General features: G+C 36.9%; 9 protein-coding genes across 11 annotated transcripts; 2 read left to right on the top strand and 7 right to left on the bottom strand.

Annotated features, from left to right (window-relative positions):
* Positions 1 to 35,394: 35,394 nt before the first annotated feature.
* Positions 35,395 to 46,252, bottom strand: LOC122276095 (endonuclease 4-like). The gene is made up of 10 exons (XM_043085560.1): positions 46,059 to 46,252; positions 45,849 to 45,964; positions 45,264 to 45,444; positions 40,532 to 40,642; positions 40,389 to 40,444; positions 39,384 to 39,467; positions 38,246 to 38,338; positions 37,974 to 38,041; positions 37,237 to 37,310; positions 35,395 to 35,875 (listed from the first exon to the last, which is right to left on the bottom strand). Exons 2-10 carry the CDS (start codon positions 45,960 to 45,962, stop codon positions 35,757 to 35,759), a joined length of 900 nt encoding a protein of 299 aa, XP_042941494.1. The 5' UTR covers positions 45,963 to 45,964; positions 46,059 to 46,252; the 3' UTR covers positions 35,395 to 35,756.
* A 28-nt stretch (positions 46,253 to 46,280) lies between these two features.
* LOC122276094 (quinone oxidoreductase PIG3-like) lies at positions 46,281 to 51,908 on the top strand. 2 transcript variants are annotated; one of them, XM_043085559.1, is made up of 7 exons: positions 46,281 to 46,733; positions 48,962 to 49,141; positions 50,159 to 50,240; positions 50,315 to 50,422; positions 50,575 to 50,733; positions 51,467 to 51,693; positions 51,773 to 51,908. In XM_043085559.1, exons 1-6 carry the CDS (start codon positions 46,410 to 46,412, stop codon positions 51,661 to 51,663), a joined length of 1,050 nt encoding a protein of 349 aa, XP_042941493.1. In that variant the 5' UTR covers positions 46,281 to 46,409; the 3' UTR covers positions 51,664 to 51,693; positions 51,773 to 51,908. The 2 variants fall into 2 exon arrangements, with proteins under 2 accessions (XP_042941493.1, XP_042941492.1); XM_043085558.1 differs by having other exon boundaries at positions 51,467 to 51,908.
* Positions 51,909 to 59,670: 7,762 nt separating this feature from the next.
* On the bottom strand, positions 59,671 to 61,432 carry LOC122275284. 2 transcript variants are annotated; one of them, XM_043084278.1, is made up of 3 exons: positions 60,763 to 61,432; positions 60,246 to 60,641; positions 59,671 to 59,993 (listed from the first exon to the last, which is right to left on the bottom strand). In XM_043084278.1, the coding sequence occupies exons 1-2, from the start codon at positions 61,298 to 61,300 to the stop codon at positions 60,247 to 60,249; spliced, it is 933 nt and encodes a 310-aa protein (XP_042940212.1). In that variant the 5' UTR covers positions 61,301 to 61,432; the 3' UTR covers positions 59,671 to 59,993; position 60,246. The 2 variants fall into 2 exon arrangements, with proteins under 2 accessions (XP_042940212.1, XP_042940214.1); XM_043084280.1 differs by having other exon boundaries at positions 59,671 to 59,998; positions 60,251 to 60,641.
* A 13,821-nt stretch (positions 61,433 to 75,253) lies between these two features.
* Positions 75,254 to 75,748, bottom strand: LOC122276959. Its single transcript, XM_043086844.1, has one exon. It carries the CDS (start codon positions 75,746 to 75,748, stop codon positions 75,254 to 75,256), a length of 495 nt encoding a protein of 164 aa, XP_042942778.1.
* Positions 75,749 to 85,702: 9,954 nt separating this feature from the next.
* Positions 85,703 to 91,085, bottom strand: LOC122275595 (ADP-ribosylation factor GTPase-activating protein AGD5-like). Its single transcript, XM_043084709.1, has 8 exons — positions 90,910 to 91,085; positions 88,917 to 88,975; positions 88,628 to 88,718; positions 88,392 to 88,446; positions 88,193 to 88,283; positions 87,839 to 88,073; positions 86,517 to 86,747; positions 85,703 to 85,990 (listed from the first exon to the last, which is right to left on the bottom strand). The coding sequence occupies exons 1-8, from the start codon at positions 90,958 to 90,960 to the stop codon at positions 85,898 to 85,900; spliced, it is 906 nt and encodes a 301-aa protein (XP_042940643.1). The 5' UTR covers positions 90,961 to 91,085; the 3' UTR covers positions 85,703 to 85,897.
* Positions 91,086 to 104,626: 13,541 nt separating this feature from the next.
* LOC122276958 lies at positions 104,627 to 105,289 on the bottom strand. The gene has a single exon (XM_043086842.1). It carries the CDS (start codon positions 105,287 to 105,289, stop codon positions 104,627 to 104,629), a length of 663 nt encoding a protein of 220 aa, XP_042942776.1.
* Positions 105,290 to 106,246: 957 nt separating this feature from the next.
* LOC122276406 (transmembrane protein 184C) lies at positions 106,247 to 119,629 on the bottom strand. The gene is made up of 5 exons (XM_043086097.1): positions 119,476 to 119,629; positions 109,137 to 109,434; positions 108,925 to 109,047; positions 107,856 to 108,146; positions 106,247 to 106,701 (listed from the first exon to the last, which is right to left on the bottom strand). The coding sequence occupies exons 2-5, from the start codon at positions 109,398 to 109,400 to the stop codon at positions 106,495 to 106,497; spliced, it is 885 nt and encodes a 294-aa protein (XP_042942031.1). The 5' UTR covers positions 109,401 to 109,434; positions 119,476 to 119,629; the 3' UTR covers positions 106,247 to 106,494.
* Positions 114,974 to 115,492, top strand: LOC122276957. The gene has a single exon (XM_043086841.1). It carries the CDS (start codon positions 114,974 to 114,976, stop codon positions 115,490 to 115,492), a length of 519 nt encoding a protein of 172 aa, XP_042942775.1.
* An 8,194-nt stretch (positions 119,630 to 127,823) lies between the features above and the next one.
* On the bottom strand, positions 127,824 to 143,042 carry LOC122275776 (pre-mRNA-splicing factor SYF1). Its single transcript, XM_043085011.1, has 5 exons — positions 141,387 to 143,042; positions 131,010 to 131,194; positions 130,734 to 130,904; positions 128,996 to 129,448; positions 127,824 to 128,667 (listed from the first exon to the last, which is right to left on the bottom strand). The coding sequence occupies exons 1-5, from the start codon at positions 142,879 to 142,881 to the stop codon at positions 128,230 to 128,232; spliced, it is 2,742 nt and encodes a 913-aa protein (XP_042940945.1). The 5' UTR covers positions 142,882 to 143,042; the 3' UTR covers positions 127,824 to 128,229.
* Between the last annotated feature and the right edge of the window lie 1,137 nt (positions 143,043 to 144,179).

The following is a 144,179-nucleotide window of genomic DNA, read 5'->3' as shown; positions in this document are numbered from 1 at the left end:
TCTCAACAAGGTTCTTTTCCCTCGCCGCCTCTAAGGTTGGCCTAGCCTCCAAACGATACAACAAGACAACAAGTTCCTTTATGTGTTGGGAAAGAGCTGAGCCGGAGTCATGCTTAGGTAGTCCAAAACATCATAAACCAGGCGACAAAAGGGTAGCCTTAGCAGTTTGACATGTTCGACGGCCCCCTCTAAGTTGACAATGCCCCTAGGCCTCCTACGAGAGTTGGGAAGGATGGCTCTCATCGACTTAGTGATGCCATACCACTCCATCACAAAGTCCAATTCTACATGGGTGATGGTAGTGGTTCAACGACTTCCCTTAAAGGCAATGGGTTGTAAGGAGTCAACTCTGCGGGACCTGTTCGGTAATCGACCTAGACGAGAAGAATGAGGAACATTACGAGAAGGAATTTTGGGAGCCATTTAAGGCAGAGGAAGTGCGGAGTATTCAGAAATAGAAGAGCTCAAAGATGGAGGGAAACATGAAATGAGGAAATGTGATCAAATACAAAGAAGAATTAAAAAAAGAAGAAGAATTACAGTTATTGAAAAGGTGGAATCACGTGGGTCGACTCACATGACAAAGGGCGACTAAAGGATCGAAACTACACAAAACGTATTATACGAATCTAGAGATAAAGCCTAAAAAGATGTCATGCTCAAAATGGAAACTCAATTAACTATATCTCACTAAGATCAGAATCACATAGATAAGTTCGTGCAAAATACTCTTGGCGGATGGACGTTATCAACAATAGAATTGTGCTCTGGAAGGTAAAATACCATACTTCGCACCCAGAATCGTGCCCTCGAAGGGTTCATGTCATAGTGAAATACCCTAATCCTTATAAATAGCCTACCAATTATGCTCTAAAGGAGGATTCATTCATTATTTATTGAGAGAAGTTAATTCATTTTTGACTTAACTATTGGAGGTATCCCATTGAATTTCCCAAGATTTTTATTTTAGTTGTGTTGCCCATCGAATGGTTGTTTAATTGGGTTGCAGGCATCGCTGGAAATTTCAACAATCTATACATTTTATTAACAAATAAACGCACATATATGCAGTAGGTTATTGCCAATACGTACAATATGTTTATAAGATATGTAAGATAGAGTTATAATTATAACTAACATTAATATTTTAAGTATTTTCAGGGAGAAGAGAAATCATGTTTCTAATACCTTAAATGTTTAAATTCTTAAAACTATAAAATTCAAAGTTTGTTATCAAAATTTGTAGATGAAGTTATAATAAGAATACAAATAATATGTTTTTTTTTTTTTTTTTTTTTTTTTTATCAAAATTAAACAGCCAAGAAAAAAAAAAAAATTGAACTCCTTCAATAAATAGATAAATTATTTACAAAAATAAAATATAGTTTCATGATAAATTCAGACTTGACTCTTATTCAAATGAAATCCGAGGACTTGAACCATCTAATATAAAGAAGTGTCTGATCATAATCAAAGTAGTTATATATATCTGGAAGTAATTCGACATGAACCATTCTACCAACCTTTCACAATCTGACAAACAGCCCCTCAAATATTATAATCTAAATAGTTAGATTCGAATCTATCCCTTTTTAAACACAATCTGACAATTATATGATGAGACAACAACATCGGCAGTGCATTGGATCAACGCGCGTTTCTGCAAGAACCACGTTGAAACTCATGGTACGATGAATGAATATCATTTCATAATTTGTTTCTTTTTTTCTTTTTCTGATGCCATGCCTTGCTCTTGAAGTATAGAGGATATAATATAATTAGTGCTTTTATGTCTTATTAATTAATTATTAATGTCCTCCATTATCAGAACATGCATGGTGATCATGAGATTTAAAGGTTATTTATACTAAAGAGAAATATTTTTGCTATAAAAATTATATAAAAATAATCTTATAAATTAATGAGATTTGATGTAATTTATCTGATCGTAAAATTATTTTTATTATAAAATAAATATAATGAATCACATAAAAAATTATATCAATTTATATAATTATTTTTATATAATCTATTTGTCGCTATAGTACTTCCGTACTCTTAAAAAAGTCTTCACAATGCCTCTAAAACTAATCAACTACTTTAACCAATTGTTGTCCGTCCAAACATCATGGCCGTAAAGTTTGAACCCTAAAAGTAATTCAGTAGGAATACAAGTTTATTCAAACTTGAAAGAGTGATTGTTTAAAGTAGCAATAAGAAGTGATATGGTATGCAAGTTATGAGGTGCCAATTCAACCTAATTCGATTTGGATAATTTGGATCAAGTCTAGTAAGAGGAAATCTCCCCTAATCCACCCTACATTTTCATCATTTCATCGGCGAGTTATCATCACACATCATTGTCCATGAGCCACTACCATGAGCCACTTTGTTTGTTGCATTCTCGACTTCCATTGATTAGATCTTGGAATACTGGTTATTTTTGCATCTCATCATCTTGTTTTCTAGCACTCGTCTTATTTTTTCTATTTTTCAACATTTTTTTTTCTTTTGGTTGGAAAAAAAGATTATTAGTAAATGGGATAAAAATAGTAGGCCCAAATATATCAAGCCCAACCCATTAAAGGGTCATTATCAAGAGACAAGTGGAAAAACAAAGGAAGGGGACAAGACGAAAAGAAAAGTTAGAATGTCAGGAAAAAAAAAAGAATTAATCAAAATATAAGAAATGAGAGAAAAGCAAATTAGATACATAAAAAATGAAGTGACATAAAATTGAATTTCTAACCGGCCACTCACAAGACCTCAATAAAAGGAGATTTGATCAGATCAAGAAATGGATCATCATCAACCTCATGCTGAGAGTTCTACAAATATAATCTTCTTCAGAAAAAAGTTCTCTAACCTACATTGTACAAAAAGAAACAAGAGACTATGAGAGGTTGTAAGATATTTTTATTATAGTGAATTTTTCCTCCAAACGACTTGTAAGTGTAGATCTTGTGCTCAATCATGTAAATTTATATGTCTCAATCTCTATTTACATTTCTAGTATTATTTTTTTATTTATTATAATAGATGTACATATGGGCACCGTATCAACACCCTGAACTACCACCATGGGTTTCAAATCACTTAATTGAGACTTGGACCATGCCTGTGGGTTGGGAATAACTATTTTTTCATTTTGACTATACGAATTTTGACATTAACATTTAGTCATTTGCCTTCAACTAACAATCACCTGTCGAGCATCATTATATTGGTTTGGCCAACCATTCAACCTCCAAGTGGGGCCAACATGTTGCTTAAACTAATGAATTATTCTATACTCAAGTTGGTATGTAGAACTCATCATTTGCATCACTTAAATAGTAAAATTTAATTTGTAAAATTTAAATTTTAAAATTTATCTTCTAAATAAAATCATGACACGTAAATAATTTATTGTGTAGATACATTAGAATAACAATACTATAAGACTAATGGTATTTTAAAAATTTAAAGGAATTTTTTTTTTTCCTCTAAATGTAGCCTTTGGCCTTTATTTTTTCTTGAAAAAAGTAGACATCTATTCTTTTATTTTTAAAGGATGCCAAGGATAAGAGCGTAGAAATTTCTACAAAAACTAAAACAGTCTAATCCATGAGACTTTCAAATTCCATAAAAAACTAACTTTAGGGTAGTTTTCCCCTTGATTCGCTTAAGACAAAAAACATTGATACGGTAACAACCGGACAACAACTCAGACAACAACTCATTCATAACTTGTTAATTTTATAATACTTTTTATAAAATGAAAGCACATCATGTTAATGTAAAAGCTATGAATGAAAAAATAATATTATATTCATTAATTGTGACAAATTTTTAAAAGAATTATAAAATGCTATTTTCCTAAAAAATTATAAAATAAATAAATTGATGTGAGTAAATTTAATACGTTATATCTTTTTTATATTAAAAGAAATTTTATAATATGATATATTGCAACAAATCAATCTGATATATGATTCTACTGCCTACTGCAGTTTTCTGTTCCTTATCGGCCAAGATGATTACGGAAGACGATCTTCCAGTCCTTTATACGAAGCTTTCTCTCACAGAGAAGGAAAGTGAAGATGTGTGTATAGAGCCCGAAAATCTGGAGGAAGTGTTCCCTAGTGGAGGAAGGTGTTTGTTTATGAAACTCTTTACGGAGAAATATTTTAATAAGGAAGCGTTTAAGGGTACAATGCGTAAGGCTTGGCGAACCGTCAAGGGTGTTCGTTTCCGAGACCTCTCGGCAACGTTATTTCTTGCAGAGTTTGAGGACAATAGAGACAAGGAGAAGGTCTTGCGGGAGGGGCCATGGACTTTTGATAAGCATTTGGTTTTGCTAGCAGAGGCAGATGGCCGGCTTCAAGTTCAACAGATCAAATTGGAAACTGCATCGTTCTGGGTCAGACTCCATGATCTTCCGATTATGGCTCGTAACGTTCATGTGGGTCGGAAACTTGGGGAAAAGATTGGGTTCGTTGAGGAGGTGGATTTGGATAAGGGTGAAGTGGAATGGGGTGAGTATCTCCGGGTGAGGGTCAATCTCAAGGTCTGTGATCCTCTTTTGCGAGGGTCTAAGTTATCTATTGGAGGTGGAGAGTCTGTATGGATCCGATTTTCTTACGAACGATTGCCAAATTTTTGCTACTGGTGTGGCAGGATGGGTCATATAGATAAAGAGTGTCATTGTAGGGAGGTCAGCCTTGGGATGGAAAATCAGGAGGCTTTTCAACCATATGGGATATGGTTACGGGCAGGAAGTTTTAGTGATAGGAAGACGACAATGTGGGGTCGTTCCTCAGGGGTCATGAAGAAGGACTCTGCACCACCATCTTTTGTCCCTTCAAGCTCGTCGACAGATCCTATTCCAACAACAGGGAATGAGTCCACAATGCCAACTGACCACTGTTTAGACGGAGGGGGAACCGGCGCCGGAGCAAACGTAACGGGTACAGAATCTCTTGAAGGAAGTTTAGCGGCGAGGCCGGCTGATTCCTAGGCAAGTTCGTTACATATTAAACCCTGTGCTGCGGATAAGACGGAAACGGTTATGGGAAGTGCTAATGGGGAGCATGGCGGAAAGGGGGAGGCTAACGGGGTTGATAGAGAGGCTTTTGAGAATGGGCTTGTTGAGGTCCAGGTCATATCTGGGCCTAAGCTCATGAAGAGTTATGATATGCTGAAGCAGCCCGTTTTATCGGGTGCACGTAGATGGCGTCGTAACATGTCGTTTAACTCTGAAACGACCAGCCCTAATTTTACAACTGCAGATGTTCTTTTGAAAGAAACGAAGAAGAGAAAACAGGGGACTCCCAAGATTGAACCTGTGCGGCAAGTGCGGCAGAAGTGTGATCCTCTGAGGAGTGAAGATGAACCTGGTTCCGGTAAATCGAAGGGGGCAGAATCCTCTAAGCTATCGGCGGTGGCTGTTGAACAGCACCGCCGGCAGCTATGAAAATCTTAGCTTGGAATGCCCGTGGGCTTGGGAACCCACGTGGCATTCGTCACCTCTGCGACTTGACGAAGAGGGAAGCTCCCGATGTGTTGTTTCTTCAAGAGACTCGGCTTAGTGTTCGTGATGCTGAAAACTGTAATTTCAAGTTAGGTTTTTCGAATTGTTTAGCAGTGGGTGCAACCGGTAGAAAAGGGGGTATTGCTTTGTTTTGGGGAAGGGATGTAGGTCTTTCAATTGTTAATTATTCTGCCTATCACATTAATGCTATAGTTAGTGATGATTCGGTTGTTGGGGGTTCTTGGCATTTAACGGCTATATATGGGTTTCCTGAAACCCATTTGCGTCATCGGACTTGGGCTCTTCTTAGGAGTCTTAAATGTTCGGAAGGGGAGGCATGGTTGGTTATGGGTGATTTAAATGAGACTATGTTTCACCATGAAAAACAGGGGGGAAATCCTAAGCCGGAAAGTCAACTTGCTGCTTTTCGCGATGTGGTGGAAGACTGTGAGCTATGTGATATGGGGTTCCATGGTTATAAATTTACTTGGTCGAATAGAAGGGAAGGTCATTCGTGTGTTAATGAACGTTTAGATAGGTTCCTTGCCAATTACACTTGGCGGAATTTTTATCCTAATGCAAAGGTTAATCACGGGTTAGTGGCCTATTCTGATCACTTACCGATTTGGATAGACTTGGAAGGTGAGATCGAGGTTGTAATTCAAAAGAAAAAATTGTTTCGGTTTGAGGAAATGTGGGTCGGAAATAGTGAGTGTGAAGCTATTATTCAAGATCAATGGAGGATGGGCACTCCTCAGTCAACTATGGAGGATGTAGAGGGGATGATTCGGGAGAGTGGTGTTCAGCTTCAGTTATGGAACAGAAATAGTTTCGGGAATGTCCAGAAAAAGCTTCAACAAGCCAATTTGCAATTGAAACATGTTTATGAGGATGCTAGAGGGCTTGATATCTCAGCATTAAATGTTGCTAGAAAGGAGGTTCAGATTTGGATGGAGAGGGATGAAGTGATGTGGAGACAGCGTTCAAAGGCTCTATGGCTAAAAGAAGGGGACCAAAATTCACGGTATTTTCACATGAAAGCATCTCAACGAAGGAAAAAGAACAGATTGAGAAGAATTCAAGATGAGCAGGGGCAGTGGCATGAGCGGTCCAGTATGGATAATGTCATCCTTGATTACTTTAGAGAGTTGTTTACTTCTTCAAGTCCAAATGATTCTCTAGAGTTTCTGCATGCCTTGAGGGGAAGAGTGACTCCTCACATGAATGATGATTTAAGAAGAACATATACTGAAGAGGAGGTTAAAGCGGCGCTTCATCAGATGCACCCTTCAAAGGCTCCGGGTCCGGATGGCATGTCGCCAATTTTTTTCCAAAAATATTGGCATGTGGTGGGTAGATCAGTGACAGCAGCTGTTCTGAATGCTCTCAACTCAGGTTCTTTTCCATCATCTCTTAATCATACTTTTATCTCTTTGATCCCAAAGAAAAAGTCTCCCACTAGAGTAACGGATTATAGGCCAATTAGTTTATGCAATGTGGCCTATAAGTTGATTGCTAAAGTTATTGCAAATAGACTGAAATTGGTGTTACCTAGTATCATTGGGGAATGTCAAAGTGCTTTTGTGCCGGGGCGTTTAATTACGGATAATGTTCTTATAGCTTATGAATTAATTCATTATTTGAGGCAAAAGAGGTCAGGAAAACAGGGTTTTATGTCGTTGAAACTGGATATGAGTAAAGCGTATGACCGGGTGGAGTGGGGCTTTTTGAAATCTATCATGGAGGTGTTGGGTTTTGATGATGAGTTTGTAAAGTTGATTATGCTGTGTGTTAGTTCAGTTTCCTTTTCGGTGCTTGTTAATGGTGAACCGAAGGGCCCTATAACCCCTTCAAGAGGTCTTAGACAGGGGGATCCTTTGTCCCCCTATCTTTTTCTCTTATGTTCTGAGGGCTTAACTAGTTTACTAAAGGAAGCTGGATTGAGGAAGCAACTTTCAGGTGTTAAAATTTGCAGAGGGGCTCCGAATATCACTCACTTACTGTTTGCTGATGATAGTTTGGTGTTTTGTAAGGTAGAATCTGAAGAGAATAGGAGGGTTCAAGCAATTCTGGACAAATATGAGGCAGTTTCTGGTCAAAGGATTAATAAAGAGAAAACATCCATGGTTTTTAGTGGTAATGTGCCGAGTGAAACCCGAGAAGAGATTAAAAATTTATGGGGTAATTCTGAAATTCAGCAATATGATAAGTATCTGGGGTTACCACCTTTTGTGGGAAGATCAAAGAACCGAGCATTCCAAGTCATTAAACATAGAGTATGGCAGAAACTGCAAATGTGGAAAGAAAAGTTGCTCTCTCAAGGGGGAAAGGAAATCTTGTTAAAGGCAGTGGCGCTTTCAATTCCATCATATTCTATGAGTTGTTTTCTTCTTCCTTCAAGCTTATGTGATGAGTTGGAGGCCATGATGGCTCGTTTCTGGTGGGGACAGAAAGATAGCGAGAGGAAAATACATTGGTTAAGTTGGAGTAAAATGTGTGCAACTAAAGCTTGGGGAGGTTTGGGTTTTAAAAAGCTGAGAATTCATAATTTGGCTATGTTGGCAAAACAAGGTTGGAGGTTGCTCCAAGATGAAACTTCTTTACTGCATAGGTTGCTAAAGTCTAAGTATTTTCCTTCGTCAACCTTCTTGACAGCTGGTTTGGGAAGGTCTCCTTCCTTTTCTTGGCGAGGGATTTGGGAGGCAAGAAAATGGGCAGTTGATGGCTGCAGATGGAGGATCGGGGACGGAAATTCTGTTAATATTTGGTTGGATAAATGGATCCCGGGTCATCTTTCTTTGGTGAAGGAAGGGATTGAGATTAGGGAGGGAACTGAAATGGACAGAGTCAATACTTTATTTTCTGGAAATTCTAGATTATGGGATAGGGAAAAACTTAGAGCTCTCTTTAATCCAAGAATAGTAAGGGATATTTTGAAACTCACTTTTGGGGTTGTGAATGATGGAGATAGAAGGGTATGGGGCTTAGAAAGAAGTGGTTTATTTAGTGTTAAAAGTTGCTACCGATTCATCATGGAAAATCAAGGGCCTAATGAAGCTGAATCCTCTATGGCTGCTGCTCACAGACTGGTATGGAAAAATATTTGGAAGATGCCTGTTCCTCACAAGATAAAAATATTTGCTTGGCGAGCTTGTAAGGATGGACTGCCTACAAAGTCAAATTTATTGTTGAAACATGTTCCTATTAATCAAATCTGTAGTTTCTGCAATGAAAAGGAGGAAGGAATCCTTCATGCTTTGGTGGAATGTAAGTTGTTGGAAGTTTCTTGGTTGAAACTGTTACCTACACTAAAGTCAGAATCTCATTCAAGTATTATAGATATAGCTTTCAAATTTTGTAAGGCTAATCTTTGGGAAAGCCTATCTATTTTTTTCTCGGTGGCCTGGGGTTTCTGGTATAGACGGAATAAATCTTTTCACGATCAACTTGTCATTTCTCCTCACAATGCAGCTGAGCATGCTTTATCTCTGTTAAAGAATTATAAAGATGTATATAAAAGGGATAGAAGGCAGGTGAAAGACTTTTATAAATGGAAGATGCCTCAAGGGGACTTTTTAAAATTGAATGTGGATGGATCTCTATGTGTTGAATCTGGAACCGCAGGAGCAGGTGCTATTCTCCGAGACAGTAGGGGCAGAACGTTGCTGGCTGCATCTATACCAGAAGTGGCAGTTGATGATGTTGAGCACATTGAACTTCTGGCTATTTTACGTGGTTTGCAACTCTGTGTAGGTATGGGTATTTCTCATATACAAGTGGAAAGTGACTGCCTCCTGGTTATTGAAGCTTTAAATCAAGAAAGCATGTCCAGCTCTTTGTTTGGTGGTATTTATTATGAGATTAAACAGATGTCTACTATGTTTGGGGAATGTTTGTTTACACATGTTTATAGGGAAGCAAATATGGCTGCTCATTCTTTAGCTCAATATGGTAGGAATGTTGGTAGTATTACCACATGGTGGGATTGTATTCCGGACTTTCTATCTCAAACCTTATGGTTTGATTTATGTCTGTAATCTTCTCTGATATTAAATGAAGTTGGAAGTTTGTTTATCAAAAAAAAAAAAAAAAAAAAATCTGATATATGAAATTATTTTTTGTAAAATATTTTTTTTAGAAAAACATGAATCCAAATAAAAAAAAAATATTTTCATTTTATATTTTTAGTTTTATACATTAAATTTGTAACGAGTGGTACGCTATTATTGCTTGCTTGGATAAATAAGTAAAGCTAATGGGAATGCAAGTGGGCACCGTGGGGCCCTGTAAATCATGACACACTTCTTTTGCATTATTTTACTAGTCTCCTGGGAAAGCAAAAGTTAGTGGGAACGCAATGGGCACGTGCTCATTTGGGAAAATATACTCTCTCTCACCCTTTGAGTAACAGAAGAATCAATTCTTCCTTTTAAAAAAGCTAAATTATTTGAAAAATTCTTAACTATTTAGATACAGGGTATGTTTAGGAATTAGAGAATTCTCACGTTACTTTTTATTATTATTATTATTATTATTATTTATAAATTATTTACAGATAAACTAAATTATTTTAACATCAAACGGAGTCTCTACTGGAAAAATATATATATATATATATAAATGTTTTTTAAAATCAGCATGGATATATAGGCAGTAGGCACAATAAAAGTGGTCATGCAATGAAATCGGGTCAAATTCAAAAAGAATAATGCTAGGATCCAGGGAGGATCTGCTGGAAGCTATCGCTCTCAGGGTTTTTTTTTTAAAGATTAAAAAGAAAATTATTTAATGTTATTATAAATTTTTTATTTTTTTAAATATTTAAAAAGATTAAAAAATAATATATAAAAAAATAAACTTTTACGCGCTGTCCCAGCGGTGGCTCTAACATACGACAATTCAAAAAAAGCAGGCCCCAATTCAAAAAAATCAAAATGATAGGATGAGTGGAAACGCGACACTTGCTCCTATGAACTGGTCAACATCGGAAACATTAATAATGCATCCATCCAAATTCCAAACAAAGAAAGCAGCTAAGCCTCACCCCCTCTTTTGCTTATTTAAACGGCACACTCACATGCGTTTCTGCGTACCAAACTCAGCTACACACAACCTTTTCCACTCTAAAAAATTCTCTCTCTCTCTCTCTCTCTCTCTCTCTGTGCAAAACCATCCGCTTTTCTTCTTTTCTACCGAGTCAGCAGAGAGATCGACCCGTTTGATATATTTCGTAGATCAAGAGTATGGAGGGAGAGAGAGTGATGGGAGCTGCAAGGAGCAGAGAGTTGATGAGCAACGGTCGGAGTTTTTGTCGGAGGTTTACTGGCCGTCCGATGCCGAAGCGGGGCCAGGTGAAGGTGGCTGTCGTGCTTGGCCTGGTTCACACTGTCTCTTCTATCTTCTCGCTCAGTGCGCGTACCACCCGACGTGGAGGTGCTAAGATATCTTAACTCGGCCGGCTGGCACAGCCAGTTTTGAGTCCTTTACAGATACAGACAGATGGGAGGAGGAGGAGGATGCACAGTACAGACTAGAAAGTTTTGTAATGTATTTTTGGTAGATTTTAATGAACTTAGATCTTTCTGGTTTTGTAGATTTTATTTTTCGCCCTTTTATGGGAAGGTATTGTTATTTCGTATATATTGTAAGATCTATTCTCTCAAGATTGCATATCGATCCTTGCCGTATTTACCATAATATTCTCCATTCTTCTCTTTTTTTTTTTTATAATTATAATTGTCTCTCTACTTTTAGTTTATATATATGTCCCAAAAGCATCTAGTCATAAAAGAGTTAGAAATGCATAATTAAATTATTTAAATAAATAATTTATTTAAAAAAAAAAAGTTGAACACTTAACCATGCATCACATTTTAAGTACTGGAGCCAAATTAATTGCTGTCAATAATTTGCCCATGAACATACAAGAAATTGTAGGTAGTTGCACCGAGTGCCATTTGAAATTATATGTACCCTTAAAATAATAAACACTTTTACTCATATGTGGAAAGCATTTTTAGAAGAAAAGAAAAATTCACTAAAAAGGAATATTGATTTGAGTGGGACGTGAGGTTCTGAGTGAAGTGGGCGAGGGGCTCTGGGACGTAAAGTAGAAGCGCACGACATGAGAGGCAGAGAATCAGCAACGGACGGTATGAAAAATGAGGCTTTCACGGTCAGCCATGCAGAACTAAAAAGCAGAGCAAGCACGGATTGGATGAAATGGAGAAGCAGCAGCGAATGAGTGGAGAGTGAAGCAGCAGTGCATGAGATGGAGAGTGGAGCAGCAGAGCGCGAATGAAGGGGGTAAGGACCGTAGGAGTGCAGGGGATGAGAATTCATATTTTTTTGCTTTACTTTTGGGGTAGAACACTTTTTAGTTTTCTTTGCTGGGTTCTCGGAGAAGAACAGAGAAGTTCTTGTTTTCCTTCATTTTATCTTTGAATAGAAATGTTGATTTTTTTAGTATTTTCAGTTGATTTTAATTGAGTATGGAAGGCTAGTTTTATAGCCTAAGCCGATGAAATAGCTTCAACTGGTTGTGGTTTCTTGTACTGAAAATGAAAAATCTTCTCTGCTCTTATTCAATTTCATTTACTGTCTTGTTGATGGAAATATATTAGAAATGGCTTAAATCTCTTGATCAAGATCTATTGTTGACAAAAGGCACACCAGATGCTTTAAAAAAATGCAAGGATTCAATGCTAACTCGAATTTCTATCTCTACTTACGCATTTCAGAAAAACATGTTGAAAAACTTTGCAAATGAACTTCCAAAGTAAAATCTTCCGATTATAAATACCTTGGCTGCATTAATAATCAAGAAAACTAAAAGGGATTGAGATTGCAAGAATCACAACCAACTAAAGCTAGGCCTGAAGCTTAAGTGTTTGTTTCTATGACCAAATCAGAATTTTATACTACAATTTTTGTTTCTTTTCCTTTGCTGCAAATTTTCAGTTTTCATTTTACATTTCACATTAGCAAATGCCATCTTAGAATGGCACATCTCATCTACAAATCACAAATCCCTTTTTACCTTTGTGCATAATCCATTTTACATTTTCTTTTCAAAAATATTAAAAGCTCAAAAACAATGTTCATGACAATTCTCATTGTTCATATAATATAACTTTGTCTCACCTATACTCAACATAGATCCTATGTCCCTGTGGAATACAATCCTGGATGCATCATTGATACAATTTGACATTTCTACACTTGGAAGAACATATTATATATATATATATATATATGTCCCGAAAGTATCTAGTAATTCAGAGTTATCAAAAAATGATCATCAATAAATAAGATAAAATATCTCTGAGCATTCAAATAAATGGTACTAAATGGTCCACTACTTGGAATGTGGATGATCCTAAGTATTTTCTAACTCCTCTTGCAAGTATTTCCTCACTCCTCTCGGCAACTTTACTGGTATTGTTGGTTTTCTTTCTATTTATGCAATCCACACAACTTATACAAAAATATGATCAGAAGTTCAAGTCTTTAAGACTTCATCATTAATTAATCTTTTAATTCTCTTTATGAAATATGTCACAATCTCCTATAGCATATTATAGAGAAGAACTCATCAGGAATTTTACATTTAGTGCCAATAACATCATGCAAAGTTAATAGATTATTTTAAAAAATAAAATCTAAATTTAATTTATATAAACCATTAATTAAGGTTCCAGAGCCTACAAATGAGGAGTTTTTAAATAGATAAACACTTAAATTCATAAAATTAAATTCAACATCTTAATGTACTAATCTTGATATAGAGACCAAAGTTTCTAGAGAAGGAAGGCACATAAAATGTGCTCTCAAGGTCCAAAATATAACCATTATTTAAAATAAGTCTAAAATTTTCTACAGCTTAGACATAATATTCCCCAGGGTTATGAAAACGTCATTTCTAAAAATATAGGGAACCAGCATGCTAGTATTGACTTTAACTTTAAAATCATTCTTTTATTCTAAAGGAAGCTCTAGGTACAAAATATTTTTTATAAATAAAATATACTTCACTAAAATACTTAAATCATAAAGAGAATATGTGAAAGCATTTATTAAAATTTTTTAAACTTGTGCTATAAAAATCATAATTGAAAAACTGTGTATATGATCTAAGCCTTTGTTGTGTCTCCCTGGGCGAAGTCCTATCTTGCGACTCCATCTTTAAAAATATTATCACCTGTAGTGTTTGAAAGCATAAAACAAACTAAAATGAGTTGAAGACTCGGTAAGAAACCCATCATAACATAAACAAACTAAACACAAGGTTTTTCATAAAATATTTCATGCTAAGAATTAAAATCATGAATGTTCATACGTATGCTATGACTTGTGTTAATGCCAAATATCGCACAATAGGCTAGAAATATGAGAAAGAATCATTTCCAGCCTATTGTAACGATTCGGTCCTCAATCTGTGTGGTTTGGAATCATCCTTGGCGGTAGTTAGGGGCGGTTGTACAGTGTCTATACGTACATCTATAGCAGTGAATAGAAAATAAATACAACAAATATAAATAGAGATAGAGACACAAATTTATGTGATTCGACACTAGGCATACGTCTACGGATCGTTTAGAGGGAAAATCTACTATAATATGATTATTTACAGACCCATCTTTTAGAGAAGATCTTCTCTCTCTCTAGAGCTCTTATCGCAAGGTCGAAAAAGTTGAAGGAGTCATCTCCCACAAGTCCCCTTCTCTTTTGGTCTAACCCATTTTTATCCTCACATTAGGAGTGGTGTGGAATGGTAGCTTTATGTCACTTCCTCTCTCTTGTGTGTCTGATCCCCTCTCTTTCCTCATTTTTTCCTTCCTTTATGTTACCTTCTTCATTTCTCTTTGACATCTCCTTTTTCTTGTCCCCCCTTGTTCCCCCTTCCTCTCTCATTCTCTTTTCCTACTTGTCTCTCAAAGGTGTCCTTTTTATGGGCTTGGCTGGGATGCCTTTTGGGCCAAGGGGTTTTACTCTAAACAGATGCCCACGATTCTTAAGGTCGGTTTGCTCAACAAGAAGGTTTTGGGAATCTTCAAATCAAATTGTGACAAAGATAGTTTGTAGAAATCTATAGAAAAATAAATTTTGGGAGTAGGTTATTGGTTTTTCGTCTGGTTTGTGTTAAGTAATGAATATTTTTGAACACGAAGCTAGGTGAGAGATGTACTCGACTGCATTAAGTACAAGCACGGAACTCAGCTTGGGTGGGAGATGTGCTCGACCACGTTAACTGTGAGCTCAGAGCTCATCTTGGAGAGATAGGCAGGAAGTGTGCTCGACCGTGTTAAGTGTGAGCGTGGAGCTCGACCTTTATGTCTGCAATATAGGTAGGGCAGTCAAGTGACTTGTCTCACTTGTTGGTTCACGACGAGTCCCATGACTTGTCTTTTATTTGTGCAAGAGAGGTTGGGCAGTCAAGCAACTTGTCCCATCTGTTGAGCACCTAGAAGGTCGGGCAGCCAAGTGACTTGTCCGACCTATTGACTCTCGGTGAGGTGTGACTTGGCTTTAAGTTCATTTGTATGAACGTTTATCGTTAGCAAAGAATGTTGATCATTTTGATGTTTTTGTTTTTGATAGCATTAGTGAGTTTTTGCCCCTTGATGTGAATTGCTATTGGTGCTTCTATTTTTCTATTTAGAGTTTGTTTGTAGTAACCCACACTAAGTGGTTAGGGAGTTCGTCAACCCCCTAGGTCCATCTTAGGCAGTTGCCAATCGATTCATTCCTGAAAGTAGCCTGCGCAAGGTAGTTGTGGAGCTTGGAGACTCGAGTGTAAACACTCACTGGTGGCAGTTGTGGTGTGAGTGTAAACACTCGGCGTTTGTTGGAAAAGATATTCTTCCATATATATACACCTATACATGACACATACTTACATATATATATATATGTATTTATTCTATTAGTTGTTAGTTTATATATACATATAAATATTTTTATATTTTTATATATAATTAATCTTGAAACTATACTAGTATCGATATATTGTTTTAGTTATCGGAACGGTATTCAAAACTTTGCTTGGTGATCACATATCTTCATCAAAGCCAAATTGGTTAGCAGAAATAATTAAAATCTTAAGTGTGAGATTTTCAAACTTGAATCATTTAGCCAGAGCATGGCGAATATTTAAGGTGGGCTGATGAGACCTGTAGGTAGCCATGCTTTGTAAATGATAAAGATCTAGGGTGCCCAAGATGTCGAGCAATTTACTTTGATGAAGATAGATTAAGATGTTCAAGTGGGGTCCAAGAGGAGCTATGTAGCCAGTGTTTCATGTCATAGGTATGGACGCTTTGTGGTGGTTGCCCATTGGAAAGACTTACCTGCTCATATTGGTACAGCTACCCGCCGTGGGTGAGGACGCTTCGTTGCAAGCAAGAGGTTGCTCGTCATGCATGTTGACAGGCACCCTTGTGCTTTGTGGCTTCTAGGTCAAGGAAGGTATACACGTTGCATCTTCCTATGCAAGGTGCATGTGCCCAAGAAACACACCGCCTAGCAGCATGTGGCTGAGCAACTCCAAGCTCAAACTGTGATGCATGTGGCCAAGATGCATGTGGCTGAGCAACTTATAGCTCAAGCCGTAATGCATGTGGTTGGGCAACTCCAAGCTCAGGTCCTGATGCATGTTGTTGGGCAAAGGTGTGCAAGACAATATTGTGGCAAAGCAGTGGTCATGGAATTTTGTGGCTAGGCAACCCACCCTGTCCAAGTAGAGTGACGGCTGGGCAAACTTTGGCCTAGCATGGGGTGGCCCAGCAAGTTTGCTCATGTGCATGGGCGGTGCAAGGTGATGCTCCTCATGGGTGCATGGCAAGATGGTTGCCCGCTTGGGCAGTCGAGGAGTAGGCTCAGTTGTGGGAGCCATTGGGAGATGGGCTCTCATCGGGTGCACAGCCTTTGTTGTGAGGACAACCATGGCCACAGAAGAAAGATCCGATGGCCTTCATGGTGGCCGCCTATCTCGCGCCTAGTTGAGCGATTGGCCGCCGTGATTCTCCAATGTGCACTATGCTTGGCCTTTGTGGACAGCAGGCAACATAGTGTAGATAGAAATCTTCGATGGTCCAAAGGATGGCCGCCGGCAAGTTGAATGGGCTCACGGTTGGCTTCCCATGAGCCTCTTGGGTGCAAGGGCAACTTACACTCGTTATGTGCGTGGCATTGTGCATGACATGCACAGTCGACGCCAAAATGTTAATATAAAAAATTGTACAACAGGCCAGAAATAGGATAAAGAATCATTTCCTGCCTACTGTGATTATTCGAGCCTCGATCGATGTGGATTGAAACCTGCAGCTATACAATGTTTGTACGTACACTTATAGCAGTGAATAAAAATAAATACAGGAAATATAAATAGAGATAGAGACACACATATTTATATGATTCGGCACTAGGCCTATATCCACTAGTTATTTGGAGGGCAAATTCACTATAATATGATTATTTACAATCTGTCTTTTATCTTTGTACAATGAAGGTCGGTGAACAATTTTCTGAAGAAGATCCTCTCTCTCTGGATCTCTCGTCATGAGGTCGAAGAAGTTTAAAGAATCACCTTCCAGAAGTCCCATTCTCATCCAGTTTGACCCCTTTTTAGCCTAGCCTTAGGAGTGGTGTGGAATGACAACAATATATGGACATTCGTCCAAAATTTTAAATATATGTTTTTTATTGTGCATTTTATTGATTGTAATTAAAAATTAAACAATAAAATTTTAAAGTTTTGTCAAATTTTTTATCACAGGTGTGAGATGCTTAGGAAGGTCTTGGAGGCCATAATAAAGGAGTGAGGGTTAGCATGAGTTGTGACAGTTATAGTTAACAATGTCTCATCTAACGATGTTGCATTAGGGCATCTTAAGACCTATCTCAAAGAGGCAAATAAGAAAATTTTGAGTGGTGAGTGTTTGCATGTGAGATGTGTTGCACATATTCTGAATTTAATTATCAGTGATAGTTTTAAAGATTTTGATGACTCAGTTGCATAAGTTAGAACTGCTATGACATTTATGAGATCTTCACCTGCAAGATTGGATAAATTCAAGGTTTCTGTGAGAGTAGCGGGTATAACATCCAAGAAAGGCTTTTGTCAAGATTTTCGTACAAGTTGGACTTCAACCTTCTTGATGTTAGAGATAGCACAAGAATATAAGTCATCCTTTGTGTTGCTGGGTGATGAAGACATTCATTATGTTAAGTATTTTGATGACCATGGGGGATTAGGCAAGCCTACTGACGATGTGAGGTTTTTACTACTTTTGTAGACTTTTTTAGGCTTTTCTACAAAGTCACAACGAGGCTATCCGATTCTGTGTACCCTACATCCAAAGATTTTAGTTAGCAAATATGTAATTTGAAAGAAGAATTGGATGACATGTGTGCGAGTGACCATATTAGGATGTAGGAGATGGCATTGATGATTAGGGTTAAATATGACAAAAATTGGAGAGATTTAAGTAGGGTGAATATTTTGTTATATGTAGTTATTGTTCTTAACCCTTAGTACAAGGTGCACAAGAACTCATTGGCGAAGCATATTGTGGAAAGGTTTAAGGAAATCCTTGCTAGGTTGTTTGATGAGTTTATTGTGTTTAGTGGTGGTAATATTTTGGCACCTAATCCCCTCCCCCCGCCGGCTCATCCAAAAGTTGGGATTAGGAAAATGTGTAGGTTGGAGTGTGGTGAGAAGTTGGAGTAGAACCCCCAAGTCCATCATCCCGAAGAGGCTTAGTCAGAGGTAGATAGATACTTGGCAGTGGATCTTCACCCATTTACATGAGACTTTGATATATTATATTGGTGGAAGACCAATGGCGTGAAGTATCCCATCCTTGGGAAGATAGACCACAGTATTTTGGGCATCCATATTATCATCTTATCCTTAGAGTTAGCCTTTAGTACCAAAGGGAACATATTGAATCCATTCTGGAGTTCATTGTCTTCTACTACTGTGGAGGCGTTGATTTGGATGCATAATTGGATTAACGAGACCTTCCTTTATGTTTTGGATGTTCTTAACTTTGAGAATGCCGACAAAGATGAGGGTGGTGATCAGCCTAAATCCAGTAATCATGGATTCATTTTGTTATTTTAATTTATTTATATTCATTTAACTCATATTATTTCAAATTTAATTGTTGTAGTGATACATGAGACAGTGTCTACCTTTGCTACAATATGATTTCATGTCTATTGGACCCACCATTGCCATTGGTTTATAAAATTTGTCCCTTAATTATTTTTTGTATTTATATACTTTTTGGTAATTCTAATATTTTTTTCTTGTATTTATTTTTAGCTTTTATAGTTTCATTGTCACATGCTTAATCCTAATCCCAAGGACCCAATGATCGCATTCTCATTGTCATCTTCATCTCAATCTCATCTTGGTTAATATTTTTAATGTGTAATTTTTACATTTCTAATATGATGGCTGCTAGATACACAAAGGAATCCTGCACACTGATGTCCTTCTTTCTTTCTTTCATTTTTTTTTCCTCTCACTCTTTCTCCCCTCTATCCTTATGCCTCTCCACTCATCCCTCTTTCCCTCTCTCTTTCTCCCCCCTTTCCCTCCTTGCTGGCATTGTCTACCCCCTAGGATGGTTCTTGACCTCAACAATCAACGGACGATGGTCGTCAACTACACAAGCCATACGCGAAATGTGCACCAACATGCACGAAAAGCTCACGACACTGTTGTGAGCTCTGTGTCCCATTCGACGGTCACTACTTGGATTATTGAAAACTTTTATCTGATTAGGAATGGATTCCGACCACCCCGGCCAACTAACGATGACCATTGACCACTTACACAGTGCACATTTTGTGCACCAACGTGCACGGCAAACTCATGGCACTGTTGTGAGCTCCACGATGGTGGTGTCGCTTGGACTGATGACATCTTTTGCTCACCCTGAGGTGATCCATGACCACCATGGCGGGAATGGAAAGAGGGCAGGGGTGGCGGCATAGAAAGAGAGGGGAGAAAGAGAGAAAAAAAGGATGAGATGTGGCACACTAGCACATCAGTGTGTGGGATCTTTTTGTGGGATTCATTTGTATCTATAGTATTTTTCTTCTAATATATGTTTTTATTTTTTACTGTTGTTTCTGGTTTTTAATTCTAAGTTGTTTTCCTGTTAATGTTTCAGTTTTTATGATCTCATAGTCTCACAGCACACCTCACTGACTTTTCCAGCCTCATGGCCACCTTAAATTCCAATGTCAAACAATCAAAGCCAATTATCCAATTGAAATGATATGCTTGTGTTAATTCACTTAATTGTAATGTTGCTACAATTTGTCCCTTAGTAGTATATTGTGTTATCAGCCTTTATTTAAATTATGTGATAACTTGTAATATTTTTTAGATGAATTTGTAATTTTGTAATAGGCTTATCTTAATTTGTATTATTGTAATAGTTAAGATATGATTATTAGTTGCAACTTAGTAGTATATAATTTGTATTATTGTAAATATATATATATATATATATATATTACTTTTTTAGTTAACTTCTGGGTCGAAAATAACCTAAAAACAGGTTCTGGGCCAATTCTGGTCCATTACAAGTGTTTTTGGGCTATTTTGGACTCATAAACTTGTTATGGGCCGAGGGCCAATTTGGGAGGGTGGGAGTGCAGATGGATGGGGTGTTCGCTCCCACACCCTAGCATCCAGATGTTGTAGGTTTTCACTTTTAGTTCATTTCTTATTTCCTGCCTACGTGCCCCTGGACTGGAGTGGACTTGGAGAGTTTGTAACTTACTGCAGCACTACCTACTGGTGTGGGATTTTGACTCTTTTCAATTTCTTTTCTTGATCTTTCCTATTAATCTATTCTCTTCTTTGATCTCGTTGCATGCACTTTGTTTTTTGTTTTTTTTTTTCTCTTCTTGGTCTTTTCTTTTCTCTTCTTTGATCTAGTTGCCGACACTTTTTTTTTCTCTCTCTTATTTGATCTCGTTGCCTGCACTTTGTTTTTTTTTCTCTTCTTGGTCTTTTCTTTTCTCTTCTTCGATCTAGTTTCCGGCACTTTTTTTTTTCTCTCTTCTTCTCCTACGCAGTACGCACAGAATTGCTTGTCATATTTTTCTTGCTGGTTTGCAGTTGTTTTAGTTGGCCATTCATTTCAGATTCTTGAAGATAGTGATGATGAATGTATTACATTTTCAATTTTCCAGTTTCAACTTCTTGAATTATTTTTTTATTTTAAAAAAAATCTTCATAAGAAATTAAAAAAAAAAAATTTCATGGTTTAACTTTAGCAATTAGATTATTAGAATCAGCCATTTCTATCCACATGGAACATTGTTTTTTTTTTCTTCAATTGCCTAAAAAAGAACAGAGCTTTTATTAGCCATTCATAAAAAATGATAAAAGATATTGGATAACTTGGATTAGTGAGGTGCACTAGCTAAGGCCATTCTTGCATCTAACTGCTATAATGATTTGTTTTCTCAACAAAATCAACTCTTTGGGGGCTTAAAGTTAACACTGAAAATGAAAACTTAGTACAAGTAAATTATGTTAAGGTTTCAGTCTATTAAGTGTTAAACACTTGAATTTGAATAAGTGTTGATCATCTAGCTGAGATTCCAGGCAATGTAGAAGCATGTAAAAAGGTCTCTGAAGATGTAAAATGGCAAATGAAGGAGTTGCTTGATGAAATGAAAAGAAGCAAAAAGAAGAAAAGAAAAATAAGCTCAGAGATTGGAGGCGATATAGATTTAACATCTGATGATATTGATGATAGTAATAGTATGAAGGGATAGTTTCAGCTTTCAAAAGGTAAGGGGAAGTTGAGAGAATCTGGAACTAGAAAGTCAGTGGGGGGGATTAAGTAGACTTTTTGCTCCAAGAACAACTCCTGGGGCTTAACCTTCAATTAAGAGTTCTATGTGTTCGAATGAGATGCTTACACAAGCAAAGATGGCTGTAGCACATTGGTGGTATGATTCTAATCTGCCTTTTAATGCGGCTTAATCCAAGTTTTATCAACCAGCTATCGATGCCATGACTGCCATCGGGCCAAGATTCAATGGCCCTTCTTTATAAGAGTTGAGAGGAAATTTGTTAAAAATGGTTGTGAATGAGGTTCAAGAGTATTTGCAACAAATTAAGAAGATTTTGGAATGAGACTGGTTGTACACTAATGGCAGATGGTTGGACAAATCAGAAGCAACAATCAATAATCAACTTTTTAGTTTATTATCCAAAAGGTATAATGTTCTTGAAGTCTGTTGATACATCTGGCCTTAAAAAAGATGCTGAAATATTATTTAATATTTTTGATGAGTTTGTTCAAGAAATTGGAGCTGAGAATCTTGTACAGTTCATAATGGACAATGATGCAAGTTATAAAGCTGCAGGAAAAAAGTTACAGCAGAAGTATGGCTCTTTCTACTAGTCCCCTCGTGCAGCTCATTGCATAGGCTTAATGTTAGAGAATTTTTCTAATCCAAGATATTTTCCCCTTATTGATGATACTATAAAAAGGCAAAAAAGATAACAACTATAACCATAGTTGGGTTTCGGCATTGATGAGACAAGATTTCGCCAAAGGTCATGATTTGTGTCGTCCTGCAATTACAAGGTTTGCGACAAATTTTTTAAGTATCCAATGCTTGCTCTTGTTTAAGAAAGAACTAAGATAAATGTTTACGTGTGATAAATGGATTGCATCAAGTCATTCTAAAAGCATTATAGGGAAAGAGATAGTTGTGATTGTTTTAGAAGATAAAGAGTTTTGGGCTCAATGTCAATTTATTGTTAAAATTAGTGAGCCTTTGGTTCATGTTTTACGACTTGTTGACGGGGATGAGAAGCCTGCAATGGGATACTTGTATGATGCAATGGAAAGACCCAAAGAGAACATAAAAGCAAGATGTAATAACAAAGATAGTATATTCAGTCCATTCACCAGGTTCATTGATTCTAGATGGGATAAGCAGCTTCATAGTCTATTACATGCGGCGGGTTGTCTTCTTAACCCTAAAATTTTCTATAGCCCCAGCTTTAAAAAAAATGATGTTGTAAGAGGCTTCAACTGTTATGTTATGAAGATGAAACTTGATCCCGATGATCAAGATAAGATCATTGCAGAACTTGACTTGTATAATAATGTAGTAGGTGAGTTTAGACATTCTTTAGCAATCTGCCAGCGTGATAAGCTTAATCCAAGTATTATCATTTATTAATATCATTTGTTAAATAGTGTGACTTTGTGCTTTAAATTTTATCTTATTTTATTTTACTTGCATTTAATTAATAATTTATAATTGCATTATTGTTATAGTTGCATGGTGGACCCAATTTGGTTGCGAGGTTCCAACGCTTCAAAGGTTTGTTGTTCGAGTACTAAGTCAATATTGTAGTGCAACTGGATGTGAGAGAAACTAGAGCACATTTGATTTTATTCATTCGAAGAAGAGAAATAGATTAGTGTATGAACGTTTGAATGACTTAATATTTGTTCGTTATAACTTGAAGCTGCGAGGGAGGTAAATTTTTTTAATACTAATGTCTTTCACTTTTGAAAATATATATAATATTTTTAATTATGTTTGATTTTATTTTGACAGGAGCATAAAAAATGGAAGAGATGCTTTAGATCCAATCAATCTTGAAAACACTGACTTGATGGAAGAATGGGTGAATGAAGAATCTGACCTTCTTGATGGAGAAGATTTGGATTGGGCAAGTATTGAGGAGCCATTAATCTCACTAAATGAGGAAGACGTTGATAATGTTGGTGTTGATGTTGATGATGGTGGTGACGTTGATGAAAATATTTTGATTAACATGTCGAATCTTGATCCTTATTGTCTTTTTGATAAGGATAAGTGATTTTATTTTAATGGTCGAATTAAGAACTTATTTGGTTTGTAACTTAAAACTTAAGACTTGTATTGGGAAGTATTGAGTTTATGACTGATTTTGTTATTAGTTTGGAATATTATTATTCTGAAACAGTACCAATACTGAAATATTTCATTCCAATGCCTTGATCGGTACGACATCCAGTACGGTATTGAAAACATTGACCACACCCCCTGTGCGTGGGGGCGAGTGCCATATATGGTACAAGATTAGCTCACTAGATTATTGCAATACTAAGTTTTTAGGATTTTAACTTTTAATAAGTTGTACGAATATTCTACTTTGGTCTTGAGTGATACTAGTTAGAACGTCGAGGCTATATAATATTGGAAAGGATAACTACATTGAAAGATTTTGAGAAGGTGTAGACCCACACAATAGGAAGTCAAAATGTACCCAAGTACAAGGCCAAATTTGGTTTGAAGATGAGAAAGAACAGGGCAACCAAGCGGTTTGGTAAGAAGATTAACAAGTTGAAGAGATGCCAAGACATGCCAAGTATGAAGAAGTCCAAAGAGCCTCACATTCACATACATAGTAGTAGTGAATCTTGATGTGCTTGCTCTGGACATGAAGAATAGAATTAACGGTCATGTAAAGAGCACGCAGATTATCACAAAGTAGGAGTTGAGAAGATGGTAGATGAAAACCTAGATCATGAAGTAAGACCAAGATCTATGTGAGTTCCCTAGTATTTTGAGCCATAGCTTTATACTCAGCTTTAGAGCTTGACTGAGAAACTATATGTTGCTTTTTGGAAAACCAAGAAATGCAACTACTAACACGAAAGACACATTACCCTATTGTGGAACATCTAGTGAGAGGACAGCTTGCCCAATCTGCATTCGAAAATATATAAAGATTAAGTATAGAACTAGAACTAAAATGAAGACCAAGTTTAATAGTGCCTTGTAAATATTTTAGCACGCACTTGACCATTTTATAATGAGCTTATGTGGGTGAGTGCATAACTTAAGAAACAAAATTAAAACAATAGGAGTGATTAGGTCGAGTAAGAGTAAGATATTGAAGGACACCAACTATGATGCAGTAGTGGGCAGGTTTAGGGAAAGGAGTTTTGGAGGAAAGGCCTTTAGTCTTGGGCATCATGAGAGTGCCCATGGGCTTACAATCCTTCATTTGAGCACTGTTTAAGATGTCAAGTGCATATTTGGTTTGGACTAAGTAAGCCCATTGGGGGTTTGAATGATTTGAATACCAAGTGAAAACTGGAGAGGGCCAAGATCTTTCATAACAAATTGACAATAAAAGTTAAAATAACTCATGAAGAGAAGCAAAAGATGAACTAGTTAATAAAATTTCATTAACATAAAGTAATAGAATAAGTTAATCACTAGAGGAATGACAAATTAGTAGAGAGGAATCATCAATGCTACAAATAAAGCCATGGCCCATAAGTAAGAAACTGTTGAACTGGTCAAACCAAGCACGTGACACTTGTTTTATCCCACAAAGAGCTTATTTAACTTGCAAAAATGAGAAGAGTGAGTAGGGTGGATATACCTAGAGGTTGTTCCATGAAGACAAACTCATGGAGGTCATCATGCAAAAATGTGTTCTTGACATCTAACTAATGAACAGTCCATTGATTGATTAGAGCAAGCACACTAACAATCTGAATGGTACTAGTTTGATAATGAAGAAAAGGTCTCATGATAGTTGATGCCATCAACCTAAGTCTTTAGCAACTAGACAAGTTTTCAAGTGGATAAGAGTGCCATCGACTTTGAGTTTAGTTTTAAAAATTCATTTGCAACCGATGGCGCCATCATGTTGGGCTTACGAGGGACAAGGTTCCATGTATCATTGTCATGCAAGGCTTGTAATTCATCATGCATTGCTTGGAACCAACCTAGATGAGGGAGAGCAGATTGAACAATTTTGGGTTCTTTGGGTATGGTAGTGAGATTGTGAAGGTTACCATACTTGGGGGTTAGGTTTGTGAATTCAAAGGAGGTGTGGGGTCAGTGAGGGTAGTGGTGGGTGAGATTGTGGATGTAGTGGTCGGTGGACCAAGTTGGAAGAGGAATTTGTTGCATGTGTTGTAGGGGAACGAGAATGTGAGGGTGTTTATGAGTGTAGTGGAAAAGGGTGTTCACCTATTGTAGTAGGGAGACGAATCTTGGGTGTGGTGGCAGTAGGCATATGGGAAGTAGAGGAGAGAGTAGCAATCCACATATCGAAAGTTGACAAAATCGACTTAGCAGGAGGTGACATGTGAAGGTTTTCAAACTATTTAAAAGGAAAAGTAGGTGAAATAAAAGTGTGACAAGAGGGAGGGTGATGTATTTGTGCCCACAATGCTTATTTCTATAACCAATAAAGACACAAGGTAAGGTTTTAGGGCCAATTTATTATGTTTGGTATCCCAAGGATAGAGATAGCATTTGGAACCAAAAACAATCAAGGAACTATAGTTGGGGTAAGTCCCATAGAGTATGGAGAAAGAAAATTGTTAATCAATGGAGGTAGAGGAGAGCCAGTTAATAAAAAATGTAGCAGTAGTAAAGGCTTTGCCCTCGAAACGTTGTCGAACACTATTGTGGAAAGGCATGGTCATACCTAGTTCACAAATGGTACAATGATGACACTCCACCACGCCAATTTGTTCAGGTGTATGTGAACAAGAAAAATTGTGAAGAAGAATATCTTGTTGTTGCAAATGGGAAGTAAACTGGGTGTGAGCAAATTCATCTCTGCTATCTGTTTCAATTTTTGAATTATAATATTGAGTTCAACATATTTTTCTAACAATAAGAAGGTAGAAAAAAACTAGTTTTTTTTTTTCCACATAAGGGAATAAACCACATGTATTTAGAAAAAAAAAAAAGAAATCAACCATACATGCATAGTAATGAAGTTTACTGACAGGGATAATAGAGGTAGGACCCCAAGTTTCACATTAGATCTTATCAAACGTAGCATAAGTAATACTAGAAGAAGGTTGAAAAGGGAATTTGTTAAGTTTGCCTAACTAACAATTTTCACTAATGGAATAACCCTTATTAGAACCAGAACTTTGAATAAGTCTTTTAGATTTAAGAACTTGGACAACAGAGGCTTGGGAATGTCCCAAACGCTAGTTCCACACTTCTTTAAAGACTATTTAGAATTGGGTGGAGAAGTGAGCTTCATAAGAGGGACAAAGTTTAGAGGTTACCTTTTCATCACCCGATCAGTGGTAAGTTCCCTAATAGATAAAAGAATTTTTTTTTGCAAAAGTAGGGACCAATAGAACATCTTTTGATTTAATTTTAGAAGTACCATTGTCAATGTAAGTATCAACAATATGCGTAATAGCATGAGAACCACCATCATCTATAATGACAGCATCATTATCAAGATAGCAATGAGGATTTTCACACATATTTGGGTTACCTATCAATTAGGGGTGGCAATTCAAGTTTACGTGTTGTGTTCATGTCATGTCAAGTCATGGTTAAGTCTACTCTTAGGCCCACAACAAAGGCTTGTTCATATGGCCCAATTAGAACCCAACACTTGAAGCCCGAGACTTGTTGTGTATCACTCTTCCAAATAGGGCCCACAAACACCATACTATTGGTTTCCATTCTATTCAAGCGTAAACCAACCATGGTAAAGTTTCTAAATTGAGTTAATGATTACTATTCATCATACTCATGAATAGTAATTCAAGCATCATGACTTGTATAGTTTTCTTGAAACTCTTTTATTCAAAATTTTAGATCTGAAAGTTTTGTCTTTTACACTGTTTTGCATCACTCTTATACAACCCTTGAAGATTAGAACTAACCCATGTCACTTGAGACAAAGGCATGTCAATGCTAGCACAACCCACCAATCGGCATCCTTGTTGCAAAACCACGTAACCCTTCAACAAGCCACCTAAACCAACGCCTCTTCCACAAATTTTTCAAGAAGTTTTTAGCACCATTCAAACCTCATTATGTCACCTAAACTAGACCTAAGAGTTTTCCAAAAACAATTCCATAAGCCAAGCCAAAATCACCACCATTCACCTAGGAAATGAGGCTTGTCCAAAACCAAGTACCATTGTGTCTTCAAAAATCTTCTCACTTAAATTACCCACCTCCACATGCCACCACCTCTATCCATTTCACCCAAAGAAAATGCTTCAAAGTGCTTCACTACAAGCTTGGAAATCCCCTTTTATGTACCTCAAAACCGATTGGCAAATGGGAAGGTGAAATGAAGTATGTTGACCAAAACCTATGTGCATCCAAAACTTTTCCCTCATTTTCTGCTCAAACCAAATCAATTGGTAACCAACCCCGTCTTTTTATCCACCTGATAAATCCACTCAATGGTGGTAATTATGCCTTCAATTAGTCTAAGAAGATAAGACATAAGAAGGATCAAAGCTGAACAACTTTGAAGTAACCAAAACCAGCGGCCATGGCTTGCTTCCTTGTGAGTTTTTGTTTCAAACTCTAAAAAAATGTATCCCCCTACACCTACGGACATCTTCTAACACTTAAACATCGTGTAATTATGAAGCTTAGGCCACTATCCAAATGACCTAGCTAAGGCACAATTGAAAAATGAACTCAAGACCTCCCACCACTCACAACCCTCAACCTTCAGCCATGTCTTGTACTCTTCACCTCTCACCCCTCCATGGAGTCCTATAAATATCTCCCTTCACCCCTCACTTCTTCACACAACTTCCTCTAGCCTTCCTCTACTAACCTTGAGAGCAAAACACTCATAGTGTGATAGAAAGGTTGGAGCCGAGTAGCTTGAGTGAGGTTCTTGAAGTGAGTTAAATTTTGAGAGCTCGAGCTCAAGGGTCATGATTTCTATAAGTAATCTTGCCTTATCTCTTGTTGGGTGTTATGTTTACATGTTAGACTTTGAATTATGGCATGAGAATGAGGATTTTGATTGAGTTACACAAGATTTTACTTGAAGAGATGCATTTCGGTTCAGATTTGAAGTTGTGCTCGAATAAATTGTTTTGGGATAGAAATGTTAGCCATGTCATGTCTTGATGTGATCTTGCATGTTTTGATAATATCTTGAATGATTGATTTAAGGTTTAATTTGAGAAAAGTAGCATGACATGATGGGTTTATAAACCAATATCTTGTGTTGATCATCAAGCATGTTTGGGTTTCCACTTAGTTGAAGTTTTTTTGTGAAATCTTGGCTAAGTTTCCAAATCATGAGTGTTAAACATCCATAAATGCTTCATTATCAAGAAGAGAGTAATAATGCATGATTCATTTAGGTTTTAAACCTTACATTGACAAAGAGAAGCTAGAATCATCATGCATGCACATGGTTTGAAGGTTTTATAATGGTTTGGTGTTATTCAACACATATGTGTTGGGATAACTCGTGTGACATGAGTCTAAGTTAAAAAAATGTTTCCAAGATCCTATTTATGGTTTGCTACTTGATGAAATTTGATCACTCATGCATCCTAAGAAGTTGTAGGCTTGAAATCGCAAAAAGGCCCACATATTGCATACCATGGGTTGGATGCATTGGCATAATAGTTGATTGATTCTTGCAATTCTAAGGTCATATATGGATTTATAACATGGAAAATATGGGGGTTTGTGAAGTTAGGTGAATTTTGGAGCCAAAATGCAAATAGTGAAAGTTTAGAGTCTTAGTGGCAATTTTGGGAATTATAGGAGTAATTTTGTAAATATCATTGCTTGAGCCCTTTTTATTATGAACATATTCCTTAGTTTTACAATTTCTAACTTAGAATAACTTTTATTACAGCGCACTATTTTCCTAAGTACCCGAAAAGTTTGTAAGTTAGCTTCAAACTTACTCTTAGATAATTTATTTATGATTCTTGTATAAGTGTCACATTCATCTTAAATATCATTTTGAGGTTGAAACATCATTAAACATTTTATTAATTGCTTACATGACATGTGAAATTTCTCACCATTTTAGCATATTACATATAAATGTCATTTTCACATGAAATTTACTACTTATGCACATGTCATGAAATACATTTTTCAAATATAATATGAAAATAAATTATCACGACTCCAAAGGCTAGGATGGGCTATTATTCTAGTGGAACTCCTATGTCCACTTTGGAGTGAGTAAAAATGGAATGATAACCTCTGGGTTGACAAAGAATCATCAACAGGCTTCAAATTGATTTTTTTTTTAAATGCCAGAGCGAAGTCATATACGACACTTAATGCTGGCGGCTGCATAAGTTATGATGATATTATGTTATGATGAAATGTTAATGATACCAATGCATTGAGTTAAGAGTCTACAGACAACGTAACGTAATTTCAACATGAGTTGTACTACAGTCACTGGCACGTACTCATAATGCAAAATAGGGAGTTGTGATAATACCATATGTTATGTTCTGTTACTAAAGGCTCTAATTAATAAAGAAATGAAATATTTTGAAAGGATAAAATACGAAGTGTTATTTGTAAGAAAATGTGCATTAAATTTTTTTGGAAAATATTAAGGATTTTTTTGCATATTTAGCGTGCATCTCATGTTTATCATTTATCATGTATATCTTATCTCTGTGCAAGTTGGTTGTTTAACTTACTAAGATTTCAAGGAATCTCACTGTAGTAGTTCGACTACCATCTCACTCTAAGTTGTGTAAGGACCAACATATGATGAGTAGGATGAATTGTTGGCTTCATATGGCTTAGGATGAGCCCGATCCTGAGAAGATGGTGGATTTGATCTTAGTGTTTATAGCAATGACTCTATACACCAAAGAGCGGATGAGATATGTGATCTAACTATGTAGTATCTGTATTAAGAAGATTCTATCTCTCACTTTATGTCTGAACTTATGTGGACCTCTTAAGTGAGGTAGTATCTATTATGGTTTATTAATCATGTGGGATGTTGACTTAATTTTGGCATAAATTTTTTGTTAGTCACCATTATTCCATTGCAATTATTGCATACGACTAGTTACATATTAGGATGCATTGCATATCAACTGTCATGAACTGAAATATGTAACCATGTGTTGCATGTCCTGACACTCCAAGACTCTGTTACATCCCAAGCGGTGACTTGGGGGCATCCCACACAGGTTAACCCGGTAGTGGTCAGTTTATTAATCATGTCTTATTGAGTCAATTCGTCTTGACCCAAATCTATTTATATAAACATCAACCCACTTAGTTTGTGTCGGGTTCATGGGTCATGTCATATATTACTACCCTTACCTATCATATAGCCCCTCAATGCATTCAGTGTCATGGGAAAATTTCTCAAGGGTCAAAGCATCTAGTGCTTGGGGATGTCAACGGGTTGGCAAGCATGATTGAATTGGTTCCAACATTTAAGATCAACGTGGCCCTTCTTGCCACATATTTGGTAGGTGTCATGCAGGAGGACTTACGGGGCTTATTATTTGGGTTGGATATGCCATAAGATGATGTAGACTCACGAGTGTTGGAAAAGGCAAGGGCTTGATCAGTCCTAGCAGAGTGACTTGCAGGTTGGAACACACGACCTTTTCAAGAGAAGGAGCGAGACTTATAGTGATGAGAGTTGTGGTGGTCCTTAGAAGATGGGTCACTACTTTTTTGTTCATAAAATGCAAATGAAGAGTTTGCTAAAAATCATGTAAAGGGGACCAAATTTCAAACCCTTAGAGAAAAGGGATGAGCTCAACATAGAAGGGCATTGGTGGCTTCAGCGTTAATGCAGTGAAGGGTTTGTATTTGCTCCGAGACTGTTCAACAATGAGAAAACCTTCATCTTATCTTGCACAGAACGTGCATTGGAGGCCAATAACCCTAAATACATGCAAGCAGTCTACAAGCAGTGTGATAGGCTCCTTCCGTAGGTACGTGAGCTGTAATGTTAAGTGAAATTGATGTTCTTGTGAATCATGGGTGTAGCCTCCTTGAGTGCAACCCAGACTTGGTGCGGCCCATGACGAGTCCAAGTGCTTCTTTAGAGAGGGCTCCAATAATCCATTCGACTTGCGCCACTAGAGAAAGGCTAGGGTACAATTTGACTTGGTAGAAGTAGAGGCACCATTGCGGGGTGCCAATGTCACACTAAGGAATTGTTCAACAATGTCTTGGCTCTCAGCCAAGGCCAAAGTTTGTTCATGCTAAAGAGGATATTTGGTATATTGAGGTGGAGGGTAACAAAATAACCAACATTCAATGAAATGGTGGCAATGGGAAGAAGACTCTCTTCCTCTTATATGGGATCTAGTAGAATAAAGATAATGAGTGCAATGTGCTTGATGAAATTAAGGGTGGCAATTTGTGTTCGCAAGTTATGTTTATGTCATTTCAAGTCAAACTATATGGGTCAATCGGAACTCAACCCGTTTAATTAAACATGTTAGACCCTAAAATCCTAACATGATCCATTTAAATAATGCGTAACACGGAACAACCTGCTTAACTTGTTTAATAATTAACTTTTACCAGGTTAACCTGGACACAACTCATTTCAACCTGTTTAATCTGCTTCAACTCATTTAACCCGTTTTATATAAATGGGTTAAATTGATCCATATATTTATTTTTTTAACCAAATTAATATAATTTCATATATAATACAAGGATAACTATATATGTCATTCACAATTATAACTAGATTCATGATCAAATATTTTATTATCAATATCCAAATGAATAATATATAAAAAAAAAAATTAATATTTTTATAAAATAAAATTACATATTAGCAAAACAAGTTTAATAATTTGAGATATTAAGTAGTCAAATACTAATATTAATACTATATCTCAACAATAATAAAAGGCATATAAAACTAAGTATTTCTAAATTTTGAAAATAGAATTTATTCATCTAATACGGATTGATTATAGGTTCCACGGGTTGACCCGCAATTGACTCATTTATTAATCGTGTCTTATCAAGTCAACCTGTTTTGACCCAAACCCGATTATTTTGTGTCGAGTTCACGGGTCGTGTCAAATATTACCACCCCTAGATAAAATTACTCAATCACCTTAAGAGTACTGAGAGTCATTTTGTTGATATTTATAGAGTATGTTACAACACTGCAATCTAGAATACATGATGTATTTAACCATTTGAGAGATGTTAGACATAGTTTTGAAAACCGAACAGTAACTAGAACAATGTGGCTAACTATTTTGTATCAGGTTCAATTCTGATCGTTTCGGTGGGTTTCAGGTCATTTCGGTTCGACCGGAATGACCATTTTGGTCTGAAAATTAACACGATTCTTTTGTAATTATTTTGAATCTCATGGCATATTTGTAATTTCCTCATCTTCTTACTTACTCCCAATGATTTCTTTTCTTACCAATGTGTAAGTAGACTCAGTAAATGTCTCCATCTACCATTTTACTCTTTTCTGATCAATATGTGTCGGTACATGTCTCCATCTACTATGTAAAAAATAAAACAGATCAGATTTCCAAACAAAAATTTAAAAAAGTTGCTTACATGTTTTTAAAATGTTTTCTTTATGGGCAATTGGAGAAGGACGTCCTTGTGATCATCATTCTCTTAATGTTATAGACACCGTGGCATTTACTTGAGGGAGGAATGGGTAGGTGTGTTTATTGAGTTTCATAAATATGTGCGTTTGTAGTGGCTATTGTGAAGTATTATTAAGTTTATCAAGTATGTATGTTTTTAAACTTATATTGATTTTATTTTGGAATATAGTTATTATATATATATATATACAATTTATTCATATAACGTCTATCCCGAAATAATACACCGAAACGTACCTATATCAAAATATTCCGTTCCAGTGCTTTAACCAAAATGGTTACTAGAACAAAATTCAAAACTTTGGTTATACATGGTAATTACCAATGCAAGTGAGATACTAGGTTGACTAATCTTAGTCACCATTGGCGGAGCCACGTTGGGGCGGGGAGCCCATCCCCCCCCCCTCTCCCCCGCGACGAAATTTGAAAAATATATATTTATGTTAATTTTTTTTATTTAATAAAATAATATTAATTTATTATTTATTGGCCCATCCTCTAAAAATTATTTTGGCCCATCTATAAACTTTAATCTAATATAAAAATAAAATAAATGAAACACATCTCATATAAAATAAAATATATATTTTTATTATAAATAAAATTAATAAAAAAAATTCTAACCATAACCGGTAGTATTTCTAACCTCTTTCCATTTTTCTAATGCAAGAGCTTTACAATAGGTTTGGTAAAGGAACAACAAAATTTTTAACCCTTTGCTCAGCTTTGGATCCAAATGATGGGTATAAATCCTTTAATATTGATGATATATGTTGTTATACAGAAGAGTATTATCCTTTTGATTTTTCTGAGACTGAGAAAATCAATTTAAGGTTTCAATTGAAGTCTTTTGAAGTTGATGTGCTTAGCAATCTGAAATTTTAAGATTTGAGATCCATTAAAGATTTATGTCGAAAATTGGTAGAGATTGAGAAATCAAAGACATACTATCTTATTGATATATTGATTCATCTAATTTTGACTCTTCCAGTGTCTACAGCAACCAGTGAACTATCATTTTTAGCTATGAAGATTGTTAAAATAAGGCTTCACAATAAGATTGAAGATGAATTCTTAACAAATAATTTAATCGTCTATATTGAAAGAGAAATAGCTAAGAATTTGGATTTAGATTCAATACTTGATGATTTTGTTTGTTTAAAAAATACAAGTTACAATTTTAAACACTATATTTCTTTTGTTTAATATATTTGTATAAATGTCTTTATATTATTTCAATGATATATTGTTGTTGACATATCAAATACTTTTTTAATACATAAGTTGTATTAAACGTATTTTATTTTTATTATAAATTTTCCTATCAGATTATTATATAACGTTAAAAAAATGTATAAAATTAGTAGAGCAAAAAATATTTTATGTATATTGTTCTAATTTTGTTCGGCCACCTAGAGTAAATTCCTGGCTCCGCCTCTATTAGTCACTTAATGCTGGTAGCCACTGCACGATAAGAGGCTCCCTTATATGGAGCTGAGCAATCCGCAAGATACCCATCCAGTGATTGTGTAGTAGCCATTGCAAGTGTGGTGGTTCCCATAGAGAGTGGATTTTCATTTGGCAACTGATCCGTAAATATATTTGTAGCCGTTGATGATTGATTGGTTCAAATATCTCGATCGTTCAACCTTTAGTAACTTGATTATTTTATTCCATTTCTGTTTTTACTCTCGCGTTCTGTTGTCAGTGGGTTGACCAAGATCACATGCATGCAAGAGGATGTAGCACTGAATTTGCAGGGCGCGTCCCAAATAATCGAGTTAATGACAATGAATCCACATTCTATAGATGCAATGTGACCCGCTCCTGAATATAAGGCTTTGGTGGGGTATGTGAACTCGCAATTCAAGAGGACAAAAGGAGAAATGAGAAGAAATTCAACTGAAAAAGACGGAAAATGGTCACGGACAGGCCCTAAACACAGAAAACCAGTCAGTCTGCTGGTCAAAAATCGATGACTAATTACAGGAAAAAGGGCGGGTCAAAGTTCAAAGCACTTACTGAAACATCAACGTGAATCTCGTAGTCAAAAAGAAACTTTCCTAGACATCAAGGCGAAATCTCGATCAGACATGGAAATAACCTGATGAGATATAGGTTAAATAGAATATACCTCGACCAACCCATTTTCTAGGATTGATAAAAAAGGAGCTTTTGGGAAGAACGTCCAATTCACTTTAAAGATTTGATAATCAATTCCACCGGTGAAACTTTCTTGTCACCATTCTTGATGCTGCTAGGTGTAAACTCTTATATAGCAAAATGCATAAAATAAAGAAACCCAAAATTCCAGAAAATGGTCTGCAAGTACCTGTGCAATCCAACATGTCAGGATTTGACCCTCTTTGCTCCAGCCCTGCGCTCCGAGTCCTATTATGAAAGCAAAACCCACCAACAATAGAAGCCTAAACGGAGACCATCTCCCCAAAGTTTCGATGCTAGCCAATTCTCTTTTATATATATATCCTTGGATAAACAGTATCTTTTTTTTCCTCCAATATTACAACACAAAACAGATGAATTCAGAACCATCAAAACGTGCAAGTGACATACATAATTTATAGGAGGTACTCATTGAGTAGAAGTTTCTAGTTCCCTCCTTTCTAAAGTACCCGAATGGGACCTTAAATGCAAGTACGATGGAGATATTCTGGCACACAAAAGAGCATCATGCAGTCAAGAATTAATTACAAAGCAGAAGTTTTTTGGCCTTGTATTAGAAGAGTTGAGTGAAGGTGGAAGGATAATTAATTTGCTTCCGGTGGTCTAGTTACAGGAAATATGCATCATTATCCATATCATGCTTGAGCAATTTTCATTTGAGAAGTGAAAACACGGTTGAGAGTAGCAGCTAGTCTGATCCCACCTTGGGCTAGCCTCTTCTCCACAATAGGCAGCCGTGAAAGAAAATAATCATCTGCAGCCCAACAAAGAGGGAGATTTGAGAAGATACTGTTAGGTATTACATATTGAGTTCCAGATAGCTGATTGGGTAGGGAGAAAAACAGTGGCAGAATGATTTAAGTAGAATTATTACCATTTTTTGCAAAAACCAAATTACTAACCTAAAGCAGAATACTAAACTGTGTCTATGAACATGAACCAAAGAAAAAAGAACTGTATTTCAACGATGCCATAATGCCCATATTCCTGCAATATCCATCGCCAATGGGAGTAAGCCCTGAGCCTCTGTTGGGACTAACTGACAACTGTGGTATTCCCTATTTTTCCTACTTGCTCCATTTTTAGCCAGCCCATCTACCACTTAATTTGCTTCTCTGAACATGTGAGATACACACCTCAAGAATAGCCAATATGATAATTCTGACCTAATAATCCCTCACTGACCAGGAAACCCTCTCCCCCCCTGTTTGCAGCCAGTTCACCTCCAGCTGTGAGTCTGAATCCAACCCCACATGTTCCAAGTTCAGTTTCTACAAAAGGATAACCCATCCAAGAGAGCACGAACCTCATCTAATGCATTTGTCCCCACCCTAGTGAGATGAGAAAGCAGCTATCAATCAACCATGATCATCTCTAATCACACCTCCACAAAGCCCCTGGGTTGCCAAGGCTGCCTTGATCCATAGTTAATTTAACTTTCCCCACTGTTGATTTTTCCACACTACACATATAACCCTTGATATCTTAATAATTTTAAGTAGCATTATCTTGGGACTTTTATCACAAGTACTCTATCATGCAACATTTGCATGTCTAAGCATCAATTTCGGTAGGTGGCATTATAAGCTGGACTGAGTTGTACATGTACATGAGAAACTAGTAAAGGATTATGCAAATAACTCAAACGACAGAAATGATATTTTATAATTTCCCAGTAACATTGAATGTTGGTTGCCACTTGTGCAATATTTTACCAGGGGAATCTGCATATAGTACTCGTGACTGCAGAGGATAGAGCATTGTTTTAAAGTTTATCCAAGAATTTCTATCGAGTAATCTGGAGATCAATATATATTTTTAGTTATTATTCCACTTATTTTTCTTTTTTGATTGGATTTTTATTTTTATTTTTATTGGGCTTATTTTACTTATTTCACTTCAAAATATATCCAACATTCACCATTAAAATAAATGGAGCCTCACAGACTTTTGGACAAATTTTTCAGTTGGCTTAAGTCATATCAAGCCAAATATTAAAAGCACAACAGTGCTACATCATGGCCCTTGAAAAGTCCAAGTTTAATTTGTTTTTAATTACACAGAGAAAAAAGATGGACTGTAAAGATCAAAAAGCCAATAGAAAAGAGCAAATACCTCCCAGAGTGGTTCCTGGTGTGGCATTCCTATATGCAAACTTGCATGCCAAACTAATGCTCTCAGATGCATACCTGAAAGTTAGAAGCAGCTCAGTCATGTCTATTAATTCCTACATATGAAACAAATATAGCCAGTTTCTTTTTCTTCTGTATGAGATAAAAAATCTAGACATGCATGTCAATGTGGTCACTCAATGGTCTCATTTCAGTTTTATACAAATAGGTTTTCCATACTATTTTGACCCGTTTCAATTCACTATACAATATTCAAACCAAGTAAACCAGACGGTCCCCCAACTTCCACAACCAAGCATTGTCTATGTACTCCAATTCTTCCCATGGTGAGTTATTCATATTGTCCCTTTACTGGTACTCTTCCCTTTCCATAGTATTAATAGGAAAGACTAAGCCAACTATGCTACTCTACCATTAGTTTTCCATGGTCCAACATAGCTTCTTTGGATCCATACTTGCATCATTGAGTCTTATTCCTATTTCCCCTTGAACATACACCCAACCAAATGGTGATTGAATAAAACATTTAGAAGTATGACTAGATAACCAAGGAAGCATAAAATAAAGCACTTTCTTGTCAATTTTATTCATGTTATCATGGTATACTATTTGTGAATGTATGTATGAACCTGTCAGCAATTCAAGATCTCGATGCCATGACCACAAACTAGAACTGGATATAGAAGCATCCAAGGAAAAAGAAAGAAGGCCATTACTTACGGGTCTGGACAAACTGTGTCATTATCTGAGCAGTTTTCCCATAATGCTAAATCAGTCGACCAACCATCCTTTAGACAAGAGAGTGAAATTTAACAATAAGATGCTGGTAAGTATCTCATTACTGCACAGGACATGTACAACACACACTTATGTGACTAGTAAACATTACTAAAAAATAAACAAAATAAGAATGACAAATAAATGAATTCATGTCTCAACATAAGCAGTAGTATATAAGATATGTTCAGTTGTACGCCTCACTGAAAGTATACCGTAATATTCCTCTGAATGGATTGTATCATGATTTCAAGATCTGAACCATAGAACGTCTTCAAAGCAGAATCAATGATCATGTCATCCCAAACCTGGAAGAAAACGAATTTTATTGAAGGGAAAAATACAATTTACCACTTTTTGCTATATCTACTTGCGTATTATCTCCTTGACTCATAAAAACTCACTCCAAACCTTCTTGTGAGAGTCATTTGCATTTCAAAACCATTCAGTTGACACATAGACCCTGACAGAATCTGTCTTGAATACCATGTATACTTCACTGTAGGTATTGGTATACATTTCAACCATAGAATGTGCTTTTTCCCTTGAATCCTTTCCATTTGATAAATGGTAAAGATAGGAATGATCATTTATGTGATGAGATGGCAGAAGTTGGGTACATAATATGGGTAGTGTCCCCTCTCCCACCAAATCCCTCCCCATGGGTTGGATTTAAAGACCTCGGCTTCAAATATAGTTGTCCTCCTTCATGTAACACCCTATTATTTAGAATAAACACAGAACGTAACAGCCCCTCCTCCTCCTCTTTGTCCTTGTTCACTCTCAAATTCCTAGAGTAGAAAGCTGAAATATCAAGACCAGACATACATACTCAAATACCTCAATATGGTACTTCAAATCAGTAGGATCAAAATCCCTTAAAAACGGGTTTTTCTTCAGGTCAGTAGTCCTTTGTAATTAATGTATCGTCACTTAAGAAGGTTGGTTTGTACTTAAGAGAGCAGGGATCCCTTTTGCTTGTTTTGCACTTAAATGTACATATTAGATTGTTTTTCATTAACACAATTACTCATCCAGAAACAGGATAAAAATGAAGAACTTAATCTATGATAGAAGCTCTCGCAATATGTAATTTTATTTCTCCCACCAACAGTGCCTAATCCAAACGATTTTAATTGCAAAATTTATCCAGTTTGCAATCTATCATATGCAAACTGCTTTAAAATAAAGCATGAATTCTAACTGCTTTAAAATAAAGCATGAATTCTAACTCTTGCATATTAGCTGAGTTTTATGCATATTTCCTTTGCTCTAATACCTTAGCACAGGCATTAAATATAAGAGAGAGAGACAGAGAATTCTGTACACACTTGGAGGACTACTAAGACTTACATGGTGGAGATTTGTCTTCCGTCGATACCATCGGACAATTATTGTGTTCCCACCTTTGTCTTCAGTGAAACCAACATGTAGGGGCTTCCATAAAAGAACAGAAAGATAAGACCAAATGGATCATTTAATCATCCTCACTACAACATGTTCATAGAAAGTTTAGTTTTATGGACACAGGAAAGGGAGACAAGCTGAAAATAACTGGCAGTTAACTGATCTGTATGGAAGATGAGAGCACTTAGTAGTGATATTATGTTCTGTAGCCGTGCTTCTCATGCATATTGCATTATTCTTAACACGATTGTAAAAGAAATGCCATCATATTGACAATAATACACATCCTAATGGATATCGTAAAATAATAGACAAAATATATATATATATATATATATACTGAACTAGATTTCCTTAACAACTTTACTGAACCTACTTGAAATTTAGTATTCTAGGACTATCAAAGAATCACTCACTTTACAAATAAAGAGACAGCCTATAGACAAATATGTCTACACTACATGACAATGACTATTATTTATTCCAAATTATACACAGATCTCATAAACCTCTGAAACGCACCATCCTAATGCCGATATTTAATTAAATATTTCAACCATTCTTGTATAAAACTTCACAATTATTAATGAAAAATTCTAGTGCCTGTGAAAAGTGCCTACCTAATTTAAAATTAAGAGTAATGGTACTTGTAACGCCACCAGTGTAACACCACTGATGTGGCAGACATGCATTTGCCAAAAAAAATTGAAATTCAAAGATCAAACCATAACCTCTGATACATGCATTCCACATCCACGTTATATACATGGTTGTTATGTTGATGGTGTTACAAATAGCATTATTATGAAATTAAATGCTAAGCAGCAAAAATATTTCCAGAAAAATTTGTAAACTAATTTAAAATAAACAATTAGTTTGCCGTTGCATGACTGCATCCTTTACATCATCAAACTGCATTGAGGTTTTGTACTGACAGTAGAAAGAACACACCTGATGGACATCTCCAATAAAATGTGATAAGAACATAAGTGCCTCTGTCAAGTTGTCTGTGATGGACAAAACAAAAATGAAGTAATAAAATTATCAGTTTATATCTTACACAACCACCGAATTCTGAGATACGAAGTGCTTACACTGTAATTTTAGGTTGGCCTCTTGATAAGAGGATGAAAGTTGCATTGTATAATTGTTAATTGCTCCCGTTACACATATGTCTTTATGTCCAGCAGAGTCATGACAGTCTCCTACGGGAAAAAAAAGCATAGAGCATTTCATTTGAAAATTATGCTGAAGTAGCTAATTTTATGGCAGGCTTATTAGTAAAGTAGATTTGATTGCACCACAGAAAGACAATTATACTGCATCTGTATTTTTTCTCTAGTATGTAATTTTTCCATGTTTAGGCTTGAACTCGCAACATATACCTCATTCATCTTACAAGCATAGCATGCAAAGCCAAAGTAGCTAGAAAGCTGATACTGGAATGACCACATGGTTCAACTTGCCTTGATGGGGATAGCTTCCAAATCAGAAATTTAGGACTCTAGAAGCGCCAAGGATAGGTCTGCCATGCTTCTCAAGAGCCTAGGGAATTCCCTTAGAAAATTGGAAGGTTGCTAGAAGCCCATAAAATCCATAGAATTTCATAAAATTGTAACCTTTCTCCTCGCTCAACAGAAATCCTATCTGCTGGCCTACTTTTGGTGATTTAGGTGAGTTTCCTTCAAATTTTCTCAATTTGTTTCAGCAAGGTTAAGGTTTAGATATCTAATGACCCTCTAATGTATTCTACATCTTTCTTGAATGATTTTTGACATGGAAATCAATGCAAGACCCAATCTTTCATACTAAAATCATCAAGATCTCAATACACAGCCACTGCTTGGTGACTACATTCAATTCACTTTTGAATGAAATAATCCTTGAGTTTATTCCGGGAGTGAAAAACAGTAAATTAACACTGTTTTTCCACTACCATGACATCATAACAGCACATTTTTTAAGTCCAAAAGGTCCAGCAGCTGCAACTTTCTTTACAGCTCTTAAACAAAAATCTAAGTGTGTTTTAATTGGCAATAATTTTCAGTTTTGTAATTTTCTATCTATTGTGTATCTATCTGTTCCTTAGTGTTTTCGTATGAAAAAATACAGAATTTTTTAAAGTGAACGGAGTCCAGGAATTGAAACCCTGTCAAAGAAGCTCAGTTGGACATATTCTGCCAATTGATTTTCTTCATGGTTCCCGACTTTTGGAGGCTTGGTAATGGTTTATTTTAGCATATGATAGATTGATTATAGAAGTAGGATTTTTGTTATTGACTGTTAGATTTTAAGGAAAATTACCGTTCAGGTCCCTTGGGTTTGGACATTTTACAAACTGGAACCTGGGGTTCAAAATGTTTGGACTTAGTCCTTGGTGTTAGGAAAATATATCAAAATTTTGTCTGTCAGAACTGTATTAGCCTGCTTACAGAAAAAGCTGACATAATAGTTGACTGATACGTTGAAACCAATCAGAAGAAGGCACGTGCCATTTGCATATTGAGTCAACATTTAAAAATTAAAAAGTTCATAGTCAATGTGCAACATCAGCATAATTTTTTGAAAAAAAATACAATAGAAAAATATTAAAAATTAAATAAAGTTACAAAGATTTAAAAAATCAAATAATTTAGAACAAAATCAACATAAAAAACTTTCAAAAAATAACAGGAAAACATTTTGAAACAAAAAATTAATAAAACTATAAGCTAATTTATATAAATAATTAGAATATTTAAAAGTGTTAGAAAAAATTTAACAAAATACCAAATTAAACGAAGAATAAAATCATATAAAATTAAAAACAGAAAATAACAAAAATATTATAAAAACAAAACATTAAACAGATTTATTTAGAAAATAAAATAAAATAAAAAGGTAGCCACCAAGGAGTGGCCTGATTTGGGCCTTGTGGGTGGCCCCCACCTAGGGGACGACCACTCCTTCGGGCAGCCTAGATAGGGCTGCCAATAGGGTGGCACAGCCGACCACTACTTTGGCAGCCTGATCTAGGCTGCCAGAAGGGGTGGCAGACAATGTCCATTCTAACAATTTTAAATAATTTTTAGAAAATTATTTTACAGTTTTTAAAATTTTTGTAACTATTTCAGTTTTAATTAATTTTTTATTTTAATAATTTTTATGTTTTAATATTTATGATTAAATGCTGACTGAATATATAAATGACAGGCATCTTCTTAAGATTGTTCTGACATGGTAGTTGACTGCCACGTCAACCTTTCCTGCCAGCATACTAACGGGGTTCTGAAAGAGAGACCATTTTGAAATATGAATCCAACCGCAAAGACTAACTCAGAAACTTTTCAAACCCTAGGTAGTGGTTTGTAAAAAGTTCAAACCTTAGGGACCCAAACGGTCATTTTCCTTAGGTTTATTACCTGCTGTCCAAGAATATACAGACGGGTTTCATTGTATTTTCAGTCTAAAATCTACTTGTTGGCATGATCACACCTTGCATAGATCATAGAATTTATGAGTTGCATGTCTATATGCAGTATAGTCATCATACATTAAGGCCATGCTTGGATATAATATGAGATGAAAATCTCTAAGAAATGTTTGTGTTAGATGAGTTTGAGATTAGATTTTGAGATGTTTCATGAATGGTAAAAATAATAATTTTTACTTAATAGTGAGCCTCACTGGTGGCAACCATGGCTGCCACCATCTGGCCGCCACGGCATGAGCCCATATCAGGCCCCTGGCTGCCCATGGCAGCCAAACACAGGCCATATTGGGCTGCCCGTTGTGGCAAGGCCTCTGGCAGCCACGGGGCAGCCCAGATGGGACTGCTGTCTCTATCGGTGGCCAGGCTGGCCACCCCCACCATGGGGTGGCTACTGTTTTTTTTTGTATGTATTTTTGTTTAAAATATTATTTTTCAAAATTATTTTTTGAATTTTTTATATTTCTTAAAAAATTTGAGTAATATTTGTATATTTGGGAGTAAGATAATCTTTGATTCAGAAATATCTTTGACTGAGATGAAATCAACTTCAAGGGCAAGAGTGGGCCATTGCAGAGAATTCTGCGACAAGGATAGAAGTTGCTGTTTGGACTCTTTCCAGGGCTCTGTTATGAAGTTACGACCCAAGTTTTAAATCCATGGAGTCACCCTTTCAGTGGTCACCCAAGTTGTAGGAGGTAAAACTACACAACCACAAGGCTGCTTGCACAGCCACACACACACACTTGTTACAATTTTGAGGCCTCATAGGATCACTGTAGGAGCCTAAGTTCAGATCAAACATTAGGCCCTAAAGTGGAAATAAACTCTAGAGAGTACAACCACAAATCATGGATAAGAGGGCCCTCAAAGTCACCAAGAACACAAGGTACATTAGCCAGAAATTCCAGCACATTCCCCTCCATAACTCAGCCATGAAGCTGAATGTGTGCAGTGGACAGCAACCCTAATGGCTCAAGTCAGTGACTCTAGTTGATATTTTTAGAGACCTATCGATTATAGAATGGTTGGTGTAAAATATTTGTTTTCTTTGAATATATAATTAACCAAGGAAAACAGATTTGACTTCATTTAGAAAAACATGTACAGAAAGGGCTTCAAACTTAGCAAGAGTGAAAAGGGATTGATGGTAATGGCTATGAATGTTCTTCTTCCTAGTTTGCAAATAGAATGTTGGCTGTTTGCAATCTAAAAGAAGTAAAGTATGCAGAGATAATCTTACATTCGTTTCTTCAGAACAATGCAATGTTTATCTGAATATTGTTTCAATTATGATGTAGTGTAGCCTTACTTTTGTACTTTTGGTAGCCTTCTTTATGCAGCCAATACTATGTGAAAAGGGTGTGAATGTAAATGATTTCATGTGCATGCTTCTGTTATGCAATATGAAATGTAAATTTTATTAAGATTTATGATATCTGATGAAAAGCAAAGGAAAAGAAAGAAAGGAAAGAAAATGATGTGACTGTATGGATGCATGTAAAGGATTTGAATTGTCTTCTTGACCTTATGACTAACACAGATGGTATCAAAGCTTGGGGGGCCAGGGCAACCATCTTGTATGGTCTGCCGAGAATGGCTCACCCGAGCGCACCTAGTTGATCAAGTAATTTCCATAACTTAGATGCAGTTCAACCTGGGACCACAAGAATGGAACCGAGATCCATGTGATCGCCAGCCCTTACATGTGCAAATGCTTAAATGTATTTAAAAATGTTTTCAAAGGTAAAACGGGACTCAGAATATTTTTTGTTGTATGATGTACTACTTATTGAGGATTTGACTTATTTTTGCTTGTATGTTTTAAGAAGTCCATAGAGATCATGATGATGGTATGCAGGCCAGAAACAAGGATAAAGACCAAAACTTAGCCAAACTTTAATAAGTGTTCAAGACAAGTATTTAGGCTTGATTTGAGATGTCATGACATCATTCAGGATTCTGGTTTACTTATATTTGTTTTGATACATTAATTTTATAATTAATGAGAGCCTTAATCCCAAGTAATTGGGTTGGCTCAATGGTTTCCTTATGTCACTTGGCTCCATCTAGGGTCATGTTCAGAGGAGTTACGTCAACCGTAATACTGATTGCACAACCATAAAAAATGCCATACAAAACGGACCATCAATTGTTAATGTGTATGGAATAAAATTATGTATCAAAGGAAATAAGGATGCAAATGCTACTCATGACGTTAAAACAGTGACTAACATCTGTCATCCAAATGGTCAAAATGCAATATTCCCAATGTAGAGAAATGAGTAGCCTATACAAACCGTGGAAAGCAAAAGAAGGAAAAAAACTGCTGTGGGAATTAATGAAAAAGTACTTACGGCAGTACTTGTAGTTACAACTAAAATCTGGTGTGTCAACATAATGTAAAGCACTACTCCATCGCCAGTGGAAGTTATGTCGAATCTCGTCAGGCCAAGAGCAAATGGCCGCAAAATCACCTCCAGCAGACTCAGGAAGCAGCGTTTTCACAGCAGTTAGAGCATCCTCAGTTAGATATCCCTGAAAAACCCATAAGCGCTTCATCAAATTACCACTCTTTCAAAATTTTACAGCAGAGCCCCATATCACGCCACTCTTCTCACTTGGTTACCTTTAAGAAATATTTCTTTCTGCATTTTTTTTTATAAGTATTTCTTGCGGCAACTCTAAGGATAAAATTTTTTTTTTCGACATCATTATGTCAAATGTCTTCTTTTGTCTACGACATTTGGTTTTTCCCCCACAATTTATGTCCACCTTGTTGACAGATGCCAGGCTATATTCACGGCTCACAGGATCTTATTCCATAAGATTGATATATAGACTCTGATCTTTGAAGTAGCCAAAATAATGGTTCAATCCAGAATCGATAACATTAACAATTAAAAGAAAAAACTCTTATGAGTTGAAATGGATATGCTCACCTCCGCTATCTTACAAACTGCATAGTGGCCTTCCTTTCCCCAACCCAGAATTCCTGGTACGAATAGCAGAAAACCCAGTGCCGTCCCAGTCCACAGTAACTCAGACCTACCCATATCTACAAAAGTAAAAAAAGAAATGACACAAACATATAAACTACTTTAGCCTAAGAACAAATCTGTTCAACCTACAGCAAAAGCAATTACAGATACCTGTTCTTTGGGCCGCAAATTGAAATTTCTCGTGATAAACTCAGGCTCCAGCTCTGGTGAGACTTACATGGAGGTCTGAGAATCCAAGTGGGTGAAGCGGGGCAGCGGTTGATCATCCACGTTCTTCCATCAACGAATCAGGAGGCTCAGAGCCCAGGTCGTTGTAGTGAGTTTGGCTGCTCTTCTGACTTCTCGTTTCTTTACTCGAACGCAAATTAATAATTTATGGACCACCCCGTCCCAACCAATCGTAGCGTTCTTGGATCGACAGTTTGAACTTTGCCATGCTGAGTTTCGTATCGTTAAACGTCATGTCGTCTTTCCTAACGTAAAAGTTGTTGTCCACGAAGAATGTCGTTTAATTCCAAAGTGAACGGTCACTCTTTATTAGAGGAACCAGCAGACAGAGCAGTGAACAAAATGAAGGCTATAGTGATAAGCGCTCCGGGAGGCCCAGAAGTGCTCCATCTACGAGAGGTGGGAGACCCCGAACTTCGAGACGAGGACGTTCTGATCAACGTCGCCGCCGCTGCTCTGAACCGAGCTGATACCTTTCGGAGGAAAGGCTCGCACCCACCTCCTCCCGCTGGTGCCAGTCCCTATCTGGGTATCGAATGCTCCGGCACCATCCTGGCCGCCGGAAAAAACGTTTCACGCTGGAAAATCGGCGATCAGGTAGTCTTGGCTTTGGTTTCTGTCCAAGAATCCAAGCTTTTGATTCTTTTTGGTTATGTTGTTTGGTTGCTGAGATTAGGGAGGAAAAGAAGTAATCAAGCGAATTCGAACTGCTTTCTTACAGTTCAAAACACCAAGTGTTTGGCTGTAAAAGTCTAGGCTTCTAGATTTTTATAGCTATTTTAGAATTCCCCGTTGGCTTCAGGGTATCAAATACAAGAGTTCTGCAATTTATAAACTGTGTAGAAAATTAAAGTAGGAATATTTGTAATTTCTTACTTGTCTTTCTGCCTATAACTTAAAATAATAGTCATGGAATAATGAAAGGTTGTTGGTTGAAGTATGATTAATAGTATTGAGATGAGATTATAAATATTGAACGTCAATTCGCCAAATGGAAGAGATTATATATGTCCAAAGGGTTAGGATCACTTTGATAAAGAGAACTCTTTTTAACCTGCCCACATATTTCATGTTTCTTTTCCTACTTTCCTTTCTTGTTGCTAAGCATATTGGGAGGATACAATCAGATTTTCTTTGGGGCGGTTAGGGGGATTTTCTTATGGGTTTGTCGTTGGTGCCTTGTGAGGAGGAATGTCTAAGGTCGAAAGTGCAGTTGGGAACTGTGGCTAGGGATAATGTTGTTCCCCTAGTTTCTCTCCCACCAATAAACAATATAGCGGGTTCACCATCGGATTGGGTTCTACATAAGGTTAACGAGATTCAGCATATTGTGGGGCTTTCATATGGAGGATGTGAAGACCAATTTAAAGCACTACTCATTGCGATTGAGGTGGGCCACTCCCTAGAAACCAAATCAAGTTTTAAAAAATAGGGAGTTAAAGTGTCTTTCTTGGACAATTAACTATGACACTAAGGGAGGTAGCTCAAGTCGAGGGAAGATTAAAGGGAGGGCTTTATGAAGACGTCCTCGTAGAGGGAGTTTCAGGAGGAGTATTAGTCTTAAGGGAAACAAGGGGTTGGGGATGGGGAGGTGTGTTATATTCCAATTCAGGCTTGGTATATTCCAAATCGATTTCTAATTTTCACGGGCTTTTTGGGTCATTAGGAGCTCTCTAGTATGGGTTAGGTGTTTTTTTGTATACGTCTAGTGTACTTGGTTACTCCTATTGATATATATATATATATATATAATATTTTTACTTATCAAAAAAGAAGTTCGGAAAAGATTTGTTCTCTGATTTTTTAAGGGAGTTGGGGTTTTATAATCTGCCTTGATTCAACTATGCACTTTTGGGAAAGTGGCTATGGTGCTATTAATACAAGAGAGATGCTATAAGGAGAGAAGTGGTTGTTTCCAATATGGAGGCCTGTGGGTAGATGGACTACAAATGAGGTCCAAGGGCTGTATAGAGTAGGTCTATGGAAGAATATTAGAAAAGGAAGAGGAGGTTTAACCATATCAGATTTGAGGTGGGTGATATAGATCATGATACGTTTTTGGTATGATTTGTGTAATGCCCCAATGGAAGGCCCAAACCACATGGCCTATACTCCAAAAGGACTAGTCAATGACACAATTGGAGCTCCATTGGAACCTTATAAAGAGCAAGAACTTCTCCTTCCCAAGCAATGTGGGATCCCATACACCATCTACCCTTATCCTTATCATATGGGGTATCACAATATGTGGTGTGGTGATAGGTCCCTTAAGGAAGCATTCCCTGTTGAGTATAGTGTGGTCCATGTTGAGGATGCTTCTGTGGCAGATAATTGGAAGGTGTGTTCAGTATTCGGTGAAACGTGAGATTCATCCGAGCTGTACAAGATTAAGTGACTTTTTTTTTTTTTTTTTCCTTCCTTCTTCTTGTCATTATATTCCACTGGAATGAGGAGAGTAGGTGAAGACAAGATTTGTTGAGTTCAGTCAAACAGAGGACATTTCAATGTGCCTTCTTTCTGTAACATTATCTGTTCTCGTGTTAAGGAAGAGTTGTGTTTCGACTGCTTTTTCTGTTCGAGTTTAATTTACCGAAGCTTTTTTTTTTTTTTTTTGGAAATAACTATCTTAACAGTTCATAATGTAAAGATTACTCTTCAGGTGTTTGAAACGATACAAAGACTAGTGTCTTGTAGTTGCATTTGGAAGTAGTTGGGCGGAACTGTTGTTTTGACAATGTTTTCCCCCCTTTTTACAGACTTCTGTAACTGTGCAAAATTTGTATTACACATAATAGAGATGCATAATTCTTGGTACGTAATACTAGGTGTGCGCTCTTCTCAATGGGGGAGGATATGCTGAGAAAGTGGCTGTTCCAGCTACACAAGTTCTTCCTATCCCACCCGGAGTTTCTTTGGAGGATGCTGCTAGTCTCCCTGAGGTGGCGTGTACTGTTTGGTCCACTGTTTTTATGATAAATCAGCTATCTGCTGGGGAAACATTCTTGGTAAGCACTTAGCCTAATCTGTTTTCTGATTCTCGATAATTTAGTGGAACTTGCATTGGTTAGGATCTTACATTTGTTGGCATCTGCTATGTTATATGACTAATTATGTTACTATCTTACTATCATGGCATTGGTGTAATCACTTGGAAGGAACATTCTTAATATTTACTGAGCTTAATCATTTACTGTAACTCAAATAACTACAATTTTACATATAACCTTTTTGACAAAATTATACCTTCATACCTCATTCCCCTTCCCCTGTTGCTACCCAGCAGTCTTTTAGGGTTTCTGCCCTGAGGTTTTTTTTAACTTTCTCCTATGCTTTTAAACTATCTCTATGCGCAGCCCTTAAGATTGCCTTCCGCACTAAACAATGGAAGTGTTTTGAGTCATACAGTTCTCTCTAGGGTTTCCTTTTGAGTCCTCTTCTTCCCACCTGGAATATGTTATCAGTGAGGCATTTCTCTTGCCATTGGATCAGTCACTTCCATATTTTTCTTTGGAGCCTTGCAGTGGATAGCCTTTGTTCTATTTCATTCGCAGGGGTTTGGGATTATTTGTTGGGATTTCAGCTCCATTGATAATTTCTAGTGTCTCACTCTAAGGCGGGGGGAACAGCTATTCTTTTTCAATATCTTTATCAATTATTACCTATAAAAAAAACACCTTCATGTCCTTGCTATATTTACAAGAATGAATAGGTAAAAGCCGAACAAAAAAATGGAAACAAAAAGATATTGTAATGCAATTGTTCAAATCGAGCCAACACTTAAATTAATATGCCTTATTCACGAGTTGACCAGTAGAATTAACAAAAATCCTGAATATCTTAATTAAAAAAGCCTGAAATATCTTACTATGTGTAAGTAGGTACCTTAGGGATTCAGTGTGGTTGTGGTTGATACTGAGAAAAACCAATTTACATGATCTATAGCCTATTCAAATCAGTTTCATTCATATTCCAGTCTAGTCCCAATTCACCACTTAATTGTGAATTGAGAACTTAAATTTCAGGTCCATGGGGGCTCCAGTGGTATTGGTACCTTTGCAATTCAGATAGCTAAATACCAAGGAGCAAAAGTGTTTGTCACAGCAGGTCCAACAACATGCTCATCTCATTACATAAACTCAGTATCCATGCATTCATATATTTCAGATCTTGATCAGCAGGGAGTGAAGAAAAACTAGCTGTTTGTAAGGATCTTGGAGCTGATGTGTGTATCAATTACAAGACCGAGGACTTTGTTGTCCGGGTGAAGCAAGAAACAGAAGGGAAAGGTATGCTGCAGCTTTGATCAATCATATATGCTTCATTTAACAATATCCCCCCCATCTCTCAATGTTTGAGGGAGTATGGTATAGATATTTTATTTTTATTTTTCTTGTGGTTGGTGAGGAGTAAGGCCAACTTCATGAGTAATCAATGGCAGGTGTTGATGTTATTCTGGATCATATTGGAGCAGCCTATTTTCAGCGAAACCTTGACAGCTTAAATGTTGGTGGGAGGCTTCTTCTTATCAGCATGATGTGTGGGGCAGTTACAGAAGTAAATCTTAGCTGTTTGCTTGCTAGATGTCTCACAGTGAAAGGTATTACAACAGTATTCATTAATATTAAGTTTCGGTATCTAGTTTTTGGAGTTTGGATGAGCTTTCATCTTTCCCATTCTTGAATACCATTTAAAGGTTTGCTTATTTTGTTCTTAATTCCATCACGAGTTGAGCAATAGAATGAAACTAAACATTCTGCCTACCTTTATTAATAGCTCTGCCTTGAAGCATTTTCCTGGGTAAAAGAGGTACCTCCCCCCCAATTTTTTCCCCGCATAAGTTAGAAGTGACCCAATACTGCAACAAAGAAATGGATCTCATATTTGATCCACCCACTCGTCTTTGATTCAAGAATCGCAAAAAGGCTTTGCACATTATTTCAACCATTTCACTGAGACCCTTACTGAAAAACTTTAGGCCTATACATCCATACAGTCGTTTGTCTCTGTTTCATTAGAATATTCTTTTGGAAGTTTAAGGTTGTTGACGATTTTTTTCCCTACGTATGCATCCTTTAATCAATGAAAAGTGCTTCCTAAATCATTTCTATGTCTTTCTAGCTGCCTTCTCCGATAGTAAACTCGCTGGAAATTGCATGTTTCATCGTAAGAGCTGCCATGATGATTTAAATGTTTCTTAGAAAGACAATCGTTTAAGCTATAGTCTTTGACTGAGTATGTGTTGTTTTGTGAATGCAGCTTCTCGCTTGCAATACAGAAGTAATGCACAGAGAATTATAGTCTTTGACTGAATATGTGTTTTGTGAATGCAGCTTCTCGCTTGCGATACAGAAGTCCAGAAAATAAAGCAGCAATCGTTAATGAGGTGGAGAAGAATGTTTGGCCTGCTATCATCACAGGAAAGATCACACCTGTGGTCTACAAATCCTTCCCGTTATCTGAAGCGGCAGAGGCTCACCGGCTTATGGAAAGTAGCAAGCATATTGGGAAGATACTTCTTGTTCCATGACAGAATGATCAGTTCTCCCCTCTTAAATGAGTATGGCTTTAAGACCTTTGGGATGTGTATATGTGATGTGCGAATATCTGCTACAACTGATGCATATTTTTTGTTGCAGGCTTTTAACTTAGGAAACTTGGATTATTTTGTACATATTGTGAAATTTAGTGTTGTTTATGTCCTGTTCCAGTGTGACCTGTTGAAACAGACGTCACTCAACATAGCATAGTTCACATCGATAATAATTTATGATACGTTATTTTTTATTAGAATAAATTATGAAGACGAATGCTACATATAAATTGTAAATCTTCATGATGGCATGAAAAATCCTCGTGATTACAAAAATCCCTTGTTTATTCTATGGTACAGAAGATTATGGTCCTTCAGCAAAAGACGACTATAATTACAGTGAGTATGGAAACGTTAAAAATTTTAGACTATTGGAGGAATCATTATTAAGACTAACAACTTGCAATTAAAGAAATGAATGAAAATATCAGCAAAACAATGAACACTTTTCTTGAATATGAAGACCTTCTAACACACTTTTAAGGAAAATATCTTAGTTCTTACTATTGTACGAAGATGACAAAGATAAACACCCCACAAAAAGCCAACGTGATGAGTGGAAATTATAATGAAAGAGGAGAAGGTGAAGAAGAAGAGGTACAATTTTCAAGAAAACACAAAATAGAAGAGCCGTAAGACCCAGAAGAATTTGGTAGTAATGATTTTGGTTCCAAAAACATATGCACAGGAGAAATAAGCCATCTTCTAGTGTATTAAAAGAAGAATCAACTTTCTTATCCAATCCTTCATGTTAAATTAGGCGTGGTTTGGATTCGGGTTTCATCTGTATGGTAAAACACTTTTGAATCCAGATGGCTGTTTTCAAATCACTGAGATGTTTCTCAATATTTTCACTGACGACAAAAGAGTTCAAAGACCAAAAAGGCAACCATTCCCGTATACTTTGTAGAGATTACCATAAACTCCTACGAAAATTTGCCACTTTTGTAGAGATATTTGAACCAAGATCTTTCAATACAAATCAGTCCCAGATTGAGAGGTTAGAAGGCTCTGGAGATTCAAAAACAATGCTTTTTAAATGACTTCACTGAAAAACATAAACAAAAAGAAAATTCTATATATCATATTACCATCCCACTTATATCCTACTAAAGTAAGATGTGACACATTTACCATCATTGAATGATCATTTATTGCATGTTTCTTTATTATCAAATGGTGATAAATACGTCAGATCATATATAGTAGGATGGAAGTGAGATAATGGTGTAGCATATAGCATTATTCAAAAATTCCCTTATCGGGACCCATCTCATTGGTGGGTGTAGAACTACTCTTACAAATATAATGCTATCCCTTCTTAAAAATGCATGCTAAAGAGAAGTTTCATTGCTATCAAGGGAATCGATGGGAGAGAAACAAATTAGAGTTTAAGGCCAAAAGATATTGCTATTTGGTTCATTATTATTAAATTTCACATACCAAAAATACTTTACTTTCCAAATATGCATGCTGATATCTTACTCGGAAATAATTTTCTGAATAATTCTTTATCTATACAGATTCATCAGAAACTTATTCCATTGACACTAAAAAAGCTAGTTTGTCGATATTGTCATACTTAACAACAACACAAATGCAAGCTTAGGTGTATTAGATGGACGATTACTGCTCTGGGTATTACAGAAGTTCCAATGTTCCATGCATGGACTTTGTGAAAAAAACAATCTCCTTTGTTTATGAGTACTATGGGAAGGTGAAGAGATAAGTGGTTCCTTCAATGTCTTCTATGATGCAATTGCTAGCAAACTCATAAATTGATTTGAACAAGGAGTGGGGGTTGAGTGGTTTTGATGATATTAGACGACCAACAAGAACTTGATTGATAAGAGTGGCTTTAGTTTTTGTGATTAGAGAATCTATGCCTAAGGTTGAATGATTAACCATAAATAGGACTAAAGATTCATTTTTTTTAATAGAATATTTACTTCATTCATTCATCACATAAAAGTTACATTTATGACCGGATACATAAAAAGAAATTCCTAGATTACAAGACAACTATAGCGTTTAGAGCTTCACCAATACATCAAAATCATTTGTGACTAGTATAATCTTAATTACTATTGTAACTCTCTACAGACAAACCGTCTAAGAGTAAGCATTTTGTCTAAAACATAGACTCATATCCCGGCCTCCATAAGAGAAGATGACTTAATCTCAACGGAGAAAATATCCAAGAGATGATTTGTGTGACATAACATATGCATGGGTCGTAACAACTATTAATAATATTTGTGTAACAGTTCTTAGCAGTTTGAATTTTAAATAGACATTTAACCCTAATTTTTCTTTCTTTATAAATAGGACCATCCAATTTGGACAAAAAATTGAATTTGATATATATGAATCCCTATCTCTATATTAAACATCTTAGAAATCCTACATCACATTCAATTCGGTCCCACATTTATCCATCTGAAAAAGACTTTGATAGATGAGAAGGCTACTGAATAAAGGCATGGGTTGTCTTTAAAACTCCTTCATGTCCAACTATATATTTTGGGTTTGTTCAAGCCCAAAAAAAAAAAAAAAAAAAAAATTGAAACCAAGAAAAAGAATCCATTTTCTATATATTGAACTAGCATGGTCCTATTTTTTAGCATGTGACATCTATATTATTTTTTTGAAAAATAATAAATAAATAAATAAATAAATCTTCGCAAACTATCATCTCGTTCTCAAATATAATGCTAGACTATAACTTGTGAGAACTTATCGCTAAATCAATTGCCTGTTGTAAAATAGCCCTAGCTGAGTTAATTGGATAGTACAATAACAATATTACCCTTGTTCAAAATTAAGAAACATGATATATGTTAGCGCATGACAGTCACGCATCTTGGATGTTGGGGTGGGTGGATTAGATCTAAGAGATTCGAGGACGTCGAATATGCTAGTGCAACACATGTTACAACTAGAATCACGTAGGCACGATGATGCACAGAGCCTGAATGCAGTCTAGGCCGCGCGGCACACATGAGCCTCACATGTTGGTTATTTTGTAGCCATTTTGCTTAGTATATGAAGGTCAAAGGTTGGGGAGTGGCGTGATGGAGAGTGTGTGGGTGTTTGCCCATCAAAAGGAAACACATTGATCATAGACTGAGCTAGGAGGAGAGAAGAAAAACTAAAAAAGCTTGAAAAAATAATCCAATAGATATGATGGAGGCGAATGTGGAACAAAGAGGAAGGGAGGTAATGTGGAAATGATAAAAGATGGATCTTGTGGTGTATCTTGGGAAGACTTAGTTAAAGAGGCGTCTACATTATGATATTAAGATGATTTCATATGATTTATGAATAGTAATAAAAAAAAAGTAATAAATAGTAATAAAAAATAATAAATAATTTGTAAATAATAGTGAGGTAGTGGTGATAGATCACCTTACTAACCAAAAAGATCTCTCTTTGAGGGTATTATATATGAGTGGTGCTACTCTGCCGCGTAAGTAGCACCACTCCATTTGACCACTAGGTCATTTTGAAGTTTTTATTTTCTAGTTATTTTTCTTTTCACATTTTTTAATATATTTAAATATTTTAAAAAAATCAATACACTCACTTTCGTAATCATTAAGGAAAAAAAAATTAACTAATGGTCAAATAGAACGGTCACTCTGAGATGACACAGTAGCTTTATTCATTATGTATAGCCATCTCCCTTCTTCAACCAAAGAGATACAAAAGAATTACACCGAACCAATTCACCTAAACTATGTTGTCTTGGCTATTCCCCATCTCACCAAAATCTAAAGTGATTGGAAAAATGGAGAAATGAAGTCTATGTCTTGAAATTTGAATTTTGAAAAAAGTGGCACAAATGTGTGGATTTGAAAATTTGATATATATATTACGATTGCAATATTGGCCAAAATCCACACACAATTTAGTAGAAACGAGAAGGCACTGCGAATCACGAGTACAATTAATTTTCTCTTTTGTAGTTTTCTAATCTCAAATTACATAATGCATTTTAAATTATTTATATTCAAGTTGTATAAAATCACTTAAAATATGTAAAATCAACAAGTATGACGAGCAATTATAATATTTAAGATGAACATATCATTGATTTATGAAACATAATTATTAAATCGTTGAGTAATACTAAATAGAAGTCTCGGATATACGAGACCCTTGGCGAGTCTTTTTTTTTTTTTTTAACTTAATCGAGGGGCTTGTCCCGTATTTGCATATTTAGAAGTTATAGACATCATTCTTTTAACAAGAGTTATGCTAAGTACAAATTTTATATAGACAAATTTCATACAACCATTTTATAAAAAATTAAATCTCACTAATATAGAATATATTTTTTCACTTTTTTAAAATAGAATCTTTTTTTTTTTTTTTTAATAAAGACTTGAATGAAACTTGTCAATTAAAAAAGAGCGGTACTATATACAGTCCTCTAGGACTGTATTGCAATCCCAATGTGTAAAATGACTAAACCCATCTTTTCAACCTAAAGCAAAACAAACGAGAAAGCATTTGAATCTCTTTTGCAATCCGCCTCTGCTGCACCTCCGACCAAATCTCCACCATCATCGACCACCTCAATCCAATCTCTTCTACCATCGATGGAACAAGCACATCCATCATCGACAGAGTCACACGCTCAAGGTTTGTTTTCTTTCCCATTATTTGTGTCTTACGCATAAAAGTGCCTTTTTTTGCACCTTTGGTGTCTTACGTGTCGTTTTCTTTCCGAGGGTTTGGTGTCTTACGCATAAAAAAAATTGTCCAAGTGCCTTTTTTTTCCTTATGATAGGTTGTTTTCTTTCCGATTTTTGGTGTCTTATGCATAAAAGTGTTTCAAATGCTGTGCTCTGTGCTCAAATATTTTGATGTCCTTATGGAAAGGTTGCATGCGTTGGTTCCATAGGCATTTCTACACCCAGTCAATAAAGCTCCCCACACAGACTCTGCTAGTTCCATAGGCATTTCTTTAATAATCGAAACTGCATCCTACAATTTTCCTGCACAGCCAAGCAAGTCCACCATGGAAGCATAATGCTGACCCCTGGCTTAATTTCATATTCCTTCATTAGTTGAAAGTAATCTCGCCCCTTTTCAACTAACCCTACATGGCTACAAGCATACAAAACACACAAAAAAGATGAAATTTAGCTTTATCTGTATGGGTATGCTGAGCACAAGCTATCAGCATTGCATTCCACATACAAAAATTCTTAACTGGTAACTCTGCGAAAACCTGATAAGCTCCCTCGATAACTCCACACTTAGAATACAACAAAATCAAAGAACTACCCACAAAACTTGACGAATCAAAGCTCGTCTTAAAGTAAAACCCATGTATTTGCTTCCCCAATTCTAGTAGCGTTGAATAGCCACAAACCCGTATCACACTTGAAAATGTAAAATCATTAACATCCAAATTCTCGAACAAAGCTTGCTTAAACATTCACAAAAAAGGCAATGTATAGACTAACCAATATCACACCTGGACAAAATCGTGCACGACTTCATCGCACTCGGGAGTATATGTCTTCAGGTCAAACCCCAGTACGAAACATTCAACGAAAGAACTAGAGGGCAAGCGAGCGAAGCTCATTTTGGGCAAAGGATGAGATCACGAAGCTTCAAGTGGTGGACGACTTACGTGGGGCCCCGTCGAAAATCCTCTAACTGTGTCATAAAGAAGGGGATGGGGCGAGGGCGAGGGAGAGGAAGGGACTTACTCTTTTCTGAGGAAGGGGACGACGACGTAGCATACGATGTGGAGCGACGACGGCGACGACGACAGGCGATGGGGTGAGGGGATGCGATGGGGACTTCCGAGATGGGGTGAGGGGAGGGCAACGGGATGATGGTTGAAACGCAGTGTTTCATTACTAGGCTGCGTTTGCTTAATAAATTTATCACGAACTCATGTAATTTAATTATTATAATTTTCTTAATTTTTAATATAAAATATAATAAAAAAATTTAACTTTTTAAAATTTTAAAATTATAATAATATTAAAATATAATATTTTAATAATATTTTAAACTTAAATTATAATCTTCGACCAGGACTGCGATAAGAATTTTCGTTAGAATTAGACAAATCATTGATCAATGCATTAAAAGCCATTTCATTAATTATTAAATAAAAAAAATTAAAAATAGAAAAATAGACCAACAAATGCAGCTTTTCGCACCTTTTAACTGGCTTCTTTTAGATGAGTCCTGCTATATGCAGGCACACGGCGGACGAAAATGCGGACAAAAGATGATGTGGCAAGTGAAAAAAAAAGGAAAGAAGATCGGAAAACAGGAAAAAGAGGAAAACGCGAAAGAAGCTTTCAGCATTTCGTCCCGCGTTGCAGAGCTTCTTCCCCGAGCCTGCAAATCCAGCAAACCTCCCACCTACGTTTTTGATTATAAAATCTTAACTCAGAAACGAACCCCCTTCCTTCCCATCACTGAGGCCACCAAAAAAGGTTCTTTTTTTCTTTTTTTTATTTTTTTCTTCCTGAAAGGATTTTCCGGATGTCTGCGAGTTTGGACGACGCCGAGTTTTGGCTACCACCTGAGTTTCTCACCGACGACGACTTGGCCGTTCTGTACAAAATCAAAACGAGGCGACGAGGTATTTGTTCCCCTTCGAGTTTCCCTACGGGTTTGGCTCTTTCGGCACTTCGTCGGATCTCGGTTCTCCGGTTGAGTCTGTTGTCAGTTCAAGTAAGACTGAGAGCGACGAGGAGGACTATGTTGCTGGGCTGACCCGCCGATTGGCACACTCGACCCTGGCGTTGTGCCTGCATTCAGACTTGTCCAAAATGAAGAGACTCATTCCCGTTCTGTACAAAATCAAAATGAGGCGTTTCATTTACAATGAAGATGGAAACAGATCAAAACGTTTCGTTTTATTAATCCACGTCAGCTGCAGTGCGCAAATGGGTGCGCATTGTGCCTGCATTCAGACTTTTCCCTTTTATGTTGACAAGCTCGACTAATTCAAAACCTATCAAATTAAAAGGGTTTCATGCCCAAACATCATATAATTATGATGTCTTTTAATTAATTGTTAAGTTGCTTGAAAAAATAAAAAATAAAGCTCAAATTTCATATGTTTTAGATATAAATTAAATAAAAGAAAAATCTAGTTGCAAGCATAATTATGTACTAATCTACGTATCAATTTAATGTGAATCAGTATTAATACGTAGATTAATATACGACTTTACTTGTATGTAGCAAAACTCTTAAATAAATAAGATTTTATACCCCAATATCTAACAAGTTGCAATAATATATGGCTTTACAACGTTTATTAGTACTTGCATATAAATATTTTAGATAATATTAAATTATAAATAAATATTATAAAATCTAATTCATGCGTGGATCTTACTTTTAAAAAGACAGTGCTACATAATCCGATAGGATAATACCATTCTCAAATATAATTTCTACCCAAATAGTTTATTCATTTTTTTAATTAGTGATTAAGTAAGTATTTTTAAATGAATATGTGATTTTTTTAAATTTTTTAAAAATGTTTAAATAGCTTTAAAAAATGGTAAAAAAAAAAAAAAAAAAAAAAAAAAAAAAAAAAAAAAAAAAAACCAGAGTTGCCTTATCGATAGAGGATTTTGGTGGGAATCCATCACTTTTATTCAAACAAAAACTTAAAAAGAATTCTTTCTCCAAAAAGTGAAGAAAAATCGTCAGCAGACAATAATATTAAGTGTAACGTAACTGTACCGATCTAATATGTTGCTACATACAAACATAGTCGCGCATTAATCTGCGTATCAACACTGATTTATTCATATTTAAAATTTAAATTAACACTATTTTTAATAAAATTTACTTTTTGACCAATCACATTACATTAATGTACAGATTAGTGCACAATTGTACTTGCAACTATATTTTTCCATCTAATATTTAACGAAGGAACAACGAATATAAACTAAAGGATGTTTCCTTTACACATCCATATTCATATAAAACTACAAAACCCATAATTTCAAGTATTTAATTACACAATTAACTCCAAACTTCTTCTTTCCCCCTCTAAGCAACTCCATACCAAGCTTTTAATCCTATTCCTATAATGAAGAGATAAAACATATCTTTTGTTTTTTTTCACAAAATCAATCTCTTTTTTATTTTTTTCAACATAATCAACTGAATTTAGTGTGTCTTAGATTCTATCCCTTTCAAATTCCTTAGAATTAAGAAACAAATATTTGTACTAATGGCCTACTTAATTGGGGGGGGGGCTTTTGGTTAAGGGTAATGATACACTTACCACTCTTTTACCACTATTTTACCATTTGTAGTGTATTTATTTTTTTATCATTTTATTTTAAGTATTTTTTTAACATCCTTAACCATTAAGAAAAAATTTTAAAAATATATAATTTTAGTGATAGTCACTTGCTTAATTATTAAGTAAAAAAAAATTAAAAATTAAAAATTAAAAAAAAAAAAGTGGTAAGAGAGTGGTAAAATAGTGGTAAGGCTATCATTATTCTTTGGTTAATGGGCACCGCGGTTGATCATCTCCATGTATTGATTGAAAGACTCCTGCCTCTGCAACCTCATTTCCTCGTTGAATTTATTGATAAACGCCTCCACTCGCCGGTTCAGCTCGTCCTGACTCAAAGATGGCTCTTTCCGCAGCTTAGAGTTGGAGCTGCCCGGCGATGGCCTCTGCTGCAAGTTGGTCCGGTCCTTGAACGTCTCCGATTTCTTCACCGCGGATGGCTCTTCTAGGGAGTCGATCTGACGACGGCCGTCGCTCTCCCACGTGTCGCACTTCGTCATGTGCCTGCTCAGCGGCATCGCACGCCCTTCCGTTATCGCCTTCCACGTGTTCTCCATCGTCTCGTGCTGTTTGGTCTTCGCCACCCTTAACGTTCTCCCACTTCCACCTGAAAGATATTTGCTACTTAAAATGACCACTCTGCCCTTTCAAATCTAACCGTTACTGTAGTACTGGGCTAAATAAATTCCAATTGAATAAAGAAAAAACTAAATAATAATACTAATTACCTTGGGGACTGGCTTTAACCGGTTTCCGGTGACCGAACCTCGCAGAAACAAGAGGTTTCTCCGCCGGGGAAAAACACTCCGTCAACTGTGTCTCCGAAGGGTATAGTATCTTCGTCTGGTTCCCCGTGGACTTCCAGCCCAGAGCCTCTTCATCGCCATCATCATCATCCTCCTCCTCCTCCTCCGCCTCCACATAGCCATTCATCACCAGCCCAGCCTTCGTCACCTCGGAAACCTCGTCCTTAGCCTCTTCTCTCTTCTGTTGGTGCGTCACATCCGTCATGTGATAAACGCTTAACTCCGACGAGATCTCCTCCGTAGGCGTACGCCGTGGTGGTGGTGGATCATCGTCTGGGACTTGTCGCTCGGAGCCGTCGTGGTGGTGGTTGTGGTGGAACCGTGAAGTTGCAGCGATGCCTATGATGATGCCGTTGACGATGAAGAAGAGGTAGGGGGGCTTGAGCCAGGAGAGAAGCGAGGCCCAGATGAGGGGCAAGTGAGAGGCAGAGAACTCCGAGGCCAATGGCACAGAGAGCATCAAAAGCCAAACCCACTAACACCACGCCCGTCGAAACGAGCAGAGTTTTCGGACCCAGAATCCACGCCATTTGTCAGAAAGACACAGTCACTGTGTGTGTGTGATACCAACGAGGGGTGTGGATGAACGAGGTGAATGGGAGATATATAGAGATGGCAGGGGAGCAGGGACGCGGTTTGTGCTAGAACTTGAATCGTTGGATCAAAAGGGTAGAAGAAATCAACGGTCGGAATGCGTGTAAGGGCATGGCACGTGTGAGGGTTGGAGCTCCTATTGTCGGAGCTTCTGCCTTCTTCCATACGTGGTGGCCCACGTAATAAAATCTACTAGCGTGATTGTGATAAAGCGATAAAACAATAATGATTAATATTTTTTAAAATAATGTTGGTAGCTTTTTTTAATTTCGTTGGAGGAAGAAAAATAAGAAAGAAAAGAAAAGAAAAGTGGGCCATTACAATTTAATTGTAATGTAAATTAACTTTTGAGTAATCTTAGCTTGCAGGACAATGGACATGGTGGCAAAGAAGGGGATCATGATGAGTGCATAAACAGGGATGTAGATTGAAATGGAGTGAGCTGGTATAGAATTTTGAAGAAGTTCAATATTCTTTTAACTCAATTATTAATTAAATTTTGTTTAAAGTTTTACATTCATAACTAGATAATCAAATATGAAAAATCCTATTCGTAATTTGGTGCGTAAAGAATACAGTAAAGAATATCCTTTATGTTGTTAACAAATCAAGTCTTGTCATGTTAACAACATAAATGATATATTTTATACACTAATTAACTTACAAATAGAAAAACTCATCAAATATATAATAAGAATTATATTTATATGCTTTTAAGTTATATATATATATTTTATTTTTTTTACTTTAAATTTTATTGGCTAGTTTCATAACATTATAATTAAATTATAATCATGATTTCCCAAAAAAACAAAACTACCTCGCTCGCTGAATATATATTGTCACGTACAATATTCGATCTTTATTCTGGTAGGCCAACGAGATCGAGATTCGAGATCAGCTTAATTTCTTTATATCAAATGGGTATGAAGTCTTCGCTGTGAATGAAAAGAGAAGGTGCTTTTACAGGCAAATTAATCTCAACAATATCAAAAGGTACGTGGCTTTAGGTGCCAGCTGCAACGTCATTAATTGATTTGAATAGTTCGATATTATATAATTTGAAATCTCAACGGTCGTATGAAATCATTTGAATGTTCAGATATCATGCAACTAGAAGAAAGACGACGAAATATAAAAGATAATGAAGTGCCCATGCACCCGCCCGCCTGTCCAATGTCTGCGGCCCTACCGCCCGCTGGCTCTGGGTAGCAATGCATGCATGTCATGTGCTCATGTGCCCGACATCTTCGGGGACGCACTTTGCCCCGATGACCGACCATGCATATATATGTAGTACTTGTCATCATCATATTGCATGCCTTTCACTTTGCTTGTTGATTTAAAGTCCACCTTCAATTCTTCTTTCTCGTAATTATTAAAATTAAAGTTGGTCATGATGTACGTGTCTAGCAGCCTGTAGATACAATATGCCCCACCCCCACCAAAATTACACACACACACTTGATGGCACTCCCGAATTTACAATTATATTTCAAAACTAATTCATAAGAATCTAATAATTCACAACACGATTGATTATGCATGCATGACAGCATATATATATATATATATATGTATATATATAGAGAGAGAGAGGGAGAGAGCATGGATCCGATCGATCCTACGACCTACAAGAGACGATCGACTGATCAACAGTTGTACGTAAAATGATATATCACATTCAATGAATTAAAATGCAATAAATATATTAATTATTGATCTTACATCGAGCTGGCCGCAGAAGATGATTTTCTCAGGGATTGACGTGTGGCCATTTTTGATTAATCAATGGACTACTAAAGTCAACTGATCATTAATTAGTAGTATACATATACACGTATGTACGTACATGATATTGATCTATCTAGCTAGCTTGTTTTTAAGTAGTTAGGGGATTAATGAATCTCCCAACAAACGTTAATGCATGGATATCAAAAATTTGATAACCTATGACATATGATTTAGTTCTTTAAATAAAGAATCTGAATTCAAAATCTTCTACCATATAGAAAAAAAGTATATGCATGATCTTATATTTATATTACTTGTATGTATACCATCATCGTACGTACTTACATACTCCCCATAGCCAGCTAGCAAAAAAACAAATAATAATATTAATGTCCTATGTTATATATATATATATAAAAGTTACATGACACGAACATCCGACAATATGGTAAGATGCATACTAATGATCGTGACACATGACATGCACAACCCCATCCAAACTCTGACCATGCTTTGGTCTGTGTCAAACTTTTACTGTGGGATCATCAGCACCATATGATTGCGATGCACCCTGCAATCTGCATATCCCACCGCTAGCTAGCTAACTCCAAATGGATTGAGATATTTCTAAATATAGAGACATTTCTAAAAAAGCTTCTGCGCGCATAACCCTGATGGTCTTTAATAATTTGTGTATGTGGACTAGTATATATGGGACAAATGGTCCGTCATTCGAAATATCATGATTGAATGGATCACAACTACTACGAAAACACGATAATATATAAATATATATATATATATATATATATATTAAAAAAGAAGGGCTGCATGATTTCTAGCTGCTCATCGAATACCGTAGTACTTCAGATATATATGTACGTTGGTGGAAGTGTCTGAATATTGGTTATGTATGTAGTAAAGTATATTAACATTAATATAGTTTCTAAGACTTGACGAATAGCATAGCAACTATATAATGAACATAAATAAAAGTAGAATAATAATAATAATAATAATAATAATAATAATAATAATAATAATAAGTATCACTTGACATTCATATATGTGTTTGATATTAATTAATTATATAACTTGGGTTGTTTGGATAATGATACGAGATCATGATATGATTTTAGATGAAAATTAAATAAAATATTGTTAGAATATTATTTTTTTGATATTATCATTGTTTTGAAATTTAAAAAAGTTGAATTGAGATTAGAAAAATTGAATTATTTATTATATTTTGTGTAAGAATTTGAAAAGATTACAATGATGAGATGAGATCGAGTACTATTTCTCAATCCAAATGGACTCTCATGATCTCTTGTAAAGATTAATTAATGGATGATGATTTCTTAACAATATTTACAAATAAGTTGGATTTTCATTAATTTGATGATTGTTGCCTTTTGTTCATGCACCTTAATTAACTGAATAGTTCATAAGGAAACTTGCTTCTTATATATATACGTAGGAATTAGCTAAACTAGATCTAATTCATTACTATTTTCCATATAAAGGCTAATTCCTCTGTTGAATAATGCAAATATATAAATGGCAAGTGCCTAATCGAATTGATCGGGTCACTGAGAACAAGGATTAAGGGTTAAACCGACATGTTTATTTGGAAAATCCGTAAATACTTCCGCTATTAAATTAGAAAGTTGTGATAAGAGACACTCAATTTTCCGTGCTCTTACTACGGTTAATGTAAGCAATCATCTTCTGAGTAGTGAAAAGATGAACCTTGATTATATATTCCTAAGAGTTACGTAATATAAAGAGATATATTGATTTACTTCAATAGAAAAGGGGATCCTACATGCATGAGCCTCACCCAAGTTTGGCTCTATATGCGATCGAGCTCGCTCATAAAAGGCTCAAACCGTTTGACTTGTATTTTTTTTTTTCCGTTCATGCATTTAAGCAAGTAGGTGTTGGTTATTTAAACCCACCCAAAAAAAACCCTCATCCAAGTACGCGTTACGTTATATATATTATCCATCACAACAAGAAAATTAAGGTAGTCGTCGACGTCGAAACCGAACCCAAACATTGAATTGTCGTCAGTTGGGGTGGCAAAATATAATATTAAGTGGATAATGTTTAATTAGCTAAGCCAGACCCACCACAATAATAAATATATCCAAGGATCGATAGGCAGTTACTGTTATGTCTTAACTACCATGCACTCCACCTGTCCATTTTCGATTGGTCTAGATCCTGTTAATTGTCTACAAAAAGTACCCGGATTTTTCGTTGCAATTTACAGATAAAAAGCAAAAGGTCTTCATAAAAGAATGTTATTTGATTTGGTAACTTCCTGGAATTTAACCCCTTGAAAGTGATTTACACATAACTCCGTCAACTTTCTATATATACCCTTAGTCGTTAAGAAACTACTTAATAATATAGTTACAGATAGATTTATAAAAATATATCTATAAATTAATATGATTTTATATAATCAACGTACGTAATATTAATTTGTTAATTTAATTTTATGAAATATCTAATTTGAGTCTAAAATATTTCTCAATATATATAGAAGTTTGCCAAATCATTAAATTAATATTAATGTGTAGGGAATTTAGAATAAGAGGAATATATAATAAATAAAGAGTTTTTAATAAAATGCATAAAAATGTAAAATCTCCGTCTATCTCTTAAATCTAGGACGTAGATTTCTCTGGGAATTTAACGATCGTTGACATGTTCTAATAATTTAGTCGAGAACCGAGTGGAGGAGCTACAAAGGAAAAGACGAAAACACGGTTAGTAATAGTTATAATTTTTTAAAATTTTTGGAGTCAGAGTATTTAGTAATAACGAAGATCGAAGCCCTCCAAAGTAGCAAGACGCGGTTTGTGGAGGGAGGGTCAGGGTGGCCCCTCAGGAAGGAATCAAAAGTAAATAACGAAATCCAAAGACGTTTTGTAGCACCGCCCATTTCTCAGGCGACCGCCATATGAGAAAACTTGCATGGGAGGGTCTATAAATAAATAAATATATATATATATATATAAATCGACCTGTAAAGGGAGGTTACTTAATATGAGTGTTTGAAGTTTGAACTTTCAAAGCAGTCGTCAAGAATAATAGTAAACTAGCTGTCAGGGTCTTTTTTTTTTTTTTTTTTAAAAAAAGATTTCTATATAGTTTTGTTTTGAGTTCTTATGCGTCCGTCTACACATAATATATATTTACAAAACCAAATTATAATACGCCTACGTAGCATTAATTATTTCAGTTTTTGAGCAACATATCAAGCATTTCTGAACACTTTATAATGAACTCTCGAGCATGAGCTACGAATATGACACTGACAAATAGTAGTGTCACGTCAGTATGTAACTCTCACTTTTGTAGCAATTAAGTTTGTGAAGACGGAACGTTTTTATTTTGTTTTTCATTCGAATTTTGGACAACTTCACGATGGGTGAAAATCGATCAAAACTTAGTATTTTGACAACTATTAATATTTGATCATCTTCTAGCATGTATACATTATAACATGTTTACCTACATGAGATTTTATTCTTGAAAATAGTTAAGACTATTGAAAACTATCATGTAACTCTTAAAATGATATCATTTTCGTGTCACATGTTGCTAAAATATCCTAACTTCTTTTATATTACGCGAGTAATGCTACTCATCATTCTCTTATCATTTTATAATATAGTATTAGATAATTGTAAACTATTTATTATATTTAAAATTGAATATAAAAGAGTGAAAAATAGAATCTCACATTGTCTGAAAAAATAAGAAAAGAAAAATTCTTACAATTAATAGAAAATTTAAAAATACTCTAATTAAAAACTTGACTAATTCTTTTAAAATAGAAATCTCAACATGATTTGAATTTTGCTTGAATCCTTACATATATTTGACATAAAATAATATCTGAAACCTAAATAATTAATATCTAGATTCTAAGCATAAACAAATCTTTAGTTGCATACGTATGATGTCAATCTATAAGAGACTTTGTCAACAAGTCATGATGCGTATGTTGATTTAAGAAGGCCTATAATCTCGGAACTGTTCAACTAACTTGGTTTATATCGTAGCTATTATTATTTTAATTTTCTTTAAACTTCTATGGTCGTGCGTCGAGGTTGTTGTGCACTTTAGACTAAATTTGTTAACACATGTGCAGAGGGTGGGCCTGGACCGCCTACTCTAAGTACAGTACTCATTCTAAACATGTCGACGTTGTCCTCTCTCCACCTTTTTAGCAAACAAAAACAAAGACCCAGTCCATTCATCAGCTCACATGTTCATCATCGAATGGCGCAAGTACTACGTGCGTATGGGTTTATCTCCAATAATTATATTAAATTCAGGACTAATTATTATATAAAGCGAAGTCTATATAGATAAATAAATGTAATGATATTCTTATATCTCTTTTATTATTATTATTTTATTATTAAGTTTTTATTTTCTTTTCCAATCTAGATTAAAAATTTGGAATATGATTTTTTTGCATAATTTTTAAAAAAAAATCCAATCAACCAACATAATCATATAAATTAATTCAAGATATATTTAATTTTATAAAAATTTACTCAACAAGTAAAAGAAGGTTAATTTTTATAAAATTAAATTTATTTTTAATTAAATTAGTTGATTGAGTTTATTTTCTTTTAAATTAGATAAGAAGATCATGTTTTAAAATTTTTAATCTAAATTCAAAAAGTAAGAAAGAAAAAAAGAGAACTAACTGATAAAATCAATATTAAAAAATGTATCCATTATCCTAAATAAGTAAACGGCGGATGTTTGTGGTGATTAGAGATATGAGGAGAGAAATGGTCGGTACAAGATAGAGCTGACCATAAAGTCTTTAAACCTAAGATAGACGAAATCTCATATGACTTGCTATGTGATTGCCACAAATAGTGAACGACAACTGAACAATGAACGTAAGGTTGGTCAAAGTGACATGAATTTTCAATTATGTTGTATATATAACGCCTCTTTTTGCTTAATTAAAAAAATAAATAATATTTATAGTTTTTGGGTTGGTAAATTGTGCTTTATTTTTAAAAAAATAGATAAATATGAAATTTATATAAAAAAATTAATTTTTTAATAATAAAATTTACATTTTTTCAAATAGAGTACAAGAAACTTGTAGACTCTATCTAAAATTACTATATATTTACAAAAACATAAAAAATAAAATCTACTTCAATCAACCTAATTACGTAAAGAAAATAGAAATATTTTAATCTCAAACTGGTACGTAGGATACATATTCTATACTGCTGATGAGACAAGAATTGATCTGTAATAAAAATATTTATAAATTTAAATCTTACAAATTAAATTATATTTTGTTACCAACTTATGAATAGAAATTGTATTAGAAATAGAAGTGAAACCAACTAATTAATCAAGGTAAATTTAAAAAAACACTTCCTGTCGTGGATAGAAGAGTGAAGAAAACTTGTCAACACTTATCAGTTATCGCCCGACCGCACAAATCCGATAAGGGTCGGTTTGGCTTAAGTTACTGTTGGGATTGGTCGAAGGCTAATTAGTTAGATTAAAAATAAATAAAAAATATAGAAAGAAAGAGATAAATAGTATATAATGATGATTGCTTAGCTGAAGCAGAGTCGGTTTGAGTGAAGGGATTGGTGAATTCACACAGTGTTGACACATAATAAATTGTCCGAACGCCAACGGCGTAGAACACAACGGGGTTAAGCTATTTCCTCCCAACTTCTTGGTCAAAGTCTACACCGTCCAATTCTCAACTGAATGCCAATTGTCGAGCCCTCAGCCGTTGGTCTTATCAGTTGTTTTTGTTGTTTTGTCGGAAGATTCCCTGTACATACCGTAGGAAGGATGAGGCTGTATATGCAAGGTTACATCTATCGACAGGTAATTTCTGGGTTATTTCTTTTTGATGTTGCCATTGTTTTTGTTTGGACTTCACATTTCTCTTTATCTTCTATTTCAATACCTTTTTCCCCAGATATTGGGATGGCATAGAACTGATCTAGCATGGAGCTTCATACCTTATCTTAGTGAACATTAGGCCTGCTACCCAATGTGGCCAAGCTGGATCTGTGCCTGATCTGACTTGACCCAATTGCCATAACTCGATGGATCAGATTTTTTTTTTTTTTTTTTTTTTTTTTTTTTTTTCATATGAGTTCATTTCTACCCCCACTCTATCTGTTTGGTTTCTTTTCCATACGAATCAATATCATTTCATTATTAAGGAGTGAGCAAAACATTAGTACAAAGCTATCAAGAGAAAAACTACAAAATAAACATCTTTTTCTAACCCCTACCAAACTATTAAAACCAATTCCATAATTTCTTGAGAAGGCAACAACAACATTCCTTAATCTCAATTCCATAATCTGAAATTCCATAACATTGGAGAAGATAAAATCAGAATTTTTAATTCATACAAATCATATACAAAGGAGTAAAAATAAAAATCACACCATTCACGCAAATCATAGGCCTTGAGTTACTCCTCAATCACATCATTATAAGCAAAACTTTATTTTGGATCAAACTCTAAAAAAACACATGATGATTATTAAAATGATATAAAAAAAACTTTATAAAAAAATGTGTAAATAATAAATAAATTCATTACCCAATTCTGTCTCAAAACTTTCAATAGTATCCAAGGCAACATGAAGATCAATAGGTATTAGATCCTTCAACCAATTTTGTGTACAAACAAGTGCCTTGACTGTTCTTGGAGATAGTGAACTATGAAATGGGTCAAGCACACGACCCCCTGCACTGAAGATTGACTCAAAAGAAACTGTAAAAACAGGAATGACCATTACATCCTGTGCAACTCTTACCAAAATAGGATACTTTATTTCATTGATCTTTCACCAATCTAAAATATTAAAATTTGGATCTCGTGTCTCACAACTATGTTCTAAGTACTGATCGATCTCTGATTTGTTCATCAAATTAGATTCAATAATTTCTTGCTCATACTCAATCTAAAAACTTTGTTGAGAATCAAAATCAATCATAGTATGATCAATTGAGGAAGGAGGCACATAATAGGAAGCTCCACTTGAACTCCCATACACAATACTATACTCCCAGTAAATATCCATCATCAAGCGTTTCACTATTGCAATCATTTCTTCGACTAAATTACCACCATATATCTTTTTGAACAAAAAATGCAAAAGACTAAATTTGCATCTTGGATCAAGAACAACAACAATAAATATCATTAAGTTAGTCTTTTCAATTGATCCCCAATATTTGTCATACTTAATCTTCATATTTTCCGCCATAAATTTCCACACTGCATCATTACTTTGACTCATTTTTTACAAATGTGATTGTATGCCATAAATCTTCTGGAAATATGCATTAGATGTGACCTACAAAGAGGCAGAAAGTCTTACAGTAGCATCATAAAAAAATCTTCAAAAACTTTATCAATATTCTAACTCTCCCCCAATCATTAGAGTTAGGGGAGCCCAAGTTCACACTACGACAATAATGAACAAAAGAATCATCATCCTTTTCCAATCGTAAAAAAGGTTTTGTATATGTTTCTGCAACTTCTAGCGTTAGATAAGTCGAATTCCATCTCGTGGAAATATCAAGGCATACCAATTTTGTACAATCAATTTTCTCTTTCTCTATACACTTTTTGAATTTCTCCATTCTTGCGGGAGATGATCTAACATACTTAACTGCATTGCGCACCCTTGTGATTGAATCATCACAATCTTTTAGCCCATCATTCACAATGAGGTTCATTATATGGACACAATGCCTAATGTGAATATATTTCCCTTCAAACAAATGACCTCCTACAAACTTTCTCAAATACTCAATGACAACATAATTTGAGGAAGCATTGTTAACTGTATCAGTATAGATTTTGTCAATGCCCCCTCAAGAGGCCCAACACGACTCATATTCTGTTGATCCGTAAGTCTAATTCTATGAGGATGTTGCTTACAAGTACCAAGATACTGTAGCATACTTGATGTACCATAGGATGACAAGAGTAAATCTTGTGACAATAATTACCCTCGTCTTTTGGGTCATTTAAAGGGCATCCATCTATTTTAGTAAAATGGTTCCACACTACTAAGGGGTCCTTATTTGCCCTCCTTTTATTAGGAGGGAGACTTGTGTCACTAGACAAGTTAATATTTGACATCTTTTGTAATCGGTTATCCAAATAAGTAGACATCTCATTAACTCTTAAATTTGTATGAGTGTCACTTTCGAAACAATCCATATATGAACTGACATATAATATTACATACAAAAATAAAGATGTTAGTAATACATAAATGCGTCCAGCCACACACACAAATATAAAACTGGTACAAGAAAGGAAAGCTTCCAAGTGTTTACTTGATGTATATATACTTCGAACCAATATAGGTTTCATTCATATCCACGAAAAAGGAGTTGATAAGAAGAGTGGGGGAAAGGGCGCCAAACAAATATACAATACACCAAAAGGGAAAAAAAAAAATTAAAATGTAAACTTAAAATAGCCAAGGCTACAGGAATGAGTTATCTATCCCCTCTCCTTTTAACTGAATCACACTATATGATTCAGCCTGATGCAAGGCTTGAGTTTTGTTCTCTTAGAAACTCAACAATACGCAAGTAAATGTTTATTTCATTAGTTGATCTCAAGTCTTGTGTGTAAAATTGGATTGTGCTTAGCCTAAATTGAACGAGTGTTACAAGATCCTAGGCTAAACTGTGTCTGACTTCCCATTAGGAAAGTACTACTATAGTCCCAATTTCAAATACTCATGACCAAAAACGATGGAGAAATTATATTTGTAGTCGTGGTTATGTAAGTATCGTCTAGTTTTATTAAAAAAAGTGAATTAATACGGGATCCACACGAAAAAAATTAACTTTTTAAACGTGGATCTAATTTTTTTAAAATAATTACACAACATTTACACACTTCAAAACTGTATATAATATTATTAAAAAAAGATGTCAACTTTTAACTTGACGTTCTAAACTTCTAATCCTATTTCTTTTCAAATATGTCAGCAGCCAAAAAGAAAGCATTAAATGCAAGGAAGCGTGGGTGGGTCTGGTTTAGAGAAAGGTAGAAATCTTTCGATATGCTATTTACAAAACGTTTAAAACTTTGAAGTATTACCACTATTGCTAATTTTGCGAAATTTAATTTAGTACATAATTACAGCACAAGACTTCAGCACACAGAGCATGTACATGATTTTCAGAACTAAAAATTGATATAGAAAATGGACTCTCAAAACTAAGAAAAAACAATTACATTATGAGAAGTTCCCATAAAATTTAGAGCAACTAAAAATATTCTTGGTTTTTCCCATTCAATAACTTGGATTAGATGTCAAACTCGTGTGCATAGTTTATTTGTTTATTTATTTATAAATATAATCTTTATTGAATAGGAAGAAACTAGGTAATGTTCAAGTACACAGGAAGTAAACAATTATTATGATAGATCTCAAGAATAAAGATTGACAATTACCTAGCTAGAAATACACCTCACTGTCCTTTTTAAATATGAAAGCTTATGAAGAATTTCATTATTATCTCTGTATGCATTAGATGTAAGAAAGAGTTCGCCACAAAACCATTAAGCTTACGGTACTTTCTTATTTTATTATGCTCTTCTTTATATAGCAAAATCTATATTTTCACTATATTTGCAATTAAAGTTTTGCTTTGTGTTTGCTTTACTCGTTACTAGGCCTGCACATCAACCCGGCCCGCACAAATTATGGTCCAACCCAACCCGACCCGTACGAAAAGGTTCACAAATGCGGATCGACCCGACCCAAAAATTACGGGTCGGGTCGAACCCGCTCTTTACTCTGCGTTCGATGCTTTTATTTGCAAAGTTCCAAAACCTAATCTGTTATCTTATCCTACCTACTTGTCTTTCCCACAGCCGGATCAACCCAATCTCTTTTCCTTATGCAGTACAAATCGTGTATTGAAGATGGGTCATGAGTGAACAGATTCAAAATCAAAGAAACAATAAGAAGAAGAAGAAGAGGGGCTTGAGAATATGAAGATGAGTAGATGGCGAAGCAGAGAGAGGAGCAGGACCAGGTGGGGTCGGAGGGCCTGATCCGCTCCAGGCATACGAGGCATGATAGGGCGCCGGAGGAGGAGGAGGTAAGGAAGGACTGTATTTTGTTGAAGTCGGAGGTGGATGGTGATGATTGATTGGTGTATTCGAAGTAGGCTTTGAAAATGGAGTTTGAGAGATTGGCGTGGCAGAAGGGCCGGGATCCAGTGTGGCTGTGGTCGGCGTCTGAATTGGAGGGAGGTTGTTAGCGATAGTCATTAGTTGAGTTGATTTTGGGGATTTGGAAATTATTAAGAGTTGCAGACTTCCCCGATGATGGAGTCGTTGTTTTGCTTCAGTCCGTGCGAGGTTATCGGAGATGTTTCAGATTTTCAGATTGAAGGGGCTTTGCCGCTTCGCTTTTTCAGATTTTCAATCGGGTTCACCCGATATTAGTCGGATTGAAGGGTTGTCGAAACCGACATGTACCCAATCCGATTTTAGCGGGTTCGACCCAACCGGATTGTGCGGGTTGAACGGCTTAACGGGTGTTTTGCACAAGCCTACTCGTTACACTCGAGTCTCTCTCCTAAATGATTCCTAAGCGAGGATAGAACCCCTTCTTTTTCTCGAACCCAAAAAGAAAACCAGCCCAAGGGTCTGTATATACCATCCCCAAAAACTCCCAACTAGGATAAAAATCCTAGATTGTCACACGAAATGTTGACATTGATTAGAGTTGACTAGAAGAACCACCAATAGAGTTCATGGCAAACATGGTGGCAGGATCTATAATAGTGGAGCAATCTCAGTCAAATTGTTGGGGATTTTGAATATGATAGCTTCCTACTAAGTTCAAATTGTTGCAAAAAACTCAACTCTTACAAGATATGGTCAGCCTATTCTTTGGAGTTGGTAAAACTATAGAAAATTGCTAAGGATAATAGGTTGAACTTATTTAATAAATGGTGTCTTTATCCATAAGTTCACAATGCTTTTAGTTCAATAAAATTCGGCAAAGAGAGATTAAACTTGTTTATTTCCTTTTACCTTTTCCTAATTAGTGCATATATTAAAATAAATGCTCAAATAGCAGGAAAATTACGTTTTAGAGGGGAGAATTGTTTGGTTGTAGACTGGGTCACTGGAGTACTTGAAAAATACAGATGATTTTCCCAAAGTTTCTGCTGTCGGGTCCTTGAACTTGGTCATCAGAGCCATGACTTGTTTGATTACTTACGCCCCCACTTCTTTTTTAATTAACAGACTTCTCAAAAACATGGCAGATCAATAGACTTCTTAGAATGTCCAAATCAGAAAATTGCAGATGAAATAAACAGACAAAAAACAAAAAATTGTTACAAACTTGCAAAGGTTGAGGATGTAATGAGCCCAAATATTGTAACAGACTGCTTCGAGAGAGTCACTCTCCAGAAATTAGGGTTAGAGGAAGAAGAAGAATAAGGGAAAAGGAGAAGGAACTCAGAGTTGATCAAATTCTCGTTGAAGTTCTTTCCCTCCAACTTCAACGGTATTTATAGTGAATGAAGACATACGAACGATGCAGAAAACTAATTCAACACTTAAAAGAAGTAAACGACAGCGTTTGACTTAATGAAAATGAAAACATAAAAGGAAACATAAAACGACAACGTTCCACTAAAACACAACAACCACATGCACTAAAACGACTACGTATCAATCCTTCCCACTTATAGCTCAACGACCAACAACTACCTCCCTTCCCACACGTACAGCTGCAACTCTGCACCTTGCCCTTTCCAAGCTTCCACTCCAGCACCTTCCTAGCTCATAACACACCCTTCCCCTTTAAAGCACCTTGCCCACAAGGTGAGGGTATTGTTTCCTCATCTACCAATAAGGCTCCCATGTAGAATCTTCCACTCCAGCACCTTCCCATTGAATTAATACTTCCACCAAGGCCCTGTTGTCCTTCTTAACACACCTGCGATCCAGCACCTGCTCTGGTTGAGGCCTTAACTCTCCATATTAGTCAACAGGAGGTAAGGTAGCAATAGGAGTAACATGTTCCCCCAACTTCTTCTTTAAAGAAGAAACATGATAAACTGGATGTAGAAGAGAATCTGAGGGAAGACACAATCTGTAAGCCACCTTACCAATTCTGTGAGAGACCTGAAAAGGACCAAAATAACGAGGTGAAAGCTTCATATTCCTCCTTCCAGCCACTGATTGTTGCCTATAAGGCTGGAGTCGAAGATAAACCCAATCCCCAACTGAAAATTGCCTATCAGTATGATGCTTATCATAATAAAATTTCATCCTTTCTTGAGCCAAAGTGAGGTTAGACTTGAGTGTGATCAGAATCTGCTCACGAGACTGTAGCAACTGGTCCACTGCCTGGTTAGAAGTAATATCTGGAATATAAGCTTGAAGCATAGTAGGAGGAACTAGGGGTGGGCAACGGGGCCCCGGAACCCGCTGCCCCGCCCCGCCCCCGCATAGGGCGGGGCGGGGCGTCCACATAGGTTAGGGCCGGGGCGGGGCCCCCCGGCCCGTATGGCCCTACCCAGCGGAGGCGGGGGACGAAAACGGACTCCCCCCCGTCATTTTTTCCCCCACCCCGCACCAGTTAAATATATAATATAATATATTATATATATATATAACCGGATACCCATTAATGAAACGGCGCCGTTTTATGGTGGACAAAACGGTGCTGTTTCATTAATGGGTTAAGTTTAACACTTTAACCCTAACACCCCGATCCCACCCCCCCCCCACCCCGGTCCCCTCCCCTCCCGAGTCCCCCTTCGGCCTTCGCACTCGCATGAAACCCACTCCCGTCGACGCCTCCGTGTTCCCTCCTCCCTCTCGCAACCAGTCCGTCCACCGCACGCCATATTCCCTCCTCTCTCTCTCTCGCACGACACACGACGCTGGACGTACGGTAAATTTTCTCCTTCTCTTTATTTTTTCTCCGTTGATTTTTATTTTTTTTGAGTTTTGATCGGAGATTGGAGGAAGGATGAGGTTGAATCGGAGATGGAGGATGGGATTTGTGAATTGTGTGCTGTGAATTCGTGTGATTGTGTGATTGTTTCGGATTGGGATTTTTTTAGATTTCATTGGATTGTTTTTTTTTTTTTGTAAATTTCATTGAAACCCTAGCCCCTAAATTGATTTAGGGGTTTCATGATTGAAACCCCTAAATCAATTTAGGGGCTAGGGTTTCGGATTGGGACCCTAAATTAATTTAGGGTCCCAATCCGAAACCCTAATTTGATTTAGGGATTTCATTGATTGAAACCCCTAAATCAAGTATTGAAACTCCTAAATTATTAATTTTTATTTGTTAATATGTGATTTTAGACTTTTAGTTTATGTAAATACTAACTTGATTTTATTTTATATATCATTGGTTTGGATATTGATCATAAAATATTTTATAAATGAATATAGTTGTAATTAGCACTACTCATATTCTAATGCTCATGAGTTGAACATGAAGTATTACCCTACACATAATATATCAAGATAGTAGGAATAGACTAATAATATATAATATAGAATTGTGAAAATATGGAATGACTCATTAGAGTATTAGCAATGGATTGGCCCAGATTTCGTTAAGCAAAATTTGTCTATTATCACACTTTTTGTCTTTTGCTTATTCTACTCAAAACTTAATTTTATGTTGAATTATCCATTTAAACTCTAAAAAAATATTTTATTTTAATTATCATAATTTATAATGCAAGTTTTATAGATATTTTTATAATTAATAATGTAACGTTTATATATTTTTTTATTCTAATTAAACTATTATTTGTTTGCTTATATTTCTAAAGCAAACCAATCGATTGTTAAAAAAGGTGGATGCGTGAGTCATTGTACATCGATATATGTTGAACTTGAGCCACTAGTTTAAATTTTAAAAGCTCATATGGCTGTTGGACTCTTTAAATGCATACCACTTTTAAACTTAATTGGCCATACCACTACCAATACTATTAAAGACAGGACATAAGCTAAAGTTATTTTTTGAAAAAAAAAAGAATTTTAATTTAAAATAAATTTATAAATTGACGTGATTAAATATGGAACGTTAAATTTATTTTATTAATTTATAAACTTAATTTCATAGAATTTCAATATTTGACCAAACACTTATCATCTAAAAATAATTGTGCAATTTGTGCCTCTAAAATGAGTTCATGACTCCAAGGATATATAATATATATATATACCCAGATTGGCCCAGATTTTTCTATCCCCAAAAAATAAAAATAAAAATAGATTTCATTAATATTATAAAATAATTTGAATTTTATATATATTTTTTTAAAATAAGGTCAGGGTTTTTTTTTTATAAAAACCTGTATGAGACTTATCTATTTAGAGGTTATACAAATCATTTCTCTACCTCTAATTATTCTGATTTGCATCTTTTGGTAACATAAATGAGGGGCCTAATTTGATTGTCGGGTTTCGGATTGGAACCCCAAATTAGGATTCGAATCCGAAACCCAATTATTTTTTTGATGTATTTGGTTTTGTATGCAGTTTGCCCTGATTGTGTTGGATTGCATTTTGAATTTTTTTTTTGGTTGGAGAATCAGGAATGTCTTCGGATTTCAGTGATAGCTCGCCTTCCCAGCCAACACTCCTACCCCAGAAACTAACCCTACTCCTACCCCTATAACGAGTACACCCTGCCTTGCTCCGAAGCCCACACAGGGCAAGAAACCTGTATCCATAGTTTGGCAACACTTTACCAAACTAGAGGGTGGTGACGCCAACAATCCACAAGCTAAATGTAATCACTGTGGGAAAATGTATGGATGTCACTAAAGGAAATATGGTACATCCCAGCTGAAGGTCCATCTAGAGGAACAATGCAAGAAGAGTCCAATTTTAAAATCCTTAGTAGAGAAGGGTCAATCTAGACTAGATTTTAAAATGGCGGATGAGAGTAGTGGGGCCGGGGTGCCAACATTGAAAGGGTATACGAAGTATAACCCCGATGAGTGTAGAAGAAAGTTAGCTCGTATGATTGTCATGGACGAGCTGCCTTTTCAATTTGTGGAGGGTAAAGGGTTCCAAGAATTTTTTCAAGAGTTGGAACCGAGATTTGTACTGCATTCTCGTCACACTGTGGCAAAGGATATTAAGAAGATATACCTCCGTGACAAAGATGTTTTGTCGGGCCAATTGGCGGGTTTGGTAGTTTGCCTCACTACCGATACTTGGAATTCAATCCAAAATATGAATTACATGTAGTTGATTGTGCATTTTGTTGATGCTGATTGGGTTCTGCACAAAAAAATTATTAAATTTTGTCAAATAACTGATCATAAGGGTGAGACGATTGGAAAGGCCTTAGAGGCCGCAATAAAGGAGTAGGGGTTGGAAAAGGTTTTGTTGTGTCAGTTGATAATGCGTCGTCTAATGATGTCGCATTAGGATATCTAAAGAATTATCTTAAAGATGCAAATAAGACATTCTTGGGTGGTGAATACTTGCATGTTAGATGTGCTGTACATATTTTGAATTTAATTGTGACTGAGGGGTTGAAAAATGTGGATGACTTGGTTGCACGAGTTAGAATGGTTGTGAAATGGGTGAGGTCTTCTCCTTTTAGATTGGAGAAATTCAAAGTTACTGCAAAAGCTGCGGGCATAACATCGAAGAATGGTCTTTGTACTGATGTTCCTACCAGATGGAACTCAACCTTCTTGATGTTGGAGGCGGCCCAAGAATATAAGGCAGCCTTTCAATTATTGGGTAATGAAGACATCCAATATGTCAAATACTTTGATGAGCACGGTGGATCACGAAAGCCTAATGATGATGATTGGGTAGTAGTTTCTACTTTCGTTGATTTTCTTGGATTATTTTATGATATCACATTGAATATATCTAGTTCTTTGTACCCTACATCCCATGAGTTTTGTCAACAAATATGTAGGGTAAAAGAAGAATTAGAAGATATGCGTAGGGGTTCCAATGAAAGGAGGAGGGCGATGGCAGTGAGCATGATGCTAAAATATGACATTATTGGGGAAATTTGACTAGAATGAATATTTTCTTACATGTGGCTGTTATTCTTGATCCCCGTCTGAAAGTTTCAAGCTTGTTATATGAGTTGAGACTTGTTCACGATCAGGTATGGACTGAAATTATTGGTGAATTGGCCCGAGATACCCTGAAAAAATTGTATGACAAGTTTATGGCAATTAAGGGTGGTATTACATCGAAGACACATGCACCGACCTCAACGCCTTCTACAGACACCGTCACCGGGCCTCCTACAAAGAAGCGCAGAATGCCATGGACTAAGACCCTCGCACAGAATCCCACATTAGTCCATCAATCTACGGAGGTCGTTTCTGAGTTAGACAACTATTTGTCAGCGGATATGGTCCAAGATGATAATGATCATTTTGATATATTAGGATGGTGGAAGAATGCCTCAAAGAAATATCCCATCATTTCTGAGATTGCCTGCTGTATTTTGGCCATCCCTATTAGCACCGTTGCCTCAGAGTCAGCTTTTAGTACTGGAGGTCGTATATTGGATCCTTTCCGTAATTCATTGTCTCCTACAACCGTAGAGGCATTGATATGCACATAGAATTGGACAATAGGAAAGGATATTCATGTTTCAGATATTTTAGATTTTAAGGAGACCGATGAGGGTGGTGATCAGTCTGGATTTGGACCACCTGGTAAATGTTTTTTATTTATTATTTTAATTTATTTATATTCATTTCCATTTAATCGTTATTAATTTTAATATTAATTTTTGTAGTAACACATGAGACGTCTAGCACCTCTGCAACATAAAAATGTGCTCAAGCCCGAGCCGCCCCAACTGTCACACCCCTTGATTCAAAGACAAGCCACACCTGACAAGCCTCTTTAGAATATTCAATTTTTAATTATTTGTTCAAATTTTGTATTCAATAATTTGTAATGTTGATACAATGTCCCTTGGACACTTTTATGTTTATAATTTTGTAATTGTTTAGCCTTTTAATTTTGCAATAGCTTAATTATTATTATTAGTTTATTACGTATTAGACTCTTAAACTAGTAACTTTTATTAGCCATAAAATCAATTACCATTCATAACACTTTTTTTTTTTTTAATTTGGTTTTTAAATTTTTTTTTCCTTTTTACTTATAATTTTATGGGTTGAAAAACGAAAATGGCCTACAACCTTTTTTTGGGCCAAAAATACATACTTGTGGGCCATTTTGGCCCATTGCTAAGGTTTCTGGGCCCAAAATGGCCCAGAAAATGCTCCTGGGCCCAAGGCCCAGAAAGGGGGTGCGGGGGGCCAGATGGATTGCCCCCCCACCCCGTACCCCGTCAAGCGGGACAGGGTACCCCGCCCCCGCACACCGGGGGCGGGGGACAGGGGAGATTTACCCCATCCGCCCCATGCGGGGGCGAGGGGCCAGGGGGGGAGGTCTACCCCGCATCGTATGGTGTGGGTAGCACCCCTAGGAGGAACTCCATATACAACCTCAAATGGGGTTAATTTGGTGGAAGTGTGAAAGGAAGAATTATACCACCACTCAGCCAATGAAAGCCAATCAGCCCACAACTTGGGCTTATCACCAAAAAAAGATCTCAAAAAGTGTTCAAGGCACTTGTTAACAGCCTCAGTTTGGCCATCACTTTCAGGGTGATAGGCTGAAGAGAAAGAAAGATTAACTCCTTGAAGCCTGAACAATTCCTTCCAAAAGGAACTAGTGAATGTGGAACCACGATCAGAAACAATTGTTTTTGGTAAGCCATGGAGCTTAAAAACATTATTTAAAAATAATGTGGCTACATGAGCAGTTGTGAATGGGTGTTTCAAAGGCATGAAGTGAGCATATTTAGATAATCTGTCCACCACCATGAACCACCATGATGATGACAGAATACCCTCTAGAAATAGGTAACCCTTCTACAAAATCCATGGAAAGGTCAGTCTAAATTTAATCAGGAATTGGTAAAGGCTGTAAAAAACCTGCTGGAAGCACATTCTGAATCTTATTTCTTTGACAGGTATCGCACTCCCTAATAAACTGCTTGACATCATTTTTGAGACCAGGCTAAAAAAATTCAGCTCGAGCTCTATGGAGACACTTGTGAAAGCCAGAATGTCCAGCAGCAGGACTAGCATGCAGATAGTTCAGAATTTGTTGCTTCAAAGGAAGAGAATCAGGGACAAAAATACGATCCTTCCTAAACAACAACCCATGCCTGAGTTTAAATGAAGGAACAGAAGAAGGATCCTGCTGCAATGCAGCAAGCAGGTGCTGAACATTCTGATTTGCAGCATAAGCTAACTTCAAATCTAAAATCCAAGTGGGAGTAGGGAAAGAAAGGGCTGCCAAGTCAGCAACCATATCAAGCTGGTCCCTTCTAGATAAGGCATCTGCTACCCTATTTTCCACCCCTTATTTATACTCAATGGTGAACTCATATCCAAGGAGCTTGGATAGCCATTTCTGCTGTGCTATAGTCCCAATTTTCTGCTCAAGCAGATACTTAAAGCTGTGATGATCAGTTCGAATGACAAAAACACTACCCACAAGATAAGGCCTCCACTTCTTAACAGCTAACACTAAGGCTAGCAATTCTTTTTCATAAGTAGAAAGTGTCAAGTTCTTGCCTTTCAAAGCTTGACTCAGAAAAGCTAAGGGCCTTTGATCTTGCATCAAAACTGCCCCTACTCCAGTGTCACAAGCATCACACTCGATAACAAAAGGCTTGGAAAAATCAGGAAGAACAAGAACTGGAGGACTTGTAACAGCAAGCTTCAGTTCATGAAAAGCTGTTGTAGCAGAATCTGACCATACAAAAGCATCTTTCTTCAACAGGGCAGTTAAAGGGGCAGCAATTAGACCATAACCCTTAATGAATTTTCTACAATAGCCTGTCAAACCTAAAAACCCTCTTAAGGACTTAAGAGTTTTAGGTATAGGCCAATTAAGCATGGAATCCAATTTCTTAGGATCTGTTCTTACTCCCTCCTTAGAAATTAAGTGTCCCAAGTATTCAATTTCCTGACAGGCAAACTTACACTTAGACTCCTTGGCATAAAGCTGATGCAAGCTCAATGTATCCAACACAGTGGTTAGATGAAATAAATGAGAAGCCATATCTTTGTTATAGACCAGAATGTCATCAAAGAAGACAATGACAAACTGTCTAAGAAAAGGTCTAAAAACCTCATTCATGAGGCCTTGAAAAGTGGAGGGGGCATTAGTGAGACCAAAAGGTATGACAAGGAACTCATAGTGCCCTTCATGAGTCCTAAATGCAGTTTTTGGAATATCCTCATCCCTCATGCGTATCTGATGATACCCAGCTCTCAGATCTAACTTAGAAAAAAATGTAGAACCCGAAAGTTCATCTAAGAGCTCATCCACAACAGGTATAGGGTATTTGTCCTTAATAGTAGCTTCATTTAAAGCTCGTAGTAACCCAAGCACATGCGCCATGTGCCATCAGACTTTCTGACAAGTAATACAGGAGAAGAAAAAGGTGATTGACTAGGCCTCACAACACCAGAATGTAAAAGTTCCCTCACAATCTTTTCAATTTCAGCTTTTTGATAAAATGGATATCGATAGGGTCTAACACTGATAGGAGCAGTCTGTTGTTTCAAATGAATTCTATGATCATGTGATCTATGGGGTGGCAACCCAGTAGGTTCTGCAAACACATCCCTATAATTCTGTAGCAACTGATGTACTTTTTATTATACTGATAAGGAAGTTCAGTGAGAGTACAATCAGATAACTGTAAAAAAATGCCCTTCTTGCCATAAGCAGCCTCTTTAAGGGACTCAATATCATCAATCAACTCAAAGTGAGAAGTTGTCAAGCCCTGAAAACAGATGTCTTTCCCACCATAATGAAATTGCATTTGTAAAGCACCAAAGTCCCATAACACAGGCCCCAAAGATGATAACCATTGGACACCCAACACAGCATCACCACCCCCTAGAGGTAAGGTGAAAAAATCCACCAAAAAAGGAACCCCTTGAATCTGCACAGCAACTGCAGGACAACTCCCATTACTTTCAATAATCTCACTACTAGCTACTTTGACTTGAAGAGGTTGTCTCCGATGCATCATCAACTTACATTTAATTGCCACGGCAGTATCCACAAAATTGTGAGTACTGCGAGTATCAATTAAGATCACCACTCTCTTCTTTCCAAATTGACCCTTCAACCTTATTATTCTAGGACCTGAAACCCCAACAATAGATTGTAATGAAATAGAAGCTATTTCAGCCTCCTCCTCAATCTCCATTGCTGTAACATCAGCATTTAGGTCAATGCCCATCTCAATGGCCATATCAGGAACAAAGTCCATTCCTTCTAACAAGAATAGTTTTGGCTTAAGGCATCTATGGCCTTGGCGCCACTTCTCATCACAAAAGTAGCAAAGGCCTTTCTTAAGTCTATCTTGCATTTGTGCATCCGAGAGTTTTTGGAAGGGAATTCTAGCCAAGGGTTGGGTTTTTGGTGCTCCTAAAATAGAAGCAGGTTGTCCAGATTTCAACAAATTAGGCTTTGAACTGGATTTACCAAAATCAACAAAGGAACCCTTCCAAGACTTCCTAAGGCTAATTACATATTGTTCTTGTATCTTAGCCAAACCAATTGCATCATTTAATGTCGCAGGCCTCAATAGTTTCACAGGAAGTCTAATATCATCACGCAAACCACTTAAAAAACAACTCAATTTATTTTTCTCAGAGATTCCTCGAATTCTATTTGAAAGGATCTCAAATCCTGTCTTATATTCAGTCACAGTACGAACCTGTTTCAGGTGAGTTAAATCCTCCATAGGATCCTCATAAGGTGAAGAACCAAACCTAGTCTGGAGTGCCATAACAAATTCCTCCCAGGAATGAAACGTTCGTGTTTCAGTAGCATCCTCAAACCATGTCAGGGCTACGACATCCAAGTGAAATGAAGCCACGAAAATACGCTGGCCAGGAGGAATCTGATGATATAGAAAATACTGATTCACATGTGAAATCCATGCAGAAGGATCGCCTCCAGAAAAACGAGGGAACTCCAGCTTAATTCCTCTAATAAGGCCTCTGTCATAGTGCTCACGATGAGGATTCTCTCCCAAGCCTTCACGGAAGTCAAGATTCGTTTGCACAACTGGAGGTTCATTATGATCACTAGACATATTGCAAGAGATCCGTGAAATATGCTGCAATAAATCTTGAAACTTCTTGTCATGTGTTTCGCATTCAGCCTTCGCTGCTTCTTGTTGCTGCAACAACAGTCCAATTGCATCCTCGATCTGCTACTGTTGCCGATCTTGTTGTTGCCTTAAGTGATTCACCGAGTAACGATCTGTGCATACGAACGTGTGCCTTCTGCCATGACTGATTGCTGATACCAATTGTAATGAGCCCATATACTATAACAGACTGCTTCGAGAGAGTCACTCTCCAGAAATTAGGGTTAGAGGAAGAAGAAGAATAAGGAAAAAGGAGAAGGAACTCAGAGTTGATCAGATTCTCGTTGAAGTCCTTTCCCTCTAACTTCAACTGTATTTATAGTGAATGAAGACATACGAATGACGCAGAAAACTAATTCAACACTTAAAAGAAGTAAACGACAGCGTTTGACTTAATGAAAATGAAAACATAAAAGGAAATATAAAACGACAACGTTCCACTAAAACACAACAACCACATGCACTAAAACGACTACGTATCAATCCTTCCCACTTATAGCTCAACGACCAACAACTACCTCCCTTCCCACACGTACAGCTGCAACTCTGCACCTTGCCCTTTCCAAGCTTCCACTCCAGCACCTTCCTAGCTCATAACAGGGGATTGGTGAAAAAGGAATAACGGGAAGAGAGAGTAACAGAGGGGAGAAGTACCAGTGACTCAGAGCGTGCATATCTGACCGATGGCGAACATCAATGGAAGACGTCTAACGGAGAGGAGGAATGGAGTGGGGGGGGGGGAGGATAGGGTTTGAGGAGAAGAGAGCTAGGGAATGGACGATGATCGGTTTTGACCCATAATCACTTGTTTAAACCCGTATTGGAGTTTGACTCAATGAAACCGACTTTGTTCGGATGGACCAGGCCGGATATTACAGACGGATCGGGCCCAAGGCCTTTTATGCACATGCCTAGTGAACATGATGGGAAGCTTTTATTCTTGATCTCTTCAATCTGTCATAGTAATGTCGATTGGTTGGAAAATTGATTGATTTGACCATTATCAAACCGCTATAAAACGTTACTATTATATTAGCTGGTTGTAAAATGAGTTATAAAATAATTACAAGAGAGTTGTTGACTCGTTATTGTATCAATGAGACACCAAATTGAAGGGATTTTTTTGTCATTAACTAGCACCATAGTTTTGCAATTTGGGAATCAAATTGAGCAGCTTTATCCTCAAAATGAGCAAATCTATTGGGAAATCAAAAGATAAACTTATATTACTCAAATAAGACAAATCAACTTTGTTATGCCAGCAAAATTGCTGATACAAATGAATCGTTGGGAAAGAGACTGCTTCAAATGCTTCTCTCTAATTTAGTTATTTCTGTTAACCACATTTTTTCAGTCCCTGTTTCATAAACATGATCCCTTGCATTAATGATGAGAAATCATGATCTTTTGCTGGTTGAGTTAGGAGTGACTGAAGGTACCAACGATAGTGAGGGAGGTCCACTTGCTCTCATTCTTGTAACAAATAGTTTCTGCAACAGAGATCGTGAAGGTAATGTAAGGTGTGCCTGTTGTTCTTAGACCAAGTATAACAATCACAGTTGATGTTCCTTCCAATGAAGTTAACTAAGACAAAGCTTTCGCATGCAACTCATATTGACCAAAGATAGTGTACTCTGCATTGTATTTCTAACCTAAAAGCAACCAATGTATCTAAATCTAAACATAGATGTGGTTGTGTGTGTATGCACACGAGCTCATGTGTGAAGCTCTGAAATTTTTCCACAAAGTTTTGCTGCATGCAAGTTAGTGTGTTAACACATCACATGTTGTGGTACCCATACAACTTTAAACGAACTGAAACACCAATCATTTCTTAAAATAACTGATGTGGAAGAATTTTATATCAGCGTTTTGTTGTTTGTGTTAAAAATGAGGCTTGTAAATAGATTTTCACATTTGTGTTGGGGGTTTCCTAACAGGGAAAGAAAAAAACAAGGTAAATGATGGAGTTCTTATCTGTTAAAAAGATTGATGCAAGGTTTATATGAGCCAAACCTGCACATATTTTTGCGGATCAGCCCCAGGCATCGTCATTCCAGGAACTTGATGGCCTATGCTTCCCCAATTCTGATCAGGTATGAGAGTAGCATTCGAGCCAGGTTGATGTACAATGGCAGGCGACATTTGGGATCTGCCACTAGACTTTGCTGAAGCACCCATGAGAAATGACTTTTGGGCTAGCATTGGCAGTTGTTGATGGATAGAGAATGGTGGCACCATATGTGACTGCATGAAATCCAGATTTGACGTTATTAGAAATTTATAAGGATATAGACCTTCTTGAGGTGCACAAACAACCAAAGATATAAACATCCATGAAATCCAGACCAGAAGGTTTACTTGAAATTTAATCCTGAATCCACTTAATTCAGGAACTATACAAAAAGAAAACACCCATGCTCCAAAACAAGACTTAAATAAGTAGGGTTATCATTCTTAGCCAAGCAAGTTTCATGCTGAAGACTTCTAATTTTTTAAATCATGTCTGTAGAAGCAATATGGATCCTTCCCAAAACTGTCTGTCAAAATCTACTATAGTTTTAAATAATAAAATTTAATTGCATCTCACATGGATACTCAAGTATTGAAATTAGCAGTGCAAAAGTTTAATGACAAAAAATACATTATATGGGTGTCACATAAATTCATTGTATGGACACTCCTTAAATATGAAATATTTCAACAAGATTGAAACCAACTTGGGGAGGACAAAATAAAAATATAACATAACAGTTCTTTTCAGACAAAAATACAACAATTTGTTTTCCATTAGCATTTTATCTTCAAGTTAATAGCTCATCGAGGCATTCATCCATACTCCAAATCATATACACCATGGAGAGGAACAACAAAAATTCAAGTACAGGAGTTTGAAACGTCCCTCCAAACTCATTTTACTCATAAGATTGCTTTCACTATGCTGAAAAGGGGTAAACCATTAGCAATAGTTGGTCCCTCAAAACTAAGGTCCTAGGAGGGGATATGGATATAACTCTAACCTTCTAAATTTTAGCAAAATTTCTTTTCAATTAAACAAGTTCATTTTACAAAAAAGCTTTCTGAATCCCACTAGTTTTCTACGCTGATGGGCTTTAAACTCCAGCTAAAATGAAATTTTCAGTACACATAACACATTGACACAATAATACCCAGAGAATAATGCACAAAATAGCATATGGTCCACTGCCAAGAAGATGGTAATAAAAATACAACAAATATGTATGAGTTAACAAGTAAAGCAAAATAAGATCACTTTCCTCTTGATCTAATCTAATTTTCTCCATTCCAATGGAGAAGAGGAAAAAACCAATACATACCTGGTAGGATAGATCAACATCTACTGGAACACTGCCTTTTGATGTAATTATCCTGTCATATGTTCTGGGTGGATGAGCATATTTCCTCTCCTCAGATGAGTGTTTAGTATTTTTTGTGTAGCCATGCCAACAACTACTTCCAGGTCCTGGTCTGTAAATTGAACCATTTGTTTCCCTCACCGTTGACGATGATTTTTCTTTTGCATCCCTAGGAACCCATCTTTTCTCCTGATACCTAGCAAATTCAGCATTCTTAATCCTCACGCCACATTATACTAAAGATAATTACAAAATAACGAGACTGTGCCTGGCAAAACAGTAACAGTTAAGAGCAACAATGTTGTCAAGTCATACTTGGCACAAATGAACTTGTCAATTCCAACTCTGTTATAATTAGGGGGCAACTCTGCTTCCCAATGGCTATTTGATTTCTCATTCCCCATAGCTGTTACCAGTAAAAAACAAATTGACTTTCAGCACCCTGTATTTAAACTTGTGAATTAATTGAAACCAACTAAAAATTATGCAAAGCGGAAAAATATGTGATGATTACATTGGATAAATGCAACCTGCCCTGGAAGCCATGTGTCCAAAGTTGTAGATCTAACCTGCATCAAAATCATATAGAATATGTACAGACGTGTTACACAGACAAGTTCACCTATTACTGCAATGAGTTGTGTATTAAGGATAAAGCTTGTTCTTTCTTTCTTTTATTTTTGAAAGTTATGTATTGAAGAAATAGAAGCAAGCAATTAGCAAAATAATTGAAACAAAATCATTTACAACCTTTGATATATGCACTCCAAGGGATCTGTGGATCCCTGAACATTGCATGCATATGAAGATTCCAAGATTCACACTGGCCCATCGTGGGAGCCTGCATTACAAGAAGGGTTTTATTACAAATTCGAGCCACTCAAGTTCTACAAGTAACTCTGCAGCGATTCCATTTTATTTATATATTTCTTCTTCTTCCTCTCTCTCGTTCTCTCTCCCTCCCTCCCTCTCCCCCCTCTCTCTAATAACTATCTAGTGTTGTGTCACTAAACAACCGTCCAAATTACTGCATACCTACCTGCGTTTGCAGTCAGCACATTCTCTGTTTTCTGGTAATTTAAGAAGACCCTCCAATATCTGTCCATCAGGGCATGAAGTAAAATGAAGTTCATTATAGATCAAAAAGGTAGACCAAAACTAGAACATTGATCATCGAAACATTCTTTTTCAAATACAACATTCAATACATGGATAGAAAGATAAAGCATTGCATGCAAGGGCATCACATAAGGAGCTGAACAATGTGAGCTGGCCAGATGATTGGAAAGTTTCACATCCATTTAAACCCCCCCCCAACACCAAAAAAAAAAAAAAAGAGAGAGGAAATTGAAGACTTAATGAAACTACATGATAGCCAGTCATAGAGTTCCACGGAAAGGACTGTTGTCTGTTTTTGTTAATTAAAAGCCTTATGATGTAATTTGCGCATCTTTATTTTATGTTAGTTAAAAGCAATGTATATTTCTACGATTTTTCTCAAATGCTTTGTGCATGTGTCTTAACCATATTGCTTGCAAAGCATTCCTTTACCATCAGGTTACCAGTCTGAAATCTAAAACCCAGTTGTATGTGGCCCTTGTCCCCAAATCTTGAAAATTTATGAAAGTGAAACTCCACATTTCTCTACAGACTGCAAAAAGCAGTATGGATCCTCAATAAATAAGGATGTATTAATGCCAACAGACTCCAAGCAAGACTCTCCAGGAATGAAACTGCTATCAAAAGCATGACAGTGGAAGACAGAGGCAGAGGTCGACTGATCCATAACATACATAAAAGTTGAAATCGGCATGGCGCAGGCCAACTTTAAGAGTATATTCACAGCTCACCATGACAATCAGATACCAGCCACATCCACAGGTACCCTCCATGCCGAGGCAATTGCATATGGGTTGTTAATAAACGCAATAGAACATTTTCATTTTTCACTTCTCAGTTTGGTACTTGATATTTTCCGTTTATTCCTATTATATGAGCAGACAGCTATTTTTCCAGTCAGATCAAAGCTTTCAGAGAACCCAACATGAACGATACAGTGCGTTTAATATTAAAACCTATCAAGTGATTGTCATCTGAAATAGCTCGCTCTCTCTCACATACACACAAAGACAGAGTGAGGGCATAGATTAATTGAAAATTATAGATGGCCTGCTAAAATTCTGCTTGCATGTGGGGTGCAAACTGAACAGTTACTTGACAAATAGCTCTAATTCGGGTTGGTTATACTTATCTTGTAATAAATGAGTCCGTTCATGAACACAAATATAAGCGGTTATTAAATTATAAAAAGTTTATATATCAATGAAAGAATAACTCTATTCTAAGGCTTCTACACTACACACTATCTATATGGACATAATTTAATTTAGAAAATAAATTTTAAAGAGAAATGCTACTTTTTATCTCCACACTGCACACTAATTTGTGATTTGTCATTTTTGTTATCTATATAAACATACATATTTACACATCAATATATGTATGTTTAAATAGAATAGAAAAGATGACATATGGTGTAGAGGATGATATGTAGAATTTTTCAATTTTTAAATTTGAATCTTACAGATTAAATTATGTCACGTAGACGGTGTGTAGTGTAGAGGCTTTAAAATAACATTTATTTGAAAATATGGCATATAAAAATGGTATATATAATGTATTATTTTTGAAGTTTTTATAAGCGTGTAAATTATAAATGCTAATACTTAAATGCTTAGTTGTAGGATTAGTTATTAATATAAGTTAGAAGCCAACCCCATGCTTATCAAACACTCATACTTCTTCAACCAAAGGGGGAAAAAAACACAAGAACATGTTATTGAGTTTGAAGGAAAATCCGCATGTACGTCTAGTACTCCAAGCAATGAAAAACTAGAGCGTAAATTAAACCAAAGGTGGATTCGACCAAAATAATTTTACTTTTCAACCAATGAACCAAATGATCAAATCCAAAAGCAGTAAGCTTGCTTTAATCATTCAGGATACAAAAGTACAGAGAGAGAGAGAGAGACCTTTATGTGCTTGGCATTAAGTTCTTCAGAAACGTTAGCTTTCTCGTTCATGGCGAGGAACTTTCTATCCGCAAGGTCTCCTTCTTCCTCTTCCTATCACGAGGATCGGAGAGGCCGTTGGGAGAAGTTAGAACTTTTAAGAAGAGCGAAATGAGAACTGTCAATACCTTTCCTTGCTGGCTATGCCTCTATGCGGCCAGGTGCCTCTGTTATACACATATATATACGTACCCACGCGTGTGGGAAATGATAGGTGTCATTAAAAAAAAAAATTATTATTATTTTATTTTTTTGCATTTTTTCTTTTAAAAAATATTTCTCTAACTGATATTTCTTTCAAAAAATTTTGAAAAGTAAAAAAAATATATATATATAAGAAAAAATGGCTGTCATTTGTCATTCTTAGTGGTAGGACCATACACGTATATATGCCCAGGAGACGTAATTTTAATTAAAATATTAAATAATTATAAAACAAAAGAATTTTTTTTTTTTTAAATAAAAAAAAAGTTCTAGATAAAAATTAAGGGTGGCAAGAGGGATGCCTAGGGTCAGCCGGTCACCCCCGATTATACTGCAGTTGACTAGATCCACCTATGCATCTGGCGCTGGGTTGTCAAATCCACCAATATTATATATATATATATATATATATAATACCATGCATGCACAGGGTGGACATTACACTTGTCCAAAGGAACTCATCAAAATAAATGTGTTTGAATGAGACATCATGATCACTTTAGAACAATCGCTAGGAAATTCATGGCTTTTGGTAATTAAAGTACAATCTGTCACACCCATGCACTTTTTCAGACTGATACAATGAATTACCACAATTAGGGGTGTTCATATGACCCAGCTCAGTCCGAAATCCGGAAAATCGGATTTTCGATTACGGGTTTCGGCCCGGATTAAATCCGGATTGAAATCTATATGTTAAAAACTGGGTATATGCAGCCCGGATCCGATATGAAAAGTGGATTTCATTTTAAAACACCGGGTACCGGGTTTGTATAAAATGGAAAATGAAACCCTACCCATCTATCACCCGTCTCCCATCCCTGTAGCCCATTCCGCGTACCCCCCCTCTCTCTCTTTCTGTCTCTCTCTCTCTCAATCTGAAGAAACCCTAGCCTCCCTCCCTCACTGCCGTCGGCCGATCGAAGAAAGATAGCCCTCCTTTCCTCCCTCAGTGCCAATCGAAGAAACCCTAGCCTCCCTCCCTCTGTGCCGATCGAAGAAACCCCGTCATCCCGTGACCCATCATCGTCGTCGCCGACTCGCTGTCATCCTCGACCTCAAGGTTTGTTATCTGTGATTTGGGTATATTTTAGATTTGGGTCTGTTTTATTACGATAAGAAAGAGGTTAGAATCAAACTCTTTGAACCAGAAAAAAAAAAAAAAAAAAAAAAAAAAAAAGAGACAAAAAAAAAAAAAACGAAATATTTCTTCGTACATTTGTGTAGAAAATGAAAAGGGGAAGAAGCTTTGGTAGATCTGGGTTTCTTTTGTTATTTTGTTGAATATGTATAAAGTATGTGCTGTTATTTTGATTGATTTGGATTTTTTTTTTTTTTTTTTTGTTAAACATGGGTATAATGTATATCATCTTTAGCGACGGCGATGGTGGGATCCGTGAGGTTGATAATCAGGATCGGACATCGGCGAGTGACATGGGTATGGAGTTCAAAGGATGAGGGAAAATGGAGATGGGGAATTCCTTAGTGGGTCCCCATGAAGTGCTAGTCGAGATTCATCAAAGGTATGAAGTTTTAAGTTCTTAAATTTTGAGAGTTGTTTAGAATTGCATTAATATTGGTGATGTTGGTATCGTTATATGTAATGTACAAAAGAGGTAAGTGTTTCTGCACACTATATATATAATTGTTGGATCAATAAGAAGAATATTAATCATGTGCTTGAATATTATGCTTTTAGGTAAGAGTTGATTGTGAAGTGAGAGGGGGAGACAGAGCATATCTATGAGATTTGTATGAGGAGTACTTGAAGACTGAAGTAGTAAAAGATCATATACTATAAAAGATAATGATCACCTTTTCCTTATGGCATCTATTTGATAATATTCCCTGCTATTTGATAATATAACTAGAGAAAACATATGTCAAATTATAACTCTTTTTTATTGGGTTGGATTTTGGACCAAACTTTTTAGATGCTTCTCTACTGTATTTTATTAGAGACTCTATTTTAAAAGTCTGTAAGAGGTATATGTTTCTCTACTGTAGCAGTTTGTGCTTTCTTGGCTCCTGTCTTCTTGTTCTTTTTCTCAAAACTATCAAATAAATTACTAAGATCATGAATTGCAGATTTCAGATCTTTCACAAAAATCCCTGTTTTCTGAATATGCTTCTCCCCATTTGATAGCCAACCAACTATAGCAGGAAGTGCATCAACTCCTAAGTTTTCACAGCTGGATCTGTAACATCACGAACCTGCACACAATAAAACAATTACATGGATTATTATTATTGGTATCATCTTTAAGCTATAAAAAAAAATTACATCATTAAATTCTTGTGTAATTTTCTGCTACATGATGTGTTTGGAAAACAGATATTATCCAATATATGTTGTAGTTGCTCTGTCTCTGGATCTTACTCTTTCCTACCAGCATATACCTTTGTGGTGGTAAATGACCTCTCTTTGCATTTTTACATTCTGTGGTTATAACTTTTTAAACCTTTCTACTAATCATATCAAAAGTGGTGGTTTGTTTCTGTTTTTCTTTTGATGAACTGCAGGTGGAGAGCAACAAAATGGGACTATTTTCACGATGATAGAAAATCAAAGTCCTTCCGTGATGATGTAGTAAATCAGTTCATGTTTGTTGTTGTGTATTGGTGTTTAATTAAAACAATGTATGTATTTTGTATTGTTCTAAGCAAATTAGTTTTAGACAATGTAATATGTAGTGGATTTTTTTTTTTTTTTTTTTTTTTAGCATGCATTTAGTTATAAACTTCAGTAGTTGTTTATAGCCTTAGCTATTCTTAACATAAATCTAATTTTTCATTTGGATATTTTATCATTATGGACAATGATATATATATATATAGAGTTTTATATAATAATTTTTTTTGGCTTTTTAACATTATTTCTTGAAAAAGTTGTAATAAAATATGGGATTTTTTATAAACATATTTTCCTGGAAAATAAATAATAACATACAGACTCGTTTAAAAAAAAAAAAAAAAAAAGTGGGTTCAAACCCGGAACCCGGAATCCGGGTTTTTAAAAACCCGAATTCATCCGGGTTTCGGCCCAAGTATGACCCGGATTCATCCGGGTTGGGTTCCGGCCCGGATTTAGAATCCGGGTTGCGGTCCGGGTATACCCGGGTTCCGAGTTGGAACCCGGATGAACAGTCCTAACCACAATAAATATAATTTTTTAAATATATATATATTATATTGCAATTGCACTTTTTTTTTCTTTTAAATATTTTAAAAAAATAAAAAATACATCATTTCACTAATAATTATTTTCTTAACCATTAAAAAAATAAAAAGAGCGATATAGGTAGAATTTTTCTTGGATTTGAAATCAGCCATGATTTCATATCTGAAAATTTGAAAAGTCTAAGATCCTATTTGATTAGATACAAACCCAAATTCAACTATATATATAAACGTATCAATAGTTATTTCAGGGGGCAAGCTGCAGATATCATTGAAGAGAATGACCTAAGAAGTAGGCATGTAAATATTAGGTGTGAGAGCTCTGAAAATGGCTGGGCAAGATTCCAATGAACCTAAGCATGCAATATGCGAGATGAATTAAATCAAAGATTTTAAAATTTTGATTTTGAAAGAGAATGGATCTGCTCACTATACTAATTCTTTTGCTCATTAATTTCAATTAACACTTGTATTTGTTGCAGAAGTGAATATTGAAATCGGTTCACTCTTCAACATGGTTGCTGATTAGTTTATGCTGTTGAACATCATTATTATGTTTTCCTCTTTGATCGAAGTGCTTAAAATAATTATAGATTTATAGATGATGGTTTGAGGTCAAAACAAGAGGTTGAAGTGCATGTTTTATTGTATTCATTGTATTCTTTTGATTTTGCATTAAGCTACACTTGATAATAAATATATGGCTGAGAGTTACAAATGAACTATCTCAGATGTTACAAAAGAAAAGATCAAGATATTATCAATACTTTAATATTAGGAGAGATGGAGGATGAAAATCTTACTCGGGTCTACCGTGACTCTCTCTTTAGATATCATATGATTGAGAAACCTTACCTTGTACAGCCAAAAATCCCACTTGTTGAGCTAGGCAAATAACTGATGGTTCTTGAGTGTCTCAAACACCAATCTTAGATTGCTCTCATGCTCCTTGACACCTCTGGAACATACTAAAATGTCATCTATGATGACTACTATGAAAATGTTCAGAAACGGTCAAAACACTCTATTCATAATGTCCATAAAAGTCGTTGGAGTGTTAGCTAATTCGAAAAGCATCACCATAAATTTGTAATGGCCATACCTAGTCTGAAAGGCTATCTTTGGTATGCCGCCCTCTTTAATCCTCAATTAGTGATATTCCGACCTAAGGTCAATCTTAGAAAACACTATCATTCCCTGTAGTTGGTCAAATAAATAATTTATTCTTGGCAATGGGTACCTGTTCTTTATAGTCACATTGTTTAGTTCTCGGTAGTTAATGCACATTCTAAAAGTCTCATTTCTCTTTTTCACAAGTAGCACTGGTGCTCCCTAGGGTGAAGCACTTGGCCTCACAAATCCTTTCATCAACAACTCTTGTAATTGACCATTTAGCTCCTTCAATTCTGTTAGGGCCATTCGATGAGGTGCCTTGTGCACCGGAGTTGCTCCTGGCTCCATCTCAATCAAAAACTCAATTTATCTAGAAGGGGGTAATCCTAGCAATACTCTAAAAATCTCTAGAAATTCCCTTACCACCGGCAAATCCTTAACTTCCCTGGGCTCTCTCTCCTTAAGCACTAGGTGCACTAAATAAGTTTTAACCCCACTCGACAAATCCTTCTTGGCCTAAAGCGAGGTATTCACCTCTGGCATTGACCTTAACTTTCTTCCACAAAAGATCCTATCCTCCATTCCTACAATGAGGAATGTTACTATTCTCGATCGGCAATTTATACTGACAAAATGCCTAAATAACTAGTCCATCCCTAAAATGACATCGAATCCCAGCATATCGAACACTATCAAATTCGCCTCCAAAGAGGTCCCATCTATCTCTAAAGGACATTCTAAGGCAATATACTATTTCACTGTTGGTAGTGCTACATATATTCCTTGATGCATTGGTTCCACCTGAAGACCAATCGTCTTGATGAACCTAGTAGCACAAAGGATTGGGAAGTTCCTAAGTCAAATAGTGTACTCGCATAGAAGTGTGATATACTAACATGCCCTGTACAATCAACTATGGTTTATGCCTACAAGAATGATTAACTAGTCGTAAACTTTGGTTCCGTATCTATAATGACAATTGCCTCCTTGGTCTTTGGGGCATCCTAGTCAACCTCTATGGGAGTGAGTGTGTACACTTTGGCTTGCACAGCCTGCCTATGGTCTCCACGTCGTCCACCCTATCTAGCTCATTACACCTTTGGCGCTTAAGGGCAATCCTTCACATGATGCCCCGTCTGCCTACATAAAATACATAAGATTGAAGTTTGTTGGCAACCGCCTTCTTGGGCTTTATGGCAAGTCCTACAAACTGCTATCCTTCCTCCCATGCGTACTGTGGGAGTAGGCAGTTGTCCCCCCATTCTATACACAACTTTTGAAGGAGAACCGAGTTGCTCCTTTCACTAGAAAAAGATCATTCTTTTTAAACTCATGAGTATAGTCATCGAATTGTGTTGCTCATGCTTGGCAATGGATGCTTTGTGCACTAATTTATGAAAGTCCTTGATTCCTATGCAAGCTACTTGAATCTTGATTCGAGTTTGCAACCCATCCTAAAATTTCTCCATTCTCATACACTCCACCAAGATAAGATGAGGGGAAAACCTCTCTAACTTCATAAACCTAGAGGCTTATTGTTCTACAGTCACATTTACCGGACCAAACTAGCAAAATCCTTTGATTTCTGCTGCCTTACTATAGTCAGGAATCACCGATCGTCAAATTCTTTCTTAAATCTCTTACGCAAGATTTCTTCTACAACTCCTAATTGCATGGTAATTAATTGTCTTTTAGTACCCCCACCATAACACTGCCTTTTCTTGTAGCAAATAACTTGCATACGATACCTTATAACTCTCAATTGATGCACCTATGCACTTTGAAAGTTCTTTCTGTCATACCACTAGGAAAAAATTATGTTAGTAATTTATTTAAATTTAAATTCTTTACTATGTATTTTAAAATATATAGATATTTATTTATGTGGTCTTAACATATATATTTTTTATATTTAAATGGGATTTAGAAAAAGGAAAGGGAATGAGAGCATATTTGTATTTTTTACATTGTATGTTATTAGTTAATCCCTTTTAATTCTAGCTATTGGATTGGTAGGTAAACAAATATCTCTCATTGGCCTGATCCTAGCCTTTCATTTCCTGTTGACCACTTAGCTCCATCGTGTTATCTTCCTCATTCCATACAAAGAGTTAAAACAAAGCAAAGAGCCCCTTGGTTTTCTTCATCCTGTAAGCTTCAAACTCATTCTCTCAATCGATTCCTTCACTCCTCAACAAGTAAATCTAGTCGAAATCTTCCAAGAGAAGAGCCCAACACAGGTAAACCCCCTGATTTTGGTTTGTGATTTTGGAAATTTCGAATCTATGTATGTTAACATAAGGTTTTCTCAAAATCAATTTCTTGCTTGTTCTACCCATAATCCTTCAAATTTCTCCTTCTATTTTCATTTGTTGTTGGTTTTGCATCTGGAAAGGGGAATCAAACTAAGTAATACTCCATTTCCCTCAAGATTTTTTGTGTGAGTGGGCTGGCTGTGCTTGTTAGAACTAGAACCATGTGAATGGGTTTTTTGATTTTGAGTTGGCCAAATGTTGTGTAATAATTCTTAGGTTGATTTTCGTTGTTTTCTCTTGTGATTGTTCTGTTTTGGTGGTGATTGAATAGAGGAAAAATAAGTTATATTATGCTCTATTTTTTTCTAGCTGTATACCTTACAATGACTATGCATTGTGATTTTTTATTGTTCTTGAGTTAAACTATATTTTTATTTATGTTAATCCTTATGTTTGTGTATTAAATTGAGAGAGATGAGGTTTGTGATTTTAAACATGATTTTTTAAAAGTTATGGCCTAAGTGAGCCACTAGAGATTTTTAAAGTAAACTAGTAAGCTTGCTTGAGGATTTTGAGTGTGCCAAATATTATGCCTTGTTATACTATGTTTTCAGAAAAAATGTGATGATTTTCTTAAGTTTTTTATAATTTTAGTATTGTTTAATTATGTAGTTGAGAGTTTGGTTAAGTAAAAGATGTTTAAAGGCATGAATGTGCTAAGGCTGCAAAATGTCCATAGAGATGTAGAAAAATTATGCGATGCACTGTTTTGAAGTTTAAAACAGTTTGATATATTTCCTTTAATCTCTTGTGTCATTTCCTCAACCAAAGTCAATTGTTTATATGAAAAATCATTGAAAACAAGAGACAAAAACGAACCATTGTGTGAGCCTAAGCCCTTTATCCTCATCCATCCCTCATGAAGAAAACCCAATGGCCTTTACTGGACAACAAGCATTCTATTAGTTACTTTCATGAGTTTCTTTAAAATGTTTAAATGAAAAGTTTTAATGTTTTGGCTAGTGCCATCTATGGAGGGTAGTTGGATGGGCTAAGGTTACACTTTGTGATTAATATTCTTCTAATGAAGAGAAGTTGCAGAAAGCACTTTAGTTCCTTCTTAGAATTAAAGTGGGTGTTAGTTAAGGTGTTAGTTAGTGAAGCTTATAATGAAATAGATGTTGACGTGTTTATTCCATTTCATTGAATATGAATTTTTCAAGTTTGAAGAAACCCGTTAGTAAAGGTTAGAGGTAAAAGTAGCTACGACCAAGCTTCTCATGGCATTTTCTCCTATTAAATGCTTTCTCATATCAAATGCTTAATGAAAAAGTTTAATGTATAATGTATAAACCTTCTTGGTAGCCCCGGTTAAGCACCTTATAAATTATGAATGTGTGTATGTGTATGATGTAAAGCATGTGCATTCAAGACTTTGCTCATGAGATTTATCATGCATGTGTTTTCTTGAAAGCTAGTGACTTTCTTATTATATATTTAAGGCATGAAATACATGTTTATGAAAAAAAGTGCATGTCACATTGGGTTTAGAAAGATGGTGAAATGCTATGAATGGAAATAAAAGCTTTTGTAATAAAAAAAAAAAGTTAAATGTATATGAGTATAAGCCTTCTTGGTAGTCCCTATTAAGCATCCTATAAATTATGAATGTGTGTTTATGTACGATGTAAAGCATGCATGTTCAAGATTTACAACATGAGATTTATCATGCATATGTTTTCTTGAAAGCTAGTAATTTTCTTTATTGTATATGTATAGCATGAAACTCATTCTTTTGAACGAAAATGTATGTTGCATTGGATTAAGAAAGATGATGAAATGCTATGAATGGAAAGAAAAGAAAGAAAAGGAAATGGAGGTTTTCATATGAAAATATGTAAATGGCTAATGATAGAATGAAATGATATCAAAGGAAATGGGTCAATTACAATGTCAGGTAAATAGTATTAGTAGTGCACTCAGTGCTACCCCTTGACTAAGAGATTCCCTACCCACGGCCACTAGTAGAATCAGGTCTAAAAGACCGATAATCTTAATACACATGGTGCAATAGTGTGTGCAGGCTAAAGGAAATTGAGAACTTAAATTAAATGCTTATGTAAATGTTTTATGTTTAGTTAAATGTTTTAAGCTTGTATGATCTTTCAAAATAAAATGATAGATGATGTATGATGTTTTAACTTCTTGGTGTACTACTTATTGAGTATTAGATTCACCTTTGTGCTAATGTTTTAAATGTCAAGGAAATGAAGAGGAAGAAACTGTGGAGTGCTAGGGAGGGGGAGCCGGACGCCTAGTCCTAACATTAGATGTGAACAGGTCTTTCCTTATATTTTATTTTGACGTTAAAACTATGTATTTTGGTTGGTTGGTTGTAAAAAAAATGTTTTGGGGATTTGTATTTTGAATTTTTGATGCAATTGTTCTTTTGTGGACGGGTAGATGCTTCCACCCGGGAGATGGTTACTATTTTTAGACTTGTAATGAGTGGGACCGTTCTGTATTTTGATAAACAGGTTGTTTTGAAACTTTGATATATGATAGAATGGGGAAGGTCCATTTTCCAAAAAAAATTTAGTTGTGATATAGGTTCCTTTGTTTTATAAATCGTTATTTGTTGGAAAAAAATATATAAAGCAGGACAAAACGTAGCATCCCGTACCATGTTCGGGGCGAGGTTGTTGCACTTTTGATATCTGTTATCCACCTCTTTGCCTTCATTGGATCCTTGTTATTGAAGAATCTTGGGTAATGATGTGCCAATAATCGCCCATGCGTGCATCCCCTATGCTCTCATTAAGGAGATCCTAACGACTTAACTTGAAAATAACGGGCACATAGCTCGTTCTGCAGCTCCAACACCTCTGAAATCTTATTTAACTCTCTTGATAGGTTCTCTTCCCTCCTATCTCTTGACGACCCCCCTCGTGACTACTTAGGGGTTACTCTCCTCATGAGGCTATTAGTTGCACCATACTCAAATCCTATTATATAACTCAAACCTATCACTTTCTATTTCATTGCTCATTTCTAAATGCAAATGAAACCTAGGGTACTAAAATTTCTAGAGTACTCCTAATTGGTTATGTAAAACCCATATTTATGTAAAATTTAAAGAAATCAGCTCAAAAGTTGTTTCCAATGGCTTTTGTATTTTATCTACAATTTACAGTTTGCAACAATGTTACCTTTAAATGTAGCAGTAACATGGTTATATATCATTTTTAATCCTTTTCTCTCTCCGTGTACGTAAGAATCTCGAATGACTTTTTATTGCTACCAACCATGATGCAGCTGGCCTGGTATTTTTTTTTTTTTTCATTTTCGATTTTTATTGTATTTTATTTGGCCTAGTTTGCAAGTGGATAGTTTTCTTCATTGTGATTAAACTAGTAGGTGTTGGGGGAAGTTTCTATGTGCATGTGTTGCTGTTATGTGTGCATCAACCGAGAAAGAGCCTATTGTAGTTGGAAAACGATCAATCTTCAGCAAGTTCTCTAAAGTGAATATTCTTTCCCAATTATCTTGAGAATATTTTTTCAAAATTATTGAAAATAAATATTCTCATAGTATATTTTGAGAATATTTTCATAATATAATCTCTATTTTATATTTTGAATCAATTTAAATTTTGGTTTGGCTTGTAATTTGGATTAATTTAAAATAGGACATAATTATATAGATAAATATTGTAAATTTAAAAAGATAGGAGGATATCATTGATAGTTACAGAAAATATTTAAAATGAATAAAAAATTTATAAAAAAATATAATATTTAAATGGTATAGAGAAAAGCATATAAGACTATAAGTTGATGTATGATATATTGTAAAAGTCAGTATGTAAAATAAAAAAAAAAATAAGTTTTGATGATTTATTTTAGAGAATATGATAAAGGATCCATTAAAAGTGCTCTTACAATACTAAAATCAACTCCTATATTTCTAGTACTATTCTACGTAATTCATAGTTTCATCAAGAGTCACATACAAGCACACCTTGATACTAAGTTGTGGCACCATGTCCCTCATGTAAAGTTCTTGGTGAGGTTTCATGGTGCCAAAAGTGCTAACCAGGTGGTCAACACTTAGGATTTAATCGGGTAGGAGTTCCTCATCCGGATGGAAGTGCACTTGTGGGATACAGGTACAAGCTCGTAGTAGAAAAGATAAATGTTTAGTAGGTAAACTAGACCGTACAATATTAGAGTCTAAAACACATTTTGGAAATAATTAGTGTCATTCATCCTAAATATTAACATAGAGTTACATACAACTCAAAATGGTATATTCATCGCCTAATAGGCTATAGATCGATTTTAGATTGTCGCCCCTTTCCGAAAGGCTAAGTATAACCCAAAATAATAATGGATGGCTCCTACAATAGAGACATGCCTCTATCTTCAAGGTTCGGGTGGGGTTGGCTCTTCCTCATTGGGCATCACTCATGGTTTTAACTTTGCATCAAAGTTTATAGTTCTAAGAGTGAAATTATATGTAGGATAGGCAACCATGACAAAAACTACTAATAAGAGATAATGCTCTTGAAGATGCAATGAGCGGTTAATGTAAATAGCAAAAGGACACATATATGTATGCTTTGGAGAGAAATCACCCTCTAAGGAGTTACCGTCTTGTGCAATGTACTTTAAAGCATGAGTACTATTTAGGCGAGCAATCACCCATTGCTCCAGTAGTTCAAATCCATAAAATTATATTGGTCTCATTTGGTACAATTGCCAACATACAAAGATTCATTATATAGATATTCGTCACATAGATATTTTCATCACCTAATGGGCAAATAAGGGATAAGTTACTCCACTGCTCAACATTGGGGAAACCGCTTCTACTTGATTGACATTGTGCATTCCGACTCGTCTGTACCCCAATGTAAGTCGACTCTCACATAGAGATAACATGTTGCACCAGGGAATGTCTACTCTACCAACCAGCTCGAAGACAACAACACGTCATACACTGGGGGATTATGCATCTCGATTATTAAGTGAGGTCAACACAATACTGCCCCACCCCTATCATTTATGGAGAATCCCTCTACCTGTTTGAAGCTCATGGAAACTTCTTGCAGGAATGGGCACGAGAAACTCCGTCCCACCCCATGTAGCTTGATACAAGGTACTCATACTCACACAGAAATATAGATACACCCACTGGGATCATGAATCAGTGAAAAACTAGTAAACACATTCAAAGTCTCAAAAACAGGAAATGAAGATAAGATACACATAATGATTTATTTATTTATGTTAGAAATGGGGAGGTTACACAAAATGCAAATGCCTCTTACATACAACGTTTATCCCACATTCCCTAGCCCTTGTTTAAAAGCTAACCTACCTCACAACGTCAGGCTCAGTATTCAATTACATTGTTCCTTCCTTTCTACTTTGAAGATTTCAGCTCCATGAGGTCTTAGTTATCTAAGATCATAAAAGATTTTATCTCATTCTCGAATCCCTTTTATAGGGTAGGATTGTCAAATATCATTCTGACACATCTTTGACTCCAGGTATACTTGAATAGGAGTCCATTGGTCTTGACTGTGGCACTACAAGATTATAGAGATAAACGACTAGGGCATGGTCTACACTTCTCCACGACCTACCAACTCCTCAGTCTATCCTTGAATGAGGGTCTTCCATGTGGCATCAGACAATTCCTTTGGATTTAGATGATATGACTCCCCAAGTTGTAATCTTTCCAACAGATCCACTTCAAATGCGACCTTTTAGTTGGCTTGTGGGCTTTTACGTACGACACTGCCACTCTTTTTATTATCTTCTTTGTTGTTTCAAAAAGTTTCCATATCTATCACAATCTATCCTTAATTGTTGTTCAGCCCAGGTGGGCAACCCTTGCTCGCCTTAGGTGAGAGTAATCCTTGCTCGCCTTGGTCAAGTAGCTCTTGTCTCATCTGATCTACTAGCCTCTTTAGTTCCTCGTTCTTGCCTACATGGCAGGCGACTTTTCTAGCTCACCTATCATGGGATGCATTCATCTTCACCTTGCTCTGGGATGTATCTGCTAGGATATCTAAAAGGTGCTTACTCGCCCTCATGTTGGACTAGTTGAAGTTTACAGCACTCGCATCAATGTTCTTCACCAACCAATGGACTGTTCCTCATATTTTTCCACTCAACCACATTGGTGGTTTGTCCCTTTGCACTGGCGGGACCCTCACATGTGTACCCTAACAATAAGTTTTCAAAACCCAACTTGATTGGTGCCTTTGTTGTTGAATTAGTTCAAAGAAAAAAGTATAGCGTACCCATTGGTGTATTTGCTTGTAAAGCTTTCATTTTTTTTTTTTTTTGAAATAATACCTCTTTCATTCATATAATTGTGTGATCAATACAATGTTTATCAACCAGTAAACTATCCAAGACAAAGCTTGGTGCCTCTTCTATCCACACCTTTTCCTCCTCAATCAATATGGCAGCCTTAGCCAACTTGTGAGCTACAACATTCATGTTTCACTGAGAGTATTGTACCCTCCATCCATTGCATCCCTTGAGACTTTTCCTCAGCTCTTCAACTAGGCTACCAACATATGATAGATCCTCCACTTGCTCATTAACTGCATTTATGATAACCTGAGCATCACCTTCGAAAATGACTTTATCAAAGTATAAATCTCTGCACAAATCCATGGCTTTTCTAAATGCATAGCATTCAGCTGTAACTGGATCTGCAACATTTAGTTTCTGCTCATGACAGGCTACCATAACCTCTCCCTTTTCATTTCTGATTATCACTCCCACACCCACCTTCTTGGCTTTTGCATCAAAAGCTGCATCCCAATTGGCCTTCACCATATTTTGCTCTGGTGGACACCACTTTTTCTCCCTCACTTGTGCACTGTTCGATCCCTCTGGTTTAGACTAGGCTGCATAGTACTCATTCAGGTCTTCCTTTGCTAATCTGATAACACTGCTTGGACTAGCAAATTTCTGTTCGAAAATAAACTTGTTTCTTCTGATCCACAAGTTCCTCATAACAGCAACCACCTCTTCTGTTTCAGGTTTATTGAGCTTAGATGAAATCTTTGCCCATAAACCCAAAAAATCATTTTCTTCAGTATTCCATTTCTGCAGAGTTCTTGAATGCTCAGCCCAAACATCATTTGCAGCAGGGCAGAGCCATAATACATGCATAACATTCTCAGCTTCTTTAAGGCAGATTGGGCACCTTGAATTATCACATACTTTTCGAGCCACTAAGTTGCTTTTTGTGGCCAACAGATTATTTCCTACTTTCCACATAAACAACTTCATTTTACTAGGCAAATTCATGCTCCAAATATGTTTCCATTGATCATCTGCCTCAAAACCCTTAGAGGACTCCCCTTGCCACCTGCTTGATCTTTCTTTCTCTAGAAAGTAGGCACTTTTCACACTAAACAAGCCTTTGTTTAAGGGGCCCCAGATTGGCTTATCTTCAACCTCCTTTCTGCTCAAGGGGATACAACATATTTGATCTGCCTCTTCTTCCCTGAAAATGGACCTGATTAAGTCTTCATTCCACTCCTTCTTGCCCTCCACCATGAGTTCACTGACTTTTGCATCTTCATTCAGCTGAGAGATTGGCGACTGTACTTTATAGGTGGATGGGGTAGATAACCATCTATGCCTCCAAATATGAATCCTCTTACCATTTCCCACCCTCTACCTTAATCCTTCTTTCAACAGCTCCATAGCACTCCAGAGGCTCCTCCAAATTAAAGAAGGTGAGGAACCCAACTTTGCCTCCAGTATTGAGGATTGCTTAAAATACTTATCTTTATAAATTTTTGCTGTCAAGGAAGAATGATTCTGTAATATTCTCCATCCTTACTTTGCCAACAAAGTTGAATTGAAAAGTTCTAAATCTCTGAATCCCAATCCTCCCATTCCTTTTGAAATCCCCATTTTCTTCCAGCTCCTCCAATGGATACCATTCTCTTTTTGCTTGCTTCCCCACCAAAACTTGGCTAACATTCCATTGAGTTCAGTGCACAGCTTCTTTGGTAACCTGAAAACACTCATGGTATAGGAAGGAATAGCTTGTAACACAGCCTTAATCAACACTTCTTTTCCAGCACTTGACAAAAAGGAGTTCTTCCAGTTGTTAATTTTCTGCCAAACTCTGTCCTTTAAACATCTAAAGGTGTTGTATTTTGAGCTGCCCAACAGTGTTGGAAGACCCAAATATTTCTCATAACTCCCTTGTGCCATATCCCCTCCTTCCCTTAGAATTGATCTTCTGATTTCTGGTGCAGTATTAGAACTAAAAAACATTGATGTTTTTCCTTTGTTTAGAAACTGACCCGAGGCCCTCTCATATTTAGCAAGGATCTCTTTTAGTTTTCTCCATTCTTCCACACTGGCCCTTCCAAAAAGAACATTGTAAAGCTTTCATTGATTCTACCAATATCAACTGATACTGTTGAAAGGCCATTTATGCAATGAATACGATAAAAAAATGAGTTGTGTAACTGAATGGAAGATGGTTGGATAAATGAGTACATGTAAAACTGTTTTGTTTATTTATTCTAATTAGACTTTATAGTTTATACTCGCTCAAAATAAAAGTTTTGAGTAGAACAGACAAGGGTAATTACAAGAACAGTTGGGCAGCAAAATTATTGGCACAAATCTCGTCTTTCAAACCACGAACATGATATATTCTCTACACAACATAACCTCCATATATCCATATCCCCATGCTCGATAAATTTATAGTTTCCCACTTCCTATTGGCCGGTTTCAAATCACTCCTTCTTCTTATTTTTCATCATAGATTCAACTTCTCCACTGTAAGGTGCAACATGGTATGCATATTGATGGAGAACAGAAAACACAACCATCTCCAAACATATCAACACATTCTGTATAGCTTCTTCAATGTGCTCCACGTCTAACCAAAAATGATGAGATCGAATAACACCCATTGCAGCTAGTACTTCAAGCACAACTCCCTGCATTTGATCAAATAGGGTAATTTGTGAATCAGTAACCAGCTCTGTATATAATTATCATTTTTAAAGAAGGCAATTCAAGAACGAGTTAGAGGGAAAGAAAGAAAGATAATTGAAAGAAAATAAGAGTTGCATATAAGAATGGAAAATTTTGAAGACAAATAAATGAAAAATAGCTGTCATTCGCCATTCAATGTATAAGTAAGTGGCATTTATGGCGATGCCAAGAACCATAAATTCATAGCCTCATATTTTTTTATTTTTTATTTTTGGTACATTATCAGAAAATAACAATTAATATATTAAAAGCACGCAAAATGTTAAAAGATACTGGACCCATACATGTCAACAGATGACACTAAAGCAGAAGTTATTTAACTCAAGTTGTCAACTTGACCAAAAAATCCGAACTGAATAAATACCATCACCTTTTTTTTTTTTTTCAAATGATTTGGCAACATACAACGTGGAAAGAAGTCATAGATCCATCCAAGTATAGGGCACTAAATCAGCCATCGAAGACATATTGACTCTTTAGAGAATCTCTACGCAGTCCTAATCAATGTAAGCCATCCACAAATAACTTGGTGCTAGTCTCCAAGAAAAATGTACCGAGCTAACAAGAACTCTGCCTAAAGTACAAAAAGATATTAAAAGGAAAAGGTGAAGAACTTGAGTGCCCAAATTGGGAGTGTTTAATCAGTTACCGATGCAACCAACTGGAAATTAATGCAGTGCAGAATATATTTATTTGTCCATGAAAGTTCAGATGTCTAGAACAACCTACTCGAGTTATCTTAATCATCATGAGCTTCATTATTGAATTCGTCTGAAAATGATCTGTATAATTTTGGTCTTTTGCTTTTGCGTCTAGAAGAGGTCCATTCTAGGAATATTCAAAAGTTAGTAAGGTTTCTTCTATAGGGACTGAAGAAGCCTAGTGTCTTTATGCCCAGCCTATTATGCAGTGAGAGGTGCTGTAATTTCCTGAGCATTGGTGCTTTGATTGTTGCTGCCTTTGGGGGTTCTGACGTGGCTTTCGTGCCCTTCAAAAGTCTGTATTGGGTTCTGTTATATCCTAATGAGTTTTCGTTTTTTTTTTTTTTATTCCTTTTTTGCCAATAAATAAAAATGAACAGATTGAGAAACCTTACCTGCCAAAAGCAGAAGAAGACAATCCCCTTGATACACAGAAACTTTGCAAGTGGCTTGTGTGGTTCAAGTTCCTTTGCAAACACATGGTAAAAGAGAACTAGAGAATATAAGGCCAGTGAAGCTGAAATGTTGAGAATGATGGTGAATGTCCAGCTCAACCAACTGGGGTACATGCCAAGTAATTGTAGTGTTATCATCAAGACAGAACAAAGTGGGCGGATGATGACAAACTGCCATGTCCAATACTTGAGGAGCTTAAGGGTACGGTGATCCAGTCGCACAACATGAGGCTGCAGTTTTTGTACCCGGAGCATGTCAATTATCTCAGATAGCAAACAACAACAAAAGAAAATTCCAATAGAGTTAACGAAAATAAACTGAAGGAATTAGATGCGTGATGCTTTTCATTACCCCCGACTCAAAAAAAAGGTTATAAATACTAAAATAGTCCCTATATTTTGGCTTTTGGACAGATCGATCCCTAGATATTAATTTTGAACTTTATAATCTCATTTTAAGAAACAAAAATACATTTAAAAGTCACCTGGGTCTCCACCCAGGCTTAGTTTTTTTTCCCTTAAAATGAGTTTTTAATTCTATTTTACAAAAGTCACTCCATCATTGGGGATAATGGTCTATTTAACATAGTACATTTTCCTAACGGAAAGATCAAAATGTTCAATGTTGGAAATACATGAGTAAAAAGTTCATCAAAACTAGAGTATAGAGACCAATCTGTCCAAAAGGCAAATTATATAGAATATTTTAGTATTTGACTCTTAAAATAATCCAGGATGTATTCTGATTTGACCTGCTCATTACATCATCTCTCTACATGATATTCTAATCATGCCAGCATAAAAACAACCGACATACTTCAGTCCCTCCCTAACCAAGTTTTGGAGGACTTTATGCTGAAATATCAACATGTTATCGGAAAACATAACTGCTCACTTTGCATACCCATGATAAGAATTAAAATCCATTCGATCACTCTGCTGGATCCTATTTGTAATCCCATAGCAATAAAAAATCCTGTACATTGATCAAGTATAAAATATTTCCCACCTGAAAAAAAGTCATTGGGAATGAATGGTGAATTTCTCTTCCTTTAATACCATCTGGCACAATATTTTTGCTAATAGATATATTCAGGTAACTATACATCAAAGCCAGGAACTTAGCAATCACCTGGAAAAAAAAAAAATAAGTTAGTAGTGAGATGACGAGCAAAGTGGGACATGAAAATGACATGTCACAATCGAGTGGAAGGCACTGACCAGAGCCTCATAACATTCCTTAATAGAGTCCAAAAGCATGAAGAATGCTTTGCTTCCCTGGACATCTAACAAACCCACAAATGAGTCAATTGCATATATGGGAGCCATGAGGATAATAATTATAATAGCCTTCTGCTCCTTTGGGTTCTTCCAGTAAAAGAGATGTTGTGACAACAACTGTACTGTGAAGTGCATTGTAAGCATCACACAAAATGCCGATCCAAAGTGAGTCAGTTGTCCAGGGTCCATTGTACTTATATCCATTATTCCACAATGGGATGAGAACCAAACTCAGACTCTGTAACAATAATCAACAAAGGAAAAACAAATTTAGGAGTTTAGTTCATTCAGCAGGAAAATAACATTCAGCCATATAACCATTGATAATAATCAAAGAGATCTCAAATGTTACATGAGAGAAACAAGTTCATGTTGCTTTGTGAGAGTAACCTCACATATGTTGATGTTTGTTCTACTAGTTTCATTATGTAACATAAGAACCTAGAATTTAGGTTAAGTCAGTTAGAAATTATTTAGTTATGTTATGATTATATTTATTCTTTTTATTAATTACTTATTTATTAAATTATCTCTATGGTAAGATTTTAAGTAATTAGATTGCTACGACACGTTTTCTAGAAAGATTAGTAACGTCTAGTGCCTCGTATAGGTCACGAGCTACAACGTGAGATTTCTGAAGCAGCGCTAAGAGGTAAATAGTATGATCATATAAATGTACACGTAATGTAAATATTATAATTGGGTATGATAATATGATATGGTTTTGATGGTTATCTACGTTGCGCTAAGAGCCAAGTCAAGGTTAGATTGCTTTCACGAACTTCTATGAATTACGATGATTTACATGAAAGTAAGCCTATATATATGTTATGCTTTTACGGATTGTTGATTGATGGATTGAATGTTACAAAAATCACATGGAAATCATGATATGATCATATAATAATTTAAGATAGGTATTCTATGAATTAAAATAGCCAGATCATGCATGCTTCATTCATGTAGTACTTAGACCATATATGCCATGTATTGTTCATGCAATAACTTAAGTCAAGCATGCCATGTAATAAATAGCCTAATCATGTATGACATGTTCATTAGTTCTCAGATCATGCATGCCATGAAATGTCATAAAATGATTAAATCATGTTAGGCCATGTCATGCTATACTATACCATGTACAAGAATATATCATGTTATGCCATGCCATGTACAAGAATATGACATGTTAGAAAAGTCTAAGAAGTCCAAGAAAATTATCATGCATCAAGAAAGATAAACATTTTAAGGTAACACGGATCCAAGCGTGTTTACCACAGTTATGCTAAGACGGTACCACGGACTCAAGCGTGGTTACCACAAGTTAAGTGAAACACGGACTCAAGTGTGTTTCACTCAATGTCATGCAAGTTAAGTGAACATGGACCCAAGCATGTTTCACTTCATGTCAAACAAGATAAGTGAAACACAGACCCAAGCGTGTTTCACTCCATGTCAAGCAAGATAAGTGAAACACGGACTCAAGCGTGTTTCACTCCATGTTAAGCAAGATAAGTGAAACACGGACCTAAGCGTGTTTCACTCCACGTCAAGCAGGATAAGTGAAATATGGACTCAAGCGTATTTCACTTCATGTTATGCAAGTTAAGTGAAACACGGACTCAAGCGTGTTTCACTACATGACAAGTTATGTGGTGCCACGGACTCAAGCGTGGTTCACCATGAAATAAGTACAATTCAAGATAAACAAGTTACTCATGCATTCACGCTTCATGTTTGCCATGATTATGAGTGTTTCCACCCATGTTAATCCATGAATGTTATATGAAAGTTATGATAAGGCTTTAAAAACCAAATTTATGCTAAGCTAGATAGTATTTTACGGTATGATGTATTATTTACTGAGTATTCGACTCATTTTTGTTGTTTGTCTTTTTGTTTTCTTCTATGTTGATTGCCACAGATGGTGATTATGATGATGCAGAGCTGGATGGCCAGGAGTAGATTTAGTATAAGGACTTAGGGATGAATAAGTGTCATTTACACAAGGATTAAGTTTCTTTTATGTCATTTCAATAATTAGTCTTGTTTAAGATTAGCTCATGTTTTGCTTTATTCAGTTTCAAGTTTCAAGACTATTTATATCCTTTCAGTTAAGTTTCTTTCAATAAGTAAGGTATTTCAGAGTAATGAGTCTTTTTACCGGGCATTTTATTATGTTTGTTAGTAACGTCTCTATCCTACGGGAACGGGGTGTTACAATTGGTATCAGAGCCCAGTCGAGAGATTCTGTAGACTCCTTTTGTTTTATAAAAAAAAAAAAAAAAATAAGTTAGGATAGAAATTACCTAGGACGACTCCTGGCCAGCTCGAGGTTCACGAGGATCTTTATGATTATGTTTTAATTATTGCTTTGCTTGATTGAGTGCTTCATTGTTGATTGATTGTATTAGTTATATTCATTGCATGAACGCTGTTATTAGAATGGCACCGGTTACTAGGCGTAATGAGCACCCTGAAGGCTCCACAGAACCAGCACCGAATGAGCCTGAGGTATTGGCTGCTGCTACTACCAGACTTCTTCGGTACCTTGCTGATGATCAGGGTTTAGGAGTGAGGAATCCCAGGGTCGGTTGCACCCTAAACCAGTTTACGCAACAGCACCCTCCGACTTTTGACGGCAAAGCAGAAGCACTTGATGTAGAGAGTTGGATAAAAAGAATGGAAAAGATTTTCAGAGCTCTGTTCTGTACTGACAAACAGAAGGTAGAGTATGCCACTTATGTGCTGGCTGATGAGGCAGATGAGTGGTGGACCTCTACCCGGGAGCTACTGCAACTTGAACTTGGTGAAGGGGTACCCATCACTTGGGACCGCTTCAAAAAGGCCTTTTTGGACCGATTCTTTTCTCCTGCACTCCGGGAGGCAAGAGCTAGGCAGTTTATTGACATAGCTTAGGGAACCATGACGGTGGAGCACTATGCCGCCACCTTCGTGGCATTATCAAGGTTTGCAAGTTATCTGATTCCTGATGAGGAAAAGAAGTGTGAAAAAATTTGAGCGAGGCTTGACTGTCCCCTATCCGTTGCGACACCTACCGGTGAGCACGTAGTTTGCGACACCATAATTAAAAATTTGCCCTATAGATATTAGTGGGAGGCACCTTCTAGCAGACTTGGTAATTTTTGATATGATGGGGTTTGATGTAATTTTGGGAATGGATTGGTTATTCCGAAATCACGCCTGTGTAGACTGTTTTAAAAAGGAAGTAGTTTTCAAAACCCCGGGCAAGGAAGAATTCAGCTTTTGTGCAAAGAGAGGAAACTCTCCACCTCGAATGATCTCAGTTTTGCAAGCAACCAGATTACTAAGACAGGGATGCTTTGGGTTTCTGGCTAGTCTTGTAGCACCACCTGTAGAGGGACCCAAGCTTGAAGATATCCCCGTTGTCGGAATTTTCGGATGTGTTTCCGGAGGATCTTCCAGGGTTGCCCCCGGACCGGGAGGTTGACTTTTCAATTGATCTTTTACCTGGGACGGCACCTATATCGAAGGCACCTTACCGTATGGCTCTAGTGGAGCTGAAGGAGCTTAAGGAGCAGTTGAAGGAGTTGTTGGAGAAGGGTTACATCGGCCCTAGTGTGTCACCATGGGGCGCACAGGTTCTTTTTTGTGAAAAAGAAGGACGATTCAATGAGACTCTGCGTTGATTATCGAGAATTGAATTGGGTGACAATGAAGAACAAATACCCCTTACCAAGAATTGATGATTTGTTTGACTAGTTACAAGGGGCCCAAGTTTTCTCCAGATTGATCTACGATCAGGCTACCACCAACCTCAAGATCAAGTCAGAAGATGTTTTCAAGATGGCGTTCAAAACTCGTTAGGACACTGAGTTTTTTTTAGTCATGCCATTCGGTTTGACGAATGCCCCAACAGTCTTCATGGACATGATGAATAAAGTGTTCAGGGAGTATGTAGATCAATTTGTTTTTGTGTTTATTGATGACATTCTAATCTACTCTATAAGCCCAGCAAATCATGAAGGACATTTGAGGGTTGTGTTACAGATATTAAGGAAGCAACAAATGTTCGCAAAATTCAAGAAGTGTGATTTCTGGTTGAAAGATATTACCTTTTTGGGGCATGTCGTGTCAAAAGAAGGAATTTTAGTAGACCCGATGAAAATTGAAGCAGTTGTGAACTGGGCCACGCCAACCAATGTTAATGAAGTCAGAAGCTTCTTAGGTCTTGCAGGGTACTACAGGAGGTTCGTCGAGGGGTTCTCCAGTATCGCAGCCCCGATGACTAAGCTGACGAGGAAAAATGAGAAATTTATATGGACTGAAGATTGTGAAAGAAGCTTTCAGGAGCTGAAGAAGAGACTAGTCACAGCACCTGTACTCATTGTTCCCTCAGGCAATGCAGGATTTATCATTTACAGTGATGCTTCTCTCAAGGGTTTGGGTTGTGTCTTAAGGCAGCATGGGAAGATTATTGCCTACGCTTCTCGACAACTCAAGAGTTACGAAGAGAATTATCCGACGCATGACCTAGAGCTTGCAGCTGTTGTGTTTTTCTTGAAGTTATGGAGACACTATCTCTATGGGGAGAAATGCGAGATTTATACCGACTATAAGAGCTTAAAGTATTTCTTTACTCAGAAAGACTTGAATATGAGACAGCACAGATGGTTAGAACTTTTAAAGAATTATGACTGCAACATCAACTATCATCCGGGTAAAGCTAATGTAGTGGCAGATGCCTTGAGTTGGAAATCATCCTCTAGTACCCTCGCTTCTATGTAGACCCCTCAGAAGCACATTCTTTTGGATATGGAGAGAGCAGGGATAGAGATGATTATGGACACACAGGCTCGGTTGAGCAGTCTGACTTTGGGATCATCATTAATAGATCAGATAAAAGTTGTCCAAAACAGTGATCCAGGCTTAGTGAAGATCAAAGGAGAGGTACCAGAAGACAAAAGGCCTGAATTTTCAATATCTGGGGATGGCACTCTGAGGTTTAAAGGAAAAATTTGTGTTCCGAATGTTAAAGAGATCAGAGATGTGATTTTGAAAAAGGCTCACCGCTCACTCTATACAGTTCACCCTGGTAGCACTAAGATGTATAGAGATTTGAAGCAACAGTTCTGGTGGAGCGGTATGAAACGTGAGATAGCTAATTATGTGGCTCAGTGTCTAACTTGTCAATAGGTCAAAGCAGAGCATCAGAGGCCATCCGGGCTATTACAACCACTCCCTATACCGGTTTGGACCTGGGATGAATTTGGTATGGATTTTGTTTCAGGATTTCCTAAGGCACCAGGGGGTCAGGATGCGGCATGGGTGATTATTGACAGATTGTCAAAGTCAGCTCATTTCATTCCAGTTCAGATGACGTATTCTACAGACAAATTGGCAGAGTTGTATGTACGCGAAATTGTCAGGTTGCATGGAATCCCTTCAAAGATTGTATCAGACAGGGATACTCGTTTCACTTCAGTGTTCTGGAGAAGTGTACAGAAAGAGTTAGGGACAGAATTGACCTATAGTACAGCCTTTCATCAGCAAACAGATGGGCAATCAAAGAGGACAGTGCAAATTTTGGAGGATATGCTTAGAGCTTGCATGATGGACTTCAAGGGCAGTTGGATTAAATACTTACCCTGATTGAGTTTGCATACAATAACAGTTACCAAGAGAGCATTCAGGCGGCCCCATATGAGGTTCTTTATGGTCGTAAGTGTTGGTCACCCCTTTATTGGGATGAGGTTGGAGAACGTAGAATCCTTGGGCAGGAAATTATTCAAAATATGCGTGAAAAGATAGTTGTCATTCGGAAAAGGCTCGCCATTGCACAAGAACAACAGAAAAAGTATGCAGATCAGAGGTGTCGAGAGCTACAATTTGATGTAGGAAGCAAAGTATTCTTGAAAATTGCGCCGATGAAGGGAATCATGAGGTTCAGAAAGAAGGGCAAGTTGAGTTCGAGATATTTTGGACCCTTTGATGTACTGGAGAGGATTGGAGCTACAGCTTATAGGTTGGCTCTTCCACCACGGTTGTCTGCGATTCACGATGTTTTTCACATCTCCATGCTTCGGGAGTATATACCAGATCCGACACACATTTTAGAATACGAACCTCTCCAAGTTCGCGAGGATCTCACCTACGAGGAGTTTCCAGTTGGGATCCTTGCACAAAGGACTCAAGTCCTCTGTAAGAAGACCATTTCGATGGTCAAAGTACTTTGGAGTAACCATACGGAAAAAGAGGCTACATGGGAACTAGAGGAGGACATGAAGAACAAGTACCCATACTTGTTTGATTGAGGTACGTAATCTCGAGGACGAGATTTTTCTTAAGGAGGGGAGATTGTAACATAAGAACCTAGAATTTAGGTTAAGTCAGTTAGAAATTATTTAGTTATGTTATGATTATATTTATTCTTTTTATTAATTACTTATTTATTAAATTATCTCTATGGTAAGATTTTAAGTAATTAGATTGCTACGACACGTTTTCTAGAAAGATTAGTAACGTCTAGTGCCTCGTATAGGTCACGAGCTACAACGTGAGATTTCTGAAGCAGCGCTAAGAGGTAAATAGTATGATCATATAAATGTACACGTAATGTAAATATTATAATTGGGTATGATAATATGATATGGTTTTGATGGTTATCTACGTTGCGCTAAGAGCCAAGTCAAGGTTAGATTGCTTTCACGAACTTCTATGAATTACGATGATTTACATGAAAGTAAGCCTATATATATGTTATGCTTTTACGGATTGTTGATTGATGGATTGAATGTTACAAAAATCACATGGAAATCATGATATGATCATATAATAATTTAAGATAGGTATTCTATGAATTAAAATAGCCAGATCATGCATGCTTCATTCATGTAGTACTTAGACCATATATGCCATGTATTGTTCATGCAATAACTTAAGTCAAGCATGCCATGTAATAAATAGCCTAATCATGTATGACATGTTCATTAGTTCTCAGATCATGCATGCCATGAAATGTCATAAAATGATTAAATCATGTTAGGCCATGTCATGCTATACTATACCATGTACAAGAATATATCATGTTATGCCATGCCATGTACAAGAATATGACATGTTAGAAAAGTCTAAGAAGTCCAAGAAAATTATCATGCATCAAGAAAGATAAACATTTTAAGGTAACACGGATCCAAGCGTGTTTACCACAGTTATGCTAAGACGGTACCACGGACTCAAGCGTGGTTACCACAAGTTAAGTGAAACACGGACTCAAGTGTGTTTCACTCAATGTCATGCAAGTTAAGTGAACATGGACCCAAGCATGTTTCACTTCATGTCAAACAAGATAAGTGAAACACAGACCCAAGCGTGTTTCACTCCATGTCAAGCAAGATAAGTGAAACACGGACTCAAGCGTGTTTCACTCCATGTTAAGCAAGATAAGTGAAACACGGACCTAAGCGTGTTTCACTCCACGTCAAGCAGGATAAGTGAAATATGGACTCAAGCGTATTTCACTTCATGTTATGCAAGTTAAGTGAAACACGGACTCAAGCGTGTTTCACTACATGACAAGTTATGTGGTGCCACGGACTCAAGCGTGGTTCACCATGAAATAAGTACAATTCAAGATAAACAAGTTACTCATGCATTCACGCTTCATGTTTGCCATGATTATGAGTGTTTCCACCCATGTTAATCCATGAATGTTATATGAAAGTTATGATAAGGCTTTAAAAACCAAATTTATGCTAAGCTAGATAGTATTTTACGGTATGATGTATTATTTACTGAGTATTCGACTCATTTTTGTTGTTTGTCTTTTTGTTTTCTTCTATGTTGATTGCCACAGATGGTGATTATGATGATGCAGAGCTGGATGGCCAGGAGTAGATTTAGTATAAGGACTTAGGGATGAATAAGTGTCATTTACACAAGGATTAAGTTTCTTTTATGTCATTTCAATAATTAGTCTTGTTTAAGATTAGCTCATGTTTTGCTTTATTCAGTTTCAAGTTTCAAGACTATTTATATCCTTTCAGTTAAGTTTCTTTCAATAAGTAAGGTATTTCAGAGTAATGAGTCTTTTTACCGGGCATTTTATTATGTTTGTTAGTAACGTCTCTATCCTACGGGAACGGGGTGTTACACATTATTTCATATGACTAAAATATGCACAGAACTCTAAAATTATGCTCATTATGAAATTGATATTAGTTTTTGAAAGACCCAACCACTGCCTTAAATTCTCCTTCAGAATAAATGTGCATATTAAAATCATTATTTGTCACACCCTGTACCCAGGGGGTTAGGGGTGAGTTCCTGCCACTTAAAATCAAATCCCAACAATACAAGTATAGACTACAACAACAAATCTGTTGACATTTTCTAAAGAAGAACAACAAACAATCATTTGAAGAAGGCTAGCCCATTCAACAATCCATCTTCAAACCATATAGACATCACACTGCATCTTCCCATCTCCGCTAGACGAAGTGCAAGGGTCCATGCTGCCTCATTATCAAAGAGGGCTTATGATATTGCAGCTTCCCCTCCTAAGATAAAATCTAGCGAAAGACCTATATCCAGCAAAAGTCTTCTTCCCCCCCGTTCAGACTTTGTTTCCCTCACCATCAGAGAGAGCTAGCACCTTTCCCATTTTAATCGCACAAAATCTCCATCCCCCCATCTCATACTCTTCTGGGAAGACAATAGAGCCTCTACAGCCATCACCCATGTATCTCACCATCATTACAAACCACCCATACCTATTCGCACTACTCTGGGTGATGAAAAGCTTATTTTGTTTCCTCAAGCACCTTGTCACTTTGAACCAACTCTTTCATCATGATACTCAACCGCTCAATGATCTCCCTCCATAGCTGCATGACACGATGTATCCCTTGAGTTTAAGCTAAACGAAGAAAAGGCCCCTCGTCGTATACTTTAGCCCCTATAGGTATACTATAGCAAACCATTTGTGAAAACCCATCTTCCAATAGGTACATTCATGGAAGAGAAAAACAAACAGGGAATGGAAGAGAAAAACAAAGAGGGAATGCCAAGTGGTGAGAGAGAAGAAGGAAAATCCACAACATTCAATGTAACAATCATGACAACATTACGTATACCAGTAAAGAGACAAAATGTTTGCATCACATATAATAGCCACTGATGGTGGATGAAAAACCCTCCCCTTCCAAGATGTAATACAATTCTACATTTTAGCATAACTGAAATAACTAAAGAAGAGCTTGGCAGCAGATAAGTTTCTAGTACAGATTCATGGGGAAAAACATGACCTATCATTATTACGAGAAAGCTCTGGTTATTCAGTTCAATACCTATCATTGCATTTGCATCTTTCAAAATAAGTGGTTAAGTATGGGTTCCGCCACAATTATTCAGGAGCAGCCAAATATCCCAGTCTAAAAGGGAATATGAGCAAATTCAATGGAGCTAAATGAACGTGACTGAAGAATCTAAAATGGGATTGCTTGACCTTTTTCTTTATCTAGTTGTAAAGTCTCGAATAATAATCAGTTAGAAATTTTCTTCCCTCCCTTAGAAATTCACCTAATGATCAATTGGTGTGCCAGTTGATTAATTGGCTATGGAAATGGGGGGCGGGGATTCCAAATATATGGCTTCTTTCTCTTCCAATCTTATTCATCTTAAATAAAGTAAAACTTTCTACTCTCCTAAATTCAGGCGTTGATTGAAAGAACTGCATACCATTCCCCTGAATATTCAATTCAAGTAAGAAACAGAGTTTTAATAACTAATTCTTGCACGCACACCTAAATAATTTAGCATCAGACAGTAAATAATGCGAATCTTATAACATCAACAATGTACTTGTAAAACTAGCGTTGCGCGTAAAAACAACTAATTGGGGATTTGTTAATCATATCCTCAAATTTCTATGATTATCGGCAATTCCAAGTGAACAAAGGGATTTCTATCAGCGATCACAACGAATAGAAATCAAAAGCATGAGAATAGGAAAGGCACTTTTTTGCCAGTGCTTTGAGAGCAGTATTTGACATTTTGGAGCTGAACAGTATTAGTAAATGTGATCTCCATAACAACGAAACAGACTTTCAAACACAGCACGCAGTAGAAAGAGTAATCGTATTCTAGCGACAGTGAATTCGGAGGCTCTCTAGGTTTAATAACAAACAAAATAGAGTATCGGAGTTGGTCTCAAAACATCAGAACTCAAAGAATCGTCGAATAAATCTTAAGAAATGAAGAGAAGAAGAAGAAGACGAAGAGTGGCTTCGGGAATTACTAGCGAAATTCGTTTTCTTCTCGGTAGTTTCGATCAGATTGATTGGATCAACTGCAAAAAGCTTTTGCTATTAGGTTGTAGCGTGATGTCCGCAAATCTAGACTCTAAATATAAAGTGAGTAACCCAGAAAGCTTATTGAATGCATCACTAATAGAAAAGTCTAGAAAATTAATTAGTATATAAAATATTTAAGTTTTATATTTTTAAAACTTATATAAGTGTACGTTATTTTGATTTTTTTTTTATAGAAAAATTAATAGCTTTTAAATTCGTAAAATATTTGCCATCATTAAAATTTCATTAATCTTAACAATGGTAAGTATCCCCATATCAGAAAATAAGTTATCTAATTAAAATGCAATTGATATTGTAACCGACAAAATTACATGGCATTTATCAACTTTAACTTGAGACAACACAGGATGTTTTTTTTTTTTTTAAATGCTAACATAATTACGCTGTTATTACAATTATACACGGAGATAGAAAGCATACCATATAGTGGGATTATCGAGTACCGATCTGGACCGGCAAAACAGACCGGATCAGCCATTTTGAACCGGACCGGATTGAGAGTAGGGTCTCTCTGTCCAAGGTTTTTTTATTTCGGACCAAATCGAATAAATAATATATATTTATATAAAATATATTTTATTATTTATATAATATTTATAATACTAATATTTATAATTTTATACTAATATTAATATTTATACTAAGACTAAATTACAAATAGTCTAAATTAATACTAATATAATATTACATAGTTATATAGTATACTAATCATAAATTCATAATAATTAAAGGGCTATAAATTTTTCTTTAATAAGGATTTTCAAATTCTAACTCTTAAAGCGCACACGTGGCTGTCAAGATTAGTCTTAAAATTTAAGTAATTTTTTTATGTAGGAATTATGAAGATATTAGGGCTTATTTCCTACCTTATATAAGCATATCATTAGTAAGAAATTGATGAGGAGGAGGGGCACAAGAGGCAGAAAAGAAAGATGCTCTTCTGGTTTTTGGGAGAGATGATGCTAGGGTTTGGAGAAACTTATCTTTTAAAAAAAGAATTCTTCTTCTTTGGAATGGGGAGCTAATTCTTTGGTGAGCTTATGGATAAACTTGCACATTAGATGGTATTTTTAATTTATTTTTAATCTATATATTTGATTTTCAATTACTAAACCTCTCTTGTTTTATCATTCTCAATTCATTATTGATGTTTTCTTCCGAATAATCATAGAATTTATTCTATTTATGGATTCAACCATGCTTTTTTTATTGAATGGATTGGTTCTTTGATTATGTTTGGATCAATTATTTATCTATATTGATTTAATTTTTTATTGCAATATTGATCCCTGAGTATATTATCGTCGTTGAATTTTCTTAATAAAGATAATAATTTACATATTTTAAAAGTGATAAATGATTTTTCAAAAGGTTACATTTGGTTTAATTTTTGTTTATAATTCTATACCTTCCGATTGAGAATTTTGGGAATTGAGGTCCCAATTTAGTTATTCAATTAATTAAAAATAATTAAAATACCGGATTTGTGCAAGGGATTCTCGAAATTTTACTATTTCTCAAATTTGAGTACTTTTCCGTTAGTCACTTTACTTCACTTTAATTTGAATTTAAAATTAATATTTGTTGTCCATTAATCATTTAATATTTTCTTTTTAGTTTTTTTTGTTCTTTTTACTATTCTTTTAATTTTTCTCTATGTGAAATCGACACCCCAAAGTTGTGCTACAACTATCGCATTATTCTTTGGATGTAATCACTTGACTACTAGAAAGTTGGCCATCATGACTGAAGTCCTGGGGGCCTTCCTGACCAAGACAGACAAGGTGATAGCTCCCATTGGCTGGACGATGTCACTCGTGAAACCCTTGAGTAGCATCAGGGCTGGGCACAGTTAGTCCGAGCTGACCCCATCCTGACAGAGGCTCTAAAATAGAATGTCTCTTGAACTTCCATTGTCGATTAGGACTCTCCAAGTGGGAACGTTGGCAATCTGCACAGTAACCACCAATGCATCTTTGTGGGGGTGGAGGATGCCCTCTTCATCCTTCTCGTTGAAGGTTATTGTGGTTCCTCTGGCATGTTTCTTGGTGCCGATGGCGATCCTTCATGTTGTGAACACATCCTCGTACCAAGCCCTTCAGACGTGTGCCCTTTGAGCCAATAAGGTGGTACCTCCTCCTACATATCCTCCAGCGATCGTGTAGATCTCACCCACCAGGCTGTTTTCCCTTACTGGGCCCCTCCGAGCCTCTCTTCCAGCCCTTCGTCTCCTAGGGATCTCACTCTGCTAGGCCCTCGAATGGCCACCCTCGAGCCATTGATGTTGGTCCTCTGTCTGCTGCCGCTGGTCTAGCAAGCCTTCCAATGCTTCCCTTCTTCGCTTTAAAGTATAGCAGTTCTCGGTATTGTGTTGATCCGTCATATGGTAGGCGTAGTACTTGCGGCCCTCCTGGCCCCGCCATGGTTCCTTTCACGGGCTTAGGGTGCGTTTGCCTTCTACAGCCATGCTCATGTGTGCACGGGCCTCGCCGCACACTTAAGTCGGCTCTTCACCTCTTCTCTTGGCTTTTGGCGCTCCCTTTTTATCCCCATGTGGTTCGGTCCACCCTTCTGTCCATTGGCCTTCTTGTCTGCTTGCTCTAGCCCAATCCTCCGCGGAGCCATGAAGGCTTTAAGGGTGTCCTCGATATTAATGAAGCCGTTGGCTTGGTCCATAAACTCCTTTAGTGTTGTGGGGGTCCTCTAACCTATCTCGGTCATGAATGGGTTTCGAGGCTAGACACCCCGCCCCCCCCAAACAAGGTCACCAGGGTAAACTTTTCATCTTGGTCGTTTGTAGTCATACACTTCTGATTGAACTAAGAGAGATACGACTTCAGGCTCTCGTCATCTTGCTACTTCACTATCAGGAGGTATGCAGCTGGACGCCTCATTTTCCAGCTCACCATGAACTGCGTCAAGAAGAGACGAGCTAGCTTGTTGAATCTGTCCATGGATCCCAATGGTAGGTACCCAAACCAGGCCCGTGCCACTCCTTTTAGGGTTAGAGGGCCTCTCCTGGGATCCATGTAAAGTCATGTGGGTCTTGAATATTTCCAAGTATTCTATTGGATCTTTGGACCCATCGTACACCTCCATATAAGGGACTTTGAACTTAGGCGGTAGAGGAACAACCATAACTTTCATGTTGTAGGGCAAGTCGGTGCTAATGAGCAGCTAATCTACGGTGGATGATGAACCCATTTGCCTTGCCATCTCTGCGTACTTGTTTTTTAGCTCTTGAAGCTCAAGGTGCATCTTGCGTTTTTCTTCTTCGGTCGTGGCGTCCTTAGGGACACGCCGTGACTCAACATGCTCGCCATTGTTGGGCTTCGTTCCTCCCACCAGTTCTTCATTGGTCTACTTAGAGTGGCATTTTCCTAGTGAAGCATTCCCACCTCCTCCATCAATTTCTTTATTGTGTCTCTCATGTTCGTGAGTCTCGCCTCCATTATTTTGCATTGTTCTCTTTATCTTCACATGGCCTAGGACCGTGTCACTACTAGCATACGAAGGACACGCTTCTATAGAAGAGATCCCACAGACAGGGAACCGTTATTGATGTCATGTTTCCCAGCCCAAACAACTCTACGGAGGCCCAACTCATTCAACTACAACTATGAAGAAATCAGAGTTGCAAGGTGGTGAGGGACACCTCCGATGTCAAAGTCAGTATGTAAATAGCTAGTGAGGATTATGGAGAAAAATGAATGTAAGAATCTGAAGAACCTCCCCCCCCCTCTCTCTCTCTCTCTCTCTCTCTCTCTCTCTCTCTCTCTCTCTCTCTCTCTCTCTCTCTCTCTCACAGTGAGGGAGGGGGTATATATATCTTACCCAGGTTTGTGGGGGTGTCACTCCATACTCGGGCCATATCTCACTGTCAGCCTTCTACTGTGCAACATTATCACAGGACATGGCCATGGCGACCACTAGCACCCCAGGAGGCACGTCGTGGCATGCCTACCCCCGCAATGCATTGAGTCTGCATGGCTTCCTTGTTGTGGCGTGCCCGTCTTCACATCCCATTTAATGTGGCATGTTCTCGGTCAAGGGCTCTCTTTGTCCTTGCTCACAGGGAACTGTCAGCTAGTAGAGATGTCAAGCAATCCCCCCCTTCCCCCTTCAACCCCTAATTAGCACATGCTATCTAGCTCCTCCTCCTTCTGGGCTTCCTGGGTTGACCTGATCTGGCTCGTCCTTTGTCCTTGAGCTCTAGGCCTTCTTGTTTGGCCAAATCCGTTCCCAGGGATACCCCCCCCCCCCCCCTCTCTTCTCTCACAGGTCCATTTGAGAGTTAAAATGGATATGATGAAGGACTTTCATCATAAAATAAATATTTTTAACCACAAATATAGATCCTTTTATGAGAATCAACTCTTGGTTTAGATAATAATTTAAGGCACTCCCCTGTATTCTTACAGTTGCTTTAGCAAAATCTAGAGTTTTGGGCGATGACTAATAGCTAGCTATGCTTCAACTTATCAATTCATAGAGGAACTGGAAAATATACAAGGGCTAAAGTGCTAGATCTTCGTACTACTGCTTAGACAAAGCATCGACCACCTTGTTGTACTTCCCTTAATTATACTCCACTACAATTTTATACCTCATGAGTTTTGAGATGTATTTTTGTTGTGTAGCAATAGCCACCTTATGCTCTAGCATAAATCTAAAAGTTGGTTGGTTAGTCTTGGCTTTGAAATACTAATAAAATATGGTCTCTATTTTTGTACTGCAATAATCAAGGATTGAGTTTCATTATGATCATAGAGAGCAAGTGGACTTTTCCCTTACGAGTCTTACTCATAAAGGCTATAGGTTGTATTTTCCATATTAAGACAACGCCTATGCCTATGCTACTAGCATCACATCAATTAGTGGAAATGCTTTGGGAATTCAAGGAATCTCAACACAAGTGGAGTGGATGTGTGACTCCTTGTTAAAGATCTTTAGAAGATCAGTGTGCTAGTATGGCTCCATTTAAAAGCATTTTTTTCTAGTAAAGCCGTTAGGGTTGCTACAATTATTCCATACCTCTTGATATGTTTAGGGTATCATAAGTAGGCAATGGCCAATCTACCATAAAAGCAATATGTTTAGGGTCTTCCCTTACTCCATTGAAGGAAAACAAGTGCCCAAGATGGTCGATCTATGAGAACAAATTTACACTATTATCTCTTAGCATACAACTCATTAGATCTCAAAACATCCAACACAATTTTTAGATAACCAATGTGGTCCTCTAAGGCTTACTATTCATCAAGATGTCACAAAACAACCAATACAAATATTCTCTAATAAGGTTTGAGCACTTCATTCATGAAGTGATCTTAAAATGTATATTGTCTTTGATGTATTCAAAATGTTGTTTTGAGCACATCCTCAAGTTTAATTTTTATATGATGATTGAAATATCTAAATTCCAACTTTGAGAAACATCTGCTCCAAACAATAATCCAAGAGTACATCAATCACCTATATAGGAAATATATTCTTGATGTTCCCTTGATTGGGTGCCCTAAAGTCAACACACATTCTCTAGCTCTCATTAGCACTCCTAACCCCTAAAATAGGAGAAGAAAAATGGCTTTGACTTGGCTTGGTAACCTATGTTTCTAGCAACTCTCGGGCAATCTTTTTTTTTTTTTTTTAATTTAATATTTTGGTCCTCTGATGATAAGTGTATCTACATGGTTTAACAAAAGGAAGAGCAATACCTTCTTTGAGGGTAATATGATGGCCATGAGATCAATGGGAAAAAGCCCCTTAGACTCGTCAAACACAATCTGAAATTCATTCAACAGTCTCACAATGTGGCCATCTTTACTCTCATCATGATCTATTGACACAGCTAAATGCAACAACTATAAAATCACAACCTCGGGTATCTCCATCTTCCAATGGCAAATATCATTCCCCACGGTACTCCAAATACAACATCACAACCACTCAAAGTTAAAGCATATAAATGAGTAGATAAACAATTAGCTATAACCTTTACTGTCACGTCACTGAATTTGTTTCCCATCTAAGTCTTTCCACATGCATTTTCCACTTTAACACTAAGCTAAGAAATTTCTTCCAGCCTTATCCTTGCTCTATGAAGAATAGAGGGATTCGAAAAGGTGTGTACTTCCTTAATCAACAAGGATCATCACCATCTGGTTATTTATTCTTTAGTATAATTATATCAAACTTCCTCTCAAGTCTCATCATCTAATTCACTAAGGAGGCAATAAAGCTCGTCTTTTTTTTTTTTTTACGAACCTTGAAGTCAATTAAATAAGGCCTTGGATTAAGCCTTCTAAGTAGGCCTATTAGGCGGGCTCTCCCGTATCCAACTCGCCCGCCCATCCGTTTGCACTTGCCTGGTACTGGGCGGGCAATATGCCTGACATTAGCAAGCGGGCGGGCAAGCGTACACTTAGATTTTAAAAAAAAAAAAACAAGGGGTACCCGCCCGCCCAATACCAATATATATATATGTATACACACAGATTAATGCTTCATACACTTTTACTTCCTACACATTTTAAAATGATATGATTGACTGGATTTTTTTTTAATACACAACCATATCACTAAAGTACATAAAAAAATAAGAATTTTTATACACATCGAATTTTTGATATATATATATAAACTCTAGTTTCCTCTTTGTACCTTGACATCTTGTCAACCACCTCTCTCTCTCTCTCTCTCTCTCTCTTCCCTTTCACTTAATCTAACGAAATCCTCCTCTTCTTCCTCATCATCCCCTCGTCCTCCATCTCTTCTTACTCTTTTTTTTTTTTTTTTTAAATACTTCATGACCCATGGCCACGGCGTGGCAGTGGATGGGTTAAATGTTATCTTTTTGTGTCTTCTTTATATATTTCATTGGATATATGTTTATTTTGGTTGGACTTACGTATTGTGGTGGTGGATTTGTTGATTTGGAGGGTGATTTGTATATTTATATAGTTTGGAAGTTTAACAGACGATGTGCTTGAAAATCCATACGCCTGGTAGCCAGGCCAGACCTGGGGACGAGGAGAGGAGGGGGGGGGGGGGGGGGGGGGGGGTCGTGGTATGTGGGCGAGCAACATGCCTACTTTTTAATAGTAATTGGGGTGGTCTATCACAATATTCTTGAAGCCTCCATAGAATCATCATATGGAATGGGTCCAAACTACACTTCTAGTCATAAATAACTCATCGCCATTTAAAAAACCCTTGGTTAGCCACATCCTGATATCACCCCAAAGTTTCACACTCCATGTGGAACAAAGAGAACAAGATTATTTGTGCGTTGGAATATGATGTTAATCAAACTATTCAAAATATTAGTTTGCCTTAAAAGATCCATTGTGCTACAGTGTAACCATCAAAATGAGGAAAGTCCAGTCGCACACCTTGGTTTTGGAAACTTCTTCCACTGCTATCATCTACAACTGCATCTTGCAAGTTGCATCATGTTCTTGTTTGCCCCCTTATTCCGGTTTGCAACAATGGTTTTCAATATATCTTTAATTTTATATAACTGCTCTCTTATCTCTCTCTTGTGGATTTGTTCAGCATCCTGCTTTTTATGATGGATTTCTTGCTGCTTCAGAAAACTCTCGTGATGTGCTCTCAACAGATTTGCTGCTTCCTGCATCGATGAGCCGGCCATTAGAGGACTCTAACCTCTCTGATTCCAAAATGTTATGGATTCTTTAAAATCTTGCATATCTTTTGTGTTTGAAAAGAACAAAATTTGCATAGAAAATAGAAAAGATTGGAAATTGTATTGACTGGGATTATTCGAGACAGCCCAAACCTCCGTACATCCAACTATCAATTATGGGCTTTTCATACATGTGTAATTAGTAGAAACACCTATTTACACACGAATAAAAACATATAATTCAGTAACTAACTCGTAACTACTAACTAATCTGGCTTAAGCCCGTGCGAAATAATTGGACTGATAACCAGAGATGCCTGCAACCCGTTAAACCATATGCCTCCCAACAAAACACATTGTATTGAAGTTATCAGCTTCCAGAATATCCCCTACACGCCATTCTCTCTTTGGAACTAACGCACCTTCTGATGACTTTTACCACCCGTGCCCATCAACACTTCAGACGCTTCACATCAACCATGCCCTCTTCTTCAAGCCTCCATCATCTTTTCTGCTTAACACTACACTGTTCAATGATCATCTCAAAACTTTCTAATAATGACTCCCTTTCAGCAAATAGGTAATCAATTGAATGACAAAAGACCATTAAATGACACTATCCTAGTTAAACAAGATGGACGACGTATCAAACTCAGCTTCATGTGTTTGTAAACAACATAAGCGAACAAAACTTGAAAATTCAATACCTAGTTTGACCTCTGACTCGCTTACAGCCCTAATTTTGTCTCTAAAGCAAGGGGCAGAAGAAGAGAGATGAATTACTCTATTCTTTCAATCTTCTTGCGGTAATCTCACCAGATAAAAATTGGGCGGGAATGCGTAATGCATAATTTACTAACATACAATTTCCAGTAAAATTGCTCAGGAAAAGAAAAATTACATTTTTTAGGAACAGATTTCCTCGATGATACAAAGGTCGGCTCTTGTGTGAAATTAGTAGTGGCTACAAGACTGGAAGCGCTACAGATTACCATCACCGCCTGCAGATTTCCTTCTGGTTGTAATTCACTCACGCTCGCTTTTGCCTCTTTATTCTCTCAAGAGCACCTAGGCGGCTGTCGTCATCCTTATCTTTGTTCTGCTCTTCCCCATCTTTCTCGGCCTCATCTCTCTTATGCACCAAACCTCCAAAAACTGCTGATGGAACATCTTTCTGCGCAATTTCAACCTTTTCATCCTCATCTGAATCACTTCCTTCTGGCAGTTCTATATCTTCATGATTGGCTGGAGCTTTTATGCCACCATCAGTCTGTGATTCGACACCAGCACTCACAAAGCCCACTTTTCTGCTGCTGTCTTTAGCATTGCTGGCTGCAGGAGCCAACTGCCTTTCGAGAGCAGCCATTTCATCTTCAGCGACCCCTGCTTGTTTCAACTTGTCTCTTGCATCATCAAGGTTCAACCTCTGATCCTTTTGCATCATATACTCAGGCAATATAAAATGCGTCTGCGGAAACAATAAAATTGAAATGATAAATCAGCAGGGGTTGATTAAACATGTCTCATATCCCCATCCTCTCACTTTAGCCCCTATTTTTATCCAATTGATGATGAGATATGTTCTATTAATGAGCTAAAGGTACTATCCAAGTATCAGGTACACCTAATTAGAGGTTCACCCAAATTATGTCATTGTCATTCGAGTCTACAGGAAAATTCAAAGTAAAATTGTTTCAACCATCTAGCGTGAATGGAACTGCATGTATTACCAAAGATCATGTATCTGAGGCCGCTAATACAGCAGGTAAAATGGCAAAATAAATCAAACCTCCTACCTGACTATAGCTCGCAGAAACACTCCTTTTAATGCGAAGCATTTCCCTGAAGGTATCTTCATTTCCATGCTGCACCTCAAACTCATGCCATTTATTCCAGAAATCCCCATCAGAGCGTGGATCTGCAAATTGGGAAGCAAATACAAATATTCCACGAGAACGATCAATTTCACCCAAGCTCTTTTCAAGGTCTGCATACTTCAAGCACATGGCCTTCACATCTTTGTCTGGGAGACCAGACTCTATTGCTTGCTCGTATATTTCCCTTGTTTTTGGAACTCCAAAGATCTCTGCTGCTCGAGCAATGTAAATTTCATACATGCTCAATTTCTCATTGTTTGGAACAGCTTTAGTTGCTTGATCATAGACTTTCATTGCTCGCTTTGCCAGACCATAATCCTCCTCCAGCTTTGCATATTGAAGATACAAAGGTTTTACTGCATCAGCAGGGGCCTGATATGCATAAGTAAAGAAATGGTGAAGCTCAGTATCAGACCACATTAGCAATTATATAACATATTTTTCCATCACTCAAATTAAAATGTAAAGTCATTACCCAGTATATATAAATAAGAGGCATAATAAATATTAGTGAACCAGGATGACAATTCCAAAAGGGACAAAACACAGAATACTTGAGTTAAATTTAAAGAAGTCAACCCCAAGGGGTTGGCCTAAGTGGTGAAGGCCTTGGTCTTGGGGTCTCATTCCCTTCAAGGTCCAAGGTTCAACACCTCATGGGTGCAAACAATCCTTTGGGGCCACACCCCCTGGTGAAAAGCCAGCGATTTAACCAGTTCCGTGTAGGGAAACTTCCGAGGGTGCGGTGCACGGGACCGGAGTTTATTCTGCAGGGATGGGTCCAAAGGGCTCTGCCTTGGAGAGGTTCCCCGACATCAAAAAAATATATATATTTAAAGAAGTCCATACTACAATCCAAGGTACGAATTTGTTTCCTCCACATAATTTTTCTGATGTTAAATGTATGTGCAGATCCGCAATCGTCCATGAGCGAGTTTAATTCATTCACTCTAGCTCAATATTAAAATTTAATTTAAACAGTGAAATCTTCTTTTAACCGGGTATTATAAGGTTTACATTCCTCAAAAAGCCCCTTTTGAGAATTTAAAGTAAATTTGAATTGATACTATTTTTACATCAAATTTATCCCAATTCTGCTCTGCCCACAAATTTTATTGATATGGCTTGTTCCACCAACCCATTATTGGTATTTAGCATGAGTAATCAAACCACAATGATCTACTCATTAAATTATGCAATGCCACCCTTGGATTCAAGCTTAAAAAGGTCCTATAACAACTTCACTAATAACATTTGAGACGTATTATTCATCTGATGATAATATGCATAATCTGCAAATTGCAGATAATGGTTGCATACAGAAACAATGTTGCACTTCAAGATCCATGTTTGGTGAATGAGACTGGCAGAGCCACAGTGAGACATGAAAACCTCAGTAGCAGGTTTCAAGTTCAGTTTGAAATTATTGATAATCAACATGACAATCGAGAGTTGAATATGGACACAATCATAGGCAAAAGCATTTTAAATGAAACATACGTCAGAAAAAATCATAACGCAGTTCAACAGCTAAAACCTAGTGTTTGTTAGAGAATGGGGATTCCAGAAAAGGCATCTAATTCTCAAACAACTCTATCACTGAACACCCTAGCAACTAAATTTTACCAGTTTAATCTGAGACATAATAAGTGCTTACTGTTTCAACAGCATGCTCAAACAGCTCTCTTGCCCGCTCCAGTTTTGTCTTTCCATATCTCTTCACAAATTTTGATAGATATGTAACCCATATGTCTTTAACATGTGGATACTTGAAAATCTTCACACCTCTTTCATATACCTTGAATGCATCTTCAAAGTATTTATGTTCCTATACAAGTCAAACCAGTAAAAGTTTGTCAAGCAATCGAAACCAATAGAAGTACAAACTTAAGAAATATAATAGCAGAAGTACTAAAGGAATGCATGCCCATACTTCCAGCAGAAATGCATAGTTGAGAATAATTTGTGGCGTGGCTATTCTTAGATCCAGTATCCGCTCGTACACTGATCGGGTAGATTCCAACGTACCCAAGCTCTCTTCCAAATCAACGTAGAAGGTCCAAAGTCTCAAGGACTTATAGAGCTTTATCTGAACTGGTTCAGAACCATCAGCAGCCACTGTAAGTGAAAAACAAATAGTGATAAAAATGTTAGTTATGGTCCCACAATACCAAAGGACTAAGAATATAACCTTTTATCCTGTGTCTAAAACTAAGCCTTAAAAGTGATGGACAAAATCACCAACAGATAATGCAAAAGGTGGAAACATAATAGTGCTGTTGAAAACCCAGAGCATTGCCTCTACTTTTCCATCTCCCCCTCAGTTTCTTGAAAAGGATTTTATTGACAAATGGAAAACATCTAGTCATGATTTAACATGCAACCGGAAGGACACTTAAACCCGTAACATTTAATTAGTTTAAACAGTAGGGCTAAATTGAAAAGGCCAATGCCCAACCATTCTGTTTTGCAGTATTTCAACATTTCTTCCCTTTGGAAAAGGGCAATACAATACAATAAGAAATTAAAGGAACCCAAATGGATTCAAATGTACCTGGAAATTCAACCAGTTCCACCTTCAAAATTGGAAATAATTTAACTAACTAGGATTTTGAAAGTACTGGTCTCCTGTACTTTTGTAAAGTTGACAAACATGACAAGCTGATTTTCAAATATGTATCATAGTGATGTTCCAATTCCAGCATTATTGATCTGAACTGCACGTGACTCAGACAACTCTTTCTGCATAGACACCCTTCCTGCTGTTAACTATGACTCAAGCATGCTAATATGAAAATCTTCTTAATAAAAAATAAATAAATGATAATCCTAAAAATATGGATTCACAAGTAATGCGGACGTCACGGGTTTCTTCAAGGACCACAAGCAATTAAATTAGAGTACTATTTTAAATTAGAGTCTATCAAAATCCTAGTTTCTAAAGCCCAATAACTCTTAACACATGCTCAAGCCAAAGCGCCCAACACATTCAGAACCCAAGTACTACCAAGAATCCAATGAAACTGGAACTCCAAGCAGTCAAGCATTGCAAAGTCTCAGCCACCATCCCTAGGACTTCTAATCATACAAGGAAACCAAGAAACACAATCTGGCCGAGACCCTCATCATACCAAAGAATTACAGCTGAAAAGTCAGCTGCATGCCAGTCCTACTTCGATTAAACCTTATCCCTACCACCACATTCAAATTGGCTGGGACTTCTGAAACTTAGAAAAACCTAAGGCATATATCTATAAGTGCACCAGCTGTGTCAAACCTTTACTCCATTCAACCCTAAGAATTTTCAAGAGGCATTGTAACATGCAGTCCCAAAATTGGGGTTTAGAATTATTATTATTATTATAGTAAATATTTTAACAGGTCAGTTTTAAAATAGTTTTTTCTTTTTTTTATAAGTAATATGATATTTCATTGATAAAAAGATAGGCATAGCCCAAGTACACTAGAGGTATACAAAAGCATACACCTTTTTAGGAACTAGAAACCGTTACAAGGAAATCATGAAAGCTAAGCCCATTTAAATCCAACGCAATAGCCCACAAAAACAAAGTCTTCCAAAAAAAAAACTCCTAAACTCTTCCAAGGAACATTCATGATCCTCAAAAAGTCTCTCATTACGTTCACTCCAAATACACCAAAGAATACAAATAGGAGCTATTTTCCAAACAGCTGCAATCTGTGGTGTCCCAGTGATACCTCTCCAGCATACCAGAAGATCAACCACCCGGCCTAGCATCACCCATGCTATTCCCATCCTGCTGAAAAAATAATTTCATATCTCTCTAGCAAACTCACAGTGTAAAAGTAGATGATCCGCCGTTTCCCCACTCTTTTGACACAAACAACACCAGTCCGTTATAACAAGGCCCCGTCTTCTCAAAATATCATTAGTCAGTGTCTTGCCTAAGGTCGCTGTCCAAACAAAAAAGGCAGCCTTTGTAGGTGCTTTAGTCCTCCAAATGTTCTTCCAAGGGAAAGAGTGTCCTTGTTGCCCTGTAATAGAGTCATAAAACGAGCATACCGTGAATTTTCCTTTCCTAGAGGGTCTCCAAATCATCACATCTTCAGTTGTGGCAGCAACAGGAATGTTATACAGCAAGTTAATAAAATCCACCAGCATGTTCACTTCCCTGTCATGTACATCCCAATTAAGGCTGATATTCCACTCTTATGAACCTTGTATAGTTACCCTCAAATCAGCCACCAAGGCGTCTGGATCCCTTGCAATACTGAAAATAGTGGGATAAACATCCAGCAACGCTGTGTCACCCACCCAATTATCCTTCCAAAAGCGAATCCTTCTTCCATCCCCCAGGCTTAATCGAGTATTACTAGCAAAAGAATCCCATCCTTTCCGTATGAACTTCCACAACCCCACTCCATAGGACCCCTTCCCTCTTTTGAACGCCGACCCCCCATTTCACAACCATATTTCAAGTCTATCACCCCTTTCCATAGAGCTCCCCTCTCATTGTTATATCGCCATAGCCATTTACCTAGTAAAGACCTAATAAGAATCCTCACATTCCTGACCCCCAGTCCGTCATCTCTCATGGAATTGCACACCTTATCCCAACCCACTAAATGAAACTTAAACTCCTCTCATATTCCACTCCATAAAAAGTCACGTTGAAGTTTTTCCATTCTACATGCAATGCTAGCAAGGAGAGGGAACAAAGACAAATAGTAGGTGGGAAGATTTGAAAGATTGCTCTTAATAAGAGTGAGCCGCCCCCCTTTGGATAAGTATAACCTTTTCCAACCGGCCAACCTACGCTCAAATTTTTCCAAAACCCCATCCCAAATGGACTTAGCTTTGAAAGAAGCCCCCAATGGGAGCCCAAGATACTTCAACGGCAAGGAAGAGACCACACATCCCAATGTGTTAGCCAATCTGCTTATGTTACTTACATCCTAGCCAATCTGCTTATGTTACTTACATCCCCTACGGCGACCATTTCTGTCTTATCAAGATTAATCTTCAATCCGGAAATAGCTTCAAAACAAAGTAGAATGGCCTTCAATGATTGAATATGTACTGCATTTTCCTCACACAACAGCAAGGTATCATCTGCAAATAAAATGTGAGAAATAGTGGTTTGGCTATGTGAATCTCCTACCGAGAAGCCAAAAAAAAACCCTCCTCCTACTGCCGCCGTCACCATTCTACTCAAAGCCTCCATTACTAATACAAATAAAAGTGATGATAGTGGATCTCCTTGTCGTAGCCCTTGCGAACTGTTAAAGAAGCCCATAGGATCTCCGTTTACCAAGACCGAGAAATGTGCCGTTGACACACAATGCCTTATCCACTTCCTCCATCTTTCCCCAAACCCACGTCTACTCAACATGTACGTCAGAAAATCCCAGTTAACGTGATCGTATGCCTTCTCCATATCTAGCTTAAAAGAATACCTGGAATTCCAGACCTGATTCTGCTGTCCAAACATTCATTGGAAATGAGAACCGACTCTAGTATTTGTCTCCCCCTTATAAAGGCATTTTGCGATTTAGAGATAATCTTTTCCAATACCATGCTCATTCTATTTGCCAGCACCTTCGACAATAACTTATAAACACTGCCTACAAGACTGATCAATCTGAAATCTTGTACCTCTATTGCACCAAATTTTTTAGGGACTTAAGGCGATAAAGGCAGCATTTAGGCTTTTTTCAAATTTTCCATGAGTGAAAAATTCCTGAAAAGCAGCATAACATCTTCTCTCACCACCTCCCAACAAGTTTGAAAAAAAGCCATAATGAAATCATCCGAGCCTGGCCTTCAAACCAACCAGCATAACATCTTCTCTCACCACCTCTCAGTTTTAAAATAGTGATTTTATTTGATTGGGTTTCTTCCACTATCAACACCCCATGTATTCTTCTGTTGGTTTCCTAGTTTGAATAAGTTTCCTAATCGATAACCAACACTCACCTTAAACCCTCCCATAAAATCCTCTCTTTTCCTCTTCATCAAACCCATGACATTCCTGCATCAACTAGCAGCATCCTTGTAGCCAGAAACCATCCCCATGTAAATTCTAATTTTCTTCTACACAGTAGAGCCCCATAGCCCTCCTCTTAGAAAACCGAGGTCCTCTCATCGCCGGAAACCACCAGAGAAGACGCCGCCGCCGCCCACCGTCGACCACCACAAGGGAAGTCGGAACACCTCTCAGCAGACACAGAAATTGCTGCCGGTCACTTCCAGCCACCCAGACCCACCATCATAGCTGGTCCTTCTCTCTCGGTCACGAGCTATGACGTGAGATTGTGGAAGCAACACAAAGAGGTAAGTAGCATGATCATAACTTCATGTGTGCTGTAAATATTCTGATTGTGCATGAAAAATGTGATGTTTACCTATGCTACGCAACAACCCAATTCAAGGTTAGCCCTTTTCACGAACCTCTATGAATTATGATGATATGTTTGCAAATGAGACTGTGTGCTATGCTGATATGGATTGTTGTTAGATGGATGAGATGTTATGAAAATCACATGTATGCCATGTAATGTTCATGTAATGGTTGTGGCTGTGGCTGTGGAGGTACCAAATGGAAGGGAACTCGTGTGGAGAGAGGTTATTGATCACAAGTATGGTTGTGCGTGGGGGGGTTGGTGTTCTAAAGAGGGTAGGGGGTCTTATGGAGTAAGCCTATGGAAATTCATAAGAAAGGGGTGGAACACTTTTGAAAAATATCTCAAGTTTGAGGTGGGTGATGGAGCACGAACCCGCTTTTGGTTCGATGTGTGGAGTGGGGAGAACCCTCTTAACACTGTTTTTCCAGTTGTTTTTAACTTGGCTGGAAATAAGCAGGCCCCAATTTCAGAAGTACTATGTCATGCCAATGGGACGGTAACTTGGAATGTCACTTTTCAAGAAATGCTCAGGATTGGGAACTTGAAGAGCTGGCAGATTTTTACAGCTATTTGTATTCAGCAAAGCTAGGAGGCAATGGGGGTGACCGTATGTTGTGGGCTCACAAGGGGGAAAAAAAGTTTACTGTTAAATCTTTTTACAAGGTTTTGACAATCCAACAGCCCACTTTCTTTCTGTGGAAGAGTACATGTAAGGTTTTAGTACCGTCTAAGGTTGCTTTCTTTACCTGATCAGCTGCACATGGGAAGATTTTAACGGTTGATAATCTAAAAAAGCGAGGTATGATTGTCATGGAGTGGTGCTATATGTGTAAAAGGAGTGGGAAATCGATAGATCATTTGCTTTTACATTGTGAGGTGGCTGGGGAGCTATGGGCTGGTATTCTTAGTAGAGCTGGGCTGAGTTGGGTTATGCCTAAGAGTGTGGTGGATCTACTAGCATGCTGGAATAGTCCTCACAATAGCGCTCAACTGGCACCAGTGTGGCGGATGATACCTTTGTCCTTAATGTGGTGTCTATGGTCGTAAAGGAATGATAGTTGCTTTAACAACAAGGTGCATGTAGTGGGGGAAATCTGGAACTCTTTTGTATTATCACTTTTCCAATGGTCTTCTGCTATTGTTTTGAAGGATGGGAATGTGAGTTTTTATCTTTTTTCCAGTTTACTAGAATGTAATTAGGTGCCTCACTTTGTATATTTCCTGTGTACTTGAGCATTGCCTAGTTTCATTCTATTCAATATAGATTATTACTTACCCAAAAAAGAAAAATGTTCATGTAATGTTTAGATCATGTTATGCAATGCCTATGTTTTACTATGAGGTGTAAAGACTCATTAATATGCCATGTATAATGTTATGCCATGCACAAGAGTATGCTAGCCATGTAAATTCATGAAGTCAAACATGTTCTCAAGCATTATAAAAGTTAGTAAGAAAACACATGAATGACAAGTAAGCTTTAAGATCGGCCTTAAGTTATGGGTGGATATGCAAGCCACGGAGTCAAGCGTGGTCCAACACATGTAAGCTATTATGTTTTGAGGTGACAAGGACCCAAGCATGTTTCACCACAAGTTATGATATGTTATGTGGTGCCACAAACTCAAATGTGATTCACCATATGATATGCGATAACACGGACTCAAGCGTTTTTCACTACATGTTATGATATGTTAGACGATGCCATGGACTTGAGCGTCGCTTACCATATGATATGTGATAACACAGACTCAAGCGTGTTTCACTACATGTTATGATACATTACACGGTGTCACGGACTTAAGCGTGGTTCACCCTATTTTTAGTTACGAACTCAAGCATGTATCACTAAATGATATGACACATTACACGGTGCCAAGGACTCAAATGTGGTTCACTCTATTTTAAGTGATATCATGGACCCAAGCGTGTATCACTACATGATATGACACATTGCACGGCGCCACAAACCCAAGCATGGTTCACCTCATGTTACAATATGTATGCACAGTCAATGAAAATTGGACCGATGCTCACAGGTAATAATGGTCACTAAATAAGTGACAAATAAGATGAACAAGTCATGCATGATTAATAGGAAATACATAAGGTCAGTCATTCATGCATCATGCTACATGAAATTCTATGATTTTGTTAATTCCGCATATGTTACGAAACATTGAAGTTTTGCTAAAGCTAAATTAAGTTACATTATGATATGCTATTATTGAGTCTTCGACTCATTTGTTCCTTTTTATGTTTTAATGTCTCACATATTGATTGCGTGGACATAGAGCTGGAAGGCCAGGAGTAGATTAATTTCAGAGACTGACTGGAATAAGTGTTATTTCCATAAGGATTTAGTTTACGATTAAAAGATTTGAATAAGTGATCACCACATAGAACTAGTTATGCCTTCTCATTATGTTTCAGCTTTATGTTATGAAAGACCATTATGTTAAGTTAGTCAATGATTCAATAAATGAGGTATTTTCATAACTTCAAGTCTCTTTACCGGACATTATGTTATGAATGTACGTAACTCTCCTAACCTACGGAAAGGGGTGTTACAGGCACATTCTTTAATCCCTGCCTTGCTGTGCCACCTGCCATAGTCTTGCCTTTCTTGTGAATTCTTACCACAATCTTGGAGGAAAATTTCATAGAAACTGCTGCTACCTACGATTCCTAAACCTCAGCAAACCCTAAAGCACAAACTCCATAAATAGACAGCTTCCACCCCCTTTTCTTCCTCACAAACCCCAGCATATTTTCAAGAAAATACCCGTAGCTGTGCCAACTATACACTGATATTTTATTAAGCTATTGCTAAAAGTTGCCTTCAAGGGTCTCAGCAACACTAAGGTAAGACCTAATGCCAACAAGTTTCTCACCCCTCATGTTTTGAGTCCTGGATTAGCACCAAAAAATATCCCAAAATGATTGATCATTCAGATGCTAAGGAAAACCATTCGAAGAACCCTCAAGTATCTGATGCAGCCGTAATTCCAAGTAGGTAACTTTGTCAAAATCTCACCCCTTCCTTAAACTCTAGAGCAGCCACCCTTAACCCATTTCAACATGCATGAATATGACATTAAGGAACCAAAACCCAAGAGCTACTCTATGTTAATATATCGACAAGCCCGGCTCAGATTTTTCTTAAAAAATTAATATGAAACCTATCCATTAAAGTTTGAACCAAGTATTGGAAAAAGGGGTTGCGTAATTTAGGCATGCCAGGACACAAGGACATTCACATAAAAATTTCCTATACACACATACAGCACATAGTATGGCTTGATGATAAAATTCATGATTCAAAGGTCAAATTTTCCATGTCACAAGGGCTGCATTAATTAAAAAACAAGCATGCATATCAAGATAGAAGATTTATAATTTCAGCAAGACCCCATTTAATGAAAGTTCGTTCTTAAGTTAAATAGTGACAGTTTGATTAGATATCAACGTGGTAACATGTGTATGTTTAATAGTAATTTTTTCAGTCACTTATTGATACGTGAAGCTAACAAGTATATACAATCACACCTTTGCCACGCTTCTTTTTTATTGTTTAACATGTATATGGAATGTCTGTATTTCTTCAAAATAATGTAATCATAAACGCATCACTCTTTTCTTTAGAATAAATGCAATATCCTTTTTAAAATGTTAAGTTTAATCATTACAATGTAAAGCCGATTCATTGATAACCTTTTTATGCATCCCTATAATATGAAATCATGCGCATGTAAATGGAATTTAATGTACGCTCATGCTATGCGATGAAAAGTACAAGAAAAGGATAAAGGAAAGAAAGTAATTGGATGTCAAATGTTTGTATGATGATGGATGATTGATGGCAAATAACAGATAAAAGGGCGGACGACAATGCCAGAATGGCTCAATATATGTGCCTAAAGATTTCCATCTCTTGTTGATGGAATCTCACCTAAGGCCTTGAGTGGAATCATGATCGTCAAGATCACCAACCCATGCGTACAAAAGGTAATTGCAGATGGTTCATATGTAATGTAACATTTAATATATATTTAGGTTCTTCATGATGGTTAAAAGAAGATACTTAATTGAGTCATGGGTTTGTAATCTACTACTTACCACTTATTCCACTCATTGTTTGTTTCTATCCATTAACCTCATTTTTTACGGCTTATAAAGATCCCGAAACGCTACAACTCTAGCATTGGCTAGTCCTTTGGAGTATAAGCGTAATATGCTAGGGCTTTTCTTGGATTTGTTACAAACGGAATTAGAGCTAATCCTTAACCAAAAGTGTGGGATTTGAGCTATGCCACTTTCAACAAAATAGCCTAGCATGGAAGTTAGAGATTTTTTTTTTTTATATATAAGTTAGAGATTTAAGAGAGAGAGAAGGGGGGGGGGGATTCTTTTTTATTTAATTGGCACTAGGTGTCCGAGAAGAAAAATCTCAACTAAGCCTAGGGTTGCACAGGCCCTCAGTAAAGAGTTTTCTGCAAGTGGACATCGGGTAATTCAAAGGAAAGTTCTCCTAGTCTAATGGCCCCTACAAATTGTTTGCACCCAAGAGGATTCAAACCTTAGACATATAAGGAGCATACCACCAGGACCAATGCCCTTATCACTTGAGCCAACTAGTGGCGACAATATGTGACAAGACTAGTGAACCCAACACGAACACAACACAAAATTAGTAGGTTTGAGTTTGATGTTAACAAGTTGACCTGTTAAGACAATTAATAAACGGGTCAACCCGTTTTGACCCATTTAAATTTTTACTCAAAATTACAAATATACTTGCTTTAACACTAAAAATAAAAATAAAAACCCTAACCTATCTCTCACTCTCAAGTTCTCCCCTCACGCCACCCCCACTCCCACCTCAATCTCCTTCACTCTCAAATCTCATGTTTCATACTGCAGCCACATCATCACCCCCACTCCCACCTCTCTCAATCTCCTTCTCTCTAAAATCTCACTCTCAGCCTAAAATCTCACTCTCATTTCATCACTGCACACGTCTTCACTTCTTCAAATTGCTGCATGAAAAGGTCACCATTGCCCCTCAGATTGGTGCTGAAAAACAGTATAAAAGGTAGTGGGATTGCAAACAAAAACAAAGAAAGAAAAGATCAGATCTCTCCAGACAACATCACCATCATCATCATCAACAATGGCTGCAGCGTAACTGTTTCAGAATCCAAAACTCCCTATATGGATTTTTTTTAATTGCCATTGGGTGTTTGAGAACAGTGTCCCGACTAATCCCAAGGGTGCAAAGGCCCTCGGCAAAGAGTTTTCCACAAGTGCACATTGGGTAATTCAAAGGGAAAATCCCCTAGTCCAAAGGCCCCTAAAGATTGTTTGCACCCAATGAGACTTGAACCTTAGACTTGAGAGGAGCATACCCTCAAGCCCAAGGCCTTTACCACTTGAGCCACTCCCTATATGGATTTTCCATCATCTCAATGGGGTTTTCTATGGGATTCCCCTAATTTGAACGTTCATGTCAAAATTTTTGCGATTGTTCACTTTTTTATTTGTCTGGGTTGTACAGGAGCTTGAAAGAGAATCTCCCCCCATCCTTGGACGCCACTTCCAAACCACCTCCTCTATTTGATGGAACTACGAGATTCACTCTACTCTTCTAAATGTTTTTTCCCTGTTGTATGCTTGCTCCTTTTGTATGATATATATAACATTTTTATATGAGACTTTTAGGGTTCGATAAAAGTGTTGCTCCTCTATTTTACTCCTATTGATATATACATATTTACTTATAAATAAAAAAAAAAATATTCAAAGTAAGAACTCCGGCTCAAAATCTCTTTTCTAGATACTAAGTGTGGAAGTGTATGATGGTCTGCAATATCTGAGACTTTTAAAACTATAATGATTAATGCATGAGAAAAAAGGTTAGGATTACCTCTTCGTTTAACCTCTACTGAGGGCTCTGCTGTAGCCCGCCTCATCAAGTCAAGTGCTCCCTTGAAATTCTTATGCCTCAGTTCCATTTCAGCCCATTCACAGTACAAAGTAGCCAAATGATCCACAGTCTTGTAGTTCACTTGCACAGCCTTGTCAAATATAACTCTGGCATTGGCAACATCTTTGTGGTTCTCATACAGCCGGGCAAAATTAACCCACAATGTATGAGGCTTTCCCACGGCTTTATTAGGGTCAACCGTCCTCACTGCCTCAGTGTAAGTCAATATCTGCTTCGTGGGATTACCCTCAAACAGCTTCACCCTTCGGTGCCACTGTTCCACATTATGAGGATTTTGGCGTAACAGAACACTATTAGCCAATTCTGGTCGTCTATTTATGAGATCCTCCAATCGGGCAATCCTTAAATCTATATCCTTGGTATCATGTAACCAGAACCCATTAAGTATCTTCTTCTCAAGTTTGGCCACTGATAAGTTCAAATCCAACCGAACATCTTCATCATCATCAACATCATTTTCTTCTTCACCCTCCTCCTCCTCATCACTCGAACTCACACTTTCCATCTTATGAGCAAGCATACTCTCTTCAAATTGCGAATACGAATCAAAAATCACACTAAAATCCCTCACAGTAACCACAGTCATGATACCCTCCTCAAATATATCCCTAGCCTTTTCGTGCAAATTCCTCCTAATATAATACTCAGCAAGCGAGGTCCACAACCGCCCAACCTCATCGGTGAACTTCCTAATCCCACCCCTAATTATGGCATCCACATTCAACCCGGAGACTTCAGTGGCATGCCTAGTAAGCAAATCACACAACTCCAACCACAGCCTATGTTTGGTCTTTCCCTTAATAGAATAAAACTCATCGTCGTTCAAAACTGAAGCTAACCGCTCCGCTGCCTCTTGCCAAAGACTCGAATTAACCAAAAATTCAATGAAATCTTCAATATGAGTAGGGTCGTATTTCAAGTACCTGCGATAAACCCTAAGAGAGGTCTCTATAGGGACACCCTTTTGGCTGACGAACACGAGGTAGGGTTCCCAAATGCGGTCGTGCTGGGTAACCGGGAGGGCGCAGAGTGCTCTGTCGAAGGTGTGGCGAGTGCGGGCGAGCAATTTCTGGTCGGTGAGGGTTTGGAGGTACATGATCCAAATGCGGGGCATTTTGTGCATGGTGACAAGGGCGCGTTCGAAAGTGTTGTTTAGGGCTTGGAAGAGAGAGTGAGTGACTGGGAGGTTGCGAACGAGGTCGAGACGTTCGCGAAGATAGGCGTACCAGAGCTTGTAGCTACCAGGGAGAGCCTTGAGGGCTCGTTCGTAGATGACGAATCGCTTCTTGAAGGGGGCATCGGAACGCGCGATGAGGTAGCGCCACCAGAGCTTAAGGCTGAATGGGTTGCGGAGAACCTCCTCTTCGTACAGCAAGTCCTCCTGCGAGGGATACATCTCCTTATCCACAATCATGGTGTTGTGGCGAGCGACTACTGAGAGATTACAACTCTTTGAATGGGGCTTTTCTTTTGGGAGACGACGAATCAACGATTTATCAAACTTTCTCTAACGGGCTTTGTGCCCTCAAAATCGACCCTCGCCTGCACTGAAACGGAAAATGGGAATTTTCAGAATGGTTAATTATGAAATGTATTTTCAAAAGGGTTAATTCCCCATTACAAATTCAACTTTTTTTTTTAATTTAATTCATGAGTATGTAAGTTTTATAATTAAAATCTTTGGTCTAATACTAATTAAATTTTATAATTAAACTCTTTCGTTTAATGCTAATTTTTTTAAATACTAATTCCGGAATTTACAAATCTATTAAATAATATTTATGATCAATACTCAATGCATGGCATTCAAATATGTGACGTGGTTCGTACAGGTCAACTTCCCATGCTTGTCTACCACTCTTGCAAGACGCACAGGGGTAAAGTGTTAGGGTCTTCGATCTTGTCCTTAAATATTAAGTTTACGAGTTTGTCTTGGTGATGTTGGTGATCGAGTGATCTTGCCAGTTTGCTTGACCTTCAACAATGGGTAGGTATTTGGGATGTGGAATGATGGAGATAGTGAAAGAATTAGGTAAGTTAAGTGTCTCAGGTTCACAATTCTCTATGGATGACTAGGGCTTCTTCCTTGAGTGCAGTACCAAGTTGATTGAATTAGGGTTGATGGAAGTAAGTAAGGCTAGGGTGTTCGGCTATGAGGCAACTAGGGTTGCTGAAATTGCCCAAGGGAACTTAAGTGGCACTAAGGTGGATGGAGGTTAGGGTTTTGAAAAGATTTCTAAGTGGTAGGAATCCTTGAGCATTTGGTGGGGCTAGTTTGGTAAGAAAATATTGACTTAAGAGATTTAAGAAATTGAAGAGGATTATCAATTCCTTAAATTATGGGATTAAAATTAGAGAAAATCAAAATTCCTATAAGGAAAGAGTTTCCTTATGAAGCATTGGGGGTGGATTAGGGCAAACACTATAATGGGTGATACTAAATGCTTGGATGGATCAAATGAGGCAAATAGGAAAATATGGTAATGAATAACCGAAGAACATAATGAATTCTCAATAACAACTTAAGAACAATTTAAGAACAATGCACATAAAATAATAAGATCAATGGAAAGTAAATGGAAGACAAGAGAATGAATGAATAATACTCATACGATTGATAGATTGAATCACACTTATTCACGAATTACAAAGTGTGATTCTCTCCTTAGGGATTCACGAATTGCACCCCAAAGAGCTCAAGTGCTAAGCACC

This window comes from Carya illinoinensis, chromosome 9 (genome assembly GCF_018687715.1).
Source record: "Carya illinoinensis cultivar Pawnee chromosome 9, C.illinoinensisPawnee_v1, whole genome shotgun sequence".
NCBI lineage: Eukaryota > Viridiplantae > Streptophyta > Magnoliopsida > Fagales > Juglandaceae > Carya > Carya illinoinensis.
Note: the sequence above shows the minus strand (reverse complement) of the source record. Positions and strands in the feature narration are given on the sequence as shown.

Excerpts from the sequence above, each read along its gene's own strand:
- LOC122276095 (XM_043085560.1), bottom strand. The coding sequence starts at position 45,962 with ATGGGTAGGTCTGAGTTACTGTGGACTGGGACGGCACTGGGTTTTCTG. Across the intron at positions 40,445-40,531 it reads GGCCAACCTAAAATTACAGT|ACAACTTGACAGAGGCACTT; the intron begins GTAAGCACTTCG and ends TGTCCATCACAG. Across the intron at positions 37,311-37,973 it reads GACACAGTTTGTCCAGACCC|GTATGCATCTGAGAGCATTA; the intron begins GTAAGTAATGGC and ends TCTAACTTTCAG.
- LOC122276094 (XM_043085559.1), top strand. The coding sequence starts at position 46,410 with ATGTCGTTTAATTCCAAAGTGAACGGTCACTCTTTATTAGAGGAACCA. Across the intron at positions 50,241-50,314 it reads AAAAGTGTTTGTCACAGCAG|GGAGTGAAGAAAAACTAGCT; the intron begins GTCCAACAACAT and ends CTTGATCAGCAG. Across the intron at positions 50,423-50,574 it reads GCAAGAAACAGAAGGGAAAG|GTGTTGATGTTATTCTGGAT; the intron begins GTATGCTGCAGC and ends AATCAATGGCAG.
- LOC122275284 (XM_043084278.1), bottom strand. The coding sequence starts at position 61,300 with ATGCTCTCTGTGCCATTGGCCTCGGAGTTCTCTGCCTCTCACTTGCCC. Across the intron at positions 60,642-60,762 it reads GGTTAAAGCCAGTCCCCAAG|GTGGAAGTGGGAGAACGTTA; the intron begins GTAATTAGTATT and ends AATATCTTTCAG.
- LOC122276959 (XM_043086844.1), bottom strand. The coding sequence starts at position 75,748 with ATGTGGACGCCCCGCCCCGCCCTATGCGGGGGCGGGGCGGGGCAGCGG.
- LOC122275595 (XM_043084709.1), bottom strand. The coding sequence starts at position 90,960 with ATGAACGAGAAAGCTAACGTTTCTGAAGAACTTAATGCCAAGCACATA. Across the intron at positions 88,719-88,916 it reads TGTGCTGACTGCAAACGCAG|GCTCCCACGATGGGCCAGTG; the intron begins GTAGGTATGCAG and ends CTTGTAATGCAG. Across the intron at positions 86,748-87,838 it reads ATGTTGATCTATCCTACCAG|TCACATATGGTGCCACCATT; the intron begins GTATGTATTGGT and ends GATTTCATGCAG.
- LOC122276958 (XM_043086842.1), bottom strand. The coding sequence starts at position 105,289 with ATGGTGGAGGGCAAGAAGGAGTGGAATGAAGACTTAATCAGGTCCATT.
- LOC122276406 (XM_043086097.1), bottom strand. The coding sequence starts at position 109,400 with ATGGATATAAGTACAATGGACCCTGGACAACTGACTCACTTTGGATCG. Across the intron at positions 108,147-108,924 it reads TCCCAATGACTTTTTTTCAG|CCTCATGTTGTGCGACTGGA; the intron begins GTGGGAAATATT and ends CAAAAACTGCAG. Across the intron at positions 106,702-107,855 it reads TCTTCTTCTGCTTTTGGCAG|GGAGTTGTGCTTGAAGTACT; the intron begins GTAAGGTTTCTC and ends GATCAAATGCAG.
- LOC122276957 (XM_043086841.1), top strand. The coding sequence starts at position 114,974 with ATGCGTGAAAAGATAGTTGTCATTCGGAAAAGGCTCGCCATTGCACAA.
- LOC122275776 (XM_043085011.1), bottom strand. The coding sequence starts at position 142,881 with ATGATTGTGGATAAGGAGATGTATCCCTCGCAGGAGGACTTGCTGTAC. Across the intron at positions 129,449-130,733 it reads TTGAGCATGCTGTTGAAACA|GCCCCTGCTGATGCAGTAAA; the intron begins GTAAGCACTTAT and ends TATGCATATCAG. Across the intron at positions 128,668-128,995 it reads TTTCTGCGAGCTATAGTCAG|ACGCATTTTATATTGCCTGA; the intron begins GTAGGAGGTTTG and ends TTGTTTCCGCAG.